Source organism: Anomalospiza imberbis, unplaced genomic scaffold (genome assembly GCF_031753505.1).
Source record: "Anomalospiza imberbis isolate Cuckoo-Finch-1a 21T00152 unplaced genomic scaffold, ASM3175350v1 scaffold_165, whole genome shotgun sequence".
In the NCBI taxonomy this organism is placed as follows: Eukaryota; Metazoa; Chordata; class Aves; order Passeriformes; family Viduidae; genus Anomalospiza; species Anomalospiza imberbis.
This window is the reverse complement of record NW_027099799.1, coordinates 70352-185183: the sequence shown is the minus strand read 5'-3', so window position 1 is coordinate 185183 and position 114832 is coordinate 70352. Positions and strand designations below refer to the sequence as shown.

The 114832-nt window shown below is 51.1% G+C and overlaps 4 protein-coding genes and 1 long non-coding RNA gene across 5 annotated transcripts; 4 read left to right on the top strand and 1 right to left on the bottom strand.

The window, feature by feature from the left end:
- Window positions 1–2138: 2138 nt before the first annotated feature.
- Window positions 2139–13088, bottom strand: LOC137466228 (PHD finger protein 1-like). Its single transcript, XM_068178063.1, has 9 exons — window positions 12893–13088; window positions 12220–12355; window positions 11121–11202; window positions 10907–11002; window positions 8260–8348; window positions 5586–5629; window positions 5083–5250; window positions 3624–3719; window positions 2139–2211 (listed from the first exon to the last, which is right to left on the bottom strand). The coding sequence occupies exons 2-9, from the start codon at window positions 12340–12342 to the stop codon at window positions 2139–2141; spliced, it is 771 nt and encodes a 256-aa protein (XP_068034164.1). The 5' UTR covers window positions 12343–12355; window positions 12893–13088.
- A 1144-nt stretch (window positions 13089–14232) lies between these two features.
- On the top strand, window positions 14233–41093 carry KIFC1 (kinesin family member C1). Its single transcript, XM_068178059.1, has 15 exons — window positions 14233–14415; window positions 14495–14603; window positions 15500–15541; window positions 16274–16514; window positions 19824–20001; window positions 21192–21359; window positions 22839–22967; window positions 25585–25701; window positions 28335–28511; window positions 28585–28752; window positions 32769–32907; window positions 36780–36919; window positions 38445–38518; window positions 40589–40664; window positions 40985–41093. The coding sequence occupies exons 1-15, from the start codon at window positions 14248–14250 to the stop codon at window positions 41027–41029; spliced, it is 1971 nt and encodes a 656-aa protein (XP_068034160.1). The 5' UTR covers window positions 14233–14247; the 3' UTR covers window positions 41030–41093.
- A 93-nt stretch (window positions 41094–41186) lies between these two features.
- On the top strand, window positions 41187–49442 carry LOC137466227 (death domain-associated protein 6-like). The gene is given in 7 exon segments (XM_068178061.1): window positions 41187–41345; window positions 42180–42413; window positions 43245–44303; window positions 44305–44725; window positions 45994–46163; window positions 48573–48784; window positions 49433–49442. Coding segments are annotated over 7 exon segments (2265 nt in total).
- Window positions 49443–49802: 360 nt separating this feature from the next.
- LOC137466229 (uncharacterized) lies at window positions 49803–51356 on the top strand. Its single transcript, XR_010995054.1, has 3 exons — window positions 49803–49899; window positions 50310–50469; window positions 51209–51356. It is a non-coding gene; the product is annotated as an uncharacterized lncRNA (long non-coding RNA).
- Window positions 51357–64588: 13232 nt separating this feature from the next.
- Window positions 64589–70485, top strand: ZBTB22 (zinc finger and BTB domain containing 22). Its single transcript, XM_068178060.1, has 3 exons — window positions 64589–64756; window positions 68508–69149; window positions 70116–70485. The coding sequence occupies exons 1-3, from the start codon at window positions 64589–64591 to the stop codon at window positions 70401–70403; spliced, it is 1098 nt and encodes a 365-aa protein (XP_068034161.1). The 3' UTR covers window positions 70404–70485.
- Window positions 70486–114832: the final 44347 nt, after the last annotated feature.

Here is a 114832-nt window from a genome sequence, read left to right as displayed (position 1 = left end):
CCCAAAAAAACAATGGGGGAAATGGGGGAATCTCGGGGAAAACGGGAAATCCCAAAAAAAAAAATCAATGGGGGAAATGGGGGGAATCCTGGGAAAACGGGAAATCCCAAAAAAAACAATGGGGGAAATGGGGGGAATCCCGGGAAAACGGGAAAATCCCGAAGAAAAACAATGGGGGAAATCCCGGGAAAATGGGAAATCCCAAAAAACCAATGGGGGAAATGGGGGGGAATCTCGGGAAAACGGGAAATCCCAAAAAAAAAACCAATGGGGGAAATGCCGGGAAAACGGGAAATCCCAAAAAAAAACAATGGGGGAAATGCCGGGAAAATGGGAAATCCCAAAAAAACAATGGGGGAAATGCCGGGAAAATGGGAAATCCCAAAAAAAAATCCAATGGGGGAAACCCTGGGAAAACGGAAATCCCAAAGAAAACAATGGGGGAAATGCCGGGAAAATGGGAAATCCCAAAGAAAAAACCAATGGGGGAAATGCCGGGGGAAAACGGGAAATCCCAAAAAAACAATGGGGGAAATCCCGGGAAAATGGGAAATCCCAAAAAACCAATGGGGGAAATGGGGGGAATCTCGGGAAAACGGGAAATCCCAAAAAAAAACCAATGGGGGAAATGCCGGGAAAATGGGAAATCCCAAAAAAAAACCAATGGGGGAAATGGGGGGAATCCTGGGAAAACGGGAAAATCCCAAAAAAACAATGGGGGAAATCCTGGGAAAACGGGAAATCCCAAAGAAACAATGGGGGAAATGGGGGAAATCCCGGGGGAAAACGGGAAATCCCAAAAAACAATGGGGGAAATGCCGGGAAAATGGGAAATCCCAAAGAAAACAATGGGGGAAGTCCTGGGAAAATGGGAAATCCCAAAAAAAAAAAACCAATGGGGGAAATTCCAGGAAAATGGGAAATCCCAAAGAAAACAATGGGGGAAATCCTGGGAAAATGGGAAATCCCAAAAAACCAGCAGGGGAAATCCCGGGAAAACAGGGAATCCCAAAAAAACAATGGGGGAAATGGGGGGAATCCCGGGAAAAACGGGAAATCCCAAAAAAAAAAAACAATGGGGGAAATGCCGGGAAAACGGGAAATCCCAAAAAAAAACAATGGGGGAAATGCCGGGAAAACGGGAAATCCCAAAAAAAAAAAACAATGGGGGAAATCCCGGGAAAATGGGAAATCCCAAAAAACCAATGGGGGAAATGGGGGGAATCTCGGGAAAACGGGAAATCCCCAAAAAAAAAACCAATGGGGGAAATGCCGGGAAAACGGGAAATCCCAAAAAAACCAATGGGGGAAATCCTGGGAAAACGGGAAATCCAAAAAAAAAACAATGGGGGAAATGCCAGGAAAATGGGAAATCCCAAAAAACCAGCAGGGGAAATCCCGGGAAAACGGGAAATCCCAAAAAAACCAATGGGGGAAATCTGGGAAATGGGGGAAAAGGGGGAAAATCCTGGGAAAACTGGAAACCCCCCCAAAAATCCAATGGGGAAATTCCTGGGAAAATGGGAAAATCCGGGAAAAATGGGGAGAAAGGGGAAGAAAGAGGGGGAAAGGGGAAAAAATGAGGAAAATTAAAAAAAAATGGGGGAAAACCGGGAAAAAATACAGAAAAAATGGGGGGGGGGGATTGAGGGTCTGGACCTCCAGAGAAATCCCCGGAAAATTGGGGAAATTCCTGGGAAAATGGGAAAATCCCCCAAAAACTGGGGAGAGATGGGAAAAATGGGGGAAAAAAAAAAAAAAAAAAGTGGAAAAATGAGAAGAAAAAGGGAAAAATACACAAAAAAGGGGGAATTGAGGGTTTGGAATAGCTTTGGAGTGTTCCGGGGTCATTTTCGGGTGTCTGGGGGTCATTTTGGGGTGTTTTGGGGTCATTTTCGGGTGTTTTTTGGGTCATTTTGGGGTGTTCCGGGGTCATTTGGGGTGTTCTGGGGTCATTTTCGGGTGTTTTGGGGGTAATTTTGGGGTATTTTGGGGTCATTTTCGGGTGTTCTGGGGTCATTTTGGGGTGTTTTGGGTCATTTTAGGGTGTTTTGGGGTCATTTTGGGGTCATTTTCAGGTGTTCTGGGGTCATTTTCGGGTGTTTTGGGGTCATTTTGGGGTGTTTTTGGGTCCCCCCTCACCAGCGCAGGGGCAGTCTCCGCACGCTCTCGGCCCCGCCCCGGCAGACGCTGCACTCGAAGATGTAAAACCTGCAAAGGAGCCCCAAAAAACACCCCAAATCAGCCCAAAATACCCCAAACCACCCCAAATCAGCCCAAAATACCCCAAAACCACTCCCAAATCCACCCCAAATCACCCCCAAATCCAACCCAAATAATGGGAAAAATCCTCAAAATACCCGGAACAAACTCCAAAAGAGCGGGAAAATCCCCCCAAAACCCCTGAAAATATCGGGAAAATCCCCTAAATTCCCGAAAATCCCCCAAACCCCCAACGAAACCCCAAAAAAACCCCAAAGCCTTCAAAACCCCAAAAATCCCACAAACCACAAAATCCCCAAAATCCCAAAAACACCAAAACCCCCCAAAACCCCCAAATCCTGCAAAACCCCAAAATCCCTCAAAACCCTCAAAACCCCCAAAATCCCCCCCAAAACCCCAAATCCACCCCAAACCCATCCCCAAATCCATCCCAAAATCCAACCCAAATAACAGGAAAAATCCCCAAAATACCAGAAAAAAACCCCAAATAGTGGGAAAATACCCCCCAAACCCTCTGAGAATATCAGGAAAAATCCCCTAAATTCCCAAAAATATCAGGAAAATCCCCCCAAACCCCCCAAAAAAAACCCCAAAATCCCAAAACCCGAAAATCCCCCCAAACCCTGAAAATATTGGGGGAAAATCCGCCCAAATTCCCAAAAATACCAGGGAAAGTCCCCCAAACTACCTGAAAATATTGGGGAAATCCCCCAAATTCCCAAAAATACTGGGGGAAAGTCCCCCAAACCCTGAAAATATTGGGGAAATCCCCAAATTCCCAAAAATACCAGGGAAAGTCCCCCAAACCCTGAAAATATTGGGGAAAATCCCCGCAAATTCCCAAAAATACCGGGGAAAGTCCCCCAAACTACCTGAAAATATCGGGGAAAATCCCCCAAATTCCCAAAAATACCGGGGGAAAGTCCCCCAAACTAACTGAAAATATTGGGGGAAAATCCCCCAAATTCCCAAAAATACCAGGGAAAGTCCCCCAAACCCTGAAAATATTGGGGAAAATCCCCCATATTCCCAAAAATACCGGGGAAAGTCCCCCAAACTAACTGAAAATATTGGGGAAAATCCCCCATATTCCCAAAAATACCGGGGAAAGTCCCCCAAACTACCTGAAAATATCGGGGGAAAATCCCTCAAATTCCCAAAAACACCGGGGAAAGTCCCTCAAACCCTGAAAATATTGGGGAAAATCCCCCAAAGTTCCTGAAAATGCCCCAAATCCCCAAAACCGCAAAATCCCAAATCCCCCAAAATCTCCAAAAATCCCCGAAAAACCCCTGAAAATATCAGGGGAAATCGCCCAAAACTCCTGAAAATATCGGGGAGGAAATGCCCCAAAACCCCAAAAACACCCCAAAAAGCCGAGAAAGGCCGGGGGCGCTGACCTGTCGCCGTAGAGCAGCGGCCGCGTCAGGCACTGCGTGCAGGCCTCGTGGAACCACTGCCGGCAGCGGCTGCACTGCAGCATCTTCAGGTTCCAGCTGGGCTTCCGGGGATTTGGGGAATTTTAGAGGCATTTTGGGGGGGGTTAGGGGGGATTTGGGGAGTTTTTAAGGGGATTTTGGGGGGGTTTGGGACTGGGAGTATTGCAGCGTCTCCAGCTGGCATCGGGGAATTCCAGGAATTTTGGAATTTTGGGGATTTCAGGGGAATTTTCAGGGGGATTTTGGGAATTTTAGGGGAATTTTTGTGGGATTTTAGGGCGATTTTGAGAGGTTTGGGGGAGCACTGGGAGCGCTGCAGCATCTCCAGGGTCCAGATGGGATTCAGGGAATTCAGGGAATTTTGGGAATTTTGGAGAATTCCGGGAATTCTGGGAGTTTTCAGGGGGATTTTGGGAATTTTAAGGGGATTTTAAGGGGGGTTTTGTGGGGGTTAGGGGGAATTCGGAGAGTTTTTAAACGGATTTTAGAGGGGTTTGGGGAGGCTTGGGGGAGCCCTGGCAGCACTGCAGGATCTCCAGGGTCCAGCTGGGAGCGGGGGAATTCCAGGAAGTTTGGGGAATTCCAGAAATTTTGGGAGTTTTCAGGGGGGGTTTTGGGAATTTGGGGAATTTTAGGGGGATTTTTGGGAGGAATTAGGGGCATTTTGGGAGGTTTGGGGGAGCCCTGGGAGCAGTGGAACCACGGCCAGCACTGGCAGCACTGCAGCATCTGCAGGTTCCAGCTGGGATTGAGGGAATTCTGGGAATTTTGGGGGGTTTTGGGATGAATTTGAGGGGATTTTGGGAGGATTTGGGGAGGATTTTGGGGCACTTGGGGGGAATTATTTTGGATTTTTTGAGGGATTTTAGGGGCTTTTGGTCGGAGCACTGCAGCATCTGCAGGTTCCAGCTGGGAGGAATTTTGGGAATTCCAAGAATTTTGGGAATTTGAGGGGATTTCGAGGGGATTTCGGGAGGTTTGGGGGAGCACTGGCAGCACTGCAGCATCTCCAGGGTCCAGCTGGGAGCAGGGGAATGCCGGGAATTTGGCAATTCCGGGAATTTTCGGGGGGATTTTGAGGCAATTGGGGGGAATTTTTGGGGTTTTTTGGAAGGATTTTAGGGGGGTTTGGAGGGAGCACTGGGAGCATCTCCAGGTTCCAGCTGGGACTGGGGGAATTTCGGGAATTCCGGGATTTTTTGGTGGAAATTCAGGATTTGTTGGGAGTTCTGGGATTTTCGGGGAGCGCGACTCACTGCCCGGCGTCCCGGCAGTTTTGGGGCGGCGCTGGGGGTCGCGCAGGTGGAATTTGGGGCAGATTTTGGGGTTTTCGGGGCCGTTTCAGGGCCGTTTTGGGTTATTTTGGCTGGGATTTTTCGGGAATTCCGGGTTTTTTGGGATCCCCGGGGCTGTGACTCACTGGCCGGGCCCGCCGCAGTAGCAGTAGCAGTGCTGGAGGTTGTGCAGGTGCGGGGGGTCCCAGTCCAGGGCCCCGAGCGCGTACGGCAGCACCGACTTCATCCGCAGCATCGCCCGCGCCTGCGGGCCCCGCCGGAGCGCCCCGCCCCCGCTGGGAATAACACCGGGAAAAAACGGGAATTAACGGGAATAAACACCGGGAATAAACCGCCGGAGCGCCCCGCCCCGCTGGGAATAACACCGGGAAAAAACGGGAATTAACGGGAATAAACACCGGGAATTACACTGGGAATAAACCGCCAGAGCGCCCGCCCCGCTGGGAATAACACCGGGAAAAAACGGGAATTAACGGGAATAAACACTGGGAATACCCTGCCGGAGCGCCCCGCCCCGCTGGGAATAACACCAGGAAAAAAACGGGAATTAATGGGAATAACCACCGGGAATGCCTCGCCGGAGCGCCCTGCCCCGCTGGGAATAACACCGGGAAAAACCGGGAATCACCGGGAATAAACAGCGGGAATGCCCCGCCGGAGCGCCCCGCCCCGCTGGGAATAGCACGGGGAAAAACCGGCAATTACACCAGGAATTACACCGGGAATCACCGGGAATTACACCGGGAATTACACCCGGAATTACACGAGGAATAAACCACTGGAGCATCCCACCCCACTGGGAATAACACCGGGAAAAACCAGGAATTAACGGGAATAAACACCGGGAATTACACCGGGAATCACCGGGAATTACACCCGGAATTACACCAGGAATAAACCGCCGGAGCGCCCTGCCCCACTGGGAATAACACCGGGAATAACCAGGAGTTACACTGGGGATGGATGGAGAAAACACCAGGAAAAAAAACGGGAATTAACAGGAATTCACACCGGGAATGGCCCCACTGGAGAGCCCCGTCCCACTGGGATGGGAAATCACAGGGAAAATCCAGGAATAACACCAGGAAAAAAATGGGAATTCACACCGGGAAAACACAAGGAATGGATGGGGAAAACCCAGGAATGACACCAGGAATTGCTCTGGGAGTGAATGGCAAAACACCCGGAAACAATGGGAAACACCGGGAATCACAGCGGGAATCAGCAGGAAAACACTGGGAATTCCAGTGGGAATCACAGTGGGAATTAACAGGAAAAACCCGGGAATTCCACTGGGAATGGAGATGGAAACACCGGGGAAAACACCGGGAATTCCCAGCGGGAATTCCATCCCAGCATCACCCGTGCCTGAGGGCCCCGCTGGGATGGGAAAACACCGGGAAAAACCGGGAATTCTACTGGGAAAAACAGGGAATTCCACCCAGAATGTATGGGGAGAACACTGGGAAAAAACCTGGGAATTCCAAGCGGGAATTACACCAGGAAACCACCGGGAAAAAACAGGAATTAATGGGAATTCACACCAGGAATGGCCCCGCTCGGAATTCACACTGGGAAAAACCGGGAATTACAGCAGGAAAAACTGGGAATTCACACTGGGAAAAACCGGGAATTCCACCGGGAATGTATGGGGAAAATGCTGGGAAAAAACCTGGGAATTCCAGTGGGAATTCCACTGGGAAACCACTGGAATTACCCTGGGAAAAACCAGGAATTCCAGCAGGAATTAACCCTGGGAATTCCACCCGCAGCACCGCCCTGCCCTGCTGGGAAACACTGGGAAAACTGGGAATTCCAGTGGGAAATAACGGGGAAAAACCTGGGAAAGCACCGGGAATTACAGCGGGAATTAACAGGAAAAATCTGGGAATGCCAGCAGAATTCCAGAGGGAATTAATGGGAATTCCTGCAGGAATTAATGGGAATTCACACTGGGAATGAACAGGAATTCCAGAGGGGATTAACGGGAATTCCAGCAGGGATTAATGGGAATTCCAGCAGGGATTAACGGGAATTCCAGCAGGAATTTTAACGGAAATTCCAGCAGGGATTAATGGGAATTCCAGCAGGGATTAGCAGGAATTCCAGTGGGGATTAACGGGAATTCCAGCAGGAATTTTAATGGGAATTCCAGAGGGAATTAATGGGAATTCCAACGGGGATTGATGGGGGTCGACAGGAATGACACCAAGAACGACACTGGGAATGAACGGGAAAACCCCGGGAATTCCAGCGGGAATTAAAGAGAATTCCAGCGGGGAATGAACAGGAATTCCAGCAGGGATTGATGGGAATTGCAGCGGGAATTACTGGGAATGATACCGGGAATTCCAGCAGGAATTAATGGAATGCCAGCAGGAATTCCAGCAGGAATGACACCGGGAATCAATGGGGATTGACGAGAATGACACTGGGAAAGACACTGGGAATGAACGGGAAAGCACCAGGGAATTCCAATGGGAATTCCAGCGGGAATTACTGGGAATGGCACCGGGAATGAATGGGAAACCAGCGGGAATTACAACAGGAATTACTGTGGGAATTACAGCAAGAATTCCAGCAGAAATTACTGGGAAAGACACCGGGAATTACACTGGGAATTACAGCAGGAATTATCAGGAAAAAACCCAGGAATTCCAGTGGAAATTCCAGCATGAATTACCAGGAATGACACCAGGAACGAACAGGAAACCAGCAGGAATTACAATGGGAATTACAACGGGAATGAATGGGGAAAACCCCAGGAATTCCAACGGGAATTCCAGCGGGAATCACTGGGAATGAACAAATCAGGAGTGGGACCCCAAAACTGGGAGTTTGGACCCCAAAAATTGGGATTTCCACCCCAAAATTCGGGAGTTTGGATCCTAAACATGGGATCAGGACAGCAAGAAATGGGATTGAGACTGCAAAAAATTGGAATTCCATGCCAAAAATTGGAGCGTGGACCCCAAAAATTGGGATTGGAACCCCCAAAATTTGGAGTTTGGATCCCAAAAGCTGGGATTGGAGCCCAAAACTTGGGAATTTCAAGGCAAAAAATGGGAATTTCGGGCAGAAAAACCGGAATTTTAGGTCCTAAACCTGGGATTTGGGGGTGAATCCCAGGATCCAGAGCTCCCAACCCTGCAGGAGCCTCCCCTGGGGTGGGATTTGGGAAAATTTTAGGGAATTTTTGGGGAATTCTTTGGGAATTTTTTGGGACATTTTGGGGATTTTTTTGGGAATTGTTGGGGAAATTTTGAGGAATTCTTTGGGAATCTGGGGAACTCCGGGCTCACCTTGGTGGCCACGGCGAAGACGCAGCGGCGGCAGCTCCAGGGCGCGGCGCCGCCGGGCGGCGGGGGCACGTGGCAGCGCTGGTGGTACGCTGGGAAAAAGGCAATTCCAGGAATTCCGGGAATTCTTTGGGAATTCAGGACCCCCCGCCCTTCTCCCAGCCCCTCCCCCTCTTTTCCCGCCGTTATTCCCATTTTTTGGTGTTTTTTTTTGCCCAAATCAGCTTTTTCCCACCCTTTCCCCATTGTTTCCCTGTTCCTCCCGGGGTTTTTCCCCATTTCCCACCCCAATCCCACTTTTCCCCTTTTCCCACCCATATCCCAGTTTTTTTCCCATTTTTCCAACTTGTGAGGGGATTTCCCACCCCTCTCCCATTTTCCCATTTTTCCCACTCTGTATTCCCATTTCTCCCCATTTTCCCACCCCCATTTCCCACTTTTCCCACATCCAAACCCCATTTTCTCCGTTTTTTCCCCACTTTTGTGGGGATTCTCCCCCTTTTCCCATTCCCCCCCATTTTCCCATTAAAATTCCTTTTTTTTCCCGCCCATCACATCTTAATTCCCATTTTCCCCCCATTTTCCCACCCCATTCCCACTTTTCCCATTTCCCCCCCAATATTCCCATTTCCCCCCCATTTTCCCACCCCTTCATTCCCAATTTTCCCATTTTCCCCCAATTCCCCCCTCTCACCCTCAATCCCATTCCCCACTGTTTTCCCATACAAATTCCCATTTTCCCCCTTCCACCCCTTCGTTCCCATTTTCCCCTACATTTTTCCATTTTTCCAGGGATTTTCCCCCTTTTATTCCCATTTTTCCACCCCATTCCCACTTTTCCCACATCCAAACCCCATTTTCCCACCTAAATCCTGTTTTTCCCATTTTCCCCCATTTTTCCAACTTGAGTTTTTCCTGCCCCTCCTCCCCTTTTTCCCCCATTCCCATTTTCCCATTTTCCCCATTTTCCCAACTTCCCAGCCCTCCCCTCTTTTCTCAGATTTATTTGAAATCTTAGGTGGAATTCTGGAATTTTAGGAGATGATTTTCCCACCCTTTTCCCTCTTTCTCATTTCTCCCCTTCTCCCTTCATTTTTTGGGATTTTCCCGCTTTCTCCCATCCCCATTCCCATTTTTCTTCCCTCCCCCCTATTTCCTCTTCATTTCCTGGAGGATTTTTGGGAAATTTCCATGGGAATTCCACAATTTTCAGGTGTTTCCCCTCCTTTTCCCCATTCTCCCCCCATTTCGCCCCCTTTTTCCCTCTTCCTCATTTTTTTCAAGTTTTCCAAATTTTTCTCCCGTTTCCCCCCATATATTCCATTTTTTCCCTTTTATTCCAAATTCTTCCCATGTTCCCCATGTTTTCCTGGTTTTCCCCTTTTTCCTCATTTATTCCCTTTCCCCCCATTTCCCCCGTTTTTCCCCCATTTCCCCAGTTTTCACAATTTTTCCGTTTTTTCATCTGTTTTTTCCTTGTTTCTCCCCCCATTTTTGCCTCTTTCCCCCAGGTTTTCCCCATTTTCTCTGTTTCCCCCTGGTTTTCCTCCCATTTTTGCCTGTTTTTCCCCATTTTCTCTCCCTGTTTTTCCCTAGTTTTCCCCGTTTTTTCAATTTTCTCCCGTTTTCCCCATTTTCCTCCCTGATTTCCCCACCGTTTTCCCTATTTTACCCCATTTCCCCCAATTTTATCCCCATTATTCCCTGCTTTTCCCCTGGTTTTATCCTAGTTTTCCTCCCTTTCCCCCCATTTATCCCCGTTTTCTCCCCTGCTTTACCCCTGTTTTCCCAGTTTTCCTGGGGTTTTAGCCCTATTTTCCAATTTTTTTCCCGTTTCCCCATTTTTCCTGTTTTTTCCCTCTTTTTCCCCATTTTTATCCCCGTATTTCCCCTTTTTATTCCCATTTTCCCGGGGGGTTTTCCCCATTTTCCTCCCCGTTTTCCCCATTTTTCTCCCCATTTTCCTCCCCGTTTTCCCCGTTTTTCTCCCCGTTTTCCCCGTTTTTCTCCCCGTTTTTCCCATTTTTCTCCCCGTTTTTCTCCCCGTTTTTCCCATTTTTCTCCCCATTTTTCTCCCCGTTTTTCCCATTTTCCGCCCCAGTTTTCCCAGCTTTTCCCTGACCGTGGCCGCACATCCTGCACCGCACCAGGGAATTTTTGGGATTTTTTTCCCCGTTTCTCTCCCCGTTTTCCCCAGGGTTTTTTTTCCCGTTTTTATCCCCGTTTTTCCCTGGTTTTTTTTTCCCCTGGTTTTATGTCCGATTTTCCCGTTTTCCCCCATTTGTCCCGGTGTTTCCCTGACCGTGGCCACACTTCCTGCACCGCACCAGGGAATTTTCGGGATTTTTCCCCCGTTTTTCTTCCCGTTTTCGCCCCCGTTTTTCCCGGTTTTCCCATTTCCCCCCGTTTTTCTCCCTGTTTTTCCCGATTTTCCCGGTTTGTGCCGGTGTTTCCCTGACCGTGGCCGCACTTCCCGCACCGGACCAGGGAATTTTGGGGATTATTTTTTTTCTCGTTCTTCTCCCCGTTTTCCCCCGAGTTTTTTTCCCCGTTTTCCCCGTTTTTCCCCCCGTTTTTCCCCGGTTTTTTTTTCCCATTTTTGTCCCGTTTTCCCCGCGTTGGTCCCGGTTTGTGCCGGTGTTTCCCTGACCGTGGCCGCACTTCCCGCACCGGACCAGGGAATTTTCGGCATTTCGGGAATTCCCGGCGCAGACGCAGCACGAGGGGTCGTCCCCGGGCTCGGCCGCTGGGGGGCGCCAGGAGGCCATGGAAGCGTTAATTAGCAGTTCATTAACCGCCCGGAACGCCTCCGTTCGGCGTTCATTAGCCGCTAATTAAGGGGTTCATCGGGAATTCCGGCTCACCGGGGCTGATGTCTTTCCAGAGAACGAAAAATTGGGAATTGTCCTCGAATTGGATCAGACAGCCCCGGCGGGGGGCGTCCACCTGCGGGGAACCGGCGTGGGGGATGGGGGATTGGGCATCCTGGGGGATTTGGGGGATTTGGGGGATTTGGGGGGATTGAGGGGGGTTTGGGGGATTTGGGGGGATTTTGGGGAATTTGGGGGATCTGGGGGGATTGACGGGGTTTGGGGGAATTTGGGGAGTTTTGATGGATTTGGGCGGTTTTTAGTGGCTGGGTTTGGCTGGTTTGGGGAGTTTTGGGGTGTTTTAGGGGTGTTTGGGGCTGGTTTTTGGGTTGTTTTGGGGCCAGGTTGGGGCTGGTTTTTGGGTTATTTTGGGGCTAGCTTTGGGCGGATTTTGGGGTAATTTTGGGGCCGGTTTGGGGCTGGCTCTGCACTCACTTTGGGCTGATGTTTGAGCTGTTTTGGGGTTGGGTTTGCTCTGGTTTTTGGGATGGTTTCGGGCTGGGATTTTTTGGTGTTTTGGGCTGTTTTGGGGCTGGGTTTGGTCTCATTTTCAGCTGCTTTGGGGCTGTTTTGTGGCTGGTTTTAGGCTGATTTTTGGGCTGGTTTGGGGCTATTTTAGGGCTGTTTAAGGTCTATTTTGGGGCTGGTTTGGGGGTGGCTTTGAGGCTGTTTCAGGCCTGTTTGGGGGCTATTTTTGGACTGGGTTTGGTCTGATTTTGGGGCTGGGTTTGCTCTGATTTTGGGGCTGGGTTTGCTCTGATTTTGGGGCTGGGTTTGCTCTGATTTTGGGCGCAGTATGGGCGGTTTCTGGGCTGCTTTGGGGGTGTTTTAGGGCCGGTTTTGGGCTGGTTTAGGGCTGGTTTCGGCCTGGGATTTGGGCTGGTTTGGGGCTGTATGAGCTGGTTTTTGGGCTGTTTTTTGGGCTAGTTTAGGGCTATTTCCAGGGGTGTTTTTCTGGCTGGTTTGGGCTGTTTCAGGGCTGGTTTAAGGCTGGATTTGGGGCTGGTTTAGAGCATTTCAGGGCCATTTTGGAGCCGGTTGGGGCTGGTTCAGGGCCATTTTTGGGGTGCTTTGGGGCTGTTTGGGGTCCCACCTTCTTGACGACGCCCAGGTAGAGCAGCCCGTCCGTCCAGCGCGCCAGCACGTCCTGCCCCTCCCCGATCTGGGGGGGCTTCGGGGGGCTCTGGGGGGGCGACCCCCCCCCAGCGGCCTCCATCACACCCGGGGGGCTGCAGGGCCAAAGGGGGGCTGACACCCCAAAAATGGGGCTTGGGGGCTGGGGAAAGGGGGGGCTTGGGGGCTGGTTTGGGGGGGGGGGGGGGGCTGGTTTGGGGAGAGGTCCCAGTTTGGGGAATTGCAGTTTGGGGAGTCCCAGTTTGGGGGGGTCCCTTTTTGGGGGTGTCCGATTTTGGGGGGGGTCCCATTTTTAGGGGGTCCCGTTTTCGGGGTGCTCCCTTTTTGGGGATCCCTTGTTTTGGGGGGTCCCTGTTTAGAGGGGAGCTCGCTTTTTGGGGGGTCCCGCTGGGGGGGGCGTGTCCCGTGTGGGGGGGCTGTCCCATCTGAGGGGTCCCGTTTTGGGGTGTCCCGCGGTGGGGGGGGGGGGCGGCTCCGGTTTTGGTGGTGTCCATTTTTGTGGGGCAGGGTCCCGCAGGGGGGGTGTGTCCCTATTTTTTGGGGGTGTCCCTTTCCCGGGGGGGGGTGTCCCTGTTTCTGGGGCTGTCCCGTTTCGGGGGGTGTCCCGCGCGGGGAGGGGGGGGGGGTCTCACGCCGGCAGCGGGGGGGTCCCGAGGGTCTCCTGCCCGTCCCGGGGGGGGTCGCGGCCCCCCCAGCCCCGACCCCGAGCAGCCGCTGCGGGCGGCGGCGGCGGCGGGGCCGTGACGCAGCAGCGGCGGCGCGGGGGGGGGCCGGGGGGGGCGGCCGAGGGACGGCGGCACCGGGGACCCCCCCGGGGACCCCCCCGGGCCCCCCCGCGGCGGCGCCAGGGGGTGGGCGGGGGTGGGGCCGGCGCGGGGACCCCAAAAACGCCCCCAAAATCCACCCCCCCCTTCCCCCCCCCGCGGCCGGGGCGGCCCCGCCGGCCTCAGGCCACGCCCACGGATGGGCGGCCACGCCCACGGATGGGCGGCCACGCCCACGGATGGGCGGCCACGCCCCCTCGGCGGACCCGCAGCGGCTGCTGCAGAGGGTGGGGCCACGCCCACAGCGGGCAAACCCCGCCCACATCGCGATTGGTCACGGCCACGCCCACTTAACCCCCAGGGCCCACGCGGCCGCCGAGGCCACGCCCACCGGACAGAAGCCACGCCCACGCGGTCAGGCCACACCCCCAATGCTCAGGCCCCGCCCCCTCCGGCCCGCCCCTCGGCCCGCGGGGATTTGGGGGAAATTTCGGGGTTTTGGGGGATCTGGGGAATTTAGGGGCGATTTGGGGAGCTTGAGGGGGGATGCTGTGCGGTCTGGGGGGGTTGGGGGTTCCGGGGGGGGTCTGGGGGGATTTGGGGGGCTGAGGGGGTGTCAGAGGGGTTTGGGGGGATTTAGGGAGGTTCGGAGGGATCTGAGAGGGCCTTGGGGGGATTTGGGGAGGATTGGTGTGGTTTGGGAAGGGTTTGGGAGCTTCGGGTGATTTGGGGATTTTGGGATGTTTTGGGAGGATTTAGGGAGGTTTGGGCACATTTGGGGATGTTTTCGGTGGGTTTAGGGAGGTTTGGGCGGGTTTAGGGAGGTTTGAGCGGATTTAGGGAGGTTTGGAGGGCTTTAGGAATATTTTGGGCGGATTTGGGGATTTTCTGGCGCTGTGGGCGGGGCTTCACCTCAGACCACGCCCCGCCCCACCCCAACAACGCAGTGCCCCACACGGCCACGCCCAGCACTCAAGCCCCGCCCCCTCAGCCAATCCCCGCTCTCTTCTACCACATAGACCCCGCCTCCCTCCTCAGGCCCCGCCCCCGCAGCCGTTACCCCTTGGCGGCCGAACCCCCTCCGTCCCCCCTCCCTCCCTGACCCCGCGCCTCGCTCCCATTGGCTCTCCTTGAGCCCACGCCGCGTCCCCATTGGCCGAGCCTCGCGGGGGCGGGACCAAACATCACAACTCGCCCCGCCATTGGCCGCGGCGCGGGGCCCAATGGGCGCGCGGCAGTTTGAAGGCGCGCGGGACAAGATGGCGGCGGCGCCTCAGGCCGTTCCCGCTGCGCTCCCGGGGCCGCGCTCGGGACCCTCGCGGCTGCCGGTGGCCCGGGCCCAGCAGAAGCGAGCCCCGTCCGAGGGCCCGCCCGCGGGGCCTCCCCAGCAGGTGCGGAGCCCTCCCCGGGCGGGTTCTCGCCGCCTCGCCCCGGCGCCGGGGCCGCCTGACGCCGTTTGTCCCCTGACAGAAACGATCGCGGACCGGGCTCGGGCCCGCAGGCGCCAAGGCCGCGCCCAAGGCCCCGGCCAGGGCCCCGCTCCGCGCCCTGGGCCCCGCGGCGGCGGCCGGGAAGAACGGTACGGGGGCTTTGGGGCGGTTACAGCGGCTCCGGGCGCCGTGGTGGCCATGTGGGGCAACGGGGGCAGGCAAAGGGGACGTGGGGCGATCTGGGGGAATTGGGGCAGGCAAAGGGGACGTGGGGCGATCTGGGGGAATTGGGGCAGGCTAAGGGGACGTGGGGCGATCTGGGGGAATTGGGGGCAGTCAAAGGGGACGTGGGGCGATCTGGGGGAATTGGGGGCAGTCAAAGGGGATTTGGGGCGATCTGGGGGAATTGGGGCAGGCAAAGGGGAATTGGGGCGATCTGGGGGAATTGGGGCAGGCAAAGGGGAATTGGGGCGATCTGGGGGAATTGGGGCAGGCAAAGGGGAATTGGGGCGATCTGGGGGAATTGGGGCAGTCAAAGGGGAATTGGGGCGATCTGGGGGAATTGGGGGCAGGCAAAGGGGACTTGGGGCGATCTGGGGGAATTGGGGCAGGCAAAGGGGACTTGGGGCGATTTAGAGGCGGTTTGGGGGAAGTGGGGGCACTTCAAAGGGCTCTGGGGGCATTCAAAGGGCGTCTGGCGGCGTTTGGGGGAGTGAAAGGGGATTTTAAGGGAATCTTGAGACATTTGGGGCAGCTGAAAGGGATTTGGAGGGGATAAAGGGGATTTGGGGGTGTATAAAGGGGATTTGGGGGGGTTAAAGGGGATTTGGGGGCTCCTGGGGCCTCGGGGCTTTGGGGACGTTTGGGGGATTTTAAAGGAGATTTTGGGGGGTCAGTGTGACCTGGGGGATGTCGAGGGGTTCAAACCTCCCCCAATGTCCCTGTGTCTCCCCCCATGTCCCTGTCCCCCCACGTCCCTGTGTCCCCCCCAATGTCCCTGTACCCCAATGTCCCTGTGTCTCCCCCCATGTCCCTGTCCCCCCAGATGGCCCCCGGAAGGCAGCGGTGCCAGCTGCTCCTCGGACAGGTGAGACCTGAGAGCCCCCAGTGTCCCCAGAACCGCTCCCCAGTGTCCCCAAGACCCCTCTTCCCTGTCCCCAGTGTCCCCAAGTCCATTTCCCATGCCCCAGGATCCCCTCCTGATGTCCCCAGGGTCCCCTTTGACGCTCCCAAGTTCCCCTCAGTGTCCCCAAGGCCCTCCCAATGTCCCCAGCCCCATTCTGATGTCCCCTGTTCCCTTCCTGATGTCCGCAGGCCCTTCCTAATGTCCCAAGGCTCCCCCCGGTGTCCCCAGTCCCCTTGCTGATGTCCCCAGACCTCTCCCAGCATCCCCAAGCCCTTCCCAATGTCCCCAGGGTCCAGGACCCCACATCCCCAAGGTCCCCCTCAATGTCCCCAAGCCCGTCCTGATGTCCCCAGACCTCTCCCAGCATCCCCAAGCCCTTCCCAATGTCTCCAGCCCCCTTCTCAGCGTCCCCAGTCCCCTTCCCGATGCCCCCAAGGCTCCCCCCGGTGTCCCTAAGACCACTCAGTGTCCCCAAGGCCACCCTTTATCTGTCCCCAGCGTCCCCAAGCCCCTTGTGATGTCCCCAAAGCTTCCCCAATGTCCCCAAGCCCCTCTCGATGTCTCCAAGGCCCAGCACCCCACGGCCCCAAGGCTCCCCTCAGTGTCCTTAGTCCCTTCCCGATGTCCCCAGGCCCCTCCCGATAATGTCCCCAGTGCCCTCCCCGTGTCCCCAAGCCCCGCTGTGTCCCCCAGGCTCTGCCACCAGCACGGCGGGTGCCAAGGGCACCAGCAAGCGACCGCCGTGGGACCTGCGGGGCCAGGTCGGGGACCTGCGGGAGGCGCTGGAGCAGGCCCGGGGGCGCCTGCAGGGCCTGGACACCGAGAAACGGGAGCTGGAGAGCAGCAACCGCGAGCTGAGGGAGCACCTGCAGCAGCTGCAGAGGGAGCTGGGCGAGAGGGAGAGCCGGGAGAGCAGCCTCTGCACCAGGGTCGGGTGAGAAACGCGCCAAACTCCTGAAAATCTGCACCAAAATCCGCTTAAAACTGCCCCAAATCCATCCACATCCCCCTGCTGAGGGAGCTGGGAGAGCAGGGAGAGCAGCCTCTGCACCAGGGTCAGGTGAGAAAAGGGGCAAAATGTACCGAACTCCTGAAAATCTGCACCAAAATCCGCTTAAAACTGCCCCAAATCCATCCACACTGCCCCAAATCCATCCACATCCCCCTGCTGAGGGAGCTGGGAGAGAGGGAATGCAGGGAGATCAGCCTGAGCTCCCGGGTCGGATGTGGAGTTTGCCAAAATGTACCAAAATCCTGAAAAACTGCCCCAAAATCCACTGAAAATCCATTTCAAACTGTTCCAAATCCATCAAAACGACCCAAAGTCCCCATGCTGAGGGAGCAGCTGCAGGGGGAGTGCCACAAGAGCAGCCTCAGCACCAGGGTTGGGTGAGGAATGCACCAAAATCCTGAAAAATGGCACCAAAATCTATCCAAACTGCCCCAAAATCCACCAAAACCTGACCAAAATCCATCAAAACTGCCCCAAAATCCACCGAAACCTAACCAAAATCCATCAAAACTGCCCCAAAATCCATCAAAACCTGACCAAAATCCATGAGAATTGCCCCAAAATCCACCAAAACCTGACCAAAATCCATCAAAACTGCCCCAAAATCCACCGAAACCTGACCAAAATCCATTAAAACTGCCCCAAAATCCACCGAAACCTAACCAAAATCCCTCCAAACTGCCCCAAAACCCATCAAAACCTGACCAAAATCCCTCCAAACTGCTCCAAAATCCGTCAAAACCTGACCAAAATCCATCAAAATTGCTCCAAAATCCACCAAAACCTGACCAAAGTCCATCAAAACTGCCCCAAAATCCACCGAAACCTAACCAAAATCCATCAAAACTGCCTCAAAATCCACCAAAACCTGACAAAAATCCATGAGAATTGTTCCAAAATCCATCAAAACTGCCCCAAAATCCACTGAAACCTAACCAAAATTCCTCCAAACTGCCCCAAAATCCATCAAAACCTGACAAAAATCCATGAGAATTGCCCCAAAATCCATCAAAACCTGATCAAATCCCTCCAAACTGCCCCAAAATCCATCAAAACCTGACCAAAATCCATCCAAACTGCACCAAAATCCACCAAAACCTGACCAAAATCCATCAAAACTGCCCCAAAATCCACCAAAACCTGACCAAAATCCATCAAAACTGCCTCAAAATCCACCAAAACCTGACCAAAATCCATTAAAACTGCCCCAAAATCCACCGAAAGCTAACCGAAAACCCTCCAAACTGCCCCAAAATCCATCAAAACCTGACCCAAATCCATCCAAACTGCCCCAAAATCCACCAAAACCTGACCAAAATCCATCAAAATTGCTCCAAAATCCACCAAAACCTTACCAAAGTCTGTCAAAACTGCCCCAAAATCCACCAAAACCTGACAAAAATCCATGAGTATTGCCCCAAAATCCATCAAAACCTGACCAAAATCCATCCAAACTGCCCCAAATTCCCCTCGTGAGGGAGCACGAGTGCTGTGAGAGCAGCCTCAGCTCCGGAGTTGGGTGAGGAATGCACCAAAATCCATCCAAACATACCCAAAATCCATCAAAACTGCCCCACATCCCTTAAAATCCTTCTCTGGAGGCAGCGGGAATGCTGAGGAAAAAAACAAACAAAATCCATTTAAAATCCCATTAAGATCAGAAGTGGAATCTTCCCTAAAACCTTCCTAAAAAATTCCCAATTCCCCCAAATTCACCCCAAATCCTCAAAATGTGTGTTTTCCTAGACCTTCTCAAGATCCTGTTAAAATTTCTCTGAAAGCCTTCAGAATATCCTGGGATTCCCCCAAAGTTCCCCAAATTATCCCACATCCCCCCCAAATTTTCCTTTGAAATTCAAGATCTCCAAAATTCCCTGAGAACCTTCCTGAATATCCCTGAAATTTCCCTGGATACCTCCAAACCCCTCAAGATGCCTAAAATTCCCTCAGAATTCTTCTGAAACTCCTTGAAATTTCCCTGAATAGCCCCAAAATTCTCTCAACCATTTTGAAAATCCCTAAAATTGCCCTAAATCCCCTCAAAACCCCTCACAATCCCCAAAATTCCCTTTGAACCCTTCCAAAAATCCCTGAAATTTCTCTGAAAGTCTCCAAATTCCCTCAAGATCCACAAAGTTCCCTTTGAACCCTTCCAAAAATGCCTGAAATTTCCCTGAATTGCTCCAAAACGCCTAAACATCCCCAAAAGCCCTTCAGAACCCTTCCAAAAATCCCTGAAATTGCCCTAAATCCCCTCAAACTCCCTCAAGATCCCCAAAATTCCCTCAGAACCCTTCCAAAAATGCCTGAAATTTCCCCCAAACCTCTCAGCATCTCCAAAATTCCCTCAGAATCCTTCCAAAAATCGCTGAAATTTCCCTGAGTTGCTCCAAAACACCTAAACATCCCCAAAATTCCTCCAGAACTCTTCTGAAAATCCCTGAAATTTCCACAAATCCTCTCAAACTCCCTCAAGATCCCCAAAATTCCCTCTGAACCCTTCTGAAAATCGCTGAAATGACCCTAAATCCCCTCAAACCCCCTCAATGTCTCCAAAACTCCCTCAGAACCCTCCTGAAAATTCCCCAGAGCCCCTCAAGAAGCTTACCCATAACTCCAAATCCCCCGAAATCCGGGATTATTCGCTTTTGTGGCATTGCCCCGTTTCCCTGGAGTCGGAGGCGTCGCAGTTCTGTGAGGAGCTGGAGCAGAGCCGGGGCTCAAACTCCCTCGAGATCCCCCAAGTTCCCTCAGAACCCTTCAAAAAATCCCTGAAATTACTCCAAATCTCCTCAAACTCCCTCAAGATCCCCCAAGTTCCCTCAGAACCCTTAAAAAAATCCCTGAAATTACTCCAAATCCCCTCAAACTCCCTCGAGATCCCCCAAGTTCCCTCAGAACCCTTAAAAAAATCCCTGAAATTACTCCAAATCCCCTCAAACTCCCTCGAGATCCCCCAAGTTCCCTCAGAACCCTTAAAAAAATCCCTGAAATTACTCCAAATCCCCTCAAATTCCCTCGAGATCCCCCAAATTCCCTCAGAACCCTCCAGATAATCCCTGAAAATTCCCCCAATCCCCTCACCATCTCCAAAATTCCCTCAGAACCCTCCTGAACATCCTGCAAAATCCCCGGATTGCCCCAAAACCCCTCAAGAAACTTCCCCAGGGCACCTCGAGCTTCCCCTGAAACCCGGGATTGCCCGGTTTGATGGGATTGTCCTTGGGGCAGCTCTCTGGAGCTGGAGGTGACGCAGTTCCGTGAGCAGCTGGAGCAGAGCCGGGGCCGGGTGAAGGCTCTGGAGGCCGAGGAGCAGCGGCTGCAGGCGGAGGAGGAGCGGCGGCGGCAGGAGAGGGACGAGGCCCGGGGCCGGGCGCAGGCGCTGTCGGAGCAGCTGGAGAACACTGAGGTGGGGCCCGGAATTCCTGAGAAATCCCTGAAAAAACGGGAATTTGGAGCCCTTTTGTTGCTCTCTGATCTGGGATCCATTGCGGGGCGGGGGGGGGTTGGTAAAAAATGGCGGGAAGCTGTGAGGGGGAAATGAGGGGTTGGCACCAATTCGAGCTTTTCTGGCACCAAAATCGCTCTGAAAGTGCCTTGAAATGTGGGGAAAATGGGAATTTTCACCAATTTAGCTGCTTCTTCCCCCAAAATCCCCCATGGTTCCTGAAAATGTGCAAAAAACCTGGGAATTTGGAGCTGTTTTGTTGCTCTCTGACCTGAAATCTGCCAGGGAAAATGTGGGGTTTGTGCCAATTCTGGCACTCTTGGTGTTGAAATCCCTCAGGGGGAACCTCAAAACTTGGGAAAGATGTGAATTTTCACTAATTCAGCTGCTTTTGCCCCCAAAATCCCTCAGGGGAGGCTTCAAAATCCACAAAAAAACAGGAATTCGGAGATGTTTTGTTGCCCCAGAGGCCCCAGAAAACAGCAGGAAATTGAGGGTTTGCGGCAATTCTGGCATTTTGGTGTCAAAAATTCTTCAGAGAACCCCTCACAATGTGGGAAAAATGAGAATTTTCACCAATTCAGCTCTTTTTGCAGCCAAAACCCCTCAGGGTGCCTCAAAATTCATGAAAAATTGGGATTTTAGAGCTATTCAATTGCTCTCCAAGCTGAAGCCCACCAGGAGTGCCAGAAAAAGGTGGAAAGCTGAGGGGTTCATGCCAATTCCAGAGTTTTTGGTGCCAAAATTCCTCAGGGAGTGCCTCAAATGGTGGGGAAAATAGTGAGAAATGGGAATTTTCACCAATTCAAGTGAATCTGCACTCAAAATCCCTCAGGACGTTCAAAATGTGGAACAAAAATTGGCAATTTGAATAATTTTTACCAGGTTTCAACTCGAAATTCCGCTAGGGGGCGCCAAAAAAGGGCGGGAAAATGAGGGCTTTGCATCAATTCCAGCGAAATCCCTCAGCAAACGCCTCAAAATAGGGGAATTTGCATCGATTTCGCTCATTTTACCCTCAGATCCCTCGGGGAATGTCAGAAAACCTGCAAAATGTGAGGAGAAATGGGATTTTTTTAGGCCGTTTCTCTACTGAGCGCGGGCGCGAGGGGGAAGATGGGGGCCTTGAGGGGTTGTTGGGTTTCCCCCAGGCGCGGCTGCAGCAGGCGCAGCAGCAGCTGCAGGAGCAGCTGGAGCAGGTGCTGGCGCTGCGCGAGCTGGAGGCGTCGCAGCGGGCGCTGCTGGCCGAGCACGAGGAGCGCATCCACCTGCTGGAGATGGAGCGGCGCCGCCTGCACAACGACATCCAGGAGCTCAGGGTCGGGCGCTGGGGTCCCCGCGGGGCGATGGCCGCCTGCTCGGGGGGACAGCTCCTGAGGGAGGAGGCCTGGGGGGGAATCGGGGCTTTGCGGGATTTCTTCAGAGGACAGCTGCGTGCTCTGTGTGCGGGGAGACCCCCAGCTCCTGAGGGGGAGAGCCCCGGGGCCGGGCCCCGTGACTGAATCCCACTTTTGTGGCGTTTTCCAGGGAAATGTCCACATGTTCTGCCTGAGGGGAGACTCGCGGTTCTGAGGGGGGAGACCCCCGGGACCAGGCCCAATGGCTGAATCCAAATTTTTTTGGATTTTCCAGGGAAATATCCGCGTGTTCTGCGTGAGGGGAGACCCCGGGACTGGCCCCCAGGGCTGAATCCTGTTTTTTTTGGGGTTTCCCCGGGAAACATCCGTGTGTTCTCTGTGAGGGGAGACACCCAGCTCCTGAGGGGGGAGAACTGGGCACCGGGCCCAATGACTGAACCCTGATTTTTGGGGTTTTCCAGGGCAACATCCCTGTGTTCCATGTCTGAATCCTGATTTTCTTTTTGGCTTTCCCAGGGGAACACCCATGAGTTCCATGCCTGAATCCCATTTTTTGTTTTTCCAAGGGAAAATCCATGAATTCAATGTCTCAATCCCATCTTTTTGGGGCTTCCCAGGGAACACCCATGATTTCCGTGCCTCAATCCCATTTTTTTGGAGTTTCCCAGGGGAACACCCATGATTTCCACGCCTCAATCCCATTTTGTTGGAGTTTCCCAGGGGAACACCCATGATTTCCACGCCTCAATCCCATTTTTTTGGGGTTTCCCAGGGGAGCACCCATGATTTCCATGCCTCAATCCCATTTTGTTGGAGTTTCCCAGGGGAACACCCATGATTTCCACGCCTCAATCCCATTTTTTTGGGGTTTCCCAGGGGAGCACCCATGATTTCCATGCCTCAATCCCATTTTTTTGGAGTTTCCCAGGGGAACACCCATGATTTCCACGCCTCAATCCCATTTTTTTGGAGTTTCCCAGGGGAACACCCAGGATTTCCGTGCCTCAGTCCCATTTTTTTGCTCTCCCAGGGGAACACCCATGATTTCCGTGCCTCAATCCCATTTTTTTAGGGTTTCCCAGGGGAACACCCATGATTTCCACGCCTCATTCCCATTTTTTTGGAGTTTCCCAGGGGAACACCCATGATTTCCACGCCTCAATCCCATCTTTTGCTCTCCCAGGGGAACACCCAGGATTTCCATGCCTCAATCCCATTTTTTTTGCTCTCCCAGGGGAACACCCACGATTTCCATGCCTCAATCCCATTTTTTTGGAGTTTCCCAGGGGAACACCCAGGATTTCCACGCCTCAATCCCATTTTTTTGGGGTTTCCCAGGGGAACACCCATGATTTCCGTGCCTCAATCCCATTTTTTTTGCTCTCCCAGGGGAACACCCAGGATTCCCACGCCTCAATCCCATTTTTTTTGCTCTCCCAGGGGAACATCCGCGTGTTCTGCCGCGTGCGGCCGCTGCTGCCCGAGGAGCGGGAGCGCCAGCGGGGGCTGCCCCACCTGCACTTCCCCCCCCAGGACGCCCGCAGCCTCGTGCTCACCCGGCCCGACGACGTGAGTGCTCCAAGTCCTCACTTCCCTCCTCAAAACTGGCCCTTGTCCCACAGAGATCCCAAAAATTTCTTTTCTCCCCCCTCAAAAATGGCCTTTTCCCCTCAAAAATCCCTGATTTCCCCAAAATTAATTTTTCCCCCCTCTCAAAAATGGGCTTTTTCCTTCAAAAATCCCTGATTTCCCAAAAATTCCTCTTTTCCCCCCACAAAAATGGCCTTTTCCCCCTCAAAAATGTCCTTTTCCCCTCAAAAATCCATGATTTCCAAAAAATTCTGGGTTTCCCTCCCCAAAATGAACTTTCTTTTGTTCAAAAATGGCTTTTTTCCTTCAAAAATCCCTCATTTCCCAAAAAGGCCTCTTTTCCCCTCTCAAAAATGGCCTTTTCTGTCAAAAATCTCTGATTTCAGAAAAAATTCCTTTTTTCCCCCTCTCAAAAATGGCCTTTTTCCCTCAGAAATCCCTGATTTCCCAAAAATTCCTCTTTCCCCCCACAAAAATGGCCTTTTCCCCTCAAAAATTTCTAATTTCCCAAACATTTCTTGTTGTCACTCTCAAAAATGGCATTTCTTTTGTTCAGAAATGGCCTTTTCCTTCAAAAATCCCTTATTTCCCAAAAATGCCTTTTTTCCCCCTCTCAGAAATTGCCTTTTTCTGTCGAAAATCTCTGATTTCAGAAAAAATCCCTTTTTCCCCCCTCTCAAAAATTGCTTTTTCCCTTAAAAAATCCCTAATTTCCCAAAAATTCATTTCCCTTCCCTCCAAAATGGCCTTTTTCCCTCAAAAATATCTATTTCCCAAAAATGCCTTTTTTCCCTCTCAAAAATTGCCTTTTTCTCTCAAAATGGCCTTTTCCCCTCAAAAATCCCTATTTCCAGAAAACTCCTTTTTTCTTCTTAGAAATGTATGAGCTTTTTTCAAAAATGTCTATTTTTTCTCTCAAAAATGGCTCATTCTCCATCAAAAATGTCTTTTCCTCACAAAAATTGACCTTTTCTTCCTCTGAATCAAGTTCTTTTTTTTTTCTCCCCAAGATCTGTTTTTTACTCCTCAAAAATGTCCTTTTCACCCTCAAAAATGTCATTTTTTCTCAAAAAAAGTCCCTTTTCTCACAAAAAAGTCTTTTTTTCACTGAAAAAATATTATTTTTACCTTCCAAATATCTTTTTTTTTTGTCAAAAACCCCTTATTACCCAGAAAGTCTTTATTTCCTCCAGAATGTCCTTTATTTCCCCTCAGAAATGCTTTTTCCTCTCAAAAATCTCTTTTTTCCTGTATTTTTCCCCCTGAAAATATTCTGGTTTTTTTCTCAAAAGTCTCTTTTTATCCCTCACAAACACCTCAAAAAGCCCTCGTTTCCCAAAAAATGGCCTTTTCCTCCTCACAAGTGCCTGCATCCCCCAAAAATGTTCTTTTCCCCCCAAAATGTTATTTTTTCCCTCAAAAATATCCTGTTTTCCCTCAAAAATACCCTTTTCCCCCAAAAAAGGCCTTTTTCCCCTCAGAAGTGTTTTTTCCCCCCCTCAAAAATTAGTTTTTTTGACTGGAGAATGGATTTTCCCCCAAAATGGGCCTTTTTTTCTTCCCAAAATGTTTTTTTTTCCTTCAAAAAAGGCCTTTTGTCCCCCCAAATCTCCCTTTTTCTCAAAAAACCCCCAACAAACTCCTTCCCAAACAAAAATCCCATTTTTTTGCCCTTTCTCACAGTATCTTTTCACTTAAAGTGCTTTTTTCCCCCAAACCCCTTCCTCCAAAACTTGGTATTTTTCTCCCAAACCTGACCCTTTCTCCCTAAAAAACCAGACTTTCTTTTTGTTTTGGCTGAAAAATCACTCATTTCCCTCCAAAATGGGCTTTTCCTCTCCTAAAAATCACCTTTTTCCTAAAAAAATAGGCTTTTTCCTCACCAAAACCCCTTTTGCTCCTCCCAAACCCCATTTCTTTTGCCCCAAACCCGATTTATTTGCCCTAAACCCCCATTTTTTTGTCCCAAACCCCATTTTTCTTACCCCAAACCCCATTCTTTTGCTCTAACCCCCTTTTTTGCCCCAAACCCCATTTCTTTTGCCCCAAACCCCTTTTATTGCCCAAAACCCAATTTTCTTGCCCCAAAACCCTTTTTTTTGCCCAAACCCCAATTTCTTACCCCAAACCCCATTTTTCTTTGTCCCAAACCCCATTTCTTTTACCCCCAAACCCCATTTTCCTTGCCCCAAACCCCATTTTTCATACCCCAAACCCCATTTTTCTTGCCCCAAACCCCATTTTTCTTGCCCCAAACCCCATTTTCCGTACCCCAAACCCCATTTTCCTTACCCCAAACCCCATTTTTCTTGCCCCAAACCCCATTTTCCTTACTCCAAACCCCATTTTCCTTGCCCCAAACCCCATTTTCTTGCCCCAAACCCCATTTTCCTTACCCCAAACCCCATTTTCCTTACCCCAAACCCCATTTTTCGTACCCCAAACCCCATTTTTCGTACCCCAAACCCCATTTTCCTTACCCCAAACCCCATTTTTCGTACCCCAAACCCCCTTTTTTTCCCCAAACCCCCTTTTTTGCCCCAGTCTCCTTTGGCCCCGCACTGCAGTTTCCCCAGTCCCTGTGTTCTGCCCGCAGTCGCAGCTGGGCCGGGAGCGGCGCCCGGAGCTGCGCTACGACTTCAGCTTCGACCGCGTCTTCCCGCCCGCCGCCTCCCAGCAGGAGATCTTCCAGGAGATCCAGCTCCTGGTCCAGGTGTGCGTCCCAAAAACCCCCCCTGGGTCCCAAAAACCCCCCCTGGGTCCCAAAAACCCCCCCTGGGTCCCAAAAACCCCACCTGGATCCCAAAAACCTCACCTGGGTCCCAAAAACCCCACCTGGGTCCCAAAAACCCCACCTGGATCCCAAAAACCCCACCTGGATCCCAAAACCCCCCCTGGATCCCAAAAACCCCTCCTGGATCCCAAAAACCCCTCCTGGATCCCAAAAACCTCCCCTGGATCCCAAAAACCCCCACTGGATCCCAAACCCCCCCCCGATCCCAAAAACCCCACCTGGGTCCCAAAAACCCCTCCTGGATCCCAAAAACCTCCCCTGGATCCCAAAAACCCCAAATGCCCCTCCTGGATCCCAAAATGCCTGAAATTCCACCCAAATCTGGCTCCAATCCCGCCAAATCCCAGCAGGAAACCTTCCAGGAGATTCAGCTCCTGGTCGGGTGTGCGTCCCAAAAATCCCAGAAGTCCCTCCTGGACCCCAAAAACCTCCCCTGGATCCCAAACCCCCCCCGGATCCCAAAACACCCCCCTGGATCCCAAAAACCTCCCCTGGACACCAAAAACACCCCCTGGACCCCAAAAACCTCCCCTGGATCCCAGAAATCCCAAGTGTCCCACCTGGATCCCAAATCTTCTCCCAGAATTCCCAAATTCCCTGCAATGTCACCCAAATTTCCCCTCAGAGTTCCCAAATGCCTCACAAAACACCAAAATTCCCCCCAAATTGCCTTGGAATTCCCAAATTCCTCCCAACTTCCCCCTCAGACCCGCAAATCTCACTCAAATTCCCCCTCAGAATTCCCAAATTCCCACTTAAATCTGCCTCAGAATTCCAAAATTTTCACCCAAGTTCCCTCAGAATTCCCAGACTTTCCCCCCAGAGCTCCTAAATCCCCTCTGAACCCTCAAATCCCACCCAAGTCCCCCCTCAGAACTCCCAAATCCCCTGAGTTCCCAAATTCCTCCCAAATCCCTCCCAGAATTCCATCACCCCTCTGTAAATTCCCTTGGAATTCCCCAATCCCCCCTCATGAATCCCCCCAATCCCCTCTCAAACGCCAAATCCCACCTAAATTCTTCTCTAAATTCTTCCCAAAACACCAGAAATTTCCCCCAGATCCCCTCAGAGTTCCCAAATTCCTCCCAAATCCCCTCAGAATTCCCAAATTCTTCCCAAATGCCTCCCAGAATTCCATCATCCGTCTATAATTTCCACAGAACCCCACAAATCCCAGTCCTGATCCCAGTTCCCCTCCTGTAACCCCAAATCCCCCTGGGCATTCCCAAATCCCTCTGGGAATCCCAAATCCCCCTGGGCATTCCCAAACCCCCCTGAGTATTCCCAAATCCCTTTGAACATTCCTGAATCCCTCTGAATGTTCCCTCTGACCATTCCCAAATCCCACTGACCATCCCAAACCCCACTGAGAATCCCAAATCCCACTGACCATCCCAAACCCCACTGAGAATCCCAAACCCCACTGAGAATCCCAAATCCCACTGACCATCCCAAACCCCATTGAGTATTCCCAGTCTCTCTGAGAATCCCAAACCCCACTGACCATTCCCAAATGTTTTTGACCATTCCCAAACCCCACTGACCATTCCCAAATGTTTTTGACCATTCCCAATCCCTCTGAGAAGCCCAAATGCCTCTGACCATCCCCAAACCCCACTGAGAATCCCAAATCCCCCTGCCCATCCCCAATCCCCCCTGCCCATTCCCAACTCCTGGAATTCCCTTTGCCAGTCGGCCCTGAATGGGTCACTGCTCCCTGTGCCCATCCCAAATCCCTCAGAATTCCCCAATTTCCTTTGCCAGTTGGTCCCGGACAGGTCAGTGCTCTCTGTGCCCATCCCAAATCCCTGTGCCCATTCCCAAATCCCTGAGAATTCCCAAAATTCTGTTCCCAGTCGGCCCTGGCTGGGTCAGTGCTCCCTGTGCCCATCCCAAATCCCTATGCCCATCCCAAATCCCTATGCACATCCCAAATCCCGAATTCCATTCCCAGTCGGCCCTGGCCGGGTCAGTGCCCCCTGTGCCCATCCCAAATCCCGAATTCCTGTTCCCAGTGAGTCCTGGCCGGGTCAGTGCCCCCTGTGCCCATCCCAAATCCCGAATTCCGTTCCCAGTGAGTCCTGGCCGGGTCAGTGCCCCCTGTGCCCATCCCAAATCCCGAATTCCGTTCCCAGTGAGTTCTGGCCGGGTCAGTGTCCCCTGTGCCCATCCCAAATCCCTGTGCCCATCCCAAATCCCGAATTCCGTTCCCAGTCGGCCCTGGCCGGGTCAGTGTCCCCTGTGCCCATCCCAAATCCCGAATCCCGTTCCCAGTCGGCCCTGGCCAGGTCAGTGCCCCCTGTGCCCATCCCAAATCCCGAATCCCGTTCCCAGTCGGCCCTGGCCAGGTCAGTGCCCCCTGTGCCCATCCCAAATCCCGAATTCCGTTCCCAGTCGGCCCTGGACGGGTCAGTGCCCCTGTGCCCATCCCAAATCCCTGTGCCCATCCCAAATCCCGAATTCCTGTTCCCAGTGAGTCCTGGCCGGGTCAGTGCCCCCTGTGCCCATCCCAAATCCCTGTGCCCATCCCAAATCCCGAATCCCGTTCCCAGTCGGCCCTGGACGGGTACCCGGTGTGCATCTTCGCCTACGGGCAGACGGGCAGCGGCAAGACGTTCACCATGGAGGGGCCGGCGCCGCCGGGCGCGCCCGAGGCGCGGGGCATGATCCCGCGGGCCGTGCGCCACCTGTTCCTGGGCGCCCGCGACCTGGCGGGCAAGGGCTGGCAGGTAGCCCCGGGGGCCGCGGGGCCGGGCGGGCGCCGGGCGCGCACCGGGCGCGGCACGGCCGCCGCGCCCTCAGTACGGCTTCTCCGCCAGCTTCCTGGAGATCTACAACGAGGGCCTGCGCGACCTGCTGCTGGCCAAGGGCCAGCGCGGCTCCGAGCTGGAGATCCGGCGCCTGGCGCCCGACAGCGACGAGCTGCACGTGCCCAACCTCACCTGGGTGCCCGTGGAGAGCGAGGAGCAGGTGGGCATCCGGGAGTTGGGGGTTTAGGGGGAAATTTGGGGATATTAGGGGGAAATTTGAGGGGTTTAGGGGGAAATTTGAGGATTTTACGGGGGAATTTGGGGACTTTAGAGGGAATGTGAAAGGGGAATCTGGAGCTCCAGGTGCCCATCCTCACCTGGGTGCCCGTGGAGAGCGAGGAGCAGGTGGGCATCTGGGACTTGGGGGACTTTGGGGGAAATTTGGGGATATTAGGGGGAAATTTGAGGGTTTTAGGTGGAAATTTTGGGGTTTTAGGTGGAAATTTGGAGGTTTTACAGGGAAATCTCTGGGTTTTAGGTGGAAATTTGGGGATTTTAGGTGGAAATTTGAGGATTTTACGGGGGAATTTGGGGACTTTAGAGGGAATGTGAAAGGGGAATCTGGAGCTCCAGGTGCCCATCCTCACCTGGGTGCCCGTGGAGAGCGAGGAGCAGGTGGGCATCCGGGATTTGGGGAAATTTGAGGGGGATTTGGGGGTTTAGGGGGAAATTTGAGGATTTTAGGGGGAAATTTGGGGATATTAGCTGGAAATTTGGGGGGTTTTGGTTGAAATCTTGGAGTTTTAGGTGGAAATTTGGAGATTTAGGTGGAAATTTACGGATTTAGGGGGAAATTTGGGGGTTTTATGGGGAAATTGGGGTATTTTAAGGGACATTTGTGGATTTCAGAGATGTTTTATGGGGAAATTTGGGGGTTTTAGGGGGAAACTCAGGAATTCGGGGTTGACTGGGTCAGTTTTGGATTCATTTTCCCAGAACTTTCACATTTCTGGGACCATTTTGCTGCTTTATTTACAATTCCAGGGGGATCATTGCAGTTTTTAATCCGTTTTTCCTTCATTTCTCTCTGTTTTCCCCACAACTGTTCCCATTTCCCCTCCCCGTGTCCCCATCCCCGTTTTTCCCATTTTCCCCATTTTCTCCCTGACTGTTCCCATTTTCCCCCTGATTGTTCCCCTTTTCCCTCCCCATTTCCTCCACTTCTGTTTTTCCCCTTTTCCCCCTGATTTTTCCCTTTTTCCCCTGATTTTCCCCCAATTTTTCCCTTTTCCCCCTGATTTTCCCCCTCCCCCCAATTTTCCCCCCTATTTTTCCCTGTTTCTCCCCGATTTTTCCCCCAATTTTTCCCTTTTCCTCCCGGTCTCCCCTGGTTTCCCCCTCATTGTTCCCCTTTCCCCTCCCCATGTCCCCCACTCCTGTTTTTTCCCTTTTTCCCCTGATTTTCCCCCAATTTTTCCCTTTTCCCCCTGATTTTCCCCCTCCCCCCAATTTCCCCCCTATTTTTCCCTTTTTCCCTCGATTTTTCCCCCAATTTTTCCCTTTTCCTCCCCTTCCCCCCCGGTTTCCCCCTCATTGTTCCCCTTTCTCCTCCCCATGTCCCCCACTCCTGTTTTTTCCCTTTTTCCCCCTGATTTTTCCCCTTTCCCCCCTATTTTTGCCTTCCCCCCCGATTTTTTCTTTTCCCCGTTTCCCCCCCAATTTTTCCCCTTCCCCCCCTATTTTCCCCCCAATTTTTCCCATTTCCCCCCAAATTTTCCCCTTTTCCCCCCGATTTTTCCCCATTTCCCCCTCTCCATGTTCCCCATTGCCATTTTTCCCCTTTTCCCCCTGATTTTCCCCTTTTCCCCCCGTTCCCCCCCCCCCCATATTTCCCCCTCCTGGTGTCCCTGTTCCTGTTTTTCCCATTTTCCCCGTTTTTCCCATGTTCTCCCTTTCCCCCTGATTGTTCCCCTTTCCCCTCCCCGTGTCCCCCATTCCCATTTTTCCCATTTTCTCCCTGATTTTTCCCCTTTTCCCCCCATTTTCCCCCTGATCTCCGACCCCTATTTCCCCATTCCCCCTCCCGGTGTCCCCATTCCTGTTTTTTCCATTTTTCCCCTCATTTCCTCTTCAATTTCCCCCCGATTTTTCCTTTTCCCCCCATATTTCCCCGTCCCTGTGTCCCCATTCCTGTTTTTTCCCATTTTACCCCTGATTTCCTCCCTGATTTTTCGCTTATTCCCCCGATTTCTCCCCCATTTCCCCATTCCCCCTCCCGGTGTCCCCATTCCCGTTTTCCCTGGTTTTTCCCTATTTTTGCCCCATTTTGCCCCGTTTTTCTCATTTTCCCCCTGCTTTTTCCATGTTTTTTCCCCATTTTTCCCCCCATTGTTTTTTCCGTTTTCCCCCATTTCCCCCCATTTTTCCCCATTTTCCAACATTGATTCCCCCATTTTCCCCCCATTTTTCCCCCATTTTTCCCATTTCCCCCGTTGTTCCCCCGTTATTTCCCCGTTGTTTTTCCCTGTTGTTTTCCTGTTGTTCCCCCATTATTTCCCCTTGTCCCCCGTTCCCCCGTTGTTGTTCCCCCACTGTTCCCTGTTGTTATTCCCTGTTGTTTCCACATTATTTCCCTGTTGTTCCCCGTTATTCCCTGTTGTTGTTCCCCGTTGTTTTCCCCCGTGGCTGTTCCCCGTTGTTATTCCCCGCTGGTTTTCCCCGTTGTTCCCCTGTTGTTTCCCCATTATTTCCCCAATGTTCCCTGTTGCTTCCCCCCATTGTTATTCCCCGTTTTTCCCGGTTGTTTTTCCCCATTGTTTCCTCTGTGGCTGTTCCCTGGTGTTGTTCCCTGTTATTCCCCGTTGTTGTTCCCCTTTGTTGCCCTTGTGGTTGTTCCCTGTGGTTGTTCCCTGTTGTTTTCCCCCGTTATTCCCCATTATTTCCCCATTGTTCCCTGTTATTCCCCGTTGTTCCTCCCCATTATTCCCCGTTGTTTTTCCCCGTTGTTACCGCATTATTCCCCATTATTCCCCATTATTTCCCATTATTTCCCCGTTGTTCCATGTTATTCCCTGTTGTTATTCCTTGTTGTTCCTCGTTTTTCCCCATTGTTTTCCCCATTGTTCCCCGTTGTTCCCCCGTTGTTTCCCATTGTTATTCCTCGTTGTTGTTCCCCACTGTTCCCTGTTGTTCCCCATTGTTATTCCCTGTTTTGCCCCGTTGTTTTTCCCCGTTATTCTTTTCCCCCGTGGCTGTTCCCCGTTGTTCCCCATTTTTGCCCATTGTTTCCCCTGTTGTTCCCCGTTGTTTTTCCCTGTTTTCCCCGTCGTTTCCCCGTTGTTCCCCGTGGCTGTTCCCCGTTGTTTCCCTGTTTTCCCCGTGGCTGTTCCCCGTTGTTCCCCGTTTTTGTCCATTGTTTCCCCTGTTGTTCCCCGTTGTTTTTCCCTGTTTTCCCCGTTGTTCCCTGTGGCTGTTCCCCATTGTTCCCCGTTTTCGCCCATTGTTTCCCCTGTTGTTCCCCATTGTTTTTCCCTGTTTTCCCCGTTGTTTCCCCGTTGTTCCCCGTGGCTGTTCCCCGTTGTTCCCCATTTTCGCCCATTGTTTCCCCTGTTGTTCCCCATTGTTTTTCCCTGTTTTCCCCGTTGTTTCCCCATTGTTCCCCGTGGCTGTTCCCCGTTGTTCCCCATTTTTGCCCATTGTTTCCCCTGTTGTTCCCCGTTGTTTTTCCCTGTTTTCCCCGTTGTTCCCCGTGGCTGTTCCCCGTTGTTTCCCCGTTGTTCCCCGTGGCTGTTCCCCATTGTTCCCCGTTTTCGCCCATTGTTTCCCCTGTTGTTCCCCATTGTTTTTCCCTGTTTTCCCTGTTTTCGTTGTTTCCCCGTTGTTCCCCGTGGCTGTTCCCCATTGTTCCCCGTTTTCGCCCATTGTTTCCCCTGTTGTTCCCCATTGTTTTTCCCTGTTTTCCCTGTTTTCGTTGTTTCCCCCGTTGTTCCCCGTGGCTGTTCCCCGTTGTTCCCCGTTTTCGCCCATTGTTTCCCCTGTTGTTCCCCATTGTTTTTCCCTGTTTTCCCCGTCGTTTCCCCGTTGTTCCCCGTGGCTGTTCCCCGTTGTTTCCCTGTTTTCCCTGTGGCTGTTCCCCGTTTTTGCCCATTGTTTCCCCTGTTGTTCCCCGTTGTTTTTCCCTGTTTTCCCCGTTGTTTCCCCGTTGTTCCCCGTGGCTGTTCCCCGTTTCCCGCGCAGGTGCAGGAGCTGCTGCTGCGGGCGGCCTCGCAGCGCTCGGTGGCGCGCACGGGGCTCAACGAGCGCTCGTCGCGCTCGCACTCGGTGTTCCAGCTGCGCATCCAGGGGCTGCACGCGGCGCGGGACCTGCGCTGCGCCTGTGAGAGCTCATCCCGCAATTCCCAGAATTCCCAAAACCCACCCGGAATTCCCACATTTCCCACGGCAACCCGCTTTTCCCCTCAATTTTCCAGCTTTTCCCCTGATTTTTTCCATCTCTCATCCCATTTTTCCCCCCATTTTCCCAGCCTGGGTCCTGCACTGTGCCTGTGAGTCACTCCAAGAATTCCCAAATTTCCCAAAACCCAGCCAGAGTTCCCACATTTCCTACAGCACCCTGCTCTTCCCAGCTTTTCCCCTAATTTTCCAGCTTTTTCCCCAGTTTTCCAACCTCTGATCCCATTTTTCCCAGCCCAGGACTGCACTGCACCTGTGAGTGCTCATCCGGGAATTCCCAAATTTCCCAAATCCCACCCCAGCATTCCCACATTTCCCGTGGCACCCTGCTTTCCCCGGCTTTTCCCCTGTTTTTTCCATCTCCCATCCTATTTCCCCCCCATTTTTCCCAGCCTGGGCCCTGCCCTGCCCCTGTGAGACATTCCCAGATCATCCCAGAATTCCCAGATTTCCCAAATCCCACCCCAGCATTCCCATATGTCCCATGGCACCCCACTTTTCCCAGCTTTTCCCCTGTTTTTCCACCCCCCATTTAATTTTCCCCCCATTTTCCCCCTTTTTCCAACCCAGGACCCACACTGTGCCTGTGAGACCTCATCCCAGAATTCCCAAATTTCACCCAGAATTCCCAAAATTCCCAAAACCCACCTGAATTCCCAAATTTCCCACAGCACCCTGCTTTTCCCCCCAATTTTCCAGCTTTTCCCCCGAGTTTTCCAGCTTTTACTCCTTTATTTCCACCTCTGATCCCATTCCCCCCCTTTTTCCCCCCCAAATTCCCATTCTTCCTGTTTTTTCCCATTTTTGCCCCTAATTTCCCAGCCCAGGACCTGCACTGTGCCTGTGAGACATCCCCAGAATTCCCAACACCCACCCGGAATTCCCACATTTCCCATGGCACCCCCCGTTTTCCCCAGCTTTCCCCCCAGTTTTCAGCGTCTCCCCCATTTTTTCCACCTCCAATCCCGTTTTTCCTGGCCCAGGACCTGTGCTGTGCCTGTCAGAGATTATCCCAGAATTCCCAAAACTCCTGAACTCGCCCCAGTGTTCCCAAATTCCCCTGCTTTTCCCCCAATTTTCCCTGCAGTTCCCCCAGTTTTCCAGCTTTTACCCCTTTTTTTCCACCTCTGACCCCATTTTCCCTCCATTCCCCACCCCAGCTTCCTGATTTTTCCTGTTTTTTCCCATTTTCCATCATTTTTCCTGTTTCCCCCCCATCCCCCCGCAAATTCCCCATTTCCCCCCTCATTTCCCAGCCTGGGCCCTGCCCTGCCCCTGTGAGACATTCCCAGATCACCCCAGGATTCCCAAAATTCCCAAATCCCACCCCAGCATTCCCACATTTCCTGTGGCACCCAGCTTTTCCCCAGTTTTCCAGCTTTTACCCCGTTTTTTCCACCTCCAATCCCATTTTCCCCATTTTCCCACCTTTCTCTCCCTTTCCCCATTTCCCCCATTTCCCTTTTTTTCCTCCCATTTTCCCCCTTCTTTTCCCCCGTTTCCCCCCAAATTCCCATTTCCCCCATTTTCTCCCATTCTACCCCTCCAAATTCCCATTTTTCCCCGTTTTTTCCCATTCCCCCCCATTTTCCCATCCCAATCCCCTGTTCCCCCCAAAATTCCCATTTCCTCTTTTTTCCCATTTTTCCCATTTTCCCTGCCTTTCCCTCATTTCCCATCCCCATTTTCCACCCCAAATTCCCATTCTCCCCTATTTTCCCCCAAAATTCCCAGTTTTCCCTGTTTTCCCCCCCATTTCCCTCCCAAATTCCCATTTTCCCCAATTTTTCTGTTTTCCCCCCATTTCCTCACCAAATCCCTGCCTTCCCCCATTTTTCCCACGTTCTCCCCTGAATTCCCATTTCCCCCATTATTTCCCAGTTATTCCCCCATCATTCCCCCATCATTTCCCATTATATTTCCATTTTCCTGTTTTTCCTCCATTATTCCTTCATTATTTCCTGTATTCTTTCCCATTTTCCCATCATTCCCCCATCATTTCCCATTATATTTCCCTTTTCCAGTTTTTCACCCATTATTTCCCTTTATATTTCCCCATTTTCCTTGGGGAAATATATTATTTATTTCCATTATTATGGAAATAAATAATATATTTCCATAATTCCCCCATTATTCCTCCATGATTCCCTGTTATATTTCCCAGTATTTCCCTTTTTTTCCTGTTTTCCCCCATTATTTCCTGTTACATTTCCCCATTTTTTCCTGTCATTCCCCCATTATTTCCTGTTATATTTCCCCATTTTTCCTCCATTTCCCCATTATTTCCCCATTCCCCCCATTTTTTCCCCAATATTCCCCCTTTATTCCTCCATTATTTTTCATTATATTTCCCATTTCCCCCATTTTCCCCCCATTATTCCCCTGATATATTTCCTTTTTTCCTGTTTTTCACCCATTTTTTCCCATTTCCCCCTATTGTTTCCAATTATATTTCCCATTATTCCCCCATTATTTCCCATTTCGTTTCCCCATTTTCCCATTATTTCCCCATTATTCTCCCCCTTATTCTCCTGTTTTTTCCCAATTTTCCCCCCATTATTTTCTGTTATATTTCCCTGGGTTTCCCCCATTATTCCTCGTTATATTCCCCCCTTTTTCCCCATTATTCCCCCCATTTTTTCATGTTATATTTCCCCATTATCTCCCCATTTTCCCCATTATTTCCCCATTTCCCCCATTTTCTCCCATTTCCCCCCCATTTTTCCCATTTTCCCCCATTTCCCCCCAAATTCCCCCATTTTTTCCCATTTCCCCCCCAATTTCACCCATTATTTCCCATTCCCCCCTCATTTCTCACAATTTTTCCCATTTCCTCCCCATTCCCCCCCATTTTTCCCATTTTCCCCCAATTTCCTCTCCATTTATCCCAATTTCCCCCATTTTTCTGAATTTTCCCCCATTTTCCCCATTTTCCCCCAATTTCCCCCATTTTTTTTCCATTCCTCCCCCCATTTTTCCCTTTTTCCCCCTAATTTCACCCATTATTTCCCATTTCCCCTCCATTTTCTCCCCATTTTCCCAATTTCCCCCATTTCCTTACCATTTTCCCCAATTTCCCCCAATTCACCCGTTATTCCCCCATTATTCCCCCGTCATTCCCCCATTAATTTCCCATTAATTTCCCATTATTCCCCCATTATTTCCCCATTATTCCCCCGTTATTCCCCCATTATTCCCCCATTAATTTCCCATTATTCCCCCGTTATTCCCCTGTTATTCCCCCATTATTCCCCCATTAATTTCCCATTAATTTCCCATTAATTTCCCATTATTCCCCCATCATTCCCCCACTATTCCCCCATTATTTCCCCATTATTTCCCCCTTATTCCCCCGTTATTCCCCCATTATTCCCCCATTATTTCCCCATTATTTCCCCCATCATTCCCCCATTATTCCCCATTATTCCCCATTATTCCCCCATTATTCCCTTGTTATTCCCCCGTTATTCCCCGTCATTCCCCCATTATTTCCCCCGTTATTCCCCCATTATTCCCCGTCATTCCCCCATTATTTCCCCCGTTATTCCCCCATTATTCCCCGTTATTCCCCATTATTCCCCGTCATTCCCCCATCATTCCCCCATCATTCCCCCGTTATTCCCCATTATTCCCTCGTTATTCCCCGTCATTCCCCCATCATTCCCCCATCATTCCCCTGTTATTCCCCGTTATTCCCCGTTATCCCCCGTCATTCCCCCGTTATCCCCCATCATTCCCCCGTCATTCCCCCGTTATCCCCCGTCATTCCCCCGTCATTTCCCGGTTTCCCCGCAGCCTCTCTGACCCTGGTGGACCTGGCGGGCTCGGAGCGCCTGGAGAAGTCGGGCTCTGCCGGGAGCCGCCTGCGGGAGACGCAGAGCATCAACTCCAGCCTGAGCGCCCTGGGGCTGGTCATCAGCGCCCTCTGCAACAAGGTCTGGGCGGAACCGCGGAACGATCGGGGAGTGATGGCATCCCTGATGGGCTCACCGTGGGCTCTGTGGGGCTGGGGAACGGGAACGGGGAACGGGGAACGGGAACGGGCAATGGGAACTGGGAACAGGGAACGGGAACGGGGAACTGGGAATTGGGAACGGGGAACGGGGAATGGGAACTGGGAACTGGGAACTGGGAACTGGGAATGGGAACGGGAACTGGGAATGGGAACGGGGAACTGGGAACGGGGAATGGGAACTGGGAATGGGAATGGGAACTGGGAACTGGGAACTGGGAATGGGAACGGGAACTGGGAATGGGAACGGGGAACTGGGAACGGGGAATGGGAACTGGGAACGGGGAATGGGAACTGGGAACGGGAACGGGGAATGGGGAACTGGGAACGGGGAACTGGGAACGGGGAATGGGAACTGGGAACAGGAACTGGGAATGGGAACTGGGAACGGGAACAGGGAATGGGAACTGGGAACGGGGAACTGGGAACTGGCAACGGGAATGAGGAATGGGAATGGGAACTGGAAATGGGAACTGGGAATGGGAACGGGAACTGGGAATGGGAACTGGGGAATGGGAACTGGGAATGGGAACGGGGAATGGGAACTGGGAATGGGAACTGGGAACGGGAACTGGGAACGGGGAACTGGGAACGGGGAACTGGGAACTGGCAACGGGAACGGGGAATGGGAACTGGGAACAGGAACTGGGAATGGGAACTGGGATCGGGAACTGGGAACGGGAACTGGGAATGGGAACTAGGAACTGGGAATGTGAAATGGGAACTGAGAATGGCAATGGGAACTGGGAATGGGAACTGGGAACTGGGAATGGGAATGGGAACGGGAACTGGGAATGGGAATGGGAACGGGGAATGGGAATGGGAGATGCAGAATCCATCAGCTCCGGCCTCCAGCCCTGGGGCTGGGCATCAGCGCCCCCTGCAATGAGGTTTGGGCCGAAAAACCCCAAAAATTGGGTTTGTGGGGTCATTGATGGGGTCATTGTGGGGTTTGGGGGATGATTTGGGGGATTTGGGGGATTTCTGGGATTTGGGAATGGGGAAATGGGAGAATCCATCAGCTCCAGCCTCTGCACCCTCTGCCACAAGGTTTGGGGTGAAACAACCCGATTTGGGCGTTTATGGGATTTTTATGGGATTTGGGGCATTATTTCTGGGATTTGTGGGGTTTGGGATGAAAAAAGGGATTTGGGGACGGAGAAATGGGAATTGGGATGAGAAAAGGGAATTGGGGTGGGAAAATGGGATAAAAATGGGAAACTGAGGCCTGGGATGGGTAAAATGGGATAAAAAATGGGATCAAAAGCAGGAATTGGGGTGGGGAAAATGGGATAAAAAAAGGGAAAATGGGAATTGGGGTGGGAAAATGGGACAGGAGATGGAGAAGTGGGGTGGGAATGGGAACAGTGGGATTGGGAAGCCAAACTTTGGGATCTGGGGGCAGAGCCAGGGTTTGGGATCCCCCTGGAATTCCCGAAATCCCGCAGGAGCCGCACATTCCATACAGGAACAGCAAACTGACCTTCCTGCTGCAGAACTGCCTGGGGGGGCACGCCAAAGTGTACGTGGGCAATTCCCAAAATCCCATAAACCCAGCCCAACCATTCCCAAGATCCCATAAACCCAGCCAAAAATCCATAAACCCAGCCCAGCCATTCCCAAGATCCCATAAACCCAGCCAAAAATCCCATAAACCCAGCCCGACCATTCCCAAGATCCCATAAACCCAGCCCAGCCATTCCCAAAATCCCATAAACCCAGCCAAAAATCCCATAAACCCAGCCCAACCATTCCCAAGATCCCATAAACCCAGCCCAACCATTCCCAAAATCCACAAAACTCAGCCCAACCATTCCCAAAATCCCACAAAACCCAGCCCAAAATCCCATAAACCCAGCCCAAAATCCCAAAAATCCCATAAAAACCCAGCCCAACCATTCCCAAAATCCCATAAACCCAGCCCAACCATTCCCAAAATCCCATAAAACCCAGCCCAAAAATCCCATAAATCCATAAAAACCCCAGCCAAAAATCCCATAAAATCCAGCCCAAAATCCCATAAAATCCCATCTCAAAAATCCCATAGAAACCCAGCCCAAAATCCCATAAAACCCAGCCCAAAATCTTGGCCCAAACCCACCCCAAATCGTCCCCAAATCCAGAATCCCCACAAACCCACTCCTATCCCCAAATCCCATCAACCCCATAAATCCCATAAAAACCCCATAAATCCCATAAAAATACCATAAATCCCATAAAACCCATAAATCCTATAAATCCCATAAAAACCCCATAAAATCCCATCCAAACCCACCGGAATCCATCCATGGGGTTTTTTTTGGGGTGGTTTTGGGGGGTTCTGGGTTTTTGGGGTTTTTTGGGGTTTTTTTGGTGTTTTTGGGGTGTTTTGGGGTTTTTGGGGGTTATTTTTGGGGTGTTCATGGGGTTATTTTGGGTAATTTTGGGGTTATTTTTGGGGTGTTTTTGGGGTGTATTCGGGATGTTTTTGGGGTTATTTTTGGGGTGTATTTGGGGGTGTTTTGGGGTTATTTTCGGGTTGTTTTTGGGTTATTTTCGGGTTGTTTCTGGGTTATTTTTGGGGTGTTTCGGCGGTGGTTTTGGGGTGGTTTTGGGGTTATTTCTGACCTTTTGGGGTAATTTTGGGGTTATTTTTGGGGTTATTTTGGGTAGTTTTTGGGTTGGTTTTGGTCATTTTCGGGGTTATTTTGGGGTGTTTTGGGGGTGTTTCTGGGGTTATTTTTGGGGTGTATTAGGGATGTTTTTGGGTTATTTTTGGGGTTATGTTTGGGATGTTTTTGGGTGTATTTGGGGTTATTTTGGGATTATTTTGGGTGTATTTGGGGGTGTTTTGGAGTTATTTTTGGGATGTTTTTGGGTTTTTTTTGGGTGTATTTGGGGTTATTTTGGATTATTTTGGGGGTGTTCTGGCTGTATTTTGGGGTGTATTTGGATGTTTTTGGGGTGTTTTTGGGGTTATTTTGGGGTGTATTTGGATGTTTTTGGGTGTTTTTGGGGTTATTTTGGGTGTATTTGGATGTTTTTGGGGTTATTTTGTGGTGTACTTGGGGTTATTTTTGGGGTGTATTTGGGGGTGTTTTGGGGTTATTTTTGGGGTGTATTCGGGATGTTTTTATGGTTATTTCGGGTGTATTTGGGGTTATTTTTGGGGTGTTTTGGGGTTATTTTTGGGATGTTTTTGGGGTGTATTTGGGGGTGTTTTGGATTATTTTTGGGATGTTTTTGGGGTGTTTTGGGGTTATTTTGGGTGTATTTGGGGGTGTTTTTGGGGTGTATTTTGGGGGTGTTTTGGGGTTATTTTTGGGATGTTTTTGGGGTTATTTTTGGGGTGTATTGGGGGTGTTTTGGGGTTATTTTTGGGATGTTTTTGGGGTTATTTTTGGGGTGTATTGGGGGTGTTTTGGGGTTGTTTTTGGGATGTTTTTGGGGTGTATTTGGGATGTTTTTGGGGGTGTTTTGGGGTTATTTTGGGGATGTTTTTGGGGTGTATTTGGGGGTGTTTTGGGATTATTTTTGGGATGTTTTTGGGGTGTATTTGGGATGTTTTTGGGGGTGTTTTGGGGTTATTTTGGGGTGTGACCTGTCCCCCCAGGCTGATGTTTGTGACCATCTCGCCCCTGGAGGAGAATTTCGGGGAGTCGCTGAACTCGCTGCGCTTCGCCAGCAAGGTGGGGGAGGGGCCGGGGCGGGCTCGGGGCTCCCGGGGCAACGCCGGGGGCTCCCAGGGGAAGTTTTGGGGCTCCCAGGAGGGTTTGGGGGGCTCCTGGGGACATTTTTGGGTGGTTCTGGGAGGGTTGGGGGTCCCTGGGTATCTTTGGGGTTCCAGGGGGACTGGGGGGTTCTGGGTTGGTTTGGGGGGTCCAAGGGGATTTGGGGCTCCCGGGTGCGGTTTTTGGGGTGTTTTTGGGGTGTTTTTGGGGTGTTTTGGGGGTTTGTGCGGTGGGTTCGGGGGGATTTCGGCCTTTTCCGAGCCCGCCCCTCCCCCCAGGTGAACGAGTGCATGATCGGCACCGCCCAGGCCAACCGGAAGTGACGCCATCTTCGCTAGTTCCCGCCTTTTTAACGCAACAACCAATAAATAATCGCATTTCTACGGAGCCGATTGGCTGCCGATGTCACGTGTTTATCCGCAATGGCGGCGCCCTGCTGTCAGAATGCGGCGAGCTGATTGGCTGAGCCCGTACGGCGACATGCCGGTCGCCATCTTGCCGCGCTTTCGCCTTGCGGGGCGGGGGCGCCTCACGGCCGCCGTAGCGCGGCCATCTTGTGCTCCACGTCCGCGCCTGCGCGGCTCCGCCTTCCCGGCCGTCTCCGCGATGGCGCGGGACCGGCAGCCGCTGCCCTGTCCGGTGAGGCAGAGGGAACGGCGCAAAGCGCCGGGAAACGCGCGCGGGGCCGCGAGGGTTAAAGGGGCGGGGTCCCGAGGCGCGCCGCACGTTAAGATGGCGGCGCCCGGCTCGGCGGCGCGGATCCCCGGATGAAGCGGCGCGCTCCGATTGGTCGGTGGGGGTGACCACGCCCCTTTCTTTGTACGGTGTCATGGCGGCGCCCGCTCGGCCGGGCCGGCGCGGGGCGGCACTTCCGGTCCTGCGCAGTGCGCGGCCGCGGCCGCTCGGTGGCGGCGGCGCCGGCGGAGCCGCGCGGGTCCGGTGAGCGCGGGGGGGGCGGGGCCTGCCCGGGGGGCTGGGCCGGAGGCGGGGCCTGCGCGAGAGGGGGCGGGGCCAAGGCGGTGAGGGGAGGGGGCGCCCGGGGGGGGTTTGGGGCAAATTCGGCGGAATTTGGGCAAATTCGCGGGGTCCGGGGGGGGAGGGGGAGGGAGGGCGGTGGGGGGGGTGAGGGGCGCGGGATGGGGAGGGGCGCGGGGGGGTCAGGGAGGGGCTGCGGGGGGAGGGGAGTCTGGGGGGTTTGAGGGGAATTTGGGGGAATTTGGGGGAGCCTGAGGGGGCGGGAGGGGGAGGGGAGGCGGAATTTGGGGTTCGGGGGTGCGGGGGGGGGGGAGGGGAGGCGGGATTGGGGAGGGGGAAGGCGAAAGTTGGGGCCGGAGGGGAATTTTGGGGTTCGGGGGGGGGAGGGGCGGAGTTCGGGGGGGGGGAGCTGGGTGAGGTTTTGGGGTGGGGGAGGGGAATTGGGGGGGATTTCTGGGGTCCCTCCCCTGACCCCTCCCCCCTCTCCCCTCCCCCCAGGCCTCCCCGCTGACCGCGCCCCTCCCCCCCCATCTCGGGGGTCCCGGGGTCCCCATGGCCGCCCCCCCCCAGCCAATCATCGTCCTGGACGACGACGAGGAGGAGCAAGGCCCCTCCCCCAGCCCCAGCCCCTCCCCCAGCCCCGCCCCCAGCCCCGCCCCTCTCCCCCCGAACGGGGCCGGGGGGGGGAGGGGCGGCGCCTTCTGGGAGGAGAACGAGCGGCTGTTCCAGCAGGTGAGGGGGAGGGGCCCAGGTGTGGCCTCAGGTGTGTCAGGATGTGGCCTCAGGTGTGCCCAGGTGTGCCCGGGTGTGGCCCCAGGTGTGCCTGGGTGTGGCCTCAGGTGTGTCAGGATGTGGCCTCAGGTGTGCCCAGGTGTGCCCAGGTGTGGCCTCAGGTGTGTAGGGGTGTGCCCAGGTGTGTGAGGGTGTGGCCCCAGGTGTGTGAGGGTGTGGCCTCAGGTGTGTAGGGGTGTGCCCAGGTGTGTCAGGGTGTGGCCCCAGGTGAGCCCAGGTGTGGTCTCAGGTGTGTGAGGGTGTGCCCAGGTGAGCCCAGGTGTGGTCTCAGGTGTGCCCAGCTGTGACCCAGCTGTGCCCAGCTGTGACCCAGGTGTGCCCAGGTGTGGTCTAAGGTGTGTGCTGTGTGGCCCAGGGTGCCCAGGTGAGCCCAGGGGTGCCCAGGTGTGTGCTGGGTGTGTCCAGTTTTACCCCAGGTGTGTCCTGGTTGCACGTCAGGTGCATCCAGGTGTGTCCCAGGTATATCCAGGTGTGTCCCAGGTGTGTCCAGGTGTGTCCAGGTGTATCCCAGGTGTATCCCAGGTGTATCCCAGGTGTATCCCAGGTGTATCTCAGGTGTACCCAGGTGTATCCAGGTGTGCCCAGGTGTATCTCACATGTATCCCAGGTGTATCCCAGGTGTATCCAGGTGTATCTCAGGTGTACCCAAGTGTATCCAGGTGTGCCCAGGTATAACTCAGCTGTGCCCAGGTGTATCCAGATGTGCCCAGGTGTGCCCAGATGTGCCCAGGTGTGCCCAGGTGTGACGCAGTGTGTTCCGTTTCCCCGCAGTTCCTGTCGCTGTGTGCGCCGCTGACGCAGGAGCACCCCGAGGTGCTGCCGTTCCTGAGCTCGCGGCACCTGCGCGCCCACCCCGACTTCCGGGGCTCGGCTGAGTTCCGGAACATTCTGGGCCGGCTGCTGCGGCGCGTGCGGGGCCGGCGCCGCAAGGTCTACGTCTACATCAACGAGCTCTGCACCGTGCTCAAGGCGCGCGCGCTGCGCCGCCGCCTCCCGCTGCACGCCCTGCCCGCCGCGCACCAGTGCCCGCCCAGTTCCCACCAGTATCCCGACGGAGCGTCCCAGTGTCCCGACGGCGCGTCCCAGTGTCCCGACGGAGCGTCCCAGCATCCCCCCAGCTCATCCCAACATCCTCCCAGTTCATCCCAGTATCCTCCCGGTTCATCCCAGTGCCCTCCCAGTGCCTCCCAGTGCCTCCCTGGTTCATCCCAGCATCCCCCCGGCGCCTCCCGGTGCCCGCCCGGCTCGTCCCAGCATCCCGACGGAGCTGAGCAGTCCCAGTGCGCCACCAGTTCATCCCAGTATCCCGCCGGGGATCCATCCCAGTATCCCCAGCGCTCCTCCCAGTGTCCTGCTGGTTCTCCGGAGCGCCCTGGGGGCTCTTCCCAGTATCCCAGCGCTCCATCCCAGTATCCCAGCGCTTCGTCCAGCGATGCCGGCGCTCCATCCCAGTATCCCAATGGTTCATCCTGGTGCTCCAGCACCTCGTCCCACTATCCCGGTGGTTCATCCGCCGATCCCAGTGCCTCCTCCCAGCATCCCAGCAACTCCTCCCCGTATCCCAACGCCTCATCCCAGTATCCCGGCGGATCCTCCCAGTGTCCCGGCGCTCCATCCCAGTATCCTGGCAGTTCATCTGGCAATCCCAGCGCCCCATCCCAGTGTCCCAGCGCCCCATCCCAGTATCCCGGCGCTCCACCCGGCAATCCCAGCGCCCCGTCCCAGCCGGCCGGCGCCTCCGAGGGCTCCCCGCGGCGCACGGGCGGCTCGCGGCGGCAGATCCGGCACCTGGAGCACCTGCTGCGCGTCTACGCCGGCGAGATCCGGCGGCCTGCAGGAGCGCGAGCTGGACCTGGCCGAGCTGGACAGCGCCGACTCGCCGTACCTGCAGGAGAACCGCCTCAAGAGGAGGATGATGCGCATCTTCCGCCGCCTCTGCCAGCTCAAGGACTGCAGCAGCCTGACGGGGCGCGTGCTGGAGCAGCGCATCCGCTTCCGCGGCACGCGCTACCCCGAGGTGAACCGCAGCATCGAGCGCTTCATCAACCGGCCCGACGCCTTCCCCGACTACTCGGACATCCTGCGCGAGATCCGCGGCGCCAGCGCGCGCCACGGGCTGGGGCTGGGCCGGCGGCAGATGGAGAACATGGCCCAGGAGGCGTTCCGCGAGGTGGGCAACCGCCTGCAGGAGCGGCGCCACCTTGACCTGGTCTACAACTTCGGCAGCCACCTCACCGACCAGTACCGGCCAGGTAACGGGGAAAACGGGGGAAATGGGGGAAAAAAAATGGGAGAAAAATGGGAGAAAAATGGGGTACAACTTGGGCAGCCACCTCAGCGACCAGTTCCGGCCAGGTAAAGGGGGGGAAACAGGGGAAAATGGGGAAAAACGGGGGGAAAATGGAAGAGGAAATAGGGAAAATGGGGGAAAATGGGAGAAAATGGGAGGGGAATGGAGAAAATGGAGAAAATGGGAAATGGGGGGAAAGGAAAAAATGGGAGGGGAGACGAGGAAAATGGGGAAAATGGGGAATGGTGGGGGAATGGGGAAAGTGGGAAAAATGAGAGGGGAAATGAGGAAAACGTGAAATGAGAGGGAAAATGGGATGGGGCAAGGTGATAAGGGAGGGGAAGTGGGGGAGATGGGAAAAAATGGGCGGAAAGTAGGAAAAAATAGGTGGGAAATGGGAAAAATGGGAGGGGAATGGTGGGAAATGGAATAAGGAACAGAAAATGGGGTGGAAAATGGGAAAAAAGCAGGATGAAGATGGAAAATGGAATAAGGGGCAGAAAAATGGGGTGGAAAATGGGAAGAGGGTGAAGAGGAAATGGGGATGGGGTGGGTCTGGAAATTGGAATTTTGGGGTTGGGAATTTGGGGATTTTGAATTTTGGGATTTTTGGGTTGAGAATTATTTTTATTTGGGATTTTGGGGTTTGGAATTCTGGGGTTTGGGATTATGGGATTTTGAGGTTTGGGAGTTTTGGGATTTGGAATTTTTGGGTTGGAAATTTTAGGACTTGGGATCTCGGGATTTCAGGATTTAGATTTCGAGATTCAAGGATCTGGGACTTCGGAAATTTGGGATTTTGGGGATTTGGGAGTTTGGGGTTGGAAATTTTGGGATTTGGAATTCCGGGATTTGGGATTTCAAGATTTTGGGATTTGGAATTCCGGGATTTGGGATTGCAAGATTTTTAGATTTGGGAGTTTTCAGATTTTGTGAAATCTGGGATTTTGGGGATTTTGGGATTTGCAATTTGGGATTCTGGGATTTGGGATTGGGAATTTTTGGGATTTTGGGATTTGAGGATTTTGGGAAATTTGGGATTTTGGGGATTTGGGATTTTGGGAGTGGGAATTTCGGGATTTGGGATTCTGTGATTTGAGATTGGGAATTTTTGGGATTGCGGGATTTGAGGATTTTGGATTTTGGGGATTTGGTATTTTGGGAAATTTGGGATTTTGGGATTGGGAATTTTTGGGATTTTGGGAAATTTGGGATTTTGGGGTCCCCCAGGCATGGACCCGGCGCTGTCGGACCCTGAGCTGGCGCAGCGGCTGCGGCGGAACCGGCGCCTGGCCCTGGCCCGGCTGGACGACGTCATCGCCCGCTTCGCCCAGCGCCAGGAGCGGAACCGTGAGAGCGGCACGGCCCGGAAACAGCGGGAGCAGAAACGCGGGAGCGGGGTACGGGGGAAACGGGGAAACTAGAGCGGAAATTGGAAACGCGAACGGAAACGGGAACACGGGAGCGGGGTACGGGAATGGGAAACGGGAAATGGGAGCGGAAATGGGAACGGAAAGGGGAGCGGGGTACAGGAACGGGAAACGGGAGCGGAAATGGGAACGGAAACGCGGGAGTGGGGAACAGGAATGGAAACACAGGAGCGGGGTACGGGAATGAGAACGGAAACAGGGAAATGGGAACGGAGACAGGGAAACGGGAACAGAAACGGAAACGCGGGAGCGGGGTACGGGAACGGGGAAACAGGAATGGGAAATAGCAAATGGGAACGGTAAACGGGAAATGGGAACGGGAAACGGGAAATGGGAATGGAAATAGGGGAGCGGGGTATGGAAACAGGGAGACGGGAGACAGGAAAGGGAAACGGCAAATGGGAGCAGGAAACGGAAATGGGAATGGGAACGGAAATGGGGGAGCACAGTACGGGGAACAGAAAAGGGGGAGCAGCGTACAGGGTCAACAGGGAAACGGGAACAGGAAACAGGAACCAGGAACGGGAACGAAGGAGCACAGTACAGGAAATGGGGAAACAGAGAATGGGAAACGGGAGAGCAGGGTACAGGAAATGGGGGAAACGGGGAACAGGAACCGGGAATGGGAAATGGGGGAACAGGGTACAGGAAACGGGAGAACGGGAACGGGGAAACGGGAACAGGAACGGGAATGGAAACGAGGGAGTGTGGTACGGGAAACGGGGAACGGGGAATGGGAAACAGGAAACGGGAACGGAAACATGGGAACGGGGTACGGGAATGGGGAATGGGGAATGGGAAATGGGAACGGGGACGGGAAACGGGAATGGGAAACGGCCCTGGAAACACAGGAGCACAGTACAGAAAACGGCAAAACGGGAAATGGGAACGGGAAATGGGAACGGGAAATGGGAAATGGCCCTGGAAACGTGGGAACAGGCTACAAGGGAAAAAGGGAATGGGAATGAGAAAGGGAACGGGAACAGGAAATGGCCCTGGAAACGCAGGATCAGGGTATGGAAACAGAGAACAGGAGAACAAGGAATGGGAAACGGGAATGGGAAGTGGGAATGGGAACAGGAAATGGGAACAGGAATGGGAAATGGCCCTGGAAACAGGGAATGGGAATGGGAAATGGGAAAAGGAATGGGAAACGGCCCCAGAAACACGGGAGCAGGGGACAGGGGGACGGGAAACTGCCCAGAAATGGCCCTGGAAACACAGAAACAGGGTATGGGAAACAGGGAACGGGAATGGGAAATGGGAACAGAAACAGGAAACGGGAACCAAGGTGGGGAAATGGGAAATGGGGATGGGAACCAAGATGAGGGAATGGGAAATGGGAACGGGAACAGGAAACAGGAACCAAGGTGGGAAATGGGAACAGGAAACGGGAATGGGAATCAAGGTGTGAAATGGGAATGGGAAATGGGAACAGCAACGGGAAATGGGAACCAAGGTGGGGGACAGAAAATGGGAACAGGTACCAAGGTGGGGGAACGGGAACAGAAACGGGAAACAGGAACCAAGGTGGGGGAAGGGGAACGGAAACAGAAACTGAAACAGGAACGAAGGTGGGGAAATAGGAAATGGGAACAGAAACAGGAACCAAGGTGGGAAATGGGAATGGAAATGGGAGCCAAGTTGGGGAATGGGAATGGGAGGCAAGAACAAAGGTGGGGAGGGGGATGGGAAATGGGGCCGAGGAGGAGGAGGAAGGGAAGAAGGAAGGCATTGAGGAAGAGGAGGAAGAGAATGAGGAAGAAGAAAAGGAGGAGCGAAGGCAGGAAAAGGAGGAGGAAATGGAGGAGGGAAGACAGGAAAGGGAAGAGGAGGAGGAAGAGGAAAATGAGGAAGGACAAGCAAAGGTGGAGGAAAGGTGGAGGAAGAAAAGAAAGGGCAGGGAAGGGAAGAGGAGGAGAAAGGGGAGGAGGAAGGGCTTAGAAAAGAGGAAGAGGAGGAAAAGGAAGAGGGAAAGGAAGAAGAGGAAGAAAGGCAGGAAAGGGAGGAAGAGGAGGAAGAGTGGGAAAAGGCAGAGGGAGAGGAGGAAGAGGGAGGAGGAAGAGCAGGGAAAGGAAAAAGAGAAGGAAGAGGAAGGAAAAGAAAGAAGGGCAAGGAAAGGAGGAGGAAGAAGAGGAGGAAGGCTAGGAAAAGGAGAAGGAAGTGAAGGAAGAAGAGCAGGAAAAGGAGGAAGAAGAGAGGAAAAGGAGAAGTGGGAAGAGGAAGAGGAGGAGGAAGGTTGGGAGAAGGAGGAAGAATTGGGGGAGGAAGAGCAGGAAAAGGAGAAGGAAGTGAAGAAGGAAGGGCAGGAAAAGGAGGAAGAGGAGGAGGAGGAAGGCTGGGAAAAGGGGAGCCCCCCCTAAAATTCTTCATCCACAGAGGAAGAAAGAAGAGGAAGAGGAGGACGAAGAAGAAGAGGAAGAAGAAGATGAGGAGGAGGAGGAAGATGAAGAGGATGAGGAGGAAGAGGAGGAGGAGGAAGAGGAAGAAGAAGAATCCTCCGAGGCTGAAGGGCGGGTGAAGGTCAAGGAGGAGGAGCAGACTGAGGAGGAGGAGGAGGAGGAAGGAAGAGAAGCCACGGCAAACGCAGGGTGGGGCTGGGGAGGGTTGGGAATTCTGGGGGGATGTGGGGGAATTTTGGGAATTCTGGGGGGATTTTGGGGGAAGGATTTTGGGAGGGATTTGGGGAGGACTAGGGGTCACATTTGGGGGGATTTGGGGGATTTTGAGGTGCTGGGGGGAAGGGACTGGGGACAGAATTTGGGGGTTCTGCAGGAGAATTTTGGACATCTTTGTGGGGGTTTTGAGGAGAAGAAATTTGGGGGCAGAATTTGGGGGTTTTTGGGGCGCTTGGTGGAGGAAATTTAGGGGGGTGAATTTGGGAATTCTGGCGGATTTGGGGGCTCTGAGGGAGATTCTGGGGGGAAGAATTTGGGGGATCCAGGGGGGTTTTCGAGGCTTTTGGGGGAAGAATTTTAGGACAGAAGTTGGGGATTTTGGGGGGAATTTGGGGGGGGGGTTTGTGGGCTCTTGGGGTTAAAAGTTTGGGGATGTGGGGAGGATATTTTTGGGGTCCTCGGGAGGGAATTCTGAGATCCTGGGTGGGATTTTGGGGGGAATTTTGGGGGATCCTGGGGAGAATTTTGGGGGGGTCCTGGGGGGGCTATTTGGGGATCCTCGGGAGGGGTGTCCTGGGTGGGTTCCCCCCTCCCCCCTCTCTAACTCCCCTCCCCCCCCAGGTGCGGCTGATCCGGGGGGTCCCGGCGCTGCCCCTCCCCCCCACCGCGGCCGAGGGGGGAGGGGGGGGGTCCCGGTGGGGGTCCCGAGCCCCTCCCCCCCCCCAAAACCCCGAACTTTTCGTGCTGGAAATCGAAACTTTCCCCCGTGGAGCCGGCGGAGACCCCTCCCCCCTCGCCCTCCCCCTCCCCTCCCCCCGCCCTGGGCGGCTCCGAGGCCACGCCCAAAGCCACGCCCCCCCTCCCCCTCCTCCCCTCCCCCTCCCCCCTTCCAGCTGGATTTGGGGGCGCGGGGGGGCCACAAGCGCCCCTCCCCCCCCTCCCCCCTGCCCCTCCCCCCCCAGGGCCGCGCTGGGGGGAGGGGCGGGCGCCGCCATCAGCTCCACCTCCCTCAATGGGGGAGGGGCCGCGACCCCCCCGGGACCCCCCCCCAGGAAACGGGGCCGGACGGAGCTGCCCGGGGGGGGCAGGTGAGGGGGGCAGGGAACGGGGGGGTTTGGGGGGATTTTGGGGGGTCTGAGGGGGGGCTAGGAGTGGTTATGGGGAGGCTGGGGGGGATTTGGGGCGCTTTGAGGGGTCCCGGGGGGGGTTGGGGGGGATTTTGGGGGAGATAGGGGAAATTCTGGGAGGCTTGAGGGGGACCTGGGGGGGACTTAGGGTTTCCAGGTCTGGATTTGGGGGATTCTGGGGGAGATTTTTGGGGTTCCAGGTGGATTTTGGAGTCCCTGTTTGATTTTTGGGGTTCCAGGTGGATTTTGGAGTCCCTGGTTGATTTTTGGTGTTCCCAGGTGGATTTTTGGGGTCCCCTGGGGTGCATTTTGGGGTTCCCTGTCTGGTTTTGGGGGGTCTAACCCTGCTCCCCCCCCCCCCATCCCCCCAGCCCAGCGGTGCCTGGGGGGGGCTCGGAGGGGGAGGGGCCGGATTTTGGGGGCGCCCCCCCCTCCCCCCTGCCTGACTCCACCCGCGCCGACTCCCCCGGGGGGGACCTGGTGAGCTCCTCCCAGGGGAGCCCCCCCCGGGCAGCCCCCCGGGCCTGCAAGGTGAGGGGGGGGTTTGGGGGTCCTGGGGGGATTGGGGGGTTTTGGGGGGTTCCTGGGGGGATTTGGGGAAAGATTTGGGGGATTCTGGGGGTCCTGGGGGGGATTCGGGTAGGATTTGGGGGGTCCTGGCGGGATTTGGGGCATCCTGGGGGGGAATTGGAGGGTCTGAGATGGGTTTGGGGGAGATCTGGGGGGTCCTGGGAGGGATTTGGGGGTCTCTGGGGGGGGTTTTGGGGGCGGTTCTGGGGGAATTTGAGGCATTTTGAGGAGGATCTGAGGGATTTCGGGGGGTCCTGAGGGGATCTGGGGGAGGTTGAGGGGGATTTAGGGGGGAATTGGGGAAATTCTGGGGGCTCTGGGGTGGAACTCATAGGTCTGCAGATTTGGGAAGGGTTTGGGGGGTCCTGAGGTGATTTTTGGGGGGTCCTGGGGAGGATTTGAGGATCCTGAGGGGATTTTGGGGGACCCTGATGGGATTTTTTGCGGGTCCTGGGGAGGATTTGGGGGATCCTGAGGTGATTTTTGGGGGCCCTGAGGTGATTTTTGGGGGTCCTGGGGAGGATTTGGGAGGTCCCGAGAGGTTTTGGGGGTCCCCAGGGTCAATCTGGGAGAACTTTGGGGGCTCCCGGGGGGTCTGAGGTGCCCAGAATCCCCTGGGGTGACCCCGGACCCCCCCCAAATCCCCTGGGGTCCCCCCGGGGGTCCCGGGCCTCAGGACCCCCACGCCCCCTCCCCCCAGACCAGCGTGGGAACCCAGTGCGACCCCGAGGAGATCATCGTGCTCTCGGACTCGGATTAGCCCCGCCCACCGGCACGGCCACGCCCCCCGCCCCCCAAACCCCGCCCCTTTCGCGCTCAGACCACGCCCCTTTACTCCCTCAATAAACTCCGCCTTTTGGTTTACGTGTACGGCCCCGCCCGTTTGTGGGCGTGGTCTGCGGTGTCCGCGCCGGATTGTCTCGCGAGATGACGTCACGAAGGGGGTGTGGTCTGTGTGGATAAACGGACGCGGCGCCTTTAAGGGGGTGTGGCCGGGGCGGGGGCGTGGCCGGCGGGTCCAAGATGGCGGCGGCGGCGCCGTGAGGGCCCGAGCGCGGGTAACGCGGGCAGGGGGCGGGGCCTGCGCGGGGGGCGGGGCCTGCGCGGGAGGGGGCGGGGCGAGGGGCGGGGGGGGCGAGGGGGGAATTGGGGCAGAATTTGGGGGGGCTTGAGGGGGATTTGGGGGGGACTGGGGGGGAATTAACGGGATCTGGGGGGTCCTGGGGGGGATTTGGGGCGGATTCGGGGGTCCTGGGGAGGATTTGTGGGGTCTGGGCTGGATTTGGGGAGGATTCGGGGGTCCTGGGGGGGATTTGGGGGTGAACTAGCGGGATTTGGGGGGTCCTTGGGGGGACTGGGGGGTCCTTGGGGAACGTTTGGGGGATCTGAGATGGATTTGAGGAAGATTTGGGCGGTTCTGGGGGCTTGAGGTGGTATGGCGGGAAATGAACGGGTTTTGGGGGGAAATGGGGGGATTTGGAGGGTCTGGGATGGATTTGGGGAGAATTTGGGGGGGTCCTGGCGGGGCGTGGGGGAAAATGGGGGGATTTGGGGGATCCTGGGGGGGATTTCGGGGATCCTGGGGGAGTGTGGGGGGATTTGGGGGGGAATTAATGGAGTTTGGGAGTCTTGGGGGGGGTTTGGGGGGCACTGGGGAGGAATTTGGGGTTTTGGTGGGATCCGGGGCAGTTTTGAGGGGTCTTGGGGGGGGGATTTGGGGGGTCTGGGGAGGATTGAGTGAATTTGGGGGATCCCGGGGGGGATTTGGGGGAATATTGGGGGTCTCTGGGGAGGATCTGGGGGATTTCGAGGGGTTTGGGGAGAAATCCGAGGAATTTTGGGGTTCTGGGGGGGGGGGGTTGGGGGGTCCTGGAAGGGTCTGGGGGGAATTTGGGGGAGATATGGGGGGTCCTGGGGGGATTTTGGGGGATTTGGAGGGACCTCCGAGGGATTTTGGGGAGATTTTGGGGGTCTTGGGGGGATTTTGGGGGGTCTGGACTCGGTTTTGAGGCACCTGGGGGGGGTCTGGGGGGTCTTGGAATGGGTTTGGGGGATCCCGGGGAGGATTTGGGGGGGATTTGGGGGGGATTTGGGGTTTCCGAGTCTTTGGAATTCGGGGATTTGGGGGTGAGAATTTCCTGGGGTTTTATGGGAATTTTATGGGGTTTCAGTCAGGATTAAAGGATTTGGGTCGGAATTGAGGGATTTAGGCAAAATTCGGGACCAAATATTGGGATTTGGTGGGGGGGGGATTTAATGGGATTTGGGTCAGAATTAAGCAATCTGGGCAGATCTAAATGAATTTGAGGTAAAATTTATGGGATTTGGGGTGGAATTAATGGGATTTCAGTCAGAATTTGGGGGTTTCAGGGAGAACTAAGGGGATTTGGGTCAGGATTAATGGGATTTGGGTCAGGATTAATGGGATTTGAGCCAGGTTTAATGGAATTTCAGCTAAAATTAAAGGATTCAGTCGAAATTTTGGGGGCTTTGGTTTAGAATTTGGGATTTTGGTGGGAGTTGAGGGATTTAGGGAAGGATTAACAAAATTTGAGCCAGAATTATGGGATTTGGGTAAAATTAGTGGGATTTTGGTCAGCATTAGGGGATTTGAGGCAGAATTTAGGGAATTTGGGGCAGAATTTAAAAATCTGGGTGAGAATTTAATGGGATTTGGGGCAGAATTCCAGGATTTTGGCCAAATTTAGGGAATTAATGGGGTTTGGGGCAGAATGAAGGAATTCCGGGGCGAACGAACGGAATTTGCTCAGGATTCAGGGTTTAGGTCAGGACTTTGGTGCAGAATAAATGGGATTCAGGCCAGAATTAATGGGATTTGGACCAGAATTAATGGGATTTGGACTAGAATTAATGGGAATTTGGTTGGAATTGGTGGGATTTTGTTGCAGAATTAAGGGAATTTGAGGCAAAATCAGTGGAATTGGAATCACAGTTAATGCAATTTGGGCTGGAATTAATGGGATTTGGGCTGGAATTAATGGGATTTAGGCTGGAATTAAGGGATTTGGTGCAGAATTCATAGAAATTTAACCAGAATTAAGGGATTTGGTGCAGAATGAAGGGATTGGGGGTAGAATTAATGGGATTTTTGTTGGAGTTAATGGAATTTGAGTCAGAACTGAGGGATTTGGGGTAGAATTAAGGCTTTTGAGCCAGAATTGATAGATTTTGACTACGATTAATGAACTTGAGTTGAAACTACTGGGATTTTGGTTGGCATTAAGGGATTTGGGCTGTAGTTAAGAGATTTGATGCAGAATTGGTGGGATTTTGGTCAGATTTCTGGGATATGGGGTAGAATTAAGGAATTCCGGTTGGGATTAATGGGACTTGAGCCAGCATTAAGGGATTAGGTGCAGAATTAAGGGATTTGGGGTAGAATTAATGATTTTGTTGTGGCGTGCTTGGGGGAACCCCAAACTGGTGCGCTCTTTGCGGCTTCTCTGGGTGCTGGGGCAGGTGTGCACAGCGGCAGGGTCGCTGTGGGCCGGGCCTGCGCCGCAGCCGCGCCGCACTGGGGTCACGCTGTGCCTGGGCCATGCCGGCTGGTGGTGGTGGGATCGCGGGACATCTGCACGATGGTGACGGGGCCACACAGGGCCATGGCTGCGGCCCGGCGCGGCCACTGCGCGGTGCTGAAGCGGTGTTCCGCGGGGTTCTGCGCTGTACCGGCGGGGCGGTGCTGGTCTCAGGGTCGTCGATTCTCGTGCCAGGCATTGGGCACCATTTGTTGCGGCGCGTTTGGGGGGAACACTCCGGGGTGTTGCTTGGGGGGCCCCCCAAGTTGTGAGTTCGCTGGTAGCAGCAGGCAGGCAAGGAGACTCCACACGGCTTCTGAGGGTGCTAATTAGATGAGGGTTTATTGGGGGTCCTACCTCCGGGAGGCCGCATGGTTTCTGAGGGAGAGGGAGGGAAAGGGGAGTGAGGGGAGAAAGGGGAGGGGGAGAGAGGGGCTGAGTGGGCACCAGCCAGGAGAGCCGGCAAAGAGAGAGAGTCCCGTCCCCCCGGCACACTGAACAGGGAGATTCAAAGTGGGCGCGGAACAGATTGGGCCAATGGGATTACAGACACAGGACACTGCAGGGAGGGTCACAGGCTTGGAATAGACCATACATTTTCGAGGGGTGAGACAGAGCATACCATTCGACTAAAATGTGACCACAATTTACCCTCTTTTTGTTAGAAAAAAAGATGAAGAGAATTAGGACAATTAACAATTTAAAAATGAAGCAGTAATTACACAGTTCCACAGCATAAAATAAGCACGGATTCGCGTTACTTTTCTCGGCCCCGATCAGTTCTTGAGCACCCGGCTTGGGCGTCTCAGCTTTTTCGTCGGGGCCGGGGCTCACCGCAGTTTCCGGGCGCTTTTGCGTCCGCGCTCCGGGGTGGACTGTTGGCCGCGCTTCGCCGTCAGCGCGAGGGAAGAAACAAAGAGGCAGGAAATTCGTCCAAATCCATCCGCATGGCAGCTGGATGCTTTATCGGCTGCGAGAGCTGCGATGGAAAGGCTGCAGCCGCTCCCAGCTTCGCACGGACGCAAATGGCCTCGAGCATGCCGAGGAGTGGGATGAAATAGGGAAGGGACAGGGCGGACGGGGAGCCCTCCCGCCCAGTGGGTACAGACATCGCGGTGATGACGTGTACTACAGCGATTAATGGGAACACGGCAGGGGCGGACACGGGACTTTGGGGTGAGTGGGACCGCGAGAACGGGGAGACGGGCACGGAAACCACAGGAGTAGGGAAAAACCTGGGGGATGCACGAGGGTACAAAGAACTGGAAAACTAACAAAGGAAAAACCCATAATGTGAACCCAAACCTGGGATGCAACAATTCCCCGCTTTAAATAATATAAAAAAGACAGTTGTTTCTGTTTGGATTCTTGCGCAGTGGCCTCTTCTCCTAGCTTCTTCTGCTGCTGTGACTGCTTTGTAGATGGAGAGGGCCTGGGGATGGTACTGGAGCTGCTTTTTTCCTGGGTGTTTGGGGATAGGGGAACTGGGACAACAACTTTATTATAAACACGGCCTGGAGACATATACGGTCTGAGGTAGATGTGGGAAAAGTGCTTTTTAGGGAGATGCTGAGTCTCTCCCTTTTCTGTGGTGTCTGCGACTGGATGCAACCCCTTGGTTGGTGGGATCATCGGTTGCATCCACTGGCACTGTATTGCTCCGACTCACTGACTGTCCTGGTGTGTAAGGTTTGACATGCCTCCTGGGGATCCACTTGACTCCTGAGGGCGTGGATACGCAGGCATATCCCCATCCCCAAGTCAAAAGTGGTAATGGAGCCTGGATTTCTTTAGAGTCTGGATCCCTCACTAATACTGGAGGCCTCTCCTCTGGCTGGAGCTCCTGATGTTGTTTGAAATGTCTCAGGGCTGGCGGTTCCGGTCTGTCAAAAGAGCAGTTTAGGAAATTGATGGTAAACAAGGCCTTGCAGAGCCTCTCGTGCGGTGACAGCACTCGCACATCTCCCTGCTGCTTCCGGAGGACCTGCTTCAACCTCTGATGAGTCCTCTCTATTATGGCCTGGCCGGTGGGGGAGTGAGGAATCCCGGTTTTATATTGGACCTCCCATTCCTGCAGGAAGTTACTGAGCACCCTGGAAGTATATGCTGGACCATTATCAGTTTTTATTGTGGCTGGGACCCCCAAAGTAGCAAAGGCGTGTATGAGGTGTTTTCTCACGTCTGTGGCCCTTTCCCCTATGTGGGCTGAGGCAAAAACTGCTCCCGAGAAGGTGTCCACGGTTACATGGACATACCTGAGCTTCCTCAGTTCAGGGACTTTGGTGACATCCATCTGCCATACCTCACATCTGCGGAGGCCTCTGGGATTCACACCTGCTCCCAGTGTTGGTAAAGATGTCTCCTGACAGTTGGGGCATGAGGCCACAATTTCCCTGGCTTGGTCACGCCACAGATGGAACTGGCGTACCAGACCTGGGGCATTTTGATGGAACTGCTGATGGCTGAGCCTGGCCTGCTCGACTATGTTTGGCTGGCCTCCCAGCTGTACTGGGGCTGCCAAGGCGTCTGCTCTGCGGTTCCCTTCGGCCATAAAGCCTGGGAGATCCGTGTGTGACCTCACATGTACCACATAAAAGGGATGCTCATGGTTAGAAACCAGGTGTACTAATTCTGTGAGCAACCTGAAGATGACCTGATTTGGGACCTCTTTTACAACTGCATGTTCAGCTCTAGACACTGCTCCTGCCACATATGCCGAATCTGTTACCAGATTAAAAGGTTGATCGAATTTTTTAAAAGCCCTCACGACAGCATCCAACTCAGCTACTTGTGGGGAACCTTCCACCACCTTAATGTCTGATTCTCACAACGGAGTCTCTGGGTCCTTCCAAGTCACTACTGACTTGAGGGACTTCCCTGACCCATCTGTGAACACTGTCAGTGCTTTGAGTGGCTTTTTACTTTGCAATTCTTTTGGCAATATTTTGAACTCTGTGTTGAACAGATGATGGCCAGGATGCCCAATTTGAATTTGGCCTGAGAAGCTGTCTAGAGCAAACTGCAAATTTTCATTTTGTCTGAGAAGGTGTTCAAAGGTCTCCTTGGTCATTTTCCCCGTGGATGTTTTGATGGGGAGGTGGATACATGTGAAGTCACAACCCGCTAGTACTTGCAGACGAGCCCTGGCCCGTATTATGAGCTGCGCCATCAGCTCTTGTGGCCTGGCGATACTCTTGGACTGTCTGTGGCCGAGGAACACCCACTCTATTATCAAGAGGGGGTCCTGTTGGCCCTTGTCCCACTGGAATATTATACCATATAAATGGGGTAACTCACCTAAGATGATGAAGCGGAAAGGCAGCCCTGGTTGACAGCGATGGGCTTGCCTACTCGCGATGGTGGTTTGGACCTTCTCGAGTGCAGCTCTGGCCTCCCGGGTCAGGACTCCTGGGGAACTTAAACCCTCATGCCCCTCCCTTTCTGGTAACAAGTCAAAAAGAGGGGATAGTTCCCTCGTGGTGAGTCCCAGCCATGGCCTGATCCAATTTAGCGATCCACACAAGCGCTGGATGTCATTCAGCGTCTTGGGGTTGTTACTTATCTGAATTTGTTGAGGCCTAATTGTTTGGTTGTTAATTTCTAGGCCCAGGTACTTCCAGGGTGGCAGTAACTCTACCTTCTCTTTTTGTAGTTTGAATCCAGCCACTGACAAGGCCCTAACAGTGTCCTCCAGAGCTGCTTGTAGGACCTCGTTGTCAGGGGCACAAATCAGCACGTCATCCATGTAATGATAGAAAATACAGGATGTCCACTTGGCACGCATTGGGGACAGAACCCTGGCGACATACCACTGGCATATAGTGGGGGAACATTTTAGCCCCTGAGGTAGTACTGTCCAGTGGTAGCGCTTCATAGGGGCTTCCCTGTTGATGGAGGGTACAGAGAAGGCAAAACGGGGAGCATCATCCGGATGGAGCGGGATTTGAAAGAAGCAATCCTTAATGTCAATTACAGCCAAATTATAATTTTGGGGTAGCATAGATGGAGATGGCATACCCGGTTGGAGAGAGCCCAGATTTTCTATGGCTTCATTAATTTTCCTTAGATCATGGAGGAGTCGCCACATGTCCTTCCCTGGTTTTTTAATTACAAACACTGGAGAATTCCAGGGGCTGTTTGTTTTTACAATGTGTCCTTTGGCCAATTCCTCCTCCAGTATTTTTGTGAGGGCCTGCAGTTTTTGTTTACTTAGCAGCCACTGCTCCACCCAGACGGCCACTGCTCCACCCAGACAGGCTTACCTGTGAGCCATGTTAATTTCTGTGTGGGGCGCTCCTCAGTGGCCGCACCTAAAAATGCCAGGGGCCAGAAATTCCAATTTGGCTCCCCACTGGGACATGGCGTCTCTCCCCCATAGTGTAAATTTACAATCGATCACGAACGGACATACTGAGGCCAGCAGCCCGTTCGGACCCTTAATTTGGATAATATTTTTTGATTGCTTTGCTGGCTGGGGCCCGCCTAGTCTTAAGACTGGTGTGGCCACGCTTTGTAGCTCCCAGTGTGATGGCCACTTGTGTGGTGGAATGACCATCACGTCTGCCCGTGTCCAACATCCCCTGAAGGTATGCAGAACGGCCCTCACACTTGAGTTTACACCATACGAGGGGTTTTTCCTCTCCCAACTTCCCAGCATAAACGTCTGAGAGTTCCAGGTCATTGCAGAGAGCACGAGGAATAGGAATTGCCTGTGCAATAACCTGGCCTTTAGGCAGGAAGAGGGGGGGATGGACACAGCGTGCCACAAGATAGAAGAGCCTCGGATTAAGAGTGGAAATTACCGGAGGAACCTCTATCTCCAGTGGGGTGCTTTTTGTGTCTCCAAGCACGAGGTACCTGCAGTTCAGAAGGTCCTCCTTCCTCCTGGTTTCACAGCGGCAGATGTGTGATAGAAGCTCTGCATCTGCTATGAAAAACTGCCAGTCCTGGGAACGAAAGTGGACAGAATTGGTGAGTCGGAGCCGATAAGGCTCCCCGATGTCAGTAGTTGAGAGGCAGCCGCTTACAGATGGGACTAGATGGTGTATCGTGGCTCCTCTCGCGGCACCACGACTTGCCTCATTTTTATCAGCACGCGAGGCAAGTGCGCGTTCCTTTCCTAGTTTTTTGGGATTGTGGGGCTCCCATCCCTCCTCCCTCCTCCCGCAGCCCCGGGTGGTATAGTCCTTAGAAGTGGGCAGCGATCCTGAAAATGTCCCTCCTGATGGCAGTGGAAGCACTGGCGTGTGGATGGAAGTCGCTTCGGAGCTGAGTTCCTTGGAGGAGCAGCAGCAGATGCGACCAGCTTGTCTTTAGGTCTCTTTGGGGCCTCCTCCTCTATCAGGTGCAATTTCAGGGTGCACTCCTCGATGATCTGGTCGAGGGTCGGCGCTGGTGAGGCCGGCAGTGACAGGATGATTCTTTTGCACATGGTGTTGGCGTTCATGTGCACCACTTCTAGGACTAGCCCGTCTCGGTGTTCAGGTCTCTCCACCCGTCTCTCGACTGCTGCCCGGACCCGGTCTACGAAATCCACAAAAGGCTCTGCGACACCTTGTTTAATTGCTGTATAGAGAACCATCGGGTCCTTGGTGGGCATGCCCAGGAACGCACGCTCTGCTGCACCCCTGGACATGTCCAGCACGGCCGTTGGAATTCCCCGAGCTTGAAGTTGCCCTTCACTCCATTCTCCTTCACCCACAAGATGGTCCAAAGTGATTGGTTCTTCCGCGACATCCAGGCTGTGAGGCCCTTCTCGGATTTCGGGAAGCAGGTCTGCTGCCAGTTTCTTCCACCTCCTCTCCCACAGGCTATATTCTGATGGGAGAAGCAGGCAGCTAAACAGATGCTTAAGGTCTGCTGGCACTACGGTTCTAGACGTTAATGTGGCTTTTAAAATGCCTTTAAAGAAGAGGCTTTTTTGTCCAAAATCACGTGATATTTTGCAGACCTCTTTTATGGATTCATAGGGAAGGGGTGTCCATGTAGGGTTTTCCCCTCCTCTGGCGTAGGAGGCTGGAGTGCGGAGCGACTGCTCGACTTCATAGATTGGGCCCGTCCCCTCCCCTCCCCCCTACACCCCCTCCCACCGCTGGGTATCCGAGGAGCGGGAGGACGTGGGGGTGGGGTATGAGGGACAGGGTGGACAGGGCGGGGGGAATCTTCTCCCTGGGACAGCGGGGCAGAGGTGACAGACCCCTCCCTGTTGGGGGAGGGTGGGGCTGATGTTGTGGCAGGCAGGACATGGAAGAAGGGAACGCCTGCCCCAGGGGGAACAGGGGGAGGGGTGGCAACCCGATGCCTGGAGTGGGCGGTGCCCACACCCACAGGGAAGCAGGAGGGGGTGGGGTCAAAGGTGGGGATACAGGGAACAAAGGAGACAAAGGGATTATGGGAAGAAGAAACCCCTTCACGTGGCCACCCTCCATCTTGGGAAGACAGAGGCCCTAGCCACGTGGCTACGGCTTCCTCAGGGGGACAAAGGATTCAGGGGAGCAGAGCAGCGCGGGGTAGTGCCAGAACTAGGATTTCTAACTGGGAAAAAGGGATTAGAAAAGGGGTTTGGGGTCAGTTCCTCAGCGGAGTAGCTAATTCCAGTAAGGCGAGGGTGCTGGGGCGGCTCGGGGGAGCCAGGAGCACGGTCCACATCTGTGGAGCTGCCCTGCGCCTCAGAGTGGCGGAGTACTCCCCTCTGCCTATCCAGGTTAGGGGAAAACGGAGTAGGAGAGGATGGGGAAATGGATTCAGGGGAAAAAACAGTTTTGCCCGATGGCTCTTTCCTTTCCCTGCCCGCTTCTCGTGCAGACCCTGCTTTTACAACCTCTGAGATCAGCAAATGGAGCTTTGGGAAGCAATCTTTCACAGAGGGATCCCTGTCGATTCCTTCTGCTAACCTGGCTCCTACTTGCTCCCAGAACTCTGTTCTGTGAGCATCCTCCGCGGTTACACGTGGAAAGGAAAAGCAGAGCCATCATACAAACTGCTTGACTGAATTTTTGGGGTAGGGATGTTTTACTGATAAAATCCCCTTAATTTGGGTACAGAATTCCCTTTGTTGGGTAGATAGCGTGGTCCCCATGCTATTTCTACCCACAGCCTCACCCCTGGTGCAGAAAAGGCGAAAGAAAAAAAGCAAAAAACGCTAAAGACCCCGGCGGCCCGCCGCACACGCTGCGCGCTGCGTGATCCGTACCCCCGGAAACGCGGGGTACCCCCGGAAACGCGTACCGGTACCCCCGGAAACCCCCGGAAACGCGGCCCACCCACCTGAAGTATCAGCCGGGTACCCCCCATGGCTATTCACTCACCAAACCGGAATCTTCGCAAATAAAAGCTGCTACCAGGGTCTTCTTTCCCGGGAAGCATCCATTCTTTGGCTTTTCGTAGCCATGAATGGTTGCGCTTCCAGTCCCACGCAGGAAAACACAGCTTGTTTTCCTGTGGGTGGCGGAGATGTCACTGACTTGCTTCGGGAGGACTCTTGCTCCTGTTTTCAGTCTGGCACGGAGCACTTTTCTGTCATAGACCGTGACCCTGCGGTGGTGACGGTGGTTTTCTGCGTGGATCGCGCTCGCTCGTCTCGGCAGCGGCGCTCGCTGGTCAGTGGCGCAGCTTCGTGGCGGCGGCGCTCTCTCCGCGTGGCTCCTGGGTGCTCTGTGGTGACTCTCTGCCTGCTCCGCGGCTTTGCGCTGGCCATGGCCCTGACGTTGGGCGCCACTTGCAGCTTCGCGTTACTTTTCTCAGCCCCGATCAGTTCTCGAGCGCCCGGCTTGGGTGTCCCAGCTTTTCTTCGGGGCCGGGGCTCACCGCAGTTCCCAGGCGCTTTTGCTGCCGCGCTCCGGGGTGGGCTGTTGGCCATGCTTTGCCGTTGGCGTGAGGGAAGAAACAAAGAGGCAGGAAATTCGGCCAAATCCGTCCGCATGGTGGCTGGATGCTTTATTGGCTGCAAGAGGTGCGGTGGAAAAGCTGCAGCCGCTCCCAGCTTCGCACGGATGCTAATGGCCCTGAATGTGCAGCAGAGTGGGATGAAATAGGGAAAGGGACAGGGCGGATGGGGAATCCTCCCGCCCAGTGGGTACAGACGTCGTGGTGATGACGTGTACTACAGTCACCAATGGGAACACGGCAGGGGCGGACACGGGGCTTTGGGGCGAGTGGGACTGCAAGAATGGGGAGACGGGCACAGAAACCACAGGAGTAGGGAAAAATCCGGGGGATGCACGAGGGTACAGAGAACCGGAAAACTAACAAAGAAAAAACCCATAATTTGAACCAAAACCCAGGATGCAACAATAAGTACAATTGCAGTGAGGATAAATTGAATACACTATAAACAGTCCATTTGATTTGTTGTTTGCCTTTGGTTGGAGGTATTGTTCAGTTCTGAAAGGGTGTTAACACAGTACAAAGATAAAATGAGTATTTAATTGTAATAAACGGCTAATGTGGGTCCATATTGCAGATTTTTAAACGAATTTAAAGCATGGGCAAGTGCTTAAAGGGCTTCAGCCTTTGGCACTAAGCTCATATGAGAATTTTGGGATTGGCCTTTTCAGCGTGACTGGCCCAATGGTGTCTCACCTTTTCCAACTGGCTTTTCGGACCACCACGGCCACCAGTTTTAGGCTATGGCATTGACTTCTGTTCCCCCTCTCAGGGACAGGAAAACACCTGGAGCCCCCTAGACTCCACACAGGTTTGTGGCCTCAGATCCTCACCCTTGGATCTGAGCTTTACCACAAAAAAAAAAATCGCAAAATACTTTACCACTGCTTCCACCTTCCAACTGGTTTGACCCAGAAGACCCCCGGTTTTAGGTCATTAAAAGAAGAACAAAAAGAAAAAAAAGAAATTTGGCTTCAGCTACTGTGTACACTCAGGGAGCATTCACCACAAAAAACTGCAAAATACTTTCCCAGACACCATTTTAGGTTATCAGTCACCCTCAGAACCTACTGAGGGCAGCATAAACCCAAAAGTGATTCTGGTCCAGCAGTCTAATACTATCTGAACACTCACTGTTCAAGAAACAATTGAAAACTGCTACTCGTTGGATCTACCCTTGTGACCTGACAGGCCCCTGCTTTCTAAAACTGAAAACAGTACAGACAATCTGCAATATGAACACAAACTTAAACTAGAAAAGCATAATTGTAAAAACTACTTCATGGGGACGGGAGGGAAATGGAGAGAAGACAGGTATGGGATAAAAATGATAAAAAGGTTAGAGGGTTTTAGGAGAAAAGTTCTAGCTGACGAGCTCTTTTCAGCTAGAACAAGTGGGTAGGGATTGGGAACTGGGGAGATTACGGGGAGCCAGGGACTCTGCGAAAGAAAAATATTTTCGGGGTACCCTGTGCCTTCGAGTGGTTTGCTCCCGGTGAACTACCCAAAATAGGGAAAAAAGGGTATGGATTGCAGAGAAGGATATAATCCTGCTCTTGGAATAACAGGAAAAGGAGATCATGAAGTACAATTTACAATTCAACTAAATATACAAGGCTGTTGAAACTGATATTACAAAATTAATTTTGCTGTGGGTTTTGGTTTCTCAGCTTTTTCCCCAATTCCAGCTCCCACCCCGTGGGATTTGGAAGGTGGAAATTAGGAATTAGGAGCTAAAGGGGGGGTTGGTTCATGAGAGACAGGGAAGGGGTGGACCACGAGGGAGAAAGCAGGAAGAAAGGAATTTAGGGAAGGAGAAAGCAGAAGATGGTGCCATGCCATGTGGCTGGAGCCATCTTGGCTGACACGTGGTTGTGGATTTGTTGGATATTCTTGGGGTTTTGTTTAGGGGAAGGCGGGGTAGGGATGAAGTTAGGGAGAAGGGGCAGCAAGGGAGGGAGAGAGTAAGACCGAGGAAGGAAGTCACAGAACTGAGGAAAGCAGTTTTGGGGGGTGCAGTGCCCGGGTCGTCTGGTGGCTTCCTCATGGAAACTGGTGGGCTTTCACCGCTGCTGTGGTCCAGGGCATCAGCAGTGGAATGGATTTGGTGCAGAATAACAGGATTTGGGCCAGAATTAAGGAATTTGGGTCAGAATTCATGGAAATTGACCAGAATTAAAGGATTTGATGCAGAATTAAGGGATTTGGGGTAGAATTAAGGAATTTGTGTTGGAATTAAAGAGCTTTTTGTTGGAATTAATGGATTTGAGCCGGAATTAATGGGATTTGACCCAGAATTAGGGGATTTCATACAAAATTAGTGTGAGTTTGGGTGGAATTAATGAGATTTGGGCTGGAATTAATGGGATTTCTGTTGGAATTAATGGGATTTCTGTTGGAATTAATGGGATTTCTGTTGGAATTAATGGGATTTTGGCTGGAATTAATGGGATTTGAGCCAGAATTAATGGGACTTGGGCCAGAATTAAGGGATTTTATCACAGAACCAGCGTGCTTCAAGCCAGAATTTTGGGGGGATCTGGGTCAGAAATCTGGAATTCGGCGCAGAACTCGCGTGATTCGCGCCATTCCTCCCCAGTTCCTGACCCCAAACCCTGGCATTCCCCCCCCTCAGTCCCTCCCCCTCCTCCTCTGCCATGCCCCAAACCTGCTCCCCCCCTCCCCCTCCCTCCTCCTCCTCCTCCTCCTCCTCCTCATCCTCGCTGCTGCACGTGGAGTTCCCGCAGGTGCCGCCGGCGCTGCTCTCCAACCTGAACCAGCAGCGCCTGGAGGGGAAGCTCTGCGATGTCTCCATCCACGTGCAGGTGAGCTGTGTCCAAAAAGAGAATAGAACCCCTAAGCTTTGTAGGAGCTGTGAACCCCACAGCTTTGTAACAGTTGTGAACCCCTCAGCTTTGTAGGAGCTGTGAACCCCACAGCTTTGTAACTGTTGTGAACCCCTCAGCTTTGTAGGAGCTGTGAACCCCACAGCTTTGTAACTGTTGTGAACCCCTCAGCTTTGTAGGAGCTGTGAACCCCACAGCTTTGTAGGAGCTGTGAACACCACAGCTTTGTAACAGTTGTGAACCCCACAGCTTTGTAGGAGCTGTGAACTCCACAGCTTTGTAGGAGCTGTGAACACCACAGCTTTGTAACAGTTGTGAACCCCTCAGCTTTGTAGGAGCTGTGAACACCACAGCTTTGTAACAGTTGTGAACCCCACAGCTTTGTAGGTGTTGTGAATCCCACAGCTTTGTAGGAGTTGTAAAGCCAGTGTGTTCATTGTGGCGCTGGGCACACGTGGGGATTGCTCCCTGGTCTGGTTTGAAGCAAAACCAGTGAGAGACTCCAAGTCAGAAATACAATTTATTAGGAAAAGGGAAAAGAAACAAAATCCATGTAATAATACAAAAGGAAAATCACTGACAGAGTCAGAATACAACCTGACACCCTTTTGGCCAGCGTATTGGTAGCAGTCCAAATTGAAGTGGCTGCAGTCCTCCTGGAGTGTCAGGTGTGGTTCTGTTGGAGCAGTGATCCTGTAGGAGGGTGGAGTCTTTCTCTGAAGGTCCAGTGGAACACCCCAGCTCTTCCTCTTGGAAACCTGTGGGAAGGCTGAGTCTGGCTCCCAAAATCTCAGATTATATCCAGTTAGGAATGCTTGGCTCCTCCCCTGTCATCTCCAGATTATATCCAGGTGGGGATGCTTAGCTCCTCCCCCCTGGGCGGAGCATTGCACAATGGGCTAATATCATTCTGAGTCATGTGGTGGGTCCTTGATTGCCAATTGAACAGAAATGGCTCACGGAGGGAGTTATCTCAGAGTCATTATTTCAATTAATCAAGCCTCACTAAGATACTGAGCTTCCTCTGCAACTCTCTGAAAAATGAGTGACTGGAAGAGCTGGGCTATTTTAGTTTTATTTCAGAAAACATTGACACTGTTTGGATAGATTATTTATTTTCCTTTCCTACCTGCTTCACTTGCTCTCCTGCTACGATTTTCTCTGAAAAGCAATATTGTGTTTACCTGGCAACAGTGGATGATAAGCTGTTCTCAGCTGTCAAACAGAAAACTACAATTTGTGTGTGGCCTAGAAAGATTTAATGGTGACAGATGGGAAGGCTGGGGAAGCTGGGAGCAACCTGTGGGATTTTAGAAGGGAGCTGCTTCTCAAGGCATGGAACTGATCAACAGGAGATGAGGAAAACACTGCCCCTCCTGCTTCCAACAGCCCTTGAGGATGGGGAGAGAATAAATCTGTGTATTGGAACCTGGGACACTCCCTTGTAGCATCAAGGCGTACCCGAGGCAGGGAAATGATTGGCATCTGACTCCATTGATTCAGAAGTGCTGAACAATTCCTTTATTAAGCTAGATTACATTATACTATACTATATTGCATTAGACCATATTACATTATACTATATTGCATTATACTATACTATAGCAAAGAGATGCTGTACTGCAAAGAATACTAAAGAACACTATGTACTTACTATCTCACTAACTAACTAACTAGCTAGAAAAAACCATGACTCCCTGCCCAGAGTCCCGGCACAGCTGTGGATCCAATTGGTCAATCAATCCTAACAACCATCGCCAGAATCCAATCCAGCAATCACCTTGCGTGAACAATCTCCGGACCACATTCCACATGGGCACAACAACGAGCAGTGAGATAAGAATTGTTTTGATTCTCTTTTCTCTGCTTCTCTCAGGAGAAATCCTGAGAAAGCCAAGTCTTCCTCTGTTCAGAGGGTGTGTGAATGCCACAGGTGGATAAAGAGGGTTTGGGAATTCTCAGTCTTGCACATGTCCTTTGAAGGGGGGAGTGTGGCATTCACACGCCCTCTGGACACAGAGAGACTTGGCTTTCTCAGGATTTCTCCTGAGAGAAGCAGAGAAAAGAGAATCAAAACAATTCTAATCTCGCTGCTGCTGTTGTTGTGCCCATGTGGAATGTGGTCTGGAGATTGTTTCCCCAAGGTGATTGCTGGATTGGATTCTGGCGATGGTTGTTTGGATTCATGACCAATTGGATCCACAGCTGTGCCGGGACTCTGGGCAGAGTCACGGGTTTTTCCAGTTAGTGAGTGATAGTTCTTGTTAGTGAATATAGTGTAATATAGTTATAGTATAATAAAGTAATTAATTAGCCTTCTGATATCACGGAGTTCTGTGCACCATTCTTCCCAGACTTCGGGCATGGTAGCACCGATATCCCCCTTGCTTATGCATATGCAGAGAGCCTCATGCATATTCATTTTACTGGTTTCAGTTTCAAGTTGCAATCAGTTTTTATCAGTTTTTATCGGTCCTTGCCCTTTGTGCAGACAGCTCTCAGTCACCCTCAGCCTTTGCCCCAACAAATGGGCCCCCGCTTATCTTGGCAGTTTGAATTTTTGAATTCCTTCTCAGTTTGAGTTTTTGAATTCCTTCTCTCCACTTATCCTGGGAGTTTGAATTTTCTAATTCCTTCTCTCCATTTATCTTTGGCGTTTGAATTTTCAAATTTCTTCTCAGTTCAAATTTTTGAATTCCTTCTCCCTGCTTAACTTGGGAGTTTGAATTTTCGAATTCCTTCTCAGTTTGAATTTTTGAATTCCTTCTCTCTGCTTATCTTGTGAGTTTGAATTTTAGAATTCCTTCTCTGGCCGAGGTCATTCTGCCGCACAAGTTTTTGATTTTTCTCTCTTGTGAGAAGGGGGAGCCTTGATGAGCCTTAACGAGCACAGATGAGCTCATTACAGGCTCAGAACTTCTCCCCTGAATCTGGAACGGATTTTGTAGGAGGACGGTGGGTAGGATGGTTGGAAGGACGGAGACAAGAGATCTCTGAAGCCAGGGCTTGGAACCCGGGTTTATTGCAAAGGGGCAATAAACTTTTATATTGCCCTGTTTGTATTGGCAGGGGCCCTGTTTGGGGCTGCCAGCTGCAGCTCCGAGCAGGCCTGTAAGAGAGACCCGAAAGAGAGAGGAGTTCCCGTTACAATACCATAAATCTGTGCTGAATATTCTAATTTTCACTAACCAATCCAGTACAGGATACAAATCCTATAGCATTTGCATACAGCCTATAAGAATCATGACATTACCATACTGTGTTACATTTTAAACGCTAAAAACTTCTCTTTGGACCCCTTCTGCCAAGCCAGTAGGGTCTGCTCTGACCCTTGGAGCTGTCTGCAAGCAGAGGGTGTTGTTTCATCAAAAGGGGATTACTTTTAGCTGGCCACGCCACTGTTTTCCAGTTGTCCAGTAACCAAGGTTTGCCATCTCAAAGCTTGATTTCATTTCCATCTCACGTATCGTTTCCATATTCTCAGAATACTTTGCCAGGCAATCGCATTGATGAGGCTTTCCTGTTTCACCTTCCCTTCAGCCGGCCATGCCATTGTTTTCCAGTTGTCCAGTAACCAAGGTTTGCCATCTCAGAGCTTTTTTCATTTCCATCTCAGTTGTCGTTTCCACATTCTCAGAAGCTTTTGCCAGGCAATCGCATTGATGAGATTCCCCGTTTCACCTGTCCCGGCAGGATTTCTGTCCCGCTCAATTCCCGCTCTGTCCCGCAGGGCCGCGAGTTCCGCGCGCACCGCGCCGTGCTGGCCGCGTCCTCGCCCTTCTTCCACGACCAGCTGTTCCTGAAGAACCTGGACTCCATCGAGCTGCCCGGCGTCATGGACCCCGCGGCCTTCGCGCTGGTGCTGGGCTGCGCCTACACCGGGCGCCTGTCCATGGCCCGCGGGGACCTGCTCAGCTTCCTGACGGTGGGCAGCGTGCTGCAGATGTGGCACATCGTGGACAAGTGCACCGAGCTGCTGCGGGAGGGCCGCGCTGCCGAGCCGCCCGCTTCCTCCTCGTCCTCATCATCCTCGTCATCTTCATCATCCTCCTCCTCCTCCTCGCGGCTGCTCTCCAGCCGCGCCAGCGACAGCCAATCCCCCAGCAGCACCAACGCGCTGCTCCCGGCGCCGCTGCCCGAGCTCCCGTCGGGGAAAGCGGGCAGCGAGGAGGACGAGGAGGAGGAGGAGGAGGGCAGCGAGGAAGGGCCCCGGGCTCTGCCCCAAAAACCCTGGATTTTGGTCAAGCGCCAGTGGCTGCAGGAGGACCTGGTGCTCACCTGCGAGGAGGATGAGGAGCCTGTGGCAGGGGTGTGCCGGGAAAATCCAGGAGTTCCTGGCGGGAATGAGCTCGGGGAGGGCAGGAAAGGGAGCGTGGGAGAGGGGGGGGAGGCCGGCCAGGAAAATTCGGGAATGGGACCCGGGAACAGCCGGGAAAATTTGGGAATGGGATCTGGGAACAGCCGGGAAAATTCGGGAATGGGACCCAGGAATAGCTGGGAAAATTTGGGAATGGGATCCGGGAGGGGCCGAGGCGCCTGGGGCATCAAGGGGATCCACGGAATTCCACAAGGAGATGAGGGAATTCTGCAGGAAAATGAGGGAATTTCTCATGGAAATGAGGGAATTCTGCACGAAAGTGAGGGAATTTCGCATGGAAATGAGGGAATTTTGCACAGGACTGGTGGGATTTCACACAGAAGCGAAGGAATTGGGGGAATTTCACCCGAAAACGAGGGAACCCTGCAGGGAACTGGGCGGATCCCACGCGGAACCGAGGGAATCGTGCACAGAACCGGCAGAAATTCGCATGAAAACGAGGGAATTTTGACCGGAATAGGAATTTCACACAAAAATGAGGGAATTTTGACCAGAACCACTGGAATTTCACATGACGGAATTTTGCACAGAACCGGCAGAGTTTCGCACGAAAACGAGGAAATTTTAACTGGAATCAGCGGAATTTTGCATGAAAATTCAGGAATTTTGACAAGAACCGGCAGAATTCGGGATGGAACTGAGGGAATTTTGACCGGAACTGGTGGAATTTCACACAAAAATGAGGGAATTTTAACCGGAATCAGAGGAATTTCACACAAAACCTTGGGAAATTCACACAGAACCGTTGGAATTTCGCATGAAAATTTGGGGATTTCGACCAGAACTGGTGGGATTCCAGAGGGAACTGAGGGGATTTTGACCAGAACCGGCAGAATTTCACAGGAAAATTCGGGAATTTCGCCCAGACCCACCCGAATCATGAATCCCGGAGCTGCCCGTAGAGCGCCCCGCGCGGCCGGGGCGGGTCCCGGCCCCTCGCAGCCCTCACCTGCCGCCCAGGTGAGCTCGTGCGGCTCGGCCAAGGTGTTCGTGTGCCACTGCGGGAAGGCATTCTCGCACCGCAGCATGCGCGAGCGGCACGTGAACATGCACCTGGACCTGCGGCCCTTCACCTGCGCGCAGTGCCGCAAACGCTTCAAGATGAAACATCACCTGACGGAGCACATGAAAACCCACACCGGGCTGCGGCCCTACACCTGCAGCACCTGTGAGCGCACCTTCATGTGGAGGGACAGCTTCGTCAGGCACCGGGGCACCTGTGCGGGGACAGCTGGCACACCTGAGTGACACCTGAGTGACACCTGAGTGACACCTGAGTGACACCTGGCACACCTGAGTGACACCTGGCACACCTGATACCTGGCATACCTGACACTTGAGTGACACCTGGCACACGTGGGCACAGGTACTGTCACACCTGTCATACCTATCACACCTGCAACACCTGTGAGTGCACCTTCATGTGGAGGGACAGCTTTGTGAGACAGAGGGGCACCTGTGTGGGGACACCTGGTACACCAGAGTGACACCTGAGTGACACCTGGGTGACACCTGGGACACTTGGGCACAGGTAATGTCACACCTGCCACACCTGAGTAACACCTGTAACATCTGAGTGACACCTGGCACACCTGAGTGACACCTGGCACACCTGGGCACAGGTGATGTCACACCTGGGCAGGTGCAGGGACAGCTCCGTGTGACAGAGGGACACCTGTGCCAGGACAGCAGGGACACGGGAGAGGGGTGTGGGCAGGGTACAGGTGCACAGTGACACCTGGGAAAGCTGGGGACTGGTGATGTCACACCTGGGTGGGTGCAGGGATACAAAGCCACCTGTGTGGGGATGGGGACATGGGGGGACTCAGGGTGATGCCACAGGTGTGACGTCATCACACCTGGGGTGACATCACACCTAGTGGGATTGGTGACATCATACCTGGTGGGGTGACGTCACACCTGGTGGGGTGGAGAGCTGAGGGGGAAGGGGACAGCTGGGCACGAAGGTGACGTCACGCCCATGTGAGCCTGGAGGTCACACACCTGGATGATGTCACACCTGGCTGGGGTCACATCACACCTGGGCAGGAGGGGGTGTGGACAGGTGATATCATGGTCAAGTGAGCTGGTGACATCACACTGGGGTAGGGGTGATGTCATAACCAGGGGACAGCACACCTGAATGGAGAGGTGACATCACACCTGGATAACCAGGTCCCACCCCCACCTGGACACCTGGATCCCCTCACACCTGGATCCCTCACACCTGGATCCCCTCACACCTGGATCTCTCACTCCTGAGTCCCAGCCTGCCCAGACGTTGGTGTTCCTGCACACCTGGATCACCAGTTCCCAGCACACCTGGGCACCTACACCCTGCCCAGACAAACCTGGATCTCCTCAGGACACCTGGACCTGCTCAAAACCCACCTGGAACCCCCCCCAAGGACACCTGGAACCCCCCAGAAAGCACCTGGACTCACAGAGGAACACCTGGGACTGCCCCCAGGACACCTGAAACCCTCCCAGGAACACCTGGATGTCTTCTGAGCACACCAGGAGCCCACAGGAACACCTGGATCCCCCAAAAAAACACCTGGGGCACCCCCAAAACCACCTGGAAATGCCTCAGGGACACCTGGAGCACCCCTGGGGCACCTGAACATCTCTCAAGGACACCTGGGTCCCTCCCCAAACCCACCCAAAACTCACCTGGACCCACCCAGGAGCACCTGGAACTGCCCCCAGGAACACCTGGACCCACCCAAACCCACTGGAAGCCCCCAAAAATCCACGTGGGATCCCCAAAATCCCACCTGGCCCCTCCTCCTGTGATGTCACAAGTGTGGCTGTGTCCCCCCACCCATCCGGGTTTGTATTTTTGGGTTGATTTGTGGCAATTTTCGGTTTCCATTGATAAAAATCCAACCAGGGGCGGGGCCAAGGCTCATTTGGGGTCCGGGCTTCGGGAGGGGGCGGGGCCAGAACACAGGACTGGGAACTGGGAGGGGCGGGGTCTGAGGGGGTGGGGTGCTTGGGCATGTCTGGCAACAATGGGCGGGGCTAGAAACACGGGGCGGGGCCTAAAAGGGGGCGTGTCCAACGTCTGGGGATTCATCCTGTCCCCTCCTTGCCCCCAAATTCCCCGGGACCCTCCCGTCACCGCCCCTCCACGAAACCCCACAGCCCGTCCCCTCTCGGCCTCCTTGAGCTGTTCTCACCTGGGAAACTCCAAATCTTTGGGAATTCTCACCTGGCACCCCCAAACCTCACCTGTGGCCCCCCAAACCTCACCTGGGACCCCCAAAATCTCCTCAGAACCTCCCAAACTTCATGAGGGACCCCCCCCAAACCTCACCTGGGTGTCTGGGAACCCCCAAATCTTTGGAAATTCTCGCCTGGGACCCCCCCAAATCTCACCTGGGACCACCCAAACATCAGCTGAGACCCTCCAAAATCTCCTTAGGACCCCCCCAAACCAGTCAAAGGTGGGGTGGGCTTGGGTGGTGACGTCACCTCACCCTGTCCCGATCCAGCCGCGCCATACTCGGGCGTGTCTCCAACTCTCACGTGAGCGTGTTCAACCCCCGGAGTGTCCCGGAGTGTCCCCAGAGTGTCCTGGAGTGTCCTGGAGTGTCCCCAGCGGCCGTGGAGCACCGCGAGGTGCAACAATCCCGGAGCAAGGTGGCGGGGAGGGGACAGAGGGCTGACACGGGGCTGACAGTGGGGACGGTGACGTGGCAGGAGAGGACAGGGGTGTGGCGGGAAGCAGGGAGGTGACAGAGGGCTGGAGGGGACCGAGGGTGGCAGAGGGGACCAGGGGGTTACAAAGGGACAGAGGGGACAGCAGAGCCCTCCAGGGAGGGTACAGAGGGGACCCCAGGAGGGCACAGTGGCTACCACAGGAGGCCACAAGTGCCAAGAGGTCCCTGACACCTCCCCTGTCCTCTCCCCAGCTACTGGAGGTGCTGGTGGCTGCAGTGGCCACCCTGGGTAAGCTGGTGGCCACCGCAACTGTGCCAAACAGGGGCGTGCTGCTGGACGGGTCCCCAAAGTCCCTGCACAAGTCCCTGAAGACCTTCATCAATCACCTTGGTGCGACCCTGAATCAGTGTTGTGTCACCTCCTGGGACCGCTTTGATGACATTTCCCTGGGCCAATTCATTGCCGCCCTCCGGTACCACCCCAGGGCCGCACCTCTGGGCCAGGCCCTGGCCAACCTCGAGGCCAACCCGGAGGCCACCTGGGCTGATGTGACAGCCATGGCCAGCACCTGGCAGGAGTGGGTGGACACGCTCATGAAGAGCTGGTCCTGGCTGGTCGAGGAGGCCACCAAGCTCTGCAGCAACTGGGAGGACGCGGCAACCAGGAGGGGACCGCAGGCAGAGCTGCCCCTGGGGCCGCTGGAGCGCTTGGGGGCCGTGTGTGACAGAGCCACCGTGTTCCCCCGGGAGCTGCAGTGCCAGCTTGGGGACATCGAGTTAGCCCTGGCGGAGACAAGGGGGCCATCCCCTGATTTCCATGCAGCCTTGGTGCCTGCGGTGGCTGAGGCCAAGCGGCTGTGGGTTGCCAGCGCCCGCCTGGCTGCACGTCACCTGGGGAAGACACTAGGGCAAATCAGCACCATCTTGAACAGTTTCCATTGCGGCCCTGATGGTCCTGCTGCCCGTACGGTGGCTGAGTGGTGCCAAAAAGCCATCGAGGACATCCCAACGCTGCTGCAGGAACAGTGATGTCACTGCTGTGATGTCATCATGGCGGTGACATCATCAGGGACATTGCTAGTGTCACTTGTCCCTTCTCCGCTCCTCACTTGGGTTTTGATACAAATTTGGGGAATTTTCTGGGAATTTTAATTAAAATTGCTCCAAATCCTGATGGGAATTCCTGGGGTGATGTCACTGGGGACACTCTGGGGACACTTTGAGGACACTCAGGGATACTCAAGGACACTCCAGGCTGTGGTGGCATGTTGAGGGGGGTGAATGAGGCAGCTTTCCGCTGTGGGTACAGCAGACCGCTTCTCGAGCCTCCTCAAAAATCTTCAGGTCCCTTTCCCTCCGTGGGCAGCTTCACCTCAAATGCCCAATTTCCCTGCACTGGTGACAGATTGGGCCTCGGTTGTTCAATTGCCCTTTCCTCTTTTAGGGTCACTCCCCCAGGGAGCTCTGTTCCCATTATCCTCCCCCTGCTCCTGCTTGCCTTGCCCTCACAGGGTCTCACTTCCCTCTGGGGGTGGGTCCTTGCATGGCTGGTTCCCCTCAGCAGTAGCGGCTGCCATTCCTTTCGCTTTCCCCTTGGCTTTCTCCTTGTCCTGACATACATTGACCTTCTGGGCTTCTTTTAACAGGTCATTCAATCCCTTATCCCGACATTCCCTTTCTAGCTTTTCCTTATATCCGGCCCAGCATGAGTGACAAAGGTTATCTTCAATAAAGCTGGTCCAGCTATTCTACACCTGAGTATTGTCTTGTATTTCTTTTTAACCTCGCCAGCCATTCAGGTGGAGTCTCATCCTTCTTTTGTTGTTCAGCAAATGCCTTGTGGGCACTCTGAGTTGGTGGAGCAGCCTCCCTAATGCCCCTGACAATTAATGCTTTATAATCTTCCATGTTTTGCCTTCCCCCGGGGTTAAGGTGATCCCAATTAGGGCATTGCAAGGGCATTTTCTTCTCCCCAGGGGGTCCATGGTGTACATTTTCCCTCTGCCGAATCCACATCCCCGCTGCTCAGATAATTTGTCTTTCCTTGGCTGTAAACAAAAGGTTTATTACAGATTGTACTTCATCCCAGGTATAAACACTGGGTCCCAAAAATTGGTCTACTTGTCCTGCTAATCTGATAGGATCTTCTAGTAGAACTTTTAATTCCTTTTAAAATGCTCTCACTTCAGAGGAATTAAGTGGGGCAGTCCCCCCCGATTCCCCGTGTGCCCCTCCCAATGGCACTTCCCAGAGGGGGTTTAGTGCCACTGCTTGGATCTCATTTTTCCATTCCTCTCACTGGACCACTCTGCCCCAGGTATTCTGGCTGGGTCCATCAGGGGGTGCAGGGGGTGCATCGGGTGCTGGCGGATATGGAGGGGGCAGATACTCGAAGGGGTCCCAGTTTTTTGTTTTTTTTTCATTTAAACACGTTTGCCTCCCCCAGGGAAACCTCACCCTTCCAACTGGCAGCAGAATCACATTTTTCCTCACTGACTTGTTCTTTAGCATTCACATGAGTATTCAAAGTTTGGCACATCCACCCCTCAAAGGAACTCTATTTTGGCCAGATCAATGATCAGGTCTTATCTCCTGATTAGTCTGTTTTCTAATATAATAATTGTTATAGGTAAAAATTAATTGAGCCAAATTTAATATTTAATAAAAATAAATTTTTGTTATGTGAACGTAATATGGTCAGAATTAGCCACAATCCAATCAATAAGGACAGAGCCGAGTCAGGGATCGGCGCTGGGTGAGACACAGGTCCGACCGCTGCAACATAGGTCCCCTGTGTTCACACCGACTGTTCTGTATGGGTGAATTTTATACAGTTTATTTACCCTGGGGCTGAGTCCCTTTTTCTTCCTTTCAGAGTTTCACATATTCATGTGGAGTCCTTTCTTTGTGACGAACTGAACAAAACCGCATTTGGGGAGTGATGTTCATCCATGATCGAGTTCCTGGAATCCGGCATTGAGATGTGTCTCTCGGATGGCTCCGGCTATCTCAGTCTTAGATATTTATCACGTATTCACCGTCCAGGTGTTCCCCAGATCACCTTGAGGAATGAACCATCTCCGGGCCAGCCACGTTCATCTGTTTTCAAATGAGATTCTCCTCCTTTTTTTCCAGGTGGTTTCGACACTGTGATGCAATCCCCAACACTGACTTGTGCACTTAAAAATCTTTTATAAGAATGTTTTTCACCAGCAAAATATATATATGACATGTAAACCATTTTATATGTACGAATTATCCCCTATACACACCACAATCCCTCCCCTTCTACATAAACACATTAATTTGTGCTCTTTCTAAAAATTTCTACATTAATACATGTGATTTTCTTTCTAACCTAAACATTTATCCCCATTTAGTGTCGAAAAAAACCCACTCTTAATTCCCTCCAGGCTCATTATCCCACTCTTCCTTGGGAATTTCTTGGTATAGCTTGTAAGCATTCCCTTCTCCCCTTATTTGTTCTTCGGATTTAGCCAAGGCATCTGCTGCCCTATGGTGTGGGTTTTCCTCCCCTAATTTCATAATTTTAGATACCTGATTAATTTTTCCTGTAGCACATTCTGGGTCTGTGGGCATGGCAGCTACTTGCATTCCTTGCACTACTGAGTGTATTAACCTGATAAAGCAGGGTACCAGGCAGGGCAGGAATATGATTCTGGCTATTGAACACAATGCAAAAAAATATGACCTTTTTCTCACTAAGTACCATCAAACAAATGGTCCCACCAGGACGCTTGGAGGATGGAGTTCCACTTTTGCACTGGGATGTGTACTACCCTTTTGATTTCAGTTGCCAAGCCGCTGATGGTCTCTTTAGTTCTTGTGCCACCTGCCTTATTTTATTTTCCGGGTCCACCCCCTCTTTATTTCTTGAGAAGCAGAATGTCTTATTGTATTGCAGACAGACCCTGTCATCCTGATCCTCTAAAAGGTCAAGGATAACTGGTTTGTTTTTGAGGGACAATTTATTCTTATATTTCGAATTCCCTCCAACCCAATATGTCTTTCCACCCATCACACACATTCGCAATTGATTATTATCATAACACAGTGGGTTAGCCTGAAAATAAGCTACAAATACTGACTCTATTTTTCCCCCAATCCATACTGTGCGATTACATTTATCACAGATAGGGACAGGTATTTGTTCAACATTCCTCTTACATATTTTGCGCTCTGACTGCCCGTCCTTAGGGGTTGCCTTTTTTAGATCACACTTTATCTTCTCACACCTCCCCTGTTGAGTGCCATTTATGGGACTATGTCTTCTTATTGTGAAAAATGCAGAATGTATGGCTCTACGCAGATATTTACGACATGTATTATGCTAGGTTGGAAAGTTATGCTGTAGTAACATTTTAATAATATAGTAAATGTAGTTTTGTAATTGAAATTAAGCTTCAGTAGTTAAAATAGAAAATATGTGTGTGTGTGGTATTCGTTTTGCTCAAGAGAAGAAGAAGATAAGCAAGGAATTCTTCACACAGAGATAACAATTACAAAAACCCCTAAATCTTCCAGAGGAGAGGAATTTATGGCTTTCCTTATCAACAAAAAACCGAACTTCTCCAAACTCGACTTAGACTCCAAGGCGCCTGGGATTAACAGGAATTCCTCAACAAGTACCGGACAAACTTCTTGTTTTAAATAAATATATGCATATTCATGAAGTGATTTGTGTATGCAACAGGTTACCCCTCTTAAGGAGGGAATTCTTTTTATCGGGGTCCTTCTCCTGGCTCACTTTTGTCCAGAGAGAGGTACCCAGCCCGGGCTGTAACTTTTTGCTGTTATTGTCTCTTTAATTGTCCTAACTCTAATTGTTTAATCTTTATTACTATACTTGTATTATTTTTTTCCATTTTATTTTTAGTAAACTTTTATAAATTTTTAAAACGAGTGATTGGCGTCTATAACATTATCTTACCCTGGCTGCAGTTGCTCGGGGTCGGGAAGGTCGGGGCCTCTGATTCCCTGTGTCCTCTCTGGGCAGTCTGTATGCATGGTACGTCCTCATCCCTGGGGCCTTGTACATCCATGCAGGGTAAGCAACCTCAATGCATACTAATTTTGAGGCACATTGCTAGACTCAGGATCATCGGGACCCCCACTATGAAAACTCCTCTGCCTCTGCCTTCACCCACTGGGTTGAAACCAGCGGCGGGGTAAACCCTCTTCTCGGCAGCAGGAGTAGTTGTCTGTGGTGTTGTACCTGGCCCGAGCTGCATATCTCCATTTAAAGACGCCCCACCTTGATAGTTTAACTGAGTCTGCACTGCAGAGTATTTTGTTTAAGCCCCGGCACTCAACAGTAATGATTTTGAGCTTTTGACCTCAATTTTTCCCTCACCCCATTTTAGAATAGGTGAAACCACACCAAGGAATCTACTTCAATTATACCCAGATGAGTGGTGAGCCCTAAAACAGGGCTACTCAGGCACTGTTCTTCCTCCAGGCACTTATCACACAAGCCCTTTGGCCAGAATCCCCTTATACAGTGCACCACCCAAACCTCGTTACAGTATTCACACTTAAAATGCAGAGATAACAACCACAACCTGGTTCAGTGCACCTTATCAGATCCCTGTTGTATTGTGCTTTTATATCTTTGTAACAGTTCTGTAATGGTTTGCCCCTTCACCCCCCATTTTCTCCCAATGGTTCCACCCTGAGCTCTCCCACCCCTCCTCCAATGCCACCCCTCCCTGGTGTCTTGTCCCTCACGCAGCTCCTAATCCCACCCTCCCAAATTTTTCCACCTTGGGCATCCAGTGAGTGGACAAAGGCCACAGGTCCCTCCCTTAACCTTCTCCCATTGGTTTGTGTTTCTGTCTGTCCTCCTGCCTACCACTCCCCCGAACTCCTCCATTGGGCGGTGAGCGTCCTTCCCCCTTGTCTCCGCCCTGGTACTTAAGGTGATTATGAAAGCCATGTGACTCACTTTCGGCTGGAGGAACGTGGAACTCAGAGCTCCTCGGAGCTTACAATAAACCTGAGACTTTTTCCCCGGCCGTGAGTCGACTCCCTCATTACCTCTCAGACGCCGCTTTCCTCCATACAAGGCAGACAGTGAAGCGCTCTGTCTTAGCTGCTCCCTGAATCTGCCACGAGACACAGGGGAGTTTCCTCACTGCTGACCGTGCCTCTGCTGGGCAGGCGAAGCCAGGGGGCTTCAGAGAGAGCACAGCGGCAGATCCCTATCAGTCATTTACTTGGCCGACACGGTGTTAACTTCAGGTCTCCATGGGGAGGGGTGGCTTTCCACTCTGGTGCCTCTTCCAGGGGCCCCACCTTCTTCACTGGGAGTCATGCGTCCAACCCTTTTCTGCTGTTCGTATTGCTGTATCTGTAGTTAAGGGGACAAGAAAAGGGCCTTCCTAATGAGGCGACAAAGGAGCCTCTCTCCAAGTTTTAACGAGCACCTTGTCCCCAGGTTGCACTTTATGTATGGAGAAACCAAACAGGGTTATCATTCCCTGTTTCTGCAATTCCTGCAGATTCTTGTTCATGGCTATGAGATACAGCTGTATCTGTCCATCTTCTATCCTCGGGTGCCCCACCAGCATGCCGTGTTCGTAGGGCATCCCGTATAGCATTTCAAAGGGTGACAGTCCAGTCTCAGAATGAGGCAGGGTCTGAATATGTAACAGGATTAAGGGGAGGCATTTTAACCAGGACATTTTCTTTCCAAAATCAATTTAACCAATTGAGCCTTTAGTGTTTGATTCATTCTCTCAACTTGCCTGATTAACTTCTGGCAAATCATACACCCCTGCACCTCGTTTCACTGATTCATAAATCCCCTTACACTCGAAGAATCTCAGGAATTGCTCTGCTAGGGCCTAGGCTCCCCAATGTGTCTGTTGATGTAGTATCCTTAGGGTTTTTCTGGTATAATCTTTAGACAACAGTTCCCTCCCATCTGGCAATTTCCACTTACCTCTTCTAGCCAGCCTCCTATTTTTTCCATCCCCCTCAGTTTCTTTCGGGGAAGGGTGTGGGGGATATTCCCAGACCTCCTCTTCTTCGATTTCTGGGGTACTTACTTTCAGTAAAGCCTCACTTTTGGCTTCTTTATCTGCTAAGTTGTTTCCTCGGGCCATAAACTGCATTCCTGTTTGGTGCCCTTTCACATGGACTATGGCAATTGCTTCTGGGCCTCTAATGGCCTTTAAAATTTGCCTGATTATTTCTTCATGCACTAGCCCTCGCCCCCGAGTATTAAGTAACCCTCTTTCTTCCCAAATTTTTCCAAAAGTGTGTACCACCCCAAATGCATATTTTGAATCTGTGAAGATCGTTCCCCCTTTTCCCTTTAATTTCTGTAAAGCTCTTAAATACTGCATACAATTCACAAGTTTGCACTGACTATCCGGCATTCAGGAGTCCTGATTCTATTATTTCCCCTGCTTACAAGTTTGTAAAATGTGGAGGAAGAACCACACAAACTCAGTGGGGAAGGTGGTATCTCTTAAGTGTCCACTTTTCTCAACACAACACAGCATACAACACTTCAGCACCTATCCACATCAGCTTCCTCTGGTCCCCACACACTCTGGACACAATCAGAATAACAGCACACAGTAAAGTTCCAGGAATCAAGTCTGAACCACTGGGGCAGAGGAACCCCCCCAGTTCGTCTAGCTACAGTTAAAATGTTCACAGTCTACACAAATCACCACTTTTAAAAACAATAAATGTCCTCACTCACGTTTCTCCACTTGTTCCACTTCTCCACGGGGCACTCCCTGCCCCCACAGCTTATGCCACCTTGGGCCTCACTCTGTCGCTTCACACGCGAATAGAATAATTAGCCCTGATCATTTCAGGCATCAGCCATCCATTTGTCTGCCCCCTGCTGCAAAACACTTCCCACACTGTGCGGGGTGCAAACCACCAATGGTGCCCCAAAGGTCACCCTCCCAGCCCCCTCCACTAACACTGTCACTGCCACAATTGCCTGTGAACAAGTAGGCCAGGCCCTGTTTACAGGGTCCAGGAGCTTTGATACATACCCAACTGTTTTTTTTGTCCCTGCCCAGTCCTGAGTTAGGATTCCATGGGCAGTGTGATTACTGATATCCACAAATAACTGAAAGGGTCTCCTAACATCTGGGATGCTCAACACTGGAGCTGCCATAAGGGTCTCTTTTAGCTCCTTGAAGTCCTCCTCATCCTGTTTTGTCCACTTGAGCCTGTCTGTGGTAAGCTTTTCATAAAGAAACTGTACCTTCTCACTGTAGCCCTCCATCCATTGCCTGCAGTACCCTAGGAGTCCCAACAGCTGCCTGACTTCCCTTTTTGTTTGTGGAGGGGGTAAGGTGATGATCCCTGCCACCCGGTCCGGATCCAGTTTCTTCTTACCCTTTGTTTGCCAGTGTCCCAGGTACTTTACCTCAGGCTCCGTAAACTGTAATTTGGACTTTGAGACCTTCAATCCCTTTTCTCCCAGGAAATTTAACAAGCCTATAGTACCGGCCCTTGCGTCTTCTTCCTTGGGACCAACTACTAGTAGGTCATCCACATATTGCAGTAATTTGGTCCCTTGTACTGGCATGAACTCACTTAATAGTTTATCAGTGGCCTGGCCAAAGAGATTCAGTGAATCCACAAACCCCTGAGGCAGGGAGGTTCACCTTAGTTGCTGTTTTCTCTTTGTCTCCGGATCCTCCCACTGGAAGGCAAAATAATCCCGACTTTCCTTGGCTAAAGGAAGGCATCTTTTAAATCTATTACACCGTACCAAGTGTCCTCCGGAGTTATGTTATTCAACAAAGTATGGGGGTTTGAGACAGTAGGAAACAAAGTTTTGTTCTCTGATTTACAGCTTTCAAATCCTGCACCACCTGGTAACTCCTGTCTGACTTTTGCACCACTAGGATAGGTGTGTTTTGCCTTGACTTTCAAGGCTCCAATGTGGCTTTCCTTATCAAATTCTCTATTACAGGTTTTAACCTTTTCCTACCCTCCATGGGGATGGGGTACTGTTTGATCCTGATAGGATCCTCTGGTCTCTCAATTTCGATGTGTATTGGTTCCATATCCAACCTTCCTGCCAACCCCTGAGTGTGCCAGACCTTGGCATTGATTTTCTCCTCATCCTCGGTAGTTAATTTATATAGACTTGCCATAAGCTGTGAGTCTTGTGCAATCAGGCTTATCCCCAGGACTACCATCAAGTCCCTCCCTAGTAGGTTATAATCTGCTTCTTCCACTAATAAGATATTCCCTAAACAAATTTTATTTTCAGATTCTATTTCTACATCCTTTAAAACCAGCACCTTAAAGGGTTCCCCTTAGCCCCAATAACCACCTTACTTTTTGTGCATCCAGGTGGCAGCCGCTGGACCATGGTTCCTTCTGTCACTGAATCAACTAAAAAAACCAGTTCCTGTTTTTGGGGTCCAATTTTTAATTTTATCAAGGGGTCTCCTAGTGTTCTGGACCCCAAATTATAGAGCCCCTGACACCTCTAATCCTCCTGAAAGATCCTTTCATCCTTCATTCTCTTTTTTCACTCCTTCTTGAAGTGCCCTTTCTGTTTGCAGTAAAAGCACTCAGGGATGCTTACCTGTTTGTTTATGGTTTTCTTCTGCGAGGGATCCGGCTTTCCCTGGGGCCATTGGACTTGTGTTGGTTTCTCAGGATTTTGTGCCCATTCCTGTTTTTGAGCTTCCCTAACCGCCGGCACCAGTACCCTTGCCTGTGCGTTTTGCTTTTTGTCATCCCTTCTCATGTAAACTTTCTGTGCGTCCCTTAGCAATTCCTGCAGGCTTTTCTCTTGCCAATTCTCTATCTTTTCCAGTTTTTTCTGTATATCCTCCCAATGTTCTAATATCCATCCCAATGGGCTCTCCCTCAGTATATCGGGCACCCCGTCCTTCTGCCCCTTTCCCGATTTCCCTGGATCTTACTTTTCTTTTGTCCCATTTTAAAAATCACCTAACTGTATCTCTGTGTCCAATCTCAACAGAAGTCCCAAAACCAACCAACCATTGCCGAGTGTATGACCTGGTCCTTTCCCGACTGAGTCTTACCAACCTACAAGTCGCACAGCAAACCGATCTGTGCATTTTTGGCTGATAATGAAAAAAATGAGCTCTCTTACCTTTTTCCCAGCCTCCTAAGTCCTGGACTGAAGAGGTTTACCAGTTCTCGAGTATCTGAGAACGTACCTTCCCTTCCCGATCCTCCCGTGATCGATCCCCTGAACTCCCCGAGTTGCAGGCTTTATGCGTGATATGAGATCACCCAGTTTCTTTCGCTTCCCCTGCAACTGACCACTTCCCTTGTGGGATAGTGAAACTGCAATCTTGGGGTCTGCACTCACCTCGTGACAATGTCATGTCTCACACACTCGATCACAACTCACTCAACCATGCGACACTTACGGTCCTTTTTCCTGCATGGATTCTTCATGCATGTTGATTTTTAAGAGTGAAAAAAATTAACCACAGCCTTGGACATTCTGCTCCAAGTTCTCAAGAGGTCTGGGCCCGTTTTTATCCCCTTTTTGATACTGGTTCTGGCTCTGAGTTCTAGATCTGATTAGTTCCGTGGGCTTCCCCAATCCTGTCCGGCCGCTGAAATCAGCAGGGCGCTGCCTGGACCAAGGGCAGGGAGCCCCTGGATACCCCAGAATCAGATCACGTCGGGGTCACCAAGACTGTTATTGGTAGAAGTTAATTGAGCCAGATTTAAGATATAATAAAAATAAATTTTTATTACGCGAATGTAATATGGTCCGAATCAGCCACAATTCAATCAATAAGGACAGAGCCAAGCCAGGGATCTGCGCTGGGTGAAACACAGGTCCGACCACTACAACACAGGTCCCCTATGTTCACACTGATCATTCTGTATGGGTGAATTTTATACAGTTTATTTACCCTGGGGCTGAGTCCCTTTTTCTTCCTTTCAGAGTTTCACATATTCATGTGGAATCCTTTCTTTGTGACGAACTGAACAAAACCATGTCTGGGAGCGATGTTCATCCATGATCGAGTTCCTGGAACATGGCATTGAGATGTGTCTCTCGGATGGCTCCGGTTATCTCAGTCTTAGATATTTATCACGAATTCACCGTCCAGGTGTATGGATATTCTCAGTTCAGTCAGAGAGAAAAAGAGAGGGTTTTTCTAACCAGGCGACAGCCTGGGAAACAGTTGGGAAAGAATGTAAATAATTCTCTAATCTCTCTTGTTGTTCACATTGTTTATAGATATGTTCTGCCACCGTGCGTCATTCACTGCACACCAATGGTGTGAGATGTTTTTACTTTAAGACCAATGAAATTAGTCCACACAATGTTCTCTATATATAGAGTAGTGCATTTGAAATAAATCAGTTTAATTCCTTGCCTTCTAACTTGGAGTCCTTCTGTTCCCGTTCTGCCCAACATCGACACAGGCATTCCCCAGATCACCTTGAGAAACGGACCATCTCCTGGCCGGCCACGTTCATTCATTTGCAAATGAGATTCTCCTCCTTTTTGTCCAGGGGGTTTTGACATTGTGATGCAATGCCCAACACTGACTTGTGTGCTTAAAAATATTTTATAAGAATGTTTTTCACCAGCAAAATATATATATGATATGCAAACCATTTTATATGCACAAATTATCTCCTACACACATAACAATGTATCATTTGGATTTTATTTTTATTCTTTTTGTCAGGGTTATGTTCCCACTGTGCCAGTTTTATTCCAAGGAGGCTATCTGGAGGTATATCCATTGATGTTTCCCTGCTCTCCTTTCCCCTGGGGGTTTTCTCCTTGTTTGCTTTGGGTCCCATTTTATCACCTTATCCCAGCACCAGCACGGTCTGCACACCTTTTTTTTTTCCTTCCAAGCAATTCTGTCTTGACTCCTTTCACACGTATTTTCCCAGTCCTTCTCGGGTATTGTTCAGGCTCGGGGATCTAAATGCTGTTTTCCCACACACTATTTCCTACAGAAATTTAAAAAAATTAATGCCTGATTCCTGGATCTCAATTCTACTTTTTCATACTCCTGGAACCAGGCACTCTTTTGTGTGGCTGTGCAATGCCACCTCTCATGAGAGATCTTATACTCACACCATACCCAAGGTTCATGTCCGAGTCCACAACTTAAGCACAAAATTGCATACAGACAACACAAAATCTTTATTAAACATTTTATTCATGTAGACAACAAACACTCCGCTTTTCCCTGCCCACCTCGGTCACCTGTTTTTCAAGCTTGGTTTTTAGGGTCCTATGGGCACACTTGACAATAGTTTACCCTGTGAGAGAGCAGGGGAATGCCCGTATTGTGAGGCACACCCCATTGCTACAAGAAGTTATGAACTCACTCTGAGGTGTAGGCAGATCTATGGTCCGATTTGATGGTGTCGGGAAGGCCCAGAGTGGCAAAACAGGTGAGCTAGTGCCAGATAGCATCACAGGCCTTCTCTCTGGTGTGAGCAGTCGCCATTAGAAAATAAGTATAGGTGTCAATGGAAACGTGAACATATTTTAAGAAACCAAACTCTGGGATATGGGTGACATCAGTTTGCCAAATGGAGTTAGTAGTTAAACCTTGGGGGTTAGTGCCTTCTGCTAAAGGAGCAGGAGCCACCCCATGACAGGAGGGACATAACAACAGGATATCACAGGCTTGTGAGGAAGTTATTTGAAATTGCCTGTGAAGAGAGCAAGCATTCTGGTGGAAAAGCCGTGAGATAACATGGCCTGTGCAGAAGTATTTGGTACCACACCTGTCATCACAGAGATATCTGCATAGTTGTTACGTTCTGTAACAGAGCCAGGTAAACCTGTGTGGGAGCAAACATGCAACACATAAAAATCATGCAGCCAGCTGTTAATTAAAGTCCACAATGTTCTTATCTCTGTAAACAAAAGATGGTTATTAACATGTTTTAAATAGGAAAATTCTAAATGGAATACAACATATGAGGAATCAGTTACGCTGTTAAGTGGTTCCTGTGAAAATCACTGAAAGACATACCGGATAGCAGCCATTTCCAAAATCTGCACCGAGGCATCTTGTGGATATTCTCAGTTCAGTCAGAGAGAAAAAGAGAAGGTTTTCTAACTAGGCAAGAGCCTGGGAGACAGTTGGGAAAGAATGCAAATAATTCTCTAATCTATCTTGTTGTTCACATTGTTTATAGATATGTTCTGCCACCATGTGTCATTCACTGCACACCAATGGTGTGAGATGTTTTTATTCTAGGACCAATGAAATTAATCCGCACAATGTTCCCTATAAATAGAGCGGTGCATTTGAAATAAATCAGTTCATTTTCTTGCCTTTGACTTGGAGTCATTCTCATGCCCGTCTTCCTCTACGGCGACACCTGGTGACCCCAACATGATCAGCACCTACCCTGAAGGAACAGGGTCTGGTGGACTCCGACTGTTACTGCAGCTTCGGCTGAAGACCCGAGCCCCAGCGTCTTGCAGGGGTCATTCTGTGGCCGCGGCTGCTTGCCAGAAGCCTGGAGGTTCTGGCCGGACACCTTTACCCTCCTGAGAGAGGTAACGCTGAAACTGCGTGCCTTCTGGAGAAGGCTTGGTCCTGTCTGGACTGCGGATTGGCTCTTAGAAGCTGAGGGCTGAGCGGGACGGTTTTCCCTGGAGTAGTGGACTGTCTGTCTCTTGAAGTGGACGTCTGCTAAGGAGGGTTTCCTAACAATGGGGAACCAGTCATTTGCTGATTGTAATGGAGTCAGAGCAGCAAAGGCTTGTGATTGGGCTTGCACCAAATCTTTCCCTATATCCCTGAGTGCTTCTACTAACATTGCCTGAGAACCTGCAGGAACCCTCGACATTCTTTCTAACATTTCCTCCACTGTTGCATCAATGCTCATTGTGTTAAGAATACTTCTAGTGGAGGCATTACAATTTTCTAAAACACACTGTCTTAATAGAGCTCCTTTCATAAAGTCCTGTACATCAGCTAAATTGATAGCCTCGGTCACCTGGTCCACAAAGGAAGTAAAAAGCTCATCTCTGCCTTGCTTAATAGACATATAAGAAAGAGATACTGGTTTTATCTTAACCCTGGAGAGTGCTTCTTTAGCCAATCACATAGCAGCCTTTAATACTTCAGCCCCTAGTTGTGCCTGCATTTCCATTGTAGTGAACTGCCCATTAATTGCTCAACAGTTACCCCAAATAAAGGGTCATTCTGTTGTCGTGGAGTTTCAGCAAAACGATTACATAATTCATGCAAATGAGCCTGCCACAGCATCAACTGAGACTGCGTCATAATCATTCTCATGGTACCCTTAATATCTTCTGGAAGAAGCAAACCTGAGTCCCATATATAATTAAGCATTTGCTTTGTAGGTTCTCCGTGTATTCCACAGTCATTAACTGTGGCTCTCAATTGTGAAAGCAATTTCCAATCCACAGGATGATAACTGGCTGTTTGTCCCCCTCCTGCATTCGGTGTATAAACAACAGGAAAAGCTTGGCAATCTATGTCAGAAATAGCAGAACACATGTCATAATCCTTATTGCTTCTTTTTGGATACTTAACCAATCTATTCTGTGTATTGCTGGTAATTTTTTAGGATGTTCTTGCTTAAAAGAATCACCAGCAGATGTCATTAAAACTTTTTTGTGACTGTTCTGAACAGTTTCATCCTGTAGCTGCTCTCTGTAACCCTCTGGGAGTTTTTCATTATTTATTACTGATTGTTCATTCCCAGGGAGAGGATCTGTGGTTGACTGAGCAGCATTAAAGACAGGATTAAGAGCAGGAGGAGCAGTAGGTTGTTTATCACTCTGTCTGCTCTTAATTTCAATAATATTTCCTACTGGAGGAATAGGATTGTAATCAACCTCTAAAGAATGCATTCCTGGTTTAACCCCTTCTAGAGTGGCAGTAGCAACAGCAGCAACTTTCTTTTTTGCCTGATACCTCTGCAAACAATTTAAGACCGAGCGCCACGACTTCATTAACTTACGAGCAACCTTGTCATCATCAATCACTTTAAATCAAAGAATATTCCCTAATTCATGCCACTCATTTACATCAAAGAGATCCCCCAAGGCTTTAAATAAGCCCTGAGCCCGACCATAGGTGTACAAAGCTGGCGGATCTTTCTCCAAATCTATATCAGCTAAATCACGTTTCTTTAAGAAACTAGTAAGTAATTGAAGAGTTACTTCACTTTCCATAATCTGACCTTTAAGTGCAGCCTTTGTACCTCAGCAGCTCTTCCCGGACAGCGAGTCTTGTCCTGACTCCCCAGACGGCGAGTCTTGCTCTGACCCAGGCTCGAGACGACTCCTTATGCCAGCATCGAGTTGAACTTTTAGCCCTCCGAACACTGCTTTTTCAGTGCTACCGGTCCCACCGTCCTGGTCCACGAGGCACCGAGACCCCTGAGGGTCGCAAGGGTCCCTGTTCCGGGCGCCAAATAATGCCGCAGGCGGTGAGGGAAGACAAGCACACAATCAATATGATTGATAAGCAAGCTCCAGTTTATTCAAAGATCCAGTCAGTTTATATAGTCTTTTGCAAGCAATATTAGCAACAAGCTCTCACTGGTCAATTCATAAAGGTTCATTGTTTTATGTTCTTCTACGTGCAGTTTCAGCTATAGCTAAGTTTTTCATCTGCTAGCTTTTTACTTTTGCTAAGTACATCTTGTTTTACATCCTGTTCTTGTACAATTCATATCTCAAGGATATTCTGCCTTTTGCTATCTGTACATGCATAGTGTATTGTTCACAGGCCAGTGCTGTTTCCCAGGCCAGTTTCCCAGGGCAGAGCTCCTCCTGGGCACAGAGCTCAGGTCTGGGGTCTCAAACAGAGGATTGATGGAATAACTGTTCCATCGATCCATGACCCTGTTCCTGTAACCATTCCTCAACACATTTGTAAGTAGAACGAAAAAGGGTGTAGCAAGTGGTAGGTTCTGCTGGGATAAAACTTATTCCTGCCTGTAAGTCTGGTATGCAAGTCTGTATGTAAAGTCTGTGCCTTCAGTTTAGATGTTCAGCCGGTCTGCTGCAGTTGTTTTCTTTCTTCTTCTCCATGCTGCTTGCATCTGCTGCTTTTGCTCTTCTCGTGGTTCTTCGGAGAGTTCTCTGGGGGCTGTGCTCAGCGCTTCGACAAAAAGCTTGATGTTTTTGCCAGGGATCCACCTTGGGCCTGACCCTGTAGAAACACAGGCATATTCTCTCCCCCAGGTTATAAGTGGGAAAGGGCCCATAATTTGTTTGGTCTTGGGGTCCTTGATCAGCACAGGCAGCTTTCCTATGAGCTGGGCCCAGCTGGAGTTGGAGAAGAGCCTGAGACTAGGGAATTGAGCTCTGCAAATGAGTTGTTAAGAAAGTTGATCTCATATAAGGCTTTGCAGAGCCTCTCACTACTAGATGATTTATTAAAGAAATATGGGTATTGATCTAGTACCGATATCCAACTGTGATGGACAAAAACTCTTTAATAATTTAAAGTTAGAAAGCGTATGTTTATTGCGACATCAGGCAGCATGCGGGATAGCTCCCAAATACACACTGCATCTTTCAAATGATTACAGAGTCCTTTTGTCCATACAAGTATTGAATACCCAAAATACAAATACATATTCATAATTTTGGTACATCCCATTCCTCGTTTCGTATGCTAATAATTTCAAAAGCTATTAAGCATGCGTAGTTTGTTCCTTGAAATGGGTCAGTGGTCCCTTTCATGGGGAGGGGTCCCAAAATGAGGAAGTAAATGAAGTCTTCCTCATTCTGACCTTTCTACCTTTTCAATGCAAATGTGACAAATGAACCCTTGGTAGAACTCCCATTTCTTATCTGTAGTTGGTTTCGGAACAGAAGAGGCCCACAATTGTCTTATGTTCCTAAAAGCTATTTGTCAGTTTCTATATTCCTCATTACAAACCCAGCTAACTAAACATTGTGTCGACAAGCAATCAATTATTAGTTAACTACTAACTCTTAACTTCATCAAGCAATGCCTACCCATTTATTTTAATTAACTCTAGTAAGGCTTATCTCTAACTAAAATCTTAGCTCCTCTAAAATCTCTAAATTTCTTAAAGTTTATGTTTCATTCCCCACTTCTTCTTTGGGATGAGTAAATTCTTTTACTCAATATGCAGATTCTTCTTCATCTGCCCAAGACATGTGTCTAGTGTCTCTCAAGACTAAGCCATATGCTTTTGATAGCGAAGTTAGGGCCGTCATTCATCATATCATCTTCCAATTCCAAACAAGTATCACAATAGACAAAATCAAGCTTATACTAACTAAAATAAGCAACACAATGATAGGATGGATTAAAATATTAAGTATGCCGGTTGCTGTTGGTGACCATCCAAAAAGCACATCCCACCAATGATGAGACAAGTGTTCCTCAAATAGTTTAAAAACTCCTTTGATGGTTTCTGTGTCATGGTGTATAGTGATTAAAGTCTTTTTCCCTGCGTCTCTAACCCCTTCCAAAATTTCTCTTAGTTCTTGATGTTTTAACAACTGAGCAACTAAAGTCAGGCACAGGCACTATTTCTTGTACAGTAACTAAATTGGCTTTTATATACTGGTGTGATACTACAGGTGCCCGATAGAAGTCACATCCCTCAATTTTGACAAAGTTACAGACACATAAATTAAACTGAGTTTCATTCATGCTTAGATTGTCTGGCATTGGGGTGGGACATGCTGTCCTGCGACAGACACAACCTCATCCTATATATACAAGCAAAGTTGTTTGATTGCCTGAATGTGTTTTGAAGTGGCAGATGCTTTGGTCCGTATCCACACATGTGTCTTTATTACTTTCTAATGTCCCCTCACATATGTACCCTAGTTGTTTCCTCATGGAACAGGGCTCTAGGTTGATGGTTTGCCACTTTCCTCCAATTTCAAGATCATACCCTCTTATGGCGCATCCCTCTAGTTTTAGTGTAAACTCAGGACATTTACTCAAACATTTGTCACAGCATTCAGGGCTAATCCGAATGAATTTCATGGCTGATTGGTAAGCCTCATGGAACCCATCTTGCACAAATGCATAGTTACATCCCCAGACATCTCTCCCTTCCCACAAACGTGCATTTGTGACCTTTAGAATCTCATTTAGGGCCCTACAAGAGTGGGGATCGTAGGCCCTTCCTTGGCACTGGTATATTCCCGTTACGCTGTACTTGCGTGGTATTGTACTGGCTCCTGTTATAATTATGGCAGTGGCTATAATAGTTACGACCTTCTCCATTATGTCCATAATTTCTATAAGTCCATTTACTCGTTGTTCCGGGTGAGCCTCAGCTTCAGTTCGTTGTCACCTGGTGTCACTTTCCAGACTCCCTCAGGGGCTTTCTTCACTCGGGAGTGATGGATCCAGGCCTTCTGTTCTTTGATCTTGATTGCAGTAAAGGTAGTGAGGAGCACCTGGAAAGGTCCTTCCCACTGTGGTTCCAGGGTTTTTTCTGCAAAAGGCTTAACATATACATAATCCCCAGGTTGTACATCGTGTACTGGTCCATCTAGTTCTCTGTTTTGAGCTCCAGCCACATATTTTTCAACTTCCCTCAGTTGTTTATTCAGGGCTTCCATATACTTATGTAGGGTTTCCTCCCCTACTTGTGTCGGTGTGGTTCCTTCTTGAACCGCATATGGTCTCCCATATCATATTTCAAAGGGGCTCAATTTTTCTTTTGTCCTTGGTTTTGTCCGAATTCGCAATAATGCTAATGGGAGAGCCTGGGGCCAAGGTAGGTTTGCCTCTTGTCCCAGTCTCACAATTTGTTGTTTGATCAAATGATTCATCTTTTCTACTTGGCCACTCGACTGGGGATGATATGGGGTATGCAGCTCCCAGTCTATGCCCAGGTGGTGGCTAACCTGTTGCACAATTTTGGAAATAAAATGTGGCCCTCTATCTGAGGATATGGTGGCTGGAACTCCGAACCTTGGTATTATTTCTTGCAACAGTGCTTTGGTTACCTCTCGTGCTTTGGCTGTCCTAGTAGGAAAAGCTTCTGGCCAACCTGAAAAGGTATCAGTCAGTACCAGGAGGTGACAATATCCCCCCTTCCTGGGTAATTCTGTGAAATCGATTTGCCACTGCTGCCCAGCTCCGCAACCTTTCCCAATTTGTCCAACTTTAGGCTTTGGGATGTTTTTAGGATTAGTTCAGAGGCAAAGGCTACACTGACGAGTTACCTGTATTACTGTGCCCTGTAGTTTCCTAGCTATAATTTTTCTTTTCAGATGGTTATACAGGGCGTCTACTCCCCAATGTGTTTTTTCATGTTCCTTTTGCACTAATGACCACAACAAATAGGAAGGCACTACAAGTCTCCCTTCTTCTGTTACAGCCCATCCTTCTTCATTATAATTTGCTTTTTCTGCCTTAATAAGTTTCTTATCCTTTTTATTATACACTGGCTTACCTTCAATAGAGATCTTTCCATCTGGGATCAATGTTGCCTCCACTGTTTCCTCAAATACCTCACCTTTGGCTGCGTCTTTTGCCTCTCTGTCCGCCAGCATGTTCCCTTCTTCCAATTCAGAGCTCACTTTCTGGTGTGCCTTAATGTGCATGATGGCTACTTTCTCAGGTAGTTGTACAGCATCTAGTAGTCTCAGTATCTCTTGTGCATGTTTAATATTCTTCCCTTGCGAATTCAACAGTCCTCTCTCTCTCCAAATGGCCCCATGTGCATGAACCACCCCAAATGCATACCTTGAGTCCTGGTAGATGTTAACCTCTTTTCCTTTTGCCAGCTCTAAGGCTCGAGTTAAGGCAATTTTTTCAGCCTTCTGTGCAGAGGTGTTTGCTGGTAAGGGTTCAGACTCTAATACCTCTCTGCTTGTGGTAACCGCATATCCAGCGTGCCTTTTTCCACTGATGACATAGCTGCTTCCATCAGTAAACCAGGTCTCAGCACCTTTGAGTGGGATGTCTTTCAGATCCGGGCGGCTGGAGTAGATGGCTTCAATGGTCTCCAGACAGTCATGGATCACTGGTTCTCCCATACTCCCGCTGAGAAAGGAAGCTGGATTCACAATGTTAGTTACCACAATTTCAACATCATCTTGTTCTACTAGTATAGCTTGGTACTTCAGAAACCTCTGTGGAGAGAGCCAATGTCCCCCTTTTGCCTCAAGGACTGCAGACGCTGTGTGGGATACTAGCACAGTCATCTTCTGGCCCAGGGTGAATTTGTGAGCTTCCTGGATGTTCACTGCCACTGCTGTAACAGCTCTGAGACATCCTGGCCATCCTTTAGCTGCCGTGTCCAGCTGTTTGGAGAGATAAGCCACTGCTCTCCGGTATGGGCCTAAATTCTGTGCTAATATTCCCAAGGCAATCCCTTGCTTTTCGTGGGAAAACAGGAAAAATGGTTTACTCACGTCTGGAAGTCCTAAAGCTGGAGCTGACATGAGGGCCTTCTTTAGCTGGTCGAAGGCTTGAGTTGCTTCTTTTGTCCATTGGATATCTCTGCTCCCTTCTGTGATCAGGGCATATAAAGGTTTAGCAAGTAACCCATAGTTATAAATCCATAGCCTGCACCACCCTGTCGTGCCAAAAAGTGTCATGGTTTGACACTGGCACGATGCCAGCGCCTCCATGAAAATGTACCTTTTTAAATAATTGCTGTGAGATGTGATCAGGAACAGAGCAGAGCAGGCCCAAACTTAGTAACAAAGGAAAGAACTTTATTAAACTACTACTACTATAAAAACTACAAACACTAAATCCTGGATGAAGACTTTCCAAAACACCCCTCCTCCTCCCACCTAATTTCTAAACAAACTCAACAGTGAGACACCACCCAGGATCCTGATCAAGTTGCTACCCTTCAGATATTCAAATACTCAGTCTTTCAAGGGAGACAGGAGTCTCTCTTGTGCCACAGACTCCCCAGGAAGCACAACTGCCACCCTTGTGTTTCCATGTCACACATGGCGACCGCCCGGAGAAAATCTGCCATGGTGACACTCTCCTTTCCATGTCACAGTGCTCTCACCACCGTGCATGGACAGACTGCTCATAGGGCTCCTTTAAGGATGCTTTGCCATGGACCAAAAGAGACAACAGTTCAGTTTCTCATCTTGGGACTACAGTCCCCCCCATTTTCCCCTGGGGCTGAGGGTCCAAGAACAGAGGTCCTCTTCTCCTCTTCTTCTTCCTTGAAGATAGAGGGCTTCTCCACACCTTCTCCAACTCTCCTCTGTTCTCTCTACTCTTCTGCTGGCAATCACTGAAACAGGTCTCCTGGCACACCAATGCACCACCCTAAGTGCAGCTTCTGTTAGGAGAATTTGGTTCAGTCTATGGCTAACAAGAGAAGTCCAGCCACTCCATCATCTCCTTCCAACTCGAGAATTTCTTTTTCCATCATCTCGGATCCCAGACTGTGTCTCTTCTACTTCAAATCAAGGAGGAGTAATATTTTACAAAGCCCTCATTTCTCAGGAAAGGGTTAAAAGCTCAGACTCTCTGGATGGCTGATATCTCTGCCCAGCAGCCAATTCCCAAGGCCAAGGCTGGGCGCCTTCCCCCCCCACCTCCTTCTCCTCCGCGCTGGCAAAGTTACAGGTGCCGTCCGGACTCTCTGTCTCTTCCTTCTGGGGGGGGGGATGACAAAGACATCTCCGCTTCTCTCCACCCTTCCGTCCACAGGAGCTGGCTCGGTTCCAGTCCTTCTACCCCTCAGCTCACCTCGACCAGGCCTCATGGCTCCCCCTCCCCCACCCAGCCCCATGACTGGGCAGGGGAGATCTGCACTGCACCCTGACAGGAACCAAAGAGAGCGAGCTCTTGGGAGTTCCTGCTTTTAACCCCCTGTGTTCTCAGAGACGTATCCCTATCTTCAGTGGTCACTCCAGGTGCCAGTATCTAAACTTGACCACTGATTGGTTTGACTCAACTTCCTAAAAAAAAAATCACTTCCATGTCAAACCACGACAAAAAGGTTCTCAGTTCTTTCACTGTCTGAGGTCTCGGGGTCTGGCATATTGCTTCTTTGCGATCCTGGCCCAAGGTCCTTTGTCCAGCACTCACTTCATAACCCAGGTAAATGACTGTTTGCCTCACGATCTGGGCTTTCTTCTGGGATACTCGATACCCCTGCAGGCCCAAAACGTTTAGGAGGCTTACCGTCTAGTCCACGCATGTTTCCTGGGTCTGGGTGGCTATCAGGAGGTCATCCACGTACTGGAGCAACTGCCCTTCTCCTGGTGGAGGTTCCCAAGACTCTAAATCCTTGGCAAGCTGTTCCCCAAATATAGTAGGGGAGTTCTTGTACCCCTGTGGTAATACACACCATGTGAGCTGGCTCCTTCGTCCAGTTTTAGGGTTCTCCCATTCGAATGCAAAAATTTTCTGGCTGGCTTCGTGGAGAGGGAGGCAAAAGAAAGCATCCTTCAAATCTAAAACGGTAAACCAGGTTAGTTCAGGTGTTAAACGAGTTAACAAGGTAGAAGGGTTAGCTACTACTGGACACAAGTCTTCAGTTACTCTGTTAACAGCCCTTGGATCTTGTACTAACCTGTATGAGCCATCAGGCTTCTTTACTGGCAAAATGGGAGCATTAAAATCAGATTGACACTCTTTTAACAAACCTATTTGCAAGAAGTTTTCTATGATTGGGCTAATCCCTTCTCTGTCTTCTTTCTTCAGGGGGTATTGTTTAACCCTTACTGGTCGTTCCCCTTCCTTGAGCTTGATTTGTATAGGTAATGCATTCTTTGCCCTCCCCTGCAGGAACCAGAGTCACCATCAGAGCCGGAACTGTCACCCAGCACAGCGTTCTGAGGGGAAGGGGAAGGCTCCAATCCACGCAAAAACTCAAAATTCACCTCAGCCTCCGAAAGATTTCAGCATCACCCTGTTCAGAGGCTGGGGGGCTGAAGTCCTGCCAAAGCGGATCAATCCATCTCCATTTCAACAGCATTGCCACCATGCCTGCACTATAACCAGCAGAGAGAGAGCCCATGAGATGCTCTCCCAGGAGAGCCCACGCCTCCCTTAGAACGCCTCCTCAGGGGCTGAAAAGAGCCCATGATCTTTGCCCCAGTAAAGCAGTTGCTTAAAGCCACCCCAAAGAACAGAAATACTCTTTTGCTCCAGAAGAGTTTCCCAGATATGCAAGAACAGGAAGTCTTCCTTAGAAATCACAGGGGTTGCCCTGACCACAAGCACGACAGGCAGAGAGAGGCAAAGAGGGAAAGACCTCACCCAGGGCTGTCCTACACATGGGGGCCACCAGATGTCGCACTACGACACAAAATACACACACACACACGTTAGATGCAAAAGAGGAAAAAAGAAGAGCAACAAGAGAGAGCTTTATTTTCTGACTCCACAAGATATAGAATCCCAAAAGTGACAGTGGATTGGAGGATGAAATTGCCACTTCTCCAACCACACTAGTCAAACCAACAGTCCATCAATTCTCTCCACCCACAAAGAAGAATGCAAAACAATCATTATTTACATGAACATGCATGAGAACTCCAGTAGAAATATGTAAACATCAGAAGGCATAAAAAACTTTTAAAAGAACTTTGAAACTTTAAAAAGAACAGGGCGACAGGTCCCTTCACGAGACCAGTGCCATATTGGCACATACTATTGGATGGTGTAAGAGACGGTCTGAAGTTTCCTTCATTTGCCTCACGGCCGTCGCAAGGACCCTGCAGACCCTGACAGGAGCTCTGGCCTGGCTGAGGTGGATGCAGACGCTTGCCCAGTCACTGTCAGCAGCTGCGCTCGCTGTGCTCCTACAGAACACTGCATTCCTGCAGGCTGTGACCAGCGGTGGCTCGTCCCTGCGTGCCAGCACCTGCTCCACAGACCAAGGGGCTCTTCACAATGGCCCATCAATCTGGCCTACCTTCTGGCCAGGTGCCACTCGCTTTGGCTAAGGACTGTATAAACTGTAACTTTTTGGGAAGACTTTGGTGCACTCCCATGGATGACGGTGAATCCATGTGGCTGGACCATTGAGGATCTCGTCTCGACAGTGGTAGCTATAATCCCCTTTCCCCTCTTTTCTCTCTATCCTTTATTTCCTTTTCTGTCCCCTCTATCGCATTTGCTGTCAGTATTTGTGCATTTGTTGTGATTAAACTGATGGTCCCCTGCCGTTTGCCTTTTTGCATTTTGGGATCGGTTAACAAACCATCAAGACACCCCGCTTATCCTAGCAGATCATGAAAGATGGGGGAACTCAGTAAATGGGCATAGGAAGGAGGGTCAGGTTAGAGCCCAGGATAGCATGATCAGTGCCATCCTGAGAAGGGGACAGAAGAGGACTGGAGATGGCAGAGGGCAGGTGGAAATCCTGTGCCTTTTGGCAGTTTCCACCTCCCGACCTTCCTTGAGGAGACAAGGGGTTAGGAATGCAGGGAGAGGGGGACAATGACTGGGGATATAACTGGGGTACAGAACAAACAACCTTCCCCAAACCTTCCCTGACAATTTTAACAGAATCATAAATTGAACAGAAAAGGGGGTAAAATTTCCCAACCTTAAATTCCCTTCTGTCTGCAAAACATAGAACTCCACCTCAACTTTTTCCCAAAACTGAAGTGACAGAATGGATTCCCTTGTAACATTTGCAAAATATTTGAAAATAAAATGAACAAAAGCCTTTATATTTCCCCTTGAGAATTTCACACTCTGAGAAAGAATTACTTTAACTTGGAGATAGAACTCCTGCTGCAGAATGGTGAGTGATGATACCATTCTGGCAATTCCCCACCCACAAGACTTAAAAGAAGAAAATAACAGGAAAGGGTGACCTCACACATAACACACTCACCACTCGGTGGGTCAAAGAAAGATCTTGTGGGAGTCTCGCTGGCACAACTGGTCTTCACCTCTGGAGGGACTGCCACTTGCTCCTTCGGGATGATCTTAATAAAATTGAAGTCTTCCCTCGGGGAAGTGGTCACCAAAACGCAAGTTGTTTCCGGTGGCAGCACCCACTGGAGACACTTTCAGGGGCTCAAACAAGTCAAGGTCCCTGTTCGGGCACCACTTGTAGCAGCGAAGAGAGGTGGTCAATGCCGATACCTTCCCTGCAAGTGTCTTTGGGGAGACCACATTCGGGCAGGCACATGGCACACACACAGCCAAGCACTCAAGCACGCCACGGAGAGCAGTCCACAAGGAAGCGCAGGAGGGTCTTCTGTGTGGGGTCCCGACCAGGGTTTATTGAGGTCCAGGGACAAAAGACCAAGACAAAGGAGGGTCCAGGCTATAAATACAGGGAAAGAGGGGGTGGAGAAGAGCATCAGGGCCAATGGGATGAGGTCACAGGGGTGGTACAAAGGGTAGGAACCCATAAGGAGTGTCAGGGTGGATGGGGGGGTTACAAAAGCCAGTGGGGGAACAGGGAGTGTAGAACTTATTAGAATTTGAACTTAGAAGGGTAAAGTGGGTAGGGGAGGCTAACGGGCCAATGGGAAGGATAAAACTGGGATAGATTAACAGAGTGCTGCAGAGCACCATGGGGGAAACCTTCTTTCTCACCCTAATTTGGGGTTAATGCCCGGAGCCTACGGTGCATCCCTCCAGGGCATGGCCATTGCCTTTTCCCCAGGCAAGTTTGTTAGAGGAGTATGGAGGCCTGTGAGCCTCCACACTCCTCTAACAAACTGGGTGCAATTGCAATTCAACCCCCAAAACATGCTACTGGAACTAGGATGCAGGGTAGGATGAAGAAACCATAAACCACACATTTCTTGAACAGACTTCAGTACATTTGTAAACTCCCTATAAACCATCACCGAGCCCAGCACAATAGCTGTTCTAATCTGTGCCCCTCTACTGTAAAAACTACCTGTTAGGTACAATACTGGAACTATTTCTAGATAAGAAAACAAGCTTAGGGACCAGAAAGGTATTAAAACCTCAAAAAAGCCTAGGGGCCAGAAACACATGAAGACCTCCATCCAGAGAGACATTATGAATTCAAGCAACATGGCTACTGACTGCTTTATCCCAACACAGAGTAAGTGCAACCAAAATGCAATTATTTTTTTACAAATTTTTTCAACTTTCTCAAGCCACATGTTGGGCACCAAAAAATGGGATTGACCAGATTTAGGGCAGATTTGGGAGAAAACTTCCAAAGGGGTTCTTTTAGAAAGTAAATTCAAGCAGCCTCTCCCTCAAGTGGTTTGGGAAAATATTTCCTTGGAGAAAGGTGGAAAAAAACTGTTTATTTAATAGGCAAAGCATTCACCAGCACAAAAAATGTACAATATTAAAAAATAAAGCCTCTTGCTGCTCCAAAAGACAAAACTATTCCTTCTCTAGCTTGGGACCAAGGAAAACCGATCCAAATTTCAGGCCTAAGAGCATAAACAATGTGGAATGAAGAGAGAAAACTAGACAGATGGGACTCCATAAGCTAAAGCTGCAACTGGACAATTAACTCCAATATGCAAATGGCTCAAACTCATAAAAGTGAGAGACCTCGTGACCAGTTACCCATTTTTGTGACCATTTTGGGTTCCTCTTGGGTGTAGCCCTGGCTGGGCTGTTGCACTGCCCAAGGTGTATCCATTGAGGCCTTCTAATCAATCCCTCCTTTATTCTTGAACTCTGTCTGGCCTCTGTTCTAGGTCAGCCTTCTCAAGGCATCACTTTACCAGCAACTTTGACGGTGGTGAGGGTGGTCAGCTGGACTTGGAGTGGTCCTCTCCACTTGGCTCACAGAGGATCACTGTCCCACCACTTCACATAGAGCCAGTCTCCAGGTTGGAAGGGATGTGCAGGTGTGTCCAGTCCTATGGCTCTGGATAGCACAGTGTAATTCTGGAGCTTCTGCAGAGTGGAACCTAAAGCCATTCGATATCTCTGCAAATCAAGTTTCCCCTTCATGTGACTTTCACCTGGAACATGTGGAATCTGATATGGCTGCCATACAATATTTCATAGGGACTGATGTTGTCCCTCAGCCTTGGTTGTATGTGGATTCTCAGTAAAGCTATAGGCAAGGCCTGAACCCATGGCATGGATGGTTCCTGACAGATTTTGCTCATTTGCCTTTTGAAAGTCCCATTCATACATTCAACTTTACCACTTGCTGGGGCTCTATAAGGTGTGTGCAGATCCCAAGTAATTCCCAAAATCCGACAAAATTCCTTAACCACTGTTGCAACGAAGCGTAGTCCCTTATCTGATGACTTCCCCTGGGGAACCCCAAACCTTGGAATTATATGATTGAGCAAATCTTTCACCACTTCCTTGGCTGTATTAATGAGACAGGGGTGAGCTTCAGGCCATCTACTGAAGGTGTCACCTAATACCAGTATGGATGTCACCTAAGACCAGTATGTTCCTTGCATGGGAACTCTGCAAAATTGATTTGCCAGTAATCTCCAGGAAGGTCCCCTACCTTTGTCACTCCTAACACAACTCTTTTTTCTCGTGTCAGGGTTGTTTTTACAGCAGATCTCACATTTGGCCACTACTGATTGTATAATCTCAGGCATTCCCTTTCCTATTACTACCTTTTTTAGATGTTTCAGAAGATTTTCAACCTCAAAATGTGTGTTTTCATGTTCTCTCTGAGCTAGCTCCTGAAGGGTCAGGGGTGGGACTACAACCAGATTCACTGCTGTAACAGGCCATCCATTGCTGTGATCTCAGCTTAAAGGAACTTAATTACTTTGCGGTCTGCTTGGTCATATTTTGGGATGAACCCTGACAAATCAATCTCTTTTTGTGGAATTACTATGAGAATACCTTTTTTTGCAAATCCTCTTGCTGCTTGCCATTTCCCAATTCTGGAGTGGTTTTCCCTTTTTGGTGACTTCTACAATGCATGATAGCTACTTCTGTGGGTTTTTTAATGCTCCTTAAGAGGCCAAATATTTGTTCAGCGTAGTTTATTTGATTCCCTTGAGCGTTCAGAAGTCCTCTCTCCTACCAGACGGCTCCATGAGCGTGGACAACACTAAATGCATATTTAGATCAGTCCATATATTTCCATTCTTTCCTTGGCTTGCTCAGGGCAGCAATGATCTCCTCAGTCTCCTCCTCCTCCTCCTCGGAGCCTCTTGAGCAAGAGCAGTCCAACTGTGCTGACTGTGCTGGAATATCAGATCTGCTCCTACCCAAGATGCCAGGTCTGAAATCGCTGAGCGCGACTTCCAGTGCCGTGGGAGCCAGGCTGTGTCCGTGCTGGCTTCGGTGACGTCATGTCGTGACTCAGCTCCCGGGAGTTCCCGGTTGCAATGGAAACCCGCGGGGCTGAGAGCGGAGCGATCTCCGCTGTTCCGTCCGCGGCCGCTCGGCAGAAGGCTCTGCCCGCCGGCTCCTGCTCCGGCCGAGGCCGGGGGCTGCACACGCCGCTGTCCCCTTGCCCCGGCCCCGGCCCTCGCTGTGACAGCGGCGGTGACGGTGACAGTGTTGGGGACGGGGCCCCGACCGGCTGGGCTTGAGGGGTCGCAGCCGGAGCCGGGCCCGCCGCGTCTCCGCCTGTTCCTCGAGTGTCCCCCAGGCGTGTCCCCCCCCGGAGTGTCCCCAGCGGCCTTGGAGCCCCGCGGGGTGCGACAATCCCGGGGCGGGGGGACGGGAGGGGACAGGGAGGACATGGGGGTGACAGAGGGGACGGGGCGGTGGGCGGTGCACCGGGGGTGGTGGAAGGGGGCAGGGGGCGACAGAGGGTTGGCAGGAGGGGAGAGGGGGTTGCAAAGGGGACAGGCAAGTGTAGCGGGGAGAGAGGACAGAGGGGTGGAGGGGACCAAGGGTGGCAGGGGGGCGGCAGAGGGCAAAGCGGGGGGTGGCAGGGGTTGGCAGAGGGGACGAGGGGGTGACAGAGGGGACGAGGGGGTGTCAAAGGGGAAGAGGAGACAGAAAAGCCCTCCAGGGAGGGGACAAAGGGGACCCAGGGAAGGCACAGGGGCCACAGCAGGAGGCCACAAGTGCCACCATGTCCCCGTCACCTCCCCCGTCCCCTCCCCAGGTGTTGGAGCCACTGGTGGGCATGGTGGCCACCCTGGGCAAGCTTGTGGCCACCATCACTGGCCTGGATGTGGACATCCTGCTGCTGGCTGTGTCCCCATGGGTCCTGCACTTGGCCCTGCAGACCTTCATGTGGCACCCTATGCCACCCTGGTGTCCTGTCCCTGTGTTACCGCCGTGTCATCTCCCTGAACCATGCCCATGTCACCACCCTGGGCCGGGCCCTGGCTGCCCTTGAGGCCACCCCATGGATCACGTGGGACCATGTGACACATGCGGCCAGCGACTGGCGGGACTCGGCAGCGGCACTGGAGGAGAGCTGGGCCCAGCTGGCAGGGGAGGCCACCAAGCTCCATGACGCCTGCAGGCATGCGGCCACTGCCGAGTCCATGGAAGAGGTCGTGGTGGCTACCGGCCAGGCATGGGAGGCCACCTGGACAGGACAGCGGGTGGAGGTGGCCATGGGGCTGCTGGAGCGCGTGGTGGCCACCGCGTTCCTCTGGGAGCAGCAGCACTGGCGTGGGGACATCGAGGCCGCCCTGGAGGGGACAAGGGAGGTGACCCCTGATTTCCGTGCAGCTTTGGTGGCCGCGGTGACCAAGGCTGAGCAGCTGTAGGAGGTCAGTGCCCACCTGGCCACAGGTCACCTGCTGGGGACACTTGGGGACATCCACATCCTCTTTTGGAGTTTCCACTGTGATCCTGATGGCCCTGGTGCCCGTGCGGTGGCTGAGCAGTGCCGAAGAGCCATCGAGGATATCCCAAGGCTGCTGCGGGGACAGTGATGTCACCGCTGTGATGTCATCAGGGCGGTGACATCATCAGGGACACCACTTGTGTCACCTGTCCCCTCTCCCCTCCCCACATGGGATTTGAGACAAATTTGGGGAATTTTCTGGGAAGTTTCATTGAAATTGTCCCAAATGCTGATGGGAATTCCTGGGTGACGTCACTGGGGACACTTGGGGACACTCTGAGGACGCTCTGGGGACACTCATGGAGGCGGGGGCGGGTCAGGGGGTGAATGACCCCCTCGGTGCCTTGCAGCAGAGGCAGCTTTCTGCTGTGGCTGCAGCAGAGCCGGGTTATGAATGACAATAGAATAATTGGCTTCTGCATTTCTGCACATTGTTATTGATCACAAGTATTTTATATGGTCCAATTTATTATTCCTTTTAGCTACTTTTTGGTACAATATAATCTATCAGTTCATATGTGCACCATAGAGCCTATTTAATGATAGTGTAATAAATAGATATTTTATCATAGGCCTCAAAATATTAAAAATATATAAATATTAAATAAATAAATATTAAAATAGAGACTGTGCAATGTTAAAATGTTTTTGTGTAACTAACTCAGGTGTAAAACAATTCCGTTGTTTCTCACATCTGCGGCCCGGCCTCTCCGGGTGATAACAGTGACACAAACCTGAGCACCAGAGAAGAATTTATTAATTTATCAGGGGGTGTGAAACAACAGGATGGAATCACGAGAAGAAATAAAATACATGGACCCAATCTACAGAATGTCCTGCAGACAAGTCAGAGGTGAGAACCAAACAAGAGTTCCTGGAACATCCAAACCTCCCGGGAGTGTTTGAATAATGTCTAAATTCTGGAATGTGTTTGTACCCCTGCAGTGTAAGTTAAGGGCAAGTTCTTCGGCCAAGAACCAAAAACCCTTTTTATCCCTTATTAAACTTTTAAAAATTTCAAAGAGTGAACTTTGTTTTTTGCACCCAGCTGTGATTTGGGGGGCCAGGGTGGTGCCCCGCCTCTGCCCCCACCCCCACCAATCCTTGCCAACGGCTGCCAGCGGCATGGCCCTGCTGCTGAGCAATGACCCCGCCCCGGGGGCATCAGAAGCCCCCCAAAAACCACACCCACACCTCCTTCAGTCCCCCCATCTCTCCCTTGAGCATTGACCCCCCTCAGCAGCCAGCGATATCCCCCACTATGCACCAGGACTTGGACTGGGCACCCCCTCTTGTATCAAGCCCCCCTGAGCACTGGGACCGGACCCCCCTTTGTGCCCCCCCCCCGATCACAGGGGTTCTGCCCCCACCCCTTTGATCCCCCTGGAGCCACAGGACCCCCGGGAAAAGCGATGGGACCAGGGGGGCCCAGGGAGAAATGGTTTTGTAAAGGATTCCCAAAACCTGACAGAAAGCTCACACAGCCTTGGACATGTCCATGCAAACTCTGAGATGAGCTCTGCTGGCTTAGGAAGGCCATGGAATAGAGATGACATTGTTGAGAGGCTGAGCTGGAAACAAGTTTCAACAAGTTTCAAAAGATGGCCTTGCAAACAGACCAGATATTTCAGAGAATTAGAACTGTGAAAGATGCAGTGTAGCAGGACCATGTGGGGTAAAAATAAGAGTGATTGGTGTTAGAAGTAATAGCAGCATTGTGTGGCAAAAGCTAATAGGCTGAAAAACATTTCTAAGGTGTTGTAAGCAGGAAATGGGTTGGCTTCTTGGGAAAAACACAGTTCACTTTCCTGTTAAAATTTCAAAGTTTAATACAGGACGATAGGAGACAGAGACAATAAAGCAAAGATTACAGCTGGGTGCATCTTGGCACTCAGCCAAGAGCACACTTACTTTCAGGGACACCCCTTGAATACCTTTTCCATTACATTAGCCTGTTGCATATTCATAGACCCTTATGCATATCCATTAACTAGTTCACATATTCCGGGAACTATTTTGCATGGCTCCTCTTTGGCCTGCCTTTTTAGAGCATGCGTGTTTCTTGGCTGTGGTTTTGGTTCCCTCTCTTGATCACTTCCACTCTGGGCCTTGGTCCATGCTTTCTTCAGACAGCAGATGCTGGTAGTTGGCTTATCAATAGCAGGGTCCTCATGACATGTTCACTGGATGTTATCCCGACCAAACAGACAGTTCACTCCTAACTATATCAGCTACCACTACTACTAGGTCTAAGTTTTGTTAATAGCAGAAATAAAAGCAAAGTTATTTAAATATTGTACATATAACATTCATCTTAATATTTACAAAAAGCCAATACTATAATATGCATCTATAACAAACCCCCCTCTTACTCTTTATAAATCACTTGGCTTCAACAATATTTCTTATGCTTTGGACTATGCTGGTAATTAGCTGAATAAAACAAGGAATTAAACAAGGAAGAAATATCAAACCAGCTGTAGCACATAAAAGGAAGAAGCCTAATTTCTTCCACTTTTCTATCCCCAGTATATTATCCCACCAGCTGTTTTTTTTTTAACATTGGTTCCCAATTTTGGACCAGTACATGGGCTATTTTTCCTCATGGTCACCTCCTTTCAACAACCTGATATATTAAATTTTCCACAAACACCCCCTTTCTTTAGCCAATAGACAGACTAAAGACAATCTATTCTGATACATTATGGGTTTTGTTTGGCTTTGTTGACTTGATATTCCAATACCCAACTGGTTATGTTTGTTATTATCTCTACAACTGTTTGGAGTCTTATAATACGATTCAGGATATTAATTTGGGTTAATATAGAGTTAGACTGCTGTGCTGGTTTTGCCTGTTTGTTTACCAACTGTTCTTTTACCAAATTTTGAACTCCACCCTTAAGGGCAAATGTGAAACAAATCCATCTCTTCTCTTTTGGACATTCACTTCCCAGCTTATTACCACTTTTTCCAAAGTTTCTCGTAATCCAGTATTTTTCCCCATTTAGCATACAGATACTAAATTTGGATGGGTCATAGTAGTGACTGTTGACATGGGTGTGTGTAATAAAAGAGGAAATTTGATTTCTTTCTATGTAATGCTTTTGATAGCATTTGTGACACAATTTTGCTGGTATCCCTAAAGGGAAAAGACAGAAGATGAGTGACAGAAACAGGAATAACAGAGGTCTGGTATGGCTTATACCCCCACCTCCCATGCCTATGGGGTTGCTGCCCATAGCAGGTGTATATGATCTTCTTGGTGGCGAGTACAGCGGCCAATCCAGTCTTGCCCTCTTCTCCTTGTCACCTCCTTTTTGCAAATTTCCAGGCAAATAGTTTTTGAAACTCTGTAATTGTAGTTTTCCAGTGTTCCTCAGGTATCTCCCATTCAACAGGCACTAATAATTCCCATCCAAAAAACAAAATTATTATTTCAGTTTTTCTGAGTTCTGTCTCAATAGGGGATAGGTTTGGTGCTCAAAACTTCCTGCAGCAAGAGCATCGATTGTGTAAACTGCAATACCAGTTTTTCTCCCAATTTAAACATTTACATTTAACCCAGCATTTTAACCCATCATGTCCCGTATTAGGATGAATCAGACAGGGTATATGATATGGCACTGATGGAAGTTGTAATTCCTCCTCCTCTTTGTATAAGTCACAGGCTAAGGCCAGAACATGAGAATTCTCTGATCGAAATAGTCCTGATCCTCTTGTTCGGAGTGGAAGTATTCCACCCCAGGGCGGATATCTGGTGTGTCTCAGGACTTGTCCAGATGGCACTTGAAACCACTGATATAAGCTTGGCCTTGTTTCTCAATTAGCTGTGATTCTTTGTACATTTCTTGGATCATTTGGGTCCTCCCAGTTCATTACCACCCAGTCCCCGATTGAGAGTCAATTTGGTATCACCTGGTTTAAATGTGTTAGTCCACTCCTCAGGTTCCTTCACGGGTCCTTTGATTCGGCTGGCATGGATCCACCCTCTTTTCCCTTGGCTCGGATTGATGCCTCAGTTGTCAGCAGTACCTGAAAAGGACTTCTTAATAGCACAGGAAGAGTGACTGGAGGAAGGGCAACTCCACATCAGGATTTGCCATTTGCATTCTTCAAAACTTTTTGGGTTTAGCAACAAGTTGTTTTTTTGGGTTTTTTTTGGCCACAGCTGCTTGTTCTTCTTGTAGCCAGCCGAGTCTTCAGCTGCACTAGGCTGTTCAGCTCTTGGGATCACATAAAGGACAGTTCTCCTAGAGAAAGAGGGACTTGCCATGCTCAGGATGCTTCCCTTTCTTTCAAAGGCAGGCAGCCTTAACAGCTATAAAGGGAAAACGCAGAGGCAAATTCCTCTTCTTGTGAGCCCCAGTTAGGTAAACAGAACAAGCAAACAAACAAACAGAAGCAAAAAAAGAGCCAGGCCAGTTTTAACAACTATTGCCTTTTACCCTCTCAGCATTATTTAGCTGTTTAGCCTTCATAGACATCCTTCTAACAACTTCTCAGAGCAAAAAACCCCCATCCTAACAGTGAAAAAAGAGAGGAACAAAAAGAAAGAATCTTGCTTTCAGAGAACAAAGATAAACAACTTGTCCAGATTTTGAGAATTAGCGAGACATGAAGGCTATCTCTGCCTTGGTCTTATCGCTTATTCTCACACCGCCCCCCCCCTTCTCTCTCTCTTCACTCAACGCTGTCCCTTGCCCCTCTCTGCTGCTGCCACCGCAACACAGCGGCCCCGGCAAGGGTGAGCTAGCAGCTTGCTCTGGGAGCAGCGGGGCTCGCAGACAGGCATCTCTTCGGGGACCTTGGGGGTGTGCCTTACTCCCCTTTTGCCCCTTCTCTCTCTCTCTCTCTTTCTCTCTCTCTCTCTCTCCGCCTACTGGGGTTGAGGCTGCCGCCCTGGACTGCTGGGAGACAACCCTCCTGGCAGCTCCGTCACTGAGCCAGCCCGCTCCTCAGAGGCAAACTGTGCAGACCATGCCCAGCACCGCTGCCGGACTGGCGAGCGTGTCCGGCAACCCCACGCCCTCTGAGACCCCATTACCACCAAGCCAGTTCCCAAACATCAGCAGCGCCCCACACAAACCCACGCCCCCCGCCGCCTCCACTGGGTGGGCAAACACTGGAAGTTGCCATGCCGATCCACCCACATGAACCAGCCCCTGCCACAGCCCCGAGACTCTGCCGCTCGCACAAAAGCAGTCAAACACCCCACAATCTCAACAATCCTCATCCTGGCATCCCCAGGTATTCTTTTTCTTTAATAAGCATTTGGTTGAACCATCAACACATATCTTTTCCCCCTCTAGGAGGGCGTGTTCTGCTACATCCTCCTGAACTTCAGTTTAGTATTGCACAATTTCTGAACAATCATGTGTTGAGGTACCTTTTTGTTTGCTGTTGTATTGTGCTTTTATATCTTTGTAACAGTTCTGTAATGGTTTGCCCCTTCACCCCCCATTTTCTCCCAATGGTTCCACCCTGAGCTCTCCCACCCCTCCTCCAATGCCACCCCTCCCTGGTGTCTTGTCCCTCACGCAGCTCCTAATCCCACCCTCCCAAATTTTTCCACCTTGGGCATCCAGTGAGTGGACAAAGGCCACAGGTCCCTCCCTTAACCTTCTCCCATTGGTTTGTGTTTCTGTCTGTCCTCCTGCCTACCACTCCCCCGAACTCCCCCATTGGGCGGTGAGCGTCCTTCCCCCTTGTCTCCGCCCCGGTACTTAAGGTGCTTACGAAAGCCATGTGACTCACTTTCGGCTGGACTAACGTGGAACTCAGAGCTCCTCGGAGCTTACAATAAACCTGAGACTTTTCCCCGGCCGTGAGTCGACTCCCTCATTACCTCTCGGACGCCGCTTTCCTCCATACAAGGCAGACAGCGAAGCGCTCTGTCTTAGCCACTCCCCGAATCTGCCACGAGACACAGGGGAGTGTCCTCACTGCTGACCGTGCCTCTGCCGGGCAGGCGAAGCCAGGGGGCTTCAGAGAGAGCACAGCGGCAATTTGCCAAAAATATTTAGATGGATTCAAACATTTTTAACTTCTAGTGTTATCATTATTTCCCATTTTTACATCTTAGAGTCTGCTAACTATTTTTTCCCAGATTTTTCTTTTACTTTTTTTTTTCCTTTTTGATTTTAACAGATCTTGGACCACACGAGGTGTACACACAGCTAGTTTATTTCTAAGAGTTTATCCACAGCCCTTTCTTCTTCTGATATAACCTCTATTCCCAGTTGGATTTGTAAGTCTTTTCCCAAGAAGTTGACACCTACTCCAGGAGCTAATAAGACATCTCCTAACCCCATTCTGGCTTCCCTTTTAATTACTACATTTTTAATTACAGGAATTTTAAACCCTTCTCCTCTTTCCCCTGCCATTTCCATAGTGTCACCCCCTACATCACATCCTCCTGGAACATTTACTACATAGGTTCTCTCTACATCAGCATGAACTATAAATTCTAATACTTCCTCTTGGCGGCCTACTTTGAAAGTTATCAGAGGCTGCAGATGGCATCCATCCCACAGAAAACAGAGCCCATGTTTTCCCACTCCCTCACCGGGCACACGCCCTGAACCATCCCCAGGCCTCCTTCTAAGTGAGGGTGACCTCCCCCCCTACAGCAGAAACAGGCATCCCTAGTCCTCTCCTGGGACTCTGACCACACTGGGGCTCTGGCTCCTTCTTGAACCTCCCCCATAGATACAGAGGGAGCAGAAATCACCAAGGGAACAGAGACCAGGCTGAAAGCTGGCTGTAAAGCTAGATCCAAAAAGGGAGGAGCAAAATTCAACAATTAGCTGGAATCAAGGAAGAAACAGAGGTAGGTACATGAGCAGTCAGCTGGGGAGAAGCCACAGCGGGGATGGGAGTGATCACGCCTGGTATGGGCGAGGAGGGCTGAAGCTCTTGGCTCAGACAGAGAAGCTGGTATGGGTAGGGAGACTGGAGCTTCTGGCATGAGCAGAGAAACTGGAGACAGGGAAAGACAGTATTTCCAGAGGGTCCCTGCTCTCTTCTCTGGTTCTTTCTCTCATTTCCCCAGGACCCCACCACTCATCCCTGCTGCAATCCATTCCCCTGACAGCTTGAACATTCCTCACAGTACGAAAAAAACCTTCCTTTCCAATATTCTGCCACACAATCCACCTTCCTCCAGAAAATAAAGTTAAGCAATCTATATTGCATGTACTTTCATTCATTCATACTCATTCACTTTTATTAATTTAATGTCTCAGTCACTCTCACTCACAAGAGGACAACACAAAAATAAGGTACCTTTTTTCTCAAGGCACTTGTTAATATCCACCCATGGGTATTATAAAATCTCAAAATGTTATTGGCCAACCCCGGATTTTCTTGGATATCCCTCAATCCAGCTGTGTTGTTCAACCCTGGATGCTCTTGGGCATCTTTATCCCTCAATCCAGCAAAATTCGAGGGGCCCCCTCCACTTCTTATCCCTTTTTCCCAGTAGATTGTGCCAGGAAAACCCTCGTCTCCGTCTCTCCAAGGAGTCCCACCCCTTCCCTGAGACCCAGTCCCAGTTACCCCAGGGGATTCTCTCACTCCTTTTATCTTTTGTTTTATCTCTTTACTGGCTGCTTTTCTCACAAATGAATGGAAATGCAGTGTGGGAGACTCATCACTCACTTTGCCGGTCTGGGACAACCGATTTGCATCTCACTCACACACATTCATCCCCCCATACCTGCCGCCCTCCCCCCACCCCCGAAGAGTACTTACAATCCTCATTTCTTCTTAGAATCTTCGTGCACAAGCATTTTGGGGCTACCACAGTTTTAGGGAGCCTTTTCCCTTTCCTTTGCTTCATGTGTCTCCTTTTGTCCATGGGATTTCAACCTGCAACCTCCAATCTCACCAGAAGAAGGAAGTGAAGCCATTGAAATCAGCGGGGCGCCCTACCCACTCAGCATCTCCCGGTGGTCTCGGAAGCGATGTGTTAATCCTGGGTGAGGCCTCCAAATTGTGAAAAACACGGTTCACTTTCCTGTTAAAACTTAAAAGTTTAATAAAGGTGTCCCAGATTGAGAAGCAAGATGTATTCATTTGCCACCTGTATAGGAGTTGTCTTCTGTTAAGTGGGCAGTTTTCCTTATCACTTCCACAACCAATCCTCTCTCAGGGGAGACATCTGCTGATAATGTCACTTCATGGCTGATAAGAACTAGAACATCCCATTGTGAGATGCTCCCCCCAGAGGGAGGAGCCAAGCATTTCTACCTGGATATAATCTTGAGTTTCTGGAACACCAGCACAGCTTTTCCTGTACTGGATTTTCCAGAGGAACAGCTGCCTCTTCCACTGCAGGAAGACTACACCCCTTTTTTACAGGATCACTGCTCCAACAGAACCACACCTGCCACTTCAGGAGGACTGCCAGCCTGGAGTATCAGCAGTGGGTAATAATCAGAGGGCTGAAACAACCCAAAAAGTCTCTCAGTGATATTTCGTACCTGGGCCCCAGGGAGGCAGCAGACCTCCCTGTGGGATGGGTCTAGTTGACATATGGGGCCCACTGTTCTCCTCAGAAGGGAGTCACCCACTATGATTACCCTTCTTTTCTTCTTGATATTAGAGGTGATAATCCATTTTTAGACAAGACATAATTGGGAGGCTCACTGGGCAGATCATTTTCTTCTAAACCATCTGGCTGGCTCTCTAGATCCAGGGCCTCATACCTATTCTGAAGTGGCACCTGGCGAGGGGATGGGGGGCAGGAGGAATTTTTGTTATTACCTCCCCGAGAAGGGACACATTTCCACTCCCCTTCATCTGCCAGGTGCCCCTTTATTGCCTGAGAGTGAGAGGCATATGAGTCCTCTGACTCTTGGTGGGCCTCCCTTAAAGATATAAGGGCTGAACTCCACCAATCTATTTCCCTTTCACATTCCCTGATACTCCTTAATCTTTCAACTTCCTCCCTAAGCTCGGCCACCAGCGAAAGGAGATAATTCACCTGTTCACACCGTAGGCAGGCCTCCTCCACAGCACCCCCTGAAACTATGGATACGCTCAAACACTCCAGGCAGGAATGGGTCTGTACAGACACATCCTTTTTGGAGGGCCCCACTTGATCACATACACTTGTGCCAACCACAGTTTTTGACCGTGTTAGAACTATTACTAGCAGAAAGCCCAAAATCAAACATCCAACAGAAAGACCTCAAACAACACACAGCACTCCTTACTAGCAAGGAAACCTGCAACCCTGCCTGCTTGCCCTGCCTGCGTGAACTGCTGAGCAAACTGCCGTGATCACGCCCCAGAGATGTGCCACGCCCCTGTTTGCTTGCTCCTCTTTGTCACGCTTTGGAGCAGTGTGGTCTATTGCTCTTTCACCAGACCAGCATACCTTTGTGACAGGAGGTGCTGATAAATATGTCAAGTTCTGGGAGTTTGAGCATGTCAAAGATGAGAGCAGTGTTCAGAAAAGGCTTTCCATGAAGCACGTGGGCATTTTACAGCTGGATGAAGATATGCTCTGTGTGCAGCACAGCCCCAACCAGAAGCTGCTGGCTGTCTCCTTACTGGATTGCACTGTGAAGGTTTTCTATGTTGACACACTCAAGTTTTTCCTTTCATTGTATGGACACAAGCTACCAGTGCTGCATATGGACATCTAGCATGATGGGACTCTAATTGCAACCGGTTCTGCTAATAGGAATGTGAAGATTCAGGGCTTGGATTTTGGGGTCTGTCACCATTCTTTTTTTGCCCATGATGAAAGTGTGATGTATCTGCGGTTTGCGCCCAAATCCCATCTCTTCTTCACAGCTGGGAAGGACAGCAAGATTAAGCAGTGGGATGCAGATAAATTTGAACATATACAGACCTTGGAGGGGCATCATCAGGAGGTTTGGTGTTTGGCTCTGTCCCAGTGAGGACTATGTGGAGGCTAAGGTGCAACAGCAGAACAATGATGTAGTCACCATCACAGAAACATGGTGGGATGACTCACATAGTTGGAGCACTGCACTGGATGGCTACAAGCTCTTCAGAAGAGACAGAAAAGGGAGAAGAGGTGGAGGGGTGACCCTTTACATTAAGGAGGATTTTGACACCATAGGTATTGAAACTTATGAAGTCGAATGCCTATGGGTAAGAATTAAGGGGAAGGCCACCAAGGCTGACATCCTACTGGGAGTCTGTTATTGCCCACCCAACCAGGAAGAAGTGGTGGACAACTTATTCTACAAGCAGCTACTATTTCAGGATCATCACCCCTTGTTCTTGTAGGAGATTTTAACCTACCAGACATCTGCTGGGAACTTAACACAGCAGAAAAGAAGCAGTCCAGGAAAGTTTTAGAGTGTATCAAGGACAACTTTTTGTTGCAGCTGGTTGGTGAGCTCACTAGGGGAGGGACTATGTTAGACCTGCTGGTTTCAAATAGAGATGGGCTGGTGGGAGATGTAATGGTTGGAGGCCATCTGGGGCAGAGTGATCATGAAATTATAGAGTTTTTGATATTTGGTGAAATGAGGAGGAACACCAATAAGATTCTTACACTGGACTTCCGGAGGGCAGACTTTGGCCTACTTAGGAAACTTACTCAGAGAGTTCCTTGGGAAGCTGCCCTTAAAAACAAAGGAGTTCAGGAAAGGTGGGTGAACTTCAAAACAGAGATCTTGAGAGCACAGGAACAGACTGTCCCTGTGTGCCGAAAGATCAGTCGACAAGGTAAGCGCCCAGCTTGGACAGGCAAGGAGGTTTTGAAGGAACTTGAGAATAAAAGGAGGATGTATCATCTTTGGAAGGAGGGTCAGGTTTCTCAGGAAATATTTAAGGGGGCTGCTAGAGCATGTAGGAAAAAATTAGGGAGGTCAAAGCTCAGTTTGAACTTAAAATGGCAACTTCTGTAAAGGATAATAACAAATGCTTTTACAAATATATTAATGGTAAAGGGAAGGGTAAGACTAACATTTGCTCTTTACTGGATGAGGTAGGCAAATTAGTATCTGCAGATGAGGAGAAGGCAGAAGTGCATAACACCTTCTTTGCCTCAGTCTTTAGTGGGAACACAGCTTGTCCCCAGGACAACTGTCCTCTTGGGTTGGTTGATGGTGCCAGGGAACAGAATGGTCCCCCTGTTATCCAAGAGGAGGCCGTCAGAGAACTGCCGAGATGCTTGAATATTCATAAATCTATGGGACCAGATGGGATCCATCCCAGGGTGATGAGAGAGCTGGCAGATGAGCTTACGAAGCCACTCTCCATCATTTACCAACAGTCTTGGCTCACTGGCGAGGTTCCAGATGACTGGAAGCTGGCCAATGTGGCACCCATTCACAAAAAGGGTGGGAAGGAGGATCCTGGTAATTATAGACCAGTCAGCCTGACCTCAGTACCTGGCAAGATAATGGAGCAATTTGTACTGAGTGTCATCATGAAGCATCTACAGGATGGCCAGGGTATCAGACCCAGCCAGCAGGGGTTTAGGAGGTGTAGGTCATGTTTGACAACCTGATCTCGTTTTATTACCATGTGACCTGCCTGACGGATGTAGGAAGGGCTGTGGATGTGTCTATTTGGACTCCAGCAAGGCCTTTGATGCTGTCTCCCATAGCATACTGCTGGAAAAGCTGCAGCCCACAGCTTGGACAGGAGCACTCTTTGCTGGGTTAGGAATTGGCTGGATGGCCGGGCCCAGAGAGTGGTGGGGAGCGGTGCTGCATCCAGCTGGCAGCCAGTCACCAGTGGTGTCCCTCAGGGCTCTGTGCTGGGACCAGTTATATTTAGTATCTTTATTGATGACATGGATGAGGGCATCGAGTCCTCCATTAGTAAATTTGCAGACAACACCAAGTTGCAAGCGTGTGTCCATCTGTTGGAAGGTAGGATGGCTCTGCAGAGAGACCTGGAACAGCTGGATGGATGGGCAGAGTCTAACAAGATGAAGTTTAATAAGTCCAAGTGCCGAGTCTGGCATTTTGGCCACAAGAACCCCCTGCAGTGTTATAGGCCGGGGACAGTGTGGCTGGACAGTGCCCAGGCAGAAAGGGACCTGGGGGTACTGGTTGACAGCCGGCTGAACATGAGCCAGCAGTGTGCCCTGGTGGCCAAGAAGGCCAATGGCATCCTGGCCTGGATCAGGAATGGTGTGGCCAGCAGGAGCAGGGAGGTCATTCTCCCCTGTACCCGGCACTGATGAGGCTGCACCTCGAGTGCTGTGTCCAGTTCTGAGCCTCTCATTTTAGGAAGGACGTTGAGATGACTGAGTGTATCCAGAGGAGGGTAACAATGTTGGTGAGGGGCCTTAACCTTCCATGACCAAGCTGCCGGGTATGATCTGTCAGATCCCCTTGAAGGTATCTC

Excerpts from the sequence above, each read along its gene's own strand:
- LOC137466228 (XM_068178063.1), bottom strand. The coding sequence starts at position 12,342 with ATGGAGGCCGCTGGGGGGGGGTCGCCCCCCCAGAGCCCCCCGAAGCCC. Across the intron at positions 11,003-11,120 it reads CTGGAAAGACATCAGCCCCG|CGGCCGAGCCCGGGGACGAC; the intron begins GTGAGCCGGAAT and ends GGCGCCCCCCAG. Across the intron at positions 3,720-5,082 it reads TACTGCGGCGGGCCCGGCCA|CTGGAACCTGAAGATGCTGC; the intron begins GTGAGTCACAGC and ends CCGGAAGCCCAG.
- KIFC1 (XM_068178059.1), top strand. The coding sequence starts at position 14,248 with ATGGGCGCGCGGCAGTTTGAAGGCGCGCGGGACAAGATGGCGGCGGCG. Across the intron at positions 28,512-28,584 it reads TGGCGGGCAAGGGCTGGCAG|TACGGCTTCTCCGCCAGCTT; the intron begins GTAGCCCCGGGG and ends CCGCGCCCTCAG. Across the intron at positions 38,519-40,588 it reads CTGGGGGGGCACGCCAAAGT|GCTGATGTTTGTGACCATCT; the intron begins GTACGTGGGCAA and ends CTGTCCCCCCAG.
- ZBTB22 (XM_068178060.1), top strand. The coding sequence starts at position 64,589 with ATGCCCCAAACCTGCTCCCCCCCTCCCCCTCCCTCCTCCTCCTCCTCC. Across the intron at positions 64,757-68,507 it reads ATGTCTCCATCCACGTGCAG|GGCCGCGAGTTCCGCGCGCA; the intron begins GTGAGCTGTGTC and ends TCTGTCCCGCAG. Across the intron at positions 69,150-70,115 it reads GGGAGGGCAGGAAAGGGAGC|GTGAGCTCGTGCGGCTCGGC; the intron begins GTGGGAGAGGGG and ends CCTGCCGCCCAG.